This window comes from Acomys minous, assembly GCF_964271855.1.
Source record: "Acomys minous genome assembly, chromosome: 16".
Classification (NCBI taxonomy): Eukaryota; Metazoa; Chordata; class Mammalia; order Rodentia; family Muridae; genus Acomys; species Acomys minous.
In genome coordinates this window covers 90,480,487-90,607,146 of record NC_140498.1, presented here as the reverse complement: position 1 = coordinate 90,607,146, position 126,660 = coordinate 90,480,487, and the positions used below count along the sequence as shown (strand labels likewise).

Here is a 126,660-nt window from a genome sequence, read left to right as displayed (position 1 = left end):
AGGCTAGTCATGAAGGCCTTTCTAAGGAAATGCCATTTAAGCTACTAGCTAATAAAGAGAGAAAAAAAAACAGCTTGGAAAATCCTCAGAGATTTTCAGAAGAACCACAAGTCTAAAGTCTAAGTACAGTGGGACGATATCTGTGAAGGAAAGTTCTGGAAGCACACCCCCCCCCTGAACCTTCTGCAAAGCTGATTAACTTCAGTGACTGTGGGGAGGTTGGAATGTTGCAGGTCCAGAGCCTAATTACAGTTCCTCTTGGGCTATTATTAACCCCCTTATTAACCACTCCATTCCCACTTTGCCATCTAAGCTAGCATCCTTGTACTGTCAGGTGAAACCTTTGGATGTGTTAGCTTAGTGGACCCCTATCTTCCACCAACCCAAAGCTCGGACGGTCACCAGATAGTGCCAGAGGCCTACAGCAAGGGATCCACACCTTGCTGGAATCGCTTAGCCAATATTTCCACCGATTATTTTAAATATCTCTTGACTTTTAAAAAATTTTTTTCTTTGTTCTTTTCATTGAAAGCTCTGTCACCTTCAAGCATGGGGTTGGGGTGACCTGGATCCGTGTTCCCAGATATGTGTTGTGCCGTGTTCCCAGATATGTGTTGTGAAGAGAAGGCTTTAAGGGTGGTCTTTGTTTCCACAACCGGGTGCTTACGTGGGCCAAGATGGCTAATGCTGGACACGGCGTGAGGGGCACTCTGAATCAGCACAAAATGGCTGACACTGGATGTCCTGGAAACACAAAAGTAAACAGTGATGTCATCTGTTATACAACCACTTCTGGCAGAGTGCCACTTTTGTGTGGACTCTGTTTAAATACGGCCTTGAGGTCAGAGGCCCACGCCTTCACTAGTTGGCCTGTCTATCTATAGGCCTGGGGTGTGTGTGTGTGTGTGTGTGTATGTGTGTGTGGCTGTGTGTGTGGCTGTGTGTCTGTGTGTCTGTGTTTAGGCCTGTGCATCTGTCTGTAGGCCTGTGAGTCAGTCTGTAAGCCTGTGTACCTACCTCTGTGTATCTGTGTGTCTGTCTGTAGGCATGTGTGTCTGTCTGTAGGCCAGTATGCCTATCTCTGCAACCTGCATGCCAGTCTGTATGTGGCCTGCGGACAGCGGTGTGTGCTTGGGCGCATGCCGACAGCTGGCTGCTTGCTTGCCTGACCACCTGTCTGCTGGTGAATTCAATGTCTCATGTGCCCTCTGCTCATCAAAATCTCTTTAACCTCCAGCCTCCCACAACCCTCTTCCTTTCCTGGCATCAGAGGATGATCCCCACACCACAGTTACTCCTATTTGGCTCCAGAATAAACAGTCTTTTCCTCTTTGGGGTGAGAATTGTTTTTATGTTGACATGCATATGATGGCATCCCCCTCGCCACAATTGTGAGAGACAGTGGTCCTCACTTCATAATAAAAGCCCTGGAGACTAGGGGCAGTGAGAGCACAACTGTTGACCGCTTTACAAGGCTGGGTAATTCTGGCTCTGGAGAGATGGGGCTGCTCTCCCAAAGGACCTGAGTTCGATTCCCAGCATCCACAGCCCAGGGGCTCCAATGTCCTCCTCTGGCATGGCAGAGATGGAGCACAGTAGTCTGTGGGCATCTCTTCTGGTCTCTTTATTTAACTTTCAGGATTCAGTCTTGGGGATCCTCATCATAGCTTCCTCCCCAAAGTGCCCCCTCAAAATAGCATATCCAGTTAACTTTCCACACTCGTAATGCCTAATGTGAGGATTAAATGTCAAAACAGAAACCCTTGAAGGGACACGCAAACCATATCTATATTGTAGTAATACACTGTCATTACCATTGTGGAAAAAAACTTTTTTTTTTTGAGATAGGGTTTCTCTGTGTAGCCCTGGCTGGCCTGGAACTCACTCTGTAGACCAGGCTGGCCTCGAACTCAGAGATCCACCTTTGTCTGCTTCCCAAATGCTTGGCCTTGAACTCAAAGATTCATTCGCCTCTGCCTCCCGAGTGCTGGGGTTAAAGGTGTGCGCCACCAATGTCTGGTGCAAAACTCAATCAATCAATCAATTCCAGAGAACCTATCTTGATTTTTTAAATTTTATTTTAAAATGTTTTCATGCAATGTTTGGGTCATACTCTTTTTTCCCTTCCCCAACTTCTCCCAGATCCTCTGTCCCTACCCCATCTGACTTCCTATTCTGTTTTGTTTTGTTTCTTTTAAAGCCAAAATTAACACACAAAAAAAAGTTTTTTTTTTAAGGTACAACATGGGGAGCTTGAGAAATGGCTTGGCAGTTAAGAGCTCTGGCTACTCTTTCAGAGGACCCAAGTTCGATTCCCAGCACCTACATGGCATCTCACGACTGTCTGTAACTTCAGTTACAGGAGATGTTGCACCCTCTCACAGACAAGTATGCAGAACACCAATGCACAGAAAAATGAATAAACATTTTTAATGGGGGTGATGTAGTCCAGTTTGTGTTGGTCCACTGTTCCTGAGCATGTGGCCTGCCCTGCGGTGTGGTTGATGCTCCAGAGTGACTCCATTGACATAAACTGATTGTCCTCTTCTCTCGAAGCTGTCAGTTGCAAACAGTTTCTTGATTGTGGAACTTTGTGCCCACTTCCCCTTCCAGGTGCTGGGACATTATGCTGTTGATGGTGTGTGTGTGTGTGTGTGTGTGTTGTTTGTGTGTGTGTGTGTGTGTGTGTGTGTGTGTGTGTGTGTGTTAAAAGGGATAATATACACCCAAATGCTAGCAGAAGAACTTCCCAGAGAGGACAGAATTAGGACTTTGTGATTTTTTTAAAGATAAGGACTCACTCTGTATCCCAGGTGACACTGAACCCATGGAGATCCTCCTGTCTCAGACTTCCAAGATCTGCATTCTTTATTATCTATACATTGTGATTTTCCACAATTAACACGTCCTGATGTTTCCAGAAGGCAGAGACAGCCAAGGTGGGAAGTGGGGGGTGGGGGGGGTTGGCTTTTGAGAATCTATCCCATTTGACAAAGTGGCTGCATAAAACAGCAGCCTTGAACAAAGGCAAAGTGAACGGGAAGTGGAGATGGCCGATCCAAGGAGCATTCTGGAGTTGGTCCTACTGTGAGCGAGTTGCGCTCCATCCCACTAGGTACTTTAAGGATGCTGAAGAACATAGCTCAGAAGTGTCCTCCATGAGCTAAGAGCTGGCTGCAGTTATCCAGCGATGCTCCTCCCTCATCAGAGAAGGTCAAACCAAGAGTTTAAACAACCTCCCACTCCAGTTTGGGGTAGCAGTAAGCAGGTTGCCATGGACACCCATACCAATGCAGTAAAGATGTCCTAGGGCAAAAAGTAAGGGATGCTCTGTGCAGCTGACAATAAAGGGTTACCCATGCTCAAAGCTGGTTGCAAAGAGTAATGTTTTCCTGTGAGAAAGTCTTACTATTCACAGTTGAAGAGGCTCAGTCCTGGGCAACTGATTATCTCTTGGGGGGTCATGACCTTTTGTGGTTTGTCTCTTGTTTCTTCCTGGTATGCAGGCACACCCCACCCTTTCCTGATGAACATGAAAACCCACTTGTCCTTGGAGGCCCTGGATAGCTCCAGGGTGTGCCACTTGGAAAAGGCAAAAAGCCACACCCTTTCCGAAGACATCCCAAGTGAGCCCTGCGTGTCCCACTTAGCAACTGTCACAGAGGCTACTACGCTTTGGCTTGTGTGGGTCTCTGGTCACTTTGTGGTCTTTGCCAGGTTCTGAAGCCACTTACTTGGAGGCACAGAACTGTGGCTGTTGGTATGCAGTCAGTGATGTAATATGAATAAAAAGAAGGCAGGTGTGAGGGCGTGCCTGTCACCTGTCATGTTCAGGGGTCTGAGACAGGGGAATTACAAGTTTGAACCCAGCCTGCTGTATATGGAATGCAAAGAAGAGTAGAGGGAGAAAAACAGAAGAAAAAGAGAGGGAGTGGGATCCGGGCGTGGTGGCGCACGCCTTTAATCCTAGCCCTCGGGAGGCAGAGGCAGGCGGATCTCTGAGTTCGAGGCCAGCCTAGTCTAGAAAAGCGAATCCGAGACAGCCAGGGCTGTTACACAGAGAAACCCTGTCTTGAAACAGCCCCCCCCCAAAAAAAACAAGAGGGAATGGGGAAGAGATGAGGGGAGAGAAAGAAGGGATAAAAGTGGAAGGAAGGAAGGAAGGAAGGAAGGAAGGAAGGAAGGAAGGGTTCTTATGCCGAAGTCTTGGCAGACAGACATCGCCGACCATGGGCTCTGTGGATGCCTGCTAGGTGGGCCACCTTCTTCCTTACTGAGCATGCTCCTTAGTAGCCTAGTCTTCCATTTACAAGCACCAGACCCAAAGGTGTTCTGCCTTTAAGAAGAGCTGAACTTGAAAGATAGCTAAGAAAGTCAGGCAGAGAGAGCCTCTTAACGTCAGTACCCAGGTCTGGCCCCCAGCTGTCATCACAGAAAGCCAGGAGCCATCTCTACAAACTCCACTCAAGTTGTCTGTGGGGGATGTTTCCAGATAGAACTGACATGGGAGACAGTGGCTGGGGTAGAGGGGACCTGCCATAAATGGGTGCACACCCTCCCAGTGGGCTGGACAACGGAGGAAGGCAGCGGGTGCACATATAAGCAAGTCCTCTGATGTTATGAGCCTGTGTGGTTCCTGCCATTCCCTGCTCAGACTCCAGTTTCTTCAGCCTTCCATACTGGACTCTCCAGGGACCTCCCTGACCTTCAGCACTGGGTTGAAGCTGCTGGGGTGTCCAGCATCTCAGACTGAGCTGTCAGCCACTGTTAAACTTCCCAGCCCTATCTCACAAGCCAACCAATTACTCTTCTTCAAAACAGACACTTGCATCCTGTGAGTTTGGCTCCTCTGGAGAACCCTGAGAGACACAGAGGGAACTCTGGGAAGAGAGTGGTAGCATCTCTCCTGTCAGCATGCTCTTCTGTGCCCACTGTTGACACTGGTGTGTCCTCCTGGAGACACAAGCTCCATTTCTGCTGCCGCCCCAGTGTGATGACTTCCATAAGGCCACCATCCTGCCCTGAGGGTCCTCTGTCTTCCTAGCCTCAGACCAGTGACACATTGGACGGAAGAGGCACAAGAGCCTTTCTCTCCAGGGGCAGGTATCGCTCAGATGTGAGGGCTCAGCCCTCCTCCTCCTCCTGTGCTCCCACAAAGCACTGGCCTTGCAGATGTGTGCAGCCATAAAGTTGCTGGTGTTTTATGTTTTGTTTTGTTTTTTCCGAGACAGGGTTTCTCTGCGTAGCCTTGGCTGTCCTGGACTCACTTTGTAGACCAGGCTGGCCTCGAACTCACAGTGATCTGCCTGCCTCTGCCTCCCGAGTGCTGGGATTAAAGGCGTGCGCCACCACCACCCAGCTAAAGTTGCCAGAGTTGTTATTTTTAAGTTTTATTTCTACTGACATATGTGTATGTGTGTCTGTGTGGGAGCATGCACGTGTGCATGCAGGTGCCCAAGGGGTCCAGAAGAGGCTGTCAGATCCCTTGGAGCTATGCTTATTAATGCCCTCTTGATGAGAGCACAGGGAACTGAAGTCTGGTCTTCTGGAAAAGCAGAGCCATCTCTCCAGTCTCAACGCCCAGCTCTTTAAATGGGTGCTAGAGGCTCGAACTTGGGCAGCAAATGCCCTTGCTATGAGCCACCTCCCAGCCCCAAGACACTCTTCTCACCGTGACGCTGACTCGGACCCCTATGAAACAAGATCCCCAACGTGACTTTCTTCCTTTTTTTAAAATTCCAAGTTACCCCAACTTTTCTTTTCTTCTTCTTTTTTAAATTTGGTCATTTTAACATTTTTTATTATTATTATGTATACAGTGCTCTGCTTGCATGTACACCTGCAAGCCAGAAGAGGGCGCCATATCACACTACAGATGGTTATGAGCCACCATGTGGTTGCTGGGAATTGAACTCAGGGCCTTTGGAAGAGCAGGCAACGCTCTTAACCACTGAGCCATCTCTCCAGCCCCCCACCCCAACTTTTCATTGTTCCAGACAAACCCTCCTTGCCAACAGAGTTCTCTGGAACTTTGTCCAGTATATTGTTTTTTCCTGTCTCAGCGCGAGCAATGACACCAGCCAGGTGCTTCAGGTAGGAACCCGAGTCCTTCCTCTCCATCTGTCACCGCGCACATCTGAGAGCCCGGATGCCATCCAGTGCTGCTGTGTACCTTCTTCAATCGGCTCACAACTCTCCCTCCCTTCACGGCCATCTTAGTCCAATGGGGTCATCAGGATTAAAACAGACTCACAGAGGGTGCCAGAGAGGCAGCACCAGTATGACATGACCCCTTGGTGAAATCTCACCCTTCCTTTGAGCCAGGAGTTGACACTTTATTTTTTGAAGGAGCCAGAGAGCAAACAGCTTCACATGCTATACATTATAACAAAATGATTCAAATCTGCCGCCACCACCATGATATCAAGACACTGAGCTACTACACAGAAATGAATAGGGACGGCCTCACAGCAATAAAACTTTTATCAAAGCAGGCAAAGGCCAGATGGGCACACAGGCTGTAAACGGCCATGCCCCTCCTCCGGAGGCGTCAAGTGAATAATAAAATGCGGTCTGATTGAAGGTGGATGGTGCTCCTGCTTCTAGTAACAAATACACGCTAAGCAACCTGTCTCCTGGAAGGTTCTTGAATGAAGGTGTATTGATGTTTGGGGCCAGACAGTTCGTTCTCTGTCAGGGTAGGGTGTTCAGCAATGCTTTGGCCACTGTCCCTCCAGATGCCAAGGAGCCCTTCAGTTCTGGGGATGACAACTTGCCCCGGGGGACACCTGTCTCCACTAGTCTAGACTGAGTATCCAGAATGGGATTTCAGGGTCTGAGAGGACTGTGTTCAGTCTCTGGACTCTTTGCATGGCTGCCTGGCAGTCACCTTCATCTCCATCTTTATCAGCTCAAGTCTGTCCCGCCTCAGGAAGATGATTATCGTCTGCATGAAGGGGGTGATAGGGCGTAATTTTCACAGCAGGGGCACAAGCTCTGAGTCTCCTGACTCCTAATCAAGGAATTAGGCTTTATGCAAGCATGCTGTACCCTTCTTCAACTGTATTCGTGAGACTATAATTATGGGATGGTTCATTTTGTTTCTCCCCTGCTGTGGCCGCTCACCTGCTCTTTACTTTCAACCACAAGGCCCTTAGGGGAAGGCACCAGCGGCATCATTAGGAAGCCCCCTGAGAAGGGTTACCCTATCTTCTCAGGACACCCGTGAAGGACAAGAGCCACTCTGCTCCCGGTCTGTCGGATGAAGGGGCATTCCTGGGAACACATGTGCCACACAGGGCCTGGGCTCCATGAGAACTGACTGACTTGCCTTGTGTTCTCAGTGGGGTTGGCTCACAGTCCCTACTCTGTTTCTGAAGTGGATATTTACTAATCCCAAGACGGTCACAAAGACCACAAGTTATTTTCGGCGTCAATCACGTCATCAGCTCCCCCATAAATCCTCCGCGTTAGTATTCACAGCCATCCCGATGGGAGGGTTTTTGTTCCCAGTCTGTAGATGGGAAACCGAAGACCCAGGGAGAGGAGAGACCTGCCAGGGCTCCCAGCTGGCACTTAGTGCAGCCATAGCTCAGGTCCGTCTGTCTCTCACATTTAAACCTATCACCCTGCTATCCCAGCTTCTAGCGGAGACCACACGGTACTGTGAGCTGGCTCCTGGCATCTGATCTGAACTTGGCATTGACAGACATCTGGAAACACAACTGTTTGAAGGAGAGAACAGCTGTCCCTTCATCTACCACTGTACACAGCCACACACATGCAAACACTTGAGGAAAAGGCTCCATGCCCCTCAGACACCAGAGTGAGTTTTAATCAAACAAAAGAACTATATACTGGTTGCACACTTGTGATCCCAGCACTCCGGGGGGCAGAGGCAGGTGGATTGCTGTGAGTTTAAGGCCAGCCTGGTCTACAAAGCGAATCCAGGACAGCCAGGGCTACACAGAGAAACCCTGTCTCGGAAAAGAGAGAGAGAGAGAGAGAGAGAGAGAGAGAGAGAGAGAGAGAGAGAGAAAGAAAAGAAAGAAAAAACTATGTAACTTTTTCAAGCCCCAAATAGTACTGATTTCTGTTGGAGATAGATAATGATCTGGGCCAAACACACATGCATGCATACACACATACATGTATTCATACATACATCACACATACATTTTATATGTCATTTTTATAACATTTCCATGTGCATCATTGGATTTTTTTTAGACTTTTAAAATTAAGTGTATACGTATGCATGTGTGTATATATATGTAGGTGTAGTGTGTGTATATGTATATGTGTGTATCATGTGTATATATATGTATATATATGTATATATGTAGTGTGTATATGTGTATGTGTGTGTAGTGTGTATGTGTGAGTTTATGTGTATATGCATATATGCATATGTATAGTGTGTAGTATGTATATGTGTATGTGTATTTGTATATATGTATATATATGTGTATATATATATGCATGTGTATGTGTGTGGTGTGTATAGGTTTGTATATGTGTGTGTATATATATATGTGTAAAATGTGTATGTGTTAATGCATATGTGTGTGTAGTGTTGTGTATGTGTATAGCATGTGTATGTGTGTAGTATGTGTATGTGTGTATATGTGTGTGTAGTGTGTGTATGTATATATGTATGTGTGTATTTGTGCCTATGTATGTGAGCATGTATGTAAGTATATGCCACATGTGTGCAGGTGTCCACAAAGGCCAGAAGACATTGGATCCCCTGGACCTGGAGTTACAGGTGATGGTAAGCTGCCAGAAGTGGGTGCTGGGAACTGAACCTTGGTCTTCTGTAGGAGCAGCAAATATGCGTAAAGTCTGAGCTGTTTCCCCAACCCCTGCACTGTCTGTTAAAAGACGATGAGAGCAATGCAATTTCTCATTCACTCATTCACTCATTCACTCATTCACTCATTTCTTCATTCGCTCAGATTACTCAGTCAGACATTCAGCCAGTCTTCCAGTCAGTCAGCCATTGATTTAGTCAGTCAGTCAGCTAGTCAGATGGCCATTCATTCACCTGCTCAGGGACTCATTCATTCAGCTCCTCTGTCTTTGTCCCAACAGCTCTTTACCAGCTACATACCCAGCTTGACGGCTGGGAAATCTCCTCAGACTGCAGAGTCGGCCTCACCTCTTCCTCCGTGTGAGGCAGCTCACTCTCCCTTGCAACCCATAGGAAAGTTTTCTCTGAACAAACTTTCATTTGAAATTTTATGAACTGTTTTTTTTTAAAGTGACTTCTGTTATTATTGTTTTTCAAGACAGGATCTCTCTGTGTAGCCTTGGCTGTCCTGGAACTAGCTCTGTAGGCCAGGCTGGCCTCGGACGTCCAGAGATCCACCTGCCTCTGCCTCCTGAGTGCTGAGATTAAAGGCCTGTGGGCTGGAGAGATGGCTCAGAGGTTAAGAGCACTGTCTGCTCTTCCAGAGGTCCTGAGTTCAATTCCCAGCAACCACATGGTGGCTCACAACCATCTATAATGGGATCTGGTGCCCTCTTCTGGTGTGTATATGTAACAAATAAATTTAACAAAAAATAAAAAATAAAGGCCTATGCTACTTTTTTTTTTTCCCAAGACAGGGTCTCTCTGTTTAGCCTTAGCTGTCCTGGACTCACTTTGTAGACCAGGCTGGCCTCGAACTCACAGTGATCCGCCTACCTCTGCCTCCCAAGTGCTGGGATTAAAGGCGTGCGCCACCACACCTTTACTTTTTAAAGTTTCCTTCCCTCCCTCCCTCCCTCCCTCCCTCCCTCCCTCCCTCCCTTTTTGCTATGTTGTTTTGTGTGTGTATGTATGTAGTACAGCAAGAATTAATTTTTAACAAAGTATTAGGAAAGCATTGCGCTCTTGGCCAAAAGGAAAGAGTTAGCTTCTCTGGGCAACAGTAGACCCCAGGGGCTGATGAGAGCAATGCATGTATGCGACTGCACATGCCCAGCACCCTCCTTCAAGGGATTCTGTGTTACAGCCACGTGATCAACTCTGGAGCCTTTTTATTTATTTATTTTTTCATTTTTTCATTTTGAACTGGCGATTGTGTTCACTGTCTTTGCATTTGAGGCAAGCGCTCCATCACTATTTTCCCTTGGATCAAGTTTCGCTTTGAAACAGGGTCTCACTAAGTTGCCCAGGTTAGCCTTGAATTCACTCTGTAGCGCAGAAAGGTCCTGGTGAGGCTCTCGCCTCAGCCTCCTGAGTCACTGGGACTATAGGCTTTGGCCATCCTTTATTAAAGGCTCGGAGTATGCGAGGCTCCAGGCTAGCGGAGGTGGGGGTGGCTTGTAAGAGTCCTAAGCTTGTGAGGTAGATACAGATACCATCACCGTCTCTACTTCATACTTAAAGAAACGGGTACTTAAAAGGGCCCATCTTAGGGCTTGGTGGATAAAGGCGACTGCCACCAATCCTGACAACTGAGGTTTAACCTGAGACACACCTGGTGGGAGGAGAGAACTCACGCCTGCAAATTGTCCTCTGACCTCCACGGGCACTGCATGTCTCTCTCGCGAGTGTGTGGGCATGTGTGTGCAACATACATACACATACACACACACACACACACACACACAGAGAGAGAGAGAGAGACAGAGAGACAGAGAGACAGAGAGAGAGAGACAGAGAGAGAGAGAGACAGAGAGAGAGAGAGAGAGACAGAGAGAGAGAGAGACAGAGAGAGACAGAGAGAGACAGAGAGAGAGAGAGACAGAGAGAGAGAGACAGAGAGACAGAGACAGAGAGACAGAGAGACAGAGAGAGAGAGACAGAGAGAGAGAGAGAGAGACAGAGAGAGAGAGAGACAGAGAGACAGAGAGAGAGACAGAGAGAGAGACAGAGAGAGAGAGAGAGAGACAGAGAGAGAGAGAGAGAGAGAGAGAGAGAGAGAGAATGAATAAACCTTTTTTAAAAGGCCACATCTCAAGGCCACTTTAAACCCCAACGTAGTAGTGTGTAGGGTTGGGGAGACAGAGGTCTTCCCTTGACCCTGTTTCCTCATAACCCCCCTTTCCTCTCCTCTCATCCCCCAAGGCCAAAGCTGTACTCTCTCTACTTCGAAAACATCCAAGCTGCTGGGAGCCAACCCAGTGGCACCTTGTGAGCCCAGCGTTTCGAGGGGCAAGCTTCCAAACAGGGTAATAATCGTCCCATTAAAATTAATGTCCATGAAGTGGGCCGTTAAAAGCGTGGAGATTAAAAGGGAGGGGGGGATTGTTCAATTTAAATCCAAAAGGCTTTTTAAATAGACACTGTATCTTCAATCTTGGACCACTACACGCGGGCAGTGGTTCAGCTGCCCTCCGTAAGGATGGCTGGGATTAGGGAGGGGGAGTCCCAGGAGATGGGAAAGGCTTTCTGGCCAGAAGCAGAGGGGACCAAGGTTTATTTGGGCCCATTGCATGCCAGGCGCTTGGCACAAGGTTCTTTCATTTAGTCTGGGCCCCGGTCCTGGGAGGGAGGTACTCTCAGTCTCAGGATACAGGGGCCAATGTAAAACCACAACTAGAGCTTTGTGCCTGCTATTGGGTGTCCTAGATCAGGGCCAGGCTTTGCTTTGCACTAACCCCCTGTCTTGGGCAAGAGGCCTCATGGACCGGGGGGCCTTGGCCTCCTCTTCTTGAAAACAGAGCAGCAGAAGAGTCTCTGCAGTAGCACGTGCCAGGACCTTAGCAGGCAGCTGGCATGGAAAGTACTCAGCAGCGGGCGCCGCTGCAGCCGGGGAAGAGAGAGTCACTGAGACTGGGTGAAGGCGAAGGCCACCAAGAGCACAACACAGCCCCGGCTGTGCTAAGCTCTGACTGTCACTTCACCAAACCACCCAGGGAGATGCCACCTGTCATCCCAGCACTCAGGAGGATGAGGCAGGGGAGTTTGCAGTTAAAGGCCAGCCTGGGCTACATAGCCAGCCTGGGCTACATAGCAGGACTTTCTGAAACAAAACGAAAGCAACAGAAACGGTAACAGCAACAACCAAACCCAAAAAGGTGACTCCACAGCGTTCTGTCTTTTGGGGTTTGTTTTTGTTTTCTTTCTTAACACTTTATTTATTATTTACGTGTTTAATGTGCGTGCATACACATAGCATAGTGTGCATATGGAGTCAGAGGATGACTTGTGGGCATCAATCAGTTCTATCCTTGGATCACACAGATTCGCAGGACTGAAATTAGGTCACCAGGCTGGGCTGCAAGTACCCTGACTCTTTGGGGATTTTAAATACAAGGTTCTCCCTCTGTAGACCTGACTGGCCTGGAACCACTACGTGGACCAGGTTGGCTTTGAACTTGTGATCCAGCCCCTAACCCCCCCACCCCCACCCCCACCCCTCTGCTTCTGTAATGCTGAGACTTGAGGATCACTACTGGGGCGACTCCAGCAAGTTCATGGCCATGAAGAATCTTTCCCAAGGGACCAGAAGTCTTGCCAGGTCTTGACAATACAGAAGCAGGAGATGGAAACTCTCTCTTAGGCCATCTTCCTGCTCCTCCAAGTCTGAACCCAAAGCTGCCCAAATCCTAGTGGGTCTCCTGGGGCGGGTCTCCCGGGCACCCTCAGGAGTCCCAGGAGCCTCCTTGCTGGTTGGCACCCTCTCCAGTGGACTTCCCAGGCTGGGGCGGAACGGGATTGGTCTTTCTTTGGGTTAGGTCACCTCACTGGGCACCAAGCCAAAGGCTTACAGGGTCCGCTATAAACCATAACCCTGTTAGGAAAGATATTCCTCACAAAGCAAGCAGACAACAGGAACTTCTCTCTAGAAAGGTCCTTGGTGTGTGTGTGTGTGTGTGTGTGTGTGTGTGTGTGTGTGTGTGTGTGTGTGTGTGTGTGTATCTGTCTGTCTGTCTGTCTGTCTGTCTGTCTGTCTCTCTCTCTCTCTCTCTCTCTCTCTCTCTCTCTCTCTCTCTGTGTGTGTGTGGGGGGGGTTGTTTTGAGTGCAAAGGCGACTCAACCAACCCTAAGTTGGAGTCTGACCCCTGGAGTCCCGGGTCCCCGCCTCGATTCCAGGATTCAGGCTCTCACCTGGGGTGCGCTTAAGTCAAGTTACCAGAAGGGGGTCATGAGGGTGTGCGCCAACCCGAAAACTGACAGGTGCCAAGTCAGCCCCCAAACCCAGCAAGTCGGCTCGAATCCCTTTGCCTCCCACCCCTCAAGCCACACAACAGCCTGGGGATCTTTTCTCATAACGACCGATTTTGCTCAGGCTCCATCCCCAGTGTGCACTGTTCTGGCTTCTGAGGCTAGGTCCAAGCGGGAGCCTCCCTCAGCCTAGGAAGCGAGGCGGCAGACGCCCGGGGCCAGCCTCCCCAAGCCACGAGTCCCCGCCTGTCCCCGCCCTGCCGGCGTCGCGAGGGTTAAAAGTTACCTCTCTGCTTCTTCTCCTGCACACACTCTCCCCCCCCCCCCCGGGCCGGATGATGTAACCCCCTCCCCGCGCCCTCCCCGCCCCCTCCACCATGTGACACTTTAATTAATAATAGCGCCGTCAGCACAACAAACGCGCGGCGCAGGGCGAAACTTGGGGTCCGGGGAGGCTCTTCCGCACGACATGTGCCCGTGTCCCCGGCATCGCGGCCGCGGGCCTCCGGCCGTGTGCGGTTGTGGCGACGCTCGTCCCGGGCTGCGCTGGGCGGCGGCGCAGGTGACCGCGCTGAGGCTGCAGGCGCTGGGCGACGAGCTGCACCGACGCGCCATGCGGCGCCGCGCGCGGCCCCGGGACCCGCTACCCGCGCTGCTGCCCGCGCTCCGCGCCCGCTGGCCCTGGCTGTGCGCGGCCGCGCAGGTGGCGGCGCTGGCGGCCTGGCTGCTCGGCAGGCGGAGCGCGTAGGCGGCGCGCGCGGGGCCTTCTTGGTGGGGGGGACCGGAGCCGAGACCCAGCCCGGACCGAGCAACAGGTACGCGGGAAGGGCGGGAGAACGAGCGTTGACAGCGGGAGCCAGGGCGCCTAGATGGGGAGCAGCAGACCTCCTCTTCCCCATTTGCCCTCTGTCTCTCTCTGCCCAGACCCTGAGTATTTGCTCCGCCGCCTCCCCCTTCTCTTCTCTCCTCTCTCCCTCTCTCTCTTCTCTCTTTTCTTCTCTTCTCTTCTCTCTCTCTCCTTCCCTCCTGCTCCTCTGTTTCTATTCTCTCTTCACTCTTTACTTCCCACTCTCTCCCGTTCCTCCTCTCTTCTTTCTCCTAAGTTCTCCATCTCATCCCTCTCTCTGTCGCTGTCTTGTCACTCTGTCACTCTGGCTTGTCTCTCTTCCTTGTCTACACCTCCCTTTTCTTTCCACTCTATCTTTTCCCTTCTCTGCTGTCTTCACTTTCTCCTCTCTCCTTCACTCTCTCCCTCCTGCCTTCCCTCTCTCCCTTCTCTTCCCTCACTTTTCTCTCCCCCCCCCCTCCGCAGCACGGGGGCTTTAGCCACCACAAACGCCACCAGCCTCATTAAACACACGAAGCAGAATCACACCGGAGGAAGCTAAAAGCCTCCCCCTAATTATGCACCGCGGTTTCTAGAGTCCCCAGCCCTCTCCAATCCACTTGCCATTCCAGACTTTCCCAGGTCTCCATATCTCCGCTTTCAACTCCTTTCTCCCCAAGTGTCACACCTGCAGTTTGTGAGTCCCTATTCTCTGTGACACCGCCGCCCCCACCCCCGCCCCCATGGAAGTTTCTTACTAGCTAGGTCGTGGTCCTCTTCCCGAAGGCGGGCGCACTTCAGCGTCCCGTCTCCCCGGTAACTTTGTTGCATCTTTTACCACGAGGTGTCGCGGTTTAGAGCTTGGCCTCCAGTCACCTCCCTAGCTACTCTGTGCTGTGTAGGAGCCTGCTGTGTGCTCCAGACTGTCACAGGGTGCTGAAAGGCTAACATTTGGTGTCGGTTGGTTGTAGGTGTGGGTCCTTGGTAAGGCGACCTGTGAGCACTAGCGGTGTGCCAGGCTCCGTGCTCGGCGTTTTGGGGGAGCAGAAGTGTCTGGGGCGACTTCCTAGGTTCTTAAAGTAGAGAGGCTTCAGAGAATGGGAGTAGGGTGGGGGGAGACGGACTAGGTTGACCTCCGAGATTCGAGAGGTGAATATCACAGGTGAGGTAGCCAGAGATCCTGAGATGTCGCCCTGATCCCAGCCCAGCCCCGCGGTGCGCAAACACCTTGGGAGGCTGTCGAGGCGCCACAGGAAGAGGCGGCAGCCGGAGCGCGGGGGTGGCAGCGCCCGGGAAGCTGCGGGGGTGAGCGGGTGTGAGCCGGGAGCGCGGGCGACAGATGCCGCGTGGGCCCGCGCAGCCCGGGCGCTGGCGAAGAGTATTGTCGCTTAGGGGCGCCCTGCGCCCGGCTCCCTAGCTCTGGAGGTCCCACGCGCGCCTCCCCTCTGTCCCTCCTTTCAAAAGTACCGCTGCTGAGGAATTCCGGGATTGACCAATATTTTGGAGGGTGCCACAGATTAGACGCCCAAAGTGTGGAATTTTGGAGGAGGCAGAATGAAGGCGGGCGAGAGAGGAAAAGGGAAAACAGGCGATGAACTGGGGAAAGAAAAGCAGGTTGTCTAGTTGGGGGTGGGGTGGAGAAGGAGATATGGCAGGTGTGAAAGTCAATAGGAAGGAAAGGAACTCTAATAGAAGCGGGGGGCGGGGGGCGGCGCGCGTGCTGGGACGTTGATTCTGGGGTCTTGGGCACCAGGAGCCATTGCAGAAGTGCTCTGTTAATATCAGTCCACCCAGGAGGCCAAGACTGTTTTACCCAGGGACCAGGGCCAGAGCCTGTACAGGTGTGCATGCATGTTGGGGGTTGAAGTGATCAGGGGCCCCGGAAAAAGAGGCTGCGATCTAGGCTGAACTGGTGCTCCACTCTGTGCCCTGAAGAGGGTGAGAAGTTGGGAAACTGGAACCCGGATGGCAGGGTGGTGGCGGCGGGGATTTTCTTGGTGGGGTATGGATGTGGGGGTGTAAGGGAGACAGCAGGTAAGTTTTGCCTTAGAATTGACTTTCTGCCCTAGCTCTGTTTCTGTCCCAGAGGTAGCGCTGCGTCCAGACTCAGGGACACCTTGACCCCTTCCCCCCTCCCCAATCCCTGCGGGTGCCTTCCAGGATTCTCCTGCTTACTACATCCCCCCCAACTGCCACACCCAGCACTTCTCTGCCCCCTCCTGATCCCTGGAGGTACCGTGCTTTCCTCCAGCTGGTCCCTTGCACCCCTTGAAGCTCCTGTCAGGGGTCCTCTCACGCTGGCTTGGGCTCTCTACCTCATTTCCATGACAAGATGACCAAGCCCACCATTTCCCAGTCTGCCCAAGTAGGCTAAAGCAAGGTGGGCCAGCTGAGAGGGTGATGGGTTGAGCTCTGTGTACTGGGTGTGGGGTGCTCTCCACTCTCCCCAGCATGGGTGTGGGGTGCTCTCCACTCTCCCCAGCATGGGGGTAGGGTGGGAAGGTCTTATCTACTTCGTATATCTCTGGGAGGTTGCTGGGGGTGGGGACACCACTTCCATTCTTTTAGGGCTTGGCGTTAACCAGGGTCAGTGGGTGCAAGAAACTTGTTTTGAGCCCCAGCTGTGAGCAAGTAACATTCCTCAAAACTACCAATAAAAAGAACAAAAGAGGAGCCGGGTAGTAGTGGCACACGCCTTTAATCCCCCACACTCAGGGAGGCAGAGGCAAGCGGATCACTGTGAGTTCGAGGCCAGCCTGGTCTACACAGCGAGTCCAGGACAGCCAAGGCTACATAGAGAAACCCTGCCTCAAAAAACACAAACAAAAACAAAACAGAACAGAACAGAACAGAACAAAAGAGGTATTGGAGAGGTGGTTCCGCACTCCCAGAGGTACTGAATTCAATTCCCAGCAACCACATAGTGCCTCAAAACTATCTATCTGTAATGGAATCAGATTCCTTCTGGCGGGCACGAAAACAGAGCATTCTCATGTATAAAAATAAAAATAAAAGAACAAAAGAAATAAAGCCTAGACTTATGGAATGAACAGTGCTTGCTGCTTCTGGGGTGCCTGTAAGGGTTGGGGTTGCTGTGAGGATCGGTGAGGGACAGCGGAGCACAACACTGATAGTAAAACTAATACTACACAGTTGCTCAGGGAGCTATCCTGACTATTACTGAGCATTTAACCACTGACCCTCTTTCCAGCGTGGGCCATGGTCATTGCTGGTGAAGTGGGAAAGATTACTTTTATTATATTTGTTTACTGTGTGTGGGCACGTGAGTGCCGTGGCACAAGTGCAGAGGTCAGGGGACAACGTGCATGGGTTGATTCTCTCCTTTTGAGTATGTCCTGAGAGATCAAACCGAGCCACCTTGCCCACCCCCAGCCAGTTTTCCTTGCCCTCTTGGGAAGTCAGCTCATGCCTCGGTAGGGGTAGGGTGGTATATATAACAGACAAGGCAGTGGAGGCTGGGATGTGGCGCAGTGGGTAAACTGCTTGCTGTGCAGGCATGGAGACCTGAGTTTGAACCCTCTACATCCGCGTCCAAGCCCTGTGGCGGGGCATGGGGCTGTAACCCCAGCTCTAGAGGGAGGGATGGAAGGCACAGATGGGGGATCCTGGGACTCTGTGGCTAGACAGCTGAGCTAAAATGATGTGGGGGAGGGGAGACTGGAGATGGGGGGGGAGGTGGAAAACAATACAGACACCTGACCTCTGCATGTGCACACACGGGTACATTTATTTGAGTTTGCATACATTAGAGGTAGGTTTGGGGACCCAACGGGCTGGGAATGCGGCTCAGTGCTAAAGGGTTTGCTCAGCCCACAGGGGCTCCTGAGTTCCATCCCTAGCCACAGTCAGCCTGGCTGTAAAGGACCGCCATCCTCTTTTAGGGCGGATGGGGGTGGGGGTGGGGGTACTAAGACAGCAGCTCTTTAAAAGCGCTGGGCCTGGCTTTTGATTCACTCAATTTACTTCACTCAATTCGTTCTCATCATGTCAAAAATGGGAAACCGAGGCAGGCAGCATCTACCTGAGTCTTAGCAAAGCGCCAAGTGGAGCCGAAGCTTTGAGGGGCTGGCAACCCCCTTGCAGTGAAAGGGGGGTTTGCCTGGTGAGGTAATGGTGTGGGAAAGAGAGGGTGCGCGGCACATTCCGCACCTCGGAGGCTGGTGAGGCCAGGCGGGGAGGATGGGTGTGGGGTAACCCAGTCACTACTCAAAGACACAGGAGAAACAAAAGAGACTGAGTGGTGAGTGGGGAGGGAGTGGGGGGAGGGGCGAAGCTGCCTGCTTCAAGAGGGGGAGGGGAGGGAGAAAGAATGGGGCCCTGGAATCTGTCTTTGAGAGGGGAACCCATGGGAGGGCAGCAGACTCCTGCCTTTGGACTAGGAGTGGAGGAGAAAGGAGGACCCTGTGGGTCCCAGAAGTGGTCAGTGACAAGGACGATTATGGGGTTACTTCACGAACTAATGTCGGGCTGGCCGGCTAGATAGGGTACTTTGGGGATTACATGGTTAAATCCGAAGGTGCGCCCTGCAGGCGGCCCTCCCAGGTTAGTGTTCTGCACACTGCTTGGCTGGGGAGGGAGACAGTCGATGCAGGAGGACAGCTGTTAAGGAGGAACTCTCCAGAAGGAGCCCGGGATGTGCAGGAGGCCGCATGGTCCCTGTGTAGCATGAGAGGCCACAAGCGCTCAAGTGCCAGACTTAAGGTTGGAAGTAGAGACAGCATCACTGGAGAATTAAGTATGCCCCAGACGCCGCCAGGTGGATTCAGCCACCCCATCTCTAGGTTTTGAAAAGCCAACCAACCTTGGAGGCAGGAGGGGATCCAGCTTCTGTTGCCTTCTGCTCATCACTGATGTTTGTGTGACCCAGCCCCTGGTGACTTGCTGGTCCCTGCTGCACAGCTATACACTGGGGGAAACAAACCCATCACGAACTAAGCAAACTGGCTGTTTTTTTTACCACCCATACACAGTCACTTTCTCTTATCTTCTACCTCTGTTCACATCTTCATCAGTAGCGTTTTGGGGTGTGGCCAGGCAACTGTTCAACTGTGCAGGTATGGAGGACACAGGTCAACATCATGTGTCCTATTCAATCATCCCCCCACTTCATTATTTTAAAAAATACTTATTAGGTATATAGTGTTTTTGCCTGCATGTACTCTCCTGCATGCCAGAAGAGGGCACCAGATTGCATTATAGATGCTTGTGAGCCATCATGTGGTTGCTGGGAATTGAACTCAGGACCTTTGGAAGAAGAGCCAGTGCTCTTAACCTCTGAGCCATCTCTCCAGCCCCCCATTTCAGGCTCTCTGATACCCTGGTACCCCACTTTTTAGATAGGCGCTGAGGATCCGAACTCAATCACACAGCTCTACTGAAGCCTGGGGCTCCCTCACAACATGGCAGTTTTAGGATGGGATCCCGGTGAGGTGAACAGGGAGCCAGGTGGGAGCTACTTGGGCTTTCTGACCCAGCTCTGAGAGTCGCTTGAGTTAGGAATAGTCCCAACCAAGCCCAGGTTTTACCAAAAGTCCAAATAAACTGCCTCCTCTGCAGCTGTCTCTAAGGAGAGATGGCTGAGTTCTACGTGACACAGATAAGGTGTATTTTATCAGTCAGATGGCATAGTGTAGACAGTGTGACCATGTCCTGTGAAAGGGCAGCTCCTGCAGGCAGTGTGCTTTAAATTTTTTATTTATTTTATGTGTGTCAGTGTTTGCCTGCATGTATGTCTGCATCAGTACCTGCAGAGACCAGAAGAGGGCATCAGAGCCCTCTGGAACTGGAGTTGGCAGATGGTTAGGAGCCGCTGTGTGGGAGCTGGGAACCGAACCCAGGTCCCCTGCAAGAACAGTCAGTGTTCTCAACATGTGAGACAGCTCCAGCATCTGCCTTTTGCTTTTAACAACACATTGGGCTGGCTCAGTGGTGTGCACGTGCTTAGCCTGTGCAGGTCCGTGGGCTCAATCTTCTGCACGAAACAAAACAATTATTTTTACACACACCCCTTTTCCCCAGAGCCTCCTAGAGGCCCAGGTGACCTCGAACACCTTATCTGAAGGATGACCTTAGCTTCTGATTCTCTTGCCTTCGCTTCATACAGCATATGACACCACAACTGTTTTATGGGTGCTGGGGGTGGAGCCCAGGTCTTTGTGCATGTTAGGCAAGCACTCTGCCAGCTGAGCTACACCCCAGCCCCCTAAAATGCACTTGTCCCTCCATATCTGCAGGGGTCTGTTTCAGGATCCCTGGGCTATCAATAGGCAAGGATGCTTAAGACACTTGTGTGGAACAGTGTGGTGCTCACACACCAGCTACAAAGCTTGCTTTGAGTCATCAAGAGGCTGTTTAGAGCTTTCTGGTGCAAGGCACTCTGGGTGGACAGTTGCTCATGGTGTTGTTTACGAAAACATGACAAAAATGTCTGTCCATGTTTAATTCTGATGTCTTTTTTTTCCTGGGTATTTCCACTGTCCTGGTGGATGAAGCTGCCAGTGGGGAAGATGCGCAATAAAAGCATAGATTTCTTCACATTTAGAATATCTGTCTTTTCTTTAAAATATTTTTTTTTCCAAAGAGCAAAGCAAACAAAACAAAATGCTGGGCATGGTGGTACACACCTTTAATCCCAGCACTCAGGAAGCAGAAGAAAGTGGATCTCTGTGAGTTCGAGGCCAGCCTGGTCTACAGAGTGAGTTCCAGGACAGCCAGGGCTACACAAAGAAACCCTGTTTCAAGAAATCAAAACTAAAAATTAATTATATATTTTATTTGCATGTGAGTGTGTGTCTGCGTATGTCTGTATGTGTGTCTGTGTCTGTATATGTATATATATGAGTGTGTGTACATGCCTGTGTGTATACATCTGTGTGTGTATGTGTGTGTCTGTGAATATGTGTCTATATGTGTGTGTATATGTGTGTGCATTTGTTTGTGTATATGTGTGTCCACAGCCCAGGTATAGAGGTCAGAGCCCAACCTGCTGGGGTCAGTTTTTTTCCTTTAACGACGCAGCTCCTGAGGATTAAACTCAGGACCTCAAGCTTGGTGGCAAGAGCTTTCCTCCACTGAGCCATCTCACTGTCCCACCCTTGGGACACTTTTGGGACACTCCAGGTTTGGTTAGTGCTGCATCCTGTGGCTCTTAGGTCACTTGCATCCCCTGTCCACACTGTTGGCTGTCTAGGTGTTTGCGTTGTGGTGAGAAACACCCTGTGGCCCTGGTCTGCACAGACTAGACTCTGTCTAGAATCTAGCCTCACCCTGACATTCACTCTTGTGTCGTCCCCCCCAACTGCCCCAACTCTTATTCCCATCACTGACCTGGGTACAATATGTACCTGCCAGCTGCTCCCGTCCTTACTGGAACCTTTCTTTCTGTTTGTGTTTTCCTTTCCTTTTTTTTTTTTTTGAGTTAGGGCCTTACTGTGTAGCCCTGGCTAGTCTGGAACTCTCCATATAGACCATGCTGGCCTCACGCGCCTCCTAGTGCATGCTTATCTCTGGGCAGTTCTTCATGGTCTATGCCTCCAGCCAGTGGGAGAGTACACATAATTCCAGATCAAGGTGATGTCCCTAAAGGCTTGGAGAGTTTTCCAGGCTACCTGGGCCCCAGGCCAGACTTCATACCTATCGCACCATCTTGATTGTAGCACTGGGGACTTGGTGAACCACATAGGATGCTAGCGATGGGGAAATGGCTTCTGATAACAGGGACATGTTGATCCCAATGAAATGGCTTCCGGGAGACCTGCCATTTTGAAGGCCAGCCCAGATTTAAAATACAGCCTACAGGGGCTGGGGCTACAGCTCGGTGAATGTGAGGTTTGTCACACAGCATGTGGACCTGGGTTTGAAACCTGAGCTCGATTATAAAGGCAAGGCTTTGCTCAAATGCCTGGAATCCCGGAGCTGGGGAGGTGGAGACAGACAGTTCGCTGAGGGTCACTGGTCACCCAGCAGCCCTGTGAGGTTCTGTGAAACCCTGTCTCCAGAACCAAGGTGGAGAGAAACTGAAGACACCCGACAGTGACCCCTCACAAGCACACAAACCGCACATGAACACACAACAACCAAAAGAACCACTTGACAGACTGTGGGACTTACTTATCCATTCTGACGTCACCATTAATAATATTCACCCAGCCAGGTGGGCAGTAGTGGCGTACACCTTTAATCCCAGCACCTGGGAGGCAGAGGCAGGCAGATCTCTGGGTTCGAGGCCAGCCGGGTCTATAGAGCGAGTTCCAGGACAGCCAAGGCTATACAGCCTGTTTCAAAAAACAAAAAAGAATAAATACTCAGCCATATTCCATGCCTGTGGGACAGCAGCTGGGTAACATGAATCATGGAGTTGGGCTGACTTCACATGAAACCCCCCCCCCCACCCACACCCGCTGCCAGTTAACAGCTGTGTGACCTTAAGCACATCTGTTTATCTTCAAGGCCCCTTGATGCTCCTCTGTGAGCTGGAATCCCAATGACACGTGCACACGTGGGCCTGGCCTCACACCACCCCCCACTGTGAGAACCCGCCCCCTGCGTGTCTGGTGTCAAGGAGACAGGCTGACCTATCTGCTCTGCATGGTCTGCCATGGATGAGCCTTGGAGGGGGACAGTTTGGGGGGGGCAGTTTGTGTGTTGCTTTTCTTTGCAGTGGAGGTCAGCTTGTGGAGCCCACATTCACGGTGTCAGGGGAGGGACTCTGAGAACTTGGCCGAAGCTCAGTTTAAAGCCGCTGCCGGTGCTGTCCTCTCCCCCATCTGTGACTCAGCAGCCTTGCCGAAGTCACCAGGTCTAGGCTGAGACCCTGGGGTCATGCTCCCAGACTGGCTATGCTGGCCTTGAAGTCCTCACACTGGAGCAAGTGACTGTGTGCATTGGTGTCTGGCTGTATCCCAGCCCTGACCCTGAGTGCGGAACAGAGAATGGATGCAGGAGAGTCAGCAAGTCCCCAGAAATGACACAGTAAACCTGGCTGATGTCATACCCATGTGTTCATGTCTACTTGGGAGAAGAGCCGTTGTTCTCAAAAGATCTGTGACCCGCCCAAACACCAACTTTCTCAAAACCTCCAGACCTGATGTTAGGACATGGAATACCATCCAACCTATCCCTCGCTGTTGGGGAAACCAAAACCCAGAAGAAGCCCCTAGTGGTAAAATGTGGTAGGTTTAAAAGCCACCTAGCTGTTCCTAAGAGCATGGGTTAGCTAGGGGTGGCCTCCGCGTAGACTGCAGCCTCAGCCCTGTTTGATTTAGGATTTTCCTGCAACACTAACAAAGCAGATGCTACGGAAGCCTGTATTTCTGATTTTTCTTGAAAATAAGGAAAGTCCTAGCAACACTGAGTCCCTATGCTCACGTGGCACCAAGACCCCCCTGTATGTGGGTTACTGACCCATCAATACCTCAGCTCATCCTGGCTCACTATGGGGGGCTCTGCATACCTGTGGGGGCCTCCCCAGCAGTCCTCCCTCCACCTGCAAGTTCCTCCCTGGCAGTCCTCCCTCCACCTGGAAGTTCCCCCTCCCCAGCAGTCCTCCCTCCAGGCCCACGCACACCTGTGCAGATCCTACTTTAAGTGCCTGAGCTCATCCTTTGTGATCTTCCGCTGTGAGCTGGAAGGCAGACATCACCCTTTTAATGGCTGCAAGCCATCCCTTTGTTTGCACGAGTCACCGCTTACTTATCTGGTCACCTCCTCCATGGACATCCACCCTTTCCCACTTTGTAACCCTGGAAACCAGCTCATAGTGATTTTTTTTTTGGATACCTTCCAAGACAAAGGCATAGTTCTCAGAGTTGACACTGTCGCGTCAAAGCATGTCCATATTATAAAACATAGCACATATGGGCACGATCGTCCTTATAATGGGCAATCTGCTTTACGGAGGGTCTGTCCAGGTTGGGATTGGTGACACACAGCTGTAGTCTATGCTTAGGAGTGGGAGGCAGGAGGATTGCTTGAGACAGAAGTCTAAGGTTAGCCTGAGCAGCAGAGGAAGACCGTGTCTCAAAAGGTGAAAGGAAAGCTCAGTTTATTGCGCTTGGTTCTAGGTTGAGCTAGTCCTCCTGAAAGTCAGTAGCTGGGCTTGGCAATGGCGGAAGCTACAGTGCTTTAGTCTCCTATCACACTGAAGGAGTCAGTAATCTCACAGGTTGTGTTGGCTCCTAGTGACAGCAGGCAGGGCCCAGGCCAAGGGCAGCGGGCACCGTTCCCAGAGGCTTATCAGTTCCCTTAGCTCCCCTCAGCCTCCAGCATGAAAAAGTCAGGTGGAGACTGAAGCGAGAACCCACTAGAGCAAGTTTCCATCTTCAAGGGTGCTGCCCCACAGAGCTGGGAGCCGACACGCCCAAGCTCACTGGTGGGCAGCAGGCAGTGGATGCAGCAGATTATAGAGAAACAAAAGGCTGGGAGATGGTGCGCATGCCTTTAGTCCCAGCACTCGGGAGGCAGAGGCAGGCAGATCTCTGTGAGTTCGAGGCCAACCTGGTCTACAAAGTAAGTCTGGGACAGCCACGGCTGCACAGAGAAACCCTGTTTCAGAAAACAAAGAAAAACAAGAAAGAAAAAAATGGAAGGAAGGAAGGAAGGAAAGAAGGAAACAGTTTGAGAACATCCCAGGCTGAAGTAGCCTGAATCTTGCTCTGGGCAAGGGAAAGGCAAAACTTATATCCTCTTGTCTTTTTGCCAAATTATACACATATGTGTTAGATCATGTTTGTCACCTAGTTACCTGTATCTCCATTAAGTCTAGCTGGACAATTTCAGCTATCTGAAATATAAACTCCAAAGTGTGTGTGTGTGTGTGTGTGTGTGTGTGTGTGTGTAAGTTCACCTGTGTGCCTATCAGTGGCTCAAGGTTAATACTCGGTGGCTTCCTCCATCTCTTTCCACCTTGTGTATTGAAACTTGGTCGCAGTTGAAGCCACGGCTCACTGGCTGGCCAGCTTCCTTTGGGGATACCCTGTCTCTGCTTCCTCAGCACAAGAATTACAGATGGATTTCCACACTCACCTAGCTTTTTAATTTAAAAAGTAAAGAGAGGTTTATTTATTTAATGTATACGAGTGCTCTGTTTTCATGTACACCAGAAGAGAGAATCGGATTCCGTTACAGATGCCTGTGAGCCACCGTGCAGTTGCTGGGAATTGAACTCAGGACCTCTAGAAGAGCAACCAGTGCTCTTAACCACTGAGCCATCTTTCCAGCCCCTTATTTATTATCATTTTTACTTATTATTTAGTACAGACTACAGCTGTGTGTCACCAAGCCTAACCTAGGCAGACCCTTTACAAAGCCGACTGCCTGATATAAGGAAGATTGTACCAATATGTGCTACATTTTATAATATAGGCTTTGACCTGACAATGTCACCTCTGAGAACTATGCTTTTGACTTGGAAGGGTTTTTGCTTGAACGTATGTCTATGCACCATGTGTGTGCAGTACCTATAGAAGACAGAAGAGGGTGTGAGGTGCCCCTGGAAGTGGACCTCAAGATGGTTTTGAGCTGCCATGTGGGAGCTGAGAATTGAGCACAGGTTCTCTGGCAGAGCAACGGTACTCTTAACCACAGTGGCATCTGTCTCCCACACTGTCCAAAACCACTTTGATACCAAGTGTTTCAGATAAAAAGGTATTCTGGGGGAGGCAGAGGCAGGCGGATCTTTGTGAGTTCAAGGCCAGCCTGGTCTACAAAGTGAGTCCAGAACAGTCAAGGCTACACAGAGAAACCCTGTCTCAAAAAAAAAAAGGGGGGGGGGGAGTTATTCTGTATGTGTCCGCACACACGCTGTGGCGTGTTCCTTTTCCTTTCCTTTCCTTCTCCTTTTTCCTTTTGTCTTGTTTTTGTTTTTGAGACAAGATTTGGCTGCCCTGGAAGCCACAGGGATCACCTGTCTCTGCCTCCTTAGTGCCACCCCACCCCACCTAGGTTTATATCTTTTTATCCACACACAGTTTGCTTTGGCAATCCAACTTTCTGTTGGGGAGCACTTGAGTCCTTTCAACTGGCTGCTATGGTTACAAGTCAATCTGGAAGTGGGACCTTGGGCATGTTTATGGGACTTCTTCTGAGGGTGAGATCTGCAACCCTCAAAAAAAAAAAAAAAAAGGCACGCCCAGGCCTGTCCCACACATGAGCTCATGTCGCTGTGAATGCCACTCAGTAAACAGTGCTTAGATGGCCTCCGAGTCAGGCTCTTTGGCAGCTGCAGGGCTGTGGCTTCGTTGTAGCCTCAAAGCTGAGCGTTTGAAGGCGTGTTTTACTCTGGTGTGCTTCTTGCAGACAGTAGGACCTTTCAGTGTTGGGACTTGACGGAAAGTCTTCCAGTCCTCAGAGGTGTACCCCTGAAGAGGTCACTGGGGCCCCAGACTCCTCCTCTCTCTTGCTTCCTGGTCACTGTAAGGGAAACAGCTCTGCTGTGTCGCACATCCCAGCCCCAAAGCAATGAAACCAAGTCAGTGGGCCAGAGTAAACCTTCTCTCTTGATAAAGTCATTATCTCGGGCATTTTGTTACAGTAATGGCAAGCTGACTGACAAGCCCAGGCAACTCTGAATTTCCTTACACGCTCAATGATTTACCTAGAAAGAAAGCTGCGTTCCCTTTGGTATCATGGGGGATGACAGTTTTGAAACTAGCCTTTCTTCTAACGAGAAGCCATGGTCATCGTCTTCCTTTCACCAGCTGCAATCGACTAACATCTGGCACAACCCCAGTTCCTACTGCTTCCTGGTGCACCCCCACCCTCACCCCTTTCGAGTCCTCTGATCGCCCCAGGTCACTTTATGATCCCTCCTATATACGGAAAGACCATGCTTGTGTCTTGAGGTTCAGTTCACATCCTGGGTCTTCTCGGAGGCTGCCTTGGTGAGCAGAGCCTGCCCCAGTCTGCTTCTCTGTTGCTGTGCTAAAACACTGAACAAAAAGCAACTTGAGGAGGGGAGGGTTTATTTTATCCTGTAGTACGGCGTGAAAGGAAGCTGGAGGCAGGAAGCTGGAGGCAGGAGCCCGGAGGCAGGAACTAAAGCAAAGGCTGTGCACGATCGCTGCTTACTGGCTTGTTTGCCTTGTCTTGCTCAGCCTGTTTTCTTTTTGTTGTTGTTGTTTTGTTTTGGTTTGGTTTTTGAGACAGGGTTTCTCTGTGTAGCCTTGGCTGTCCTGGACTCTCTTTGTAGACCGGGCTGGCCTTGAACTCACAGCGATCGGCCTGCCTCTGCTGGGATTAAAGGCTTGCAGCACCACACCTGGCGCTCAGCCTGTTTTCTTATACAACCTAGGACCACCTGCCCAGGGATGGCACCTCCCACAATGGGCTGGGCCCTCCCCCATCAATCAAGAAAACACATCACAGACTTGCTACCGGCCAATCAGACAGAGACAATTTCCTTCCCTCCTTCAGGTGACCCTAGTTTGTGTTACATTGACAAGGGCTAACCAGTGCTGAGCGCCATCCTGGTTTCTAGGCTGTAAACACCAAATGGGGACAAGTGATCAAAGAAATGTGCCTATGGGGGACATTATTCATTCAAATCACCCCAAGCAATGGCCTCTGACCTGTCATGCCTTCCCCAATGAGACTGGAAGACAAATCAATTATAATAATTAATATTGATGATGTTGTTGATGATGATAATGCACTGTAACAAAATAGCCCAGATAATCAACTTATCAAGAGAGAAGGACTACTCTGGCTCACTGATTCCACTTCATTGCTTTGGGGCTGGGATGTGGGATAGGGCACAGCTGCTTTCCTTATGGTGACCAGGGAGCAAAAGAGAGGAAGAGTCTTGGGTCCCAGTATAAATCAGAAGGGTCCTGCTCTTCTGTAGCCCAGAGACCAATGCTTAGCACACGTTCAGCATGGTATAGTATACAGAATGTGCTCAGTAAATATTCCTTCCGCTCCCTTCATTGCTCTATTCTCCTGCGTCCATCTCCTGAGTGCTGGGATCACATGTCTGCTGCAGAGCTCCCACTCTCTCTCTTGGTTACAGATGTGGGCTCTGCTGTTTTTTTTTTTTTTTACCCCCATAGCCTTGTGGTCAGGTATCAACTACATGATATTTTGAGGAGTCATCAAAGCTAGTTTTCATAAACTCAGTCAGGTATGTGTATCAGCTAAGTGGACTGCCGGCTCCAGTTCTGGATTCTTTGAAGATAGAAAGTGGCCCCTGAAGGAGAGATAAGCCTGTTTTTTTAGGATACCAAGTGTGGGACTGGAATGGTCTTGTGAGAGAACAGGTGAGGTTAATCCACTAGAAGACCAGCCACCTCATGCAGGAACTTGATTGTTGCCAGCTGAAAAGATCCCGTAAACAGACTCTGGGAGGAGGAGATATATAAATGAGCCCAGAACTGGAGGCGGGGCCTTTGGAGACTTTGCATAGTTTTGGCTGTTCATCCCTCCACTTCAAGATGCTCCTATAGAGAACCACTTGAGGGAAGGCTTCGGGGCTTCGTCTCCTGCTGAGGTTCTGGGTTCTGGTTATTCCAGGTTCCAGCAGAAGAAATCTTGCTGATTACGCAGAAGAATCGTTCCTCGGGACTGATATCCTTACGGTTTTGTTGATGTATTCCTTAATCCTCATTTCCTATTGTTTTGGTTAGTCGGGTTATAAGTGACATATGCTCGGTTAATAAGGTGTAATAAAATATATTAAGAAAATTGAGCCAACAGACCCCAGTGTGCCACGCTCTCCTTGTGGAGAAGGAAGATAATGGATGGGTGGATGGCTGCAGAATCTTCTACCAATGCCTAAGCAAGTCTATGGTTTGCAGTCACCAGTTTGGATCCTTGTGACTCACTCTTGTGGACCGTAGGGACCGTGTATTGGACTCACATCATGAAGTCAGATAAGCATGTCTGTGTCCAGGCAAGAGACAGAAGCAGAGGCTAGCCCGAACCTGAGTCATCAGAGAAGAGGTTGGCAAGGGTCCAACACAGAGACATGAGAAAAGCTTAGCATGTAGTGGTGCCCCAAGGTTGGCAATGGGGAGGCTGTCACCACTCTGCAGAACGGCAAAATGGGCTCGGGCTGCCTGGTCTGTGAGCAGTGGGAAGTCCCTTGAAGAGAAAGTGTCCAGGGTCTAATGTCTCTGTGTCCCTTTCTGGACACACTCAGCAGAAAGCCAGACACCACAGACACCCACTAATACAGTCAACATTCTGGATTTATTTTTTTTCTTCTAACCAGGAAATAAAGATCTGTGGGCTTTCTCTCAAGCCATGGTGTGTGTTCTTCATGTCTGTGTCTCCCCTGAGAACCTGTGTCACCTTTGCTTCTGAAGTTGGTCAGGTGGGGGTTAGTGCAGTGTTTATACTCAGATCCCAGCCCTGGGGAGCTGGAGACAAGAAAATTTGTGAGTTGCAGGCCAGCCTGGGCTGCAGAGGTAGATCCTGTCTCAACAAACAGCAAACGGAAAAGAAAATGTCCCTGAGCCATCACGCCCCAGGACTTTGCCATCCTTATAGCCCTGAGCAAGCATCACTCTGCTTTCCATGTCCAAACACTTGCCTTCTGTGGTTGATCTTTAGCGTAAATGCACAATTCGTGTTTCTCATTTCCTCCCTGGTTTCTTCTACTTAGCATAAGATGTCCAAGTTTGATCCAACTTGTGTTAAGAATCAATAGAAATTCATTCCTTTTTGTAGCCAAGTAAGATTCCACAGCCTGAGCGCGCCACACTGAGCTCGATCCATTCCACCTACTGATTTTGAATCGTGTTGCTATGAATGTCTGTGTACAGATTTTCCCTATTTTTTTTTTATTGACAGTTTCATATATTTATGTAATGAAAATGAAAGTCAGCCGGGGCGTGGTGGCGCACGCCTTTAATCCCAGCACTTGGGAGGCAGAGGCAAGTGGATCACTGTGAGTTCAAGGCCAGCCTGGTCTACAAAGCAAGTTCAGGACAGCCAAGGCTACACAGAGAAACCCTGTCTCAAAAAAAAAAAAAAGATCATTTTCACCCTCAATTCTCCTCTCTCTCTCACTGGCGGGGCCTCCTCCAGTTTCCATGTCTTCTTTCTGTTCTGGCCCACTTAGTTTAGAGTTACCAGTCTGAGTGTGGGTAAAAAATTAGTCAGTGGAGCCAGGACACATCATCTGTGGCTGCACCAGTGGGAGGAGTGGGAAGCCATGAGTCCCTTCCCCGTCCCTGAGGAAATGTTGACCGGTCCAATCTTGCCAGGAGTTCCACAGTCCCCATCATGTCCAGAAGACATATTTTTGTTCCACATTTTTCCCATCCTCAGCTCGTTTTTTTTCTGTCCCACACCCCCACCCTCACCCCACCCCCACTATGGTGATATCCCCTGGGACTTTGAGGGGTTGTGATATCCATCCTCATTGGGGCTGAGCACGCCACAGTGGCTTATCCTTAGCACTTTAGCCTCTGATGCAACAGTGGCACAAATGATGCGGCAGCAATCAACTGCTCTGCACTTGGAATCGAGGGCCTGCCCACAGGAAGGAACGCTTGCCTGGTTCTGTAAACCTGATCAAGGACTCTTCTCTAGGGAAACCACAGCCCAAGAAAGCACCTACTACTACTGTCTTGCTAAATAGTCATGTTATCAAATTGCCTTCTAAATGCTTGTGTTTATACCACTGAGTCAGCACTGTCTCCATCATCCATCAGAGAATCTTCTCACTGTTGCCAGTGTTGTTTACTATGTGCTAGCTTTTGGTGTTTCGGGTGCATGCTCACTCCCCTTTCTAGCTCTGTGTTCTCCCATACCCAGACCTGAGAGCCTCATGGTAGCCTGGCTAGTTCTTTGGAATCCAATTCTCAGTAGGAATCTCTCTGTGCCTACGTGCTGCCTCTCCTGGGGCTGCCATATCCCATGTTTCCCCAGACCGCACCTGCTCTTCAGGAGAGTAATGTTAAGAACTTCTTTCCCATCCGGGCGTGGCGTCGCATGCCTTTAATCCCAGCACTCAGAAAGCAGAGGCTAGCCTAGTCTACAAAGCGAGTCCAGGACAGCCAAGGCTACACAGGGAAACCCTGTCTCAAAAAACAAGCAAACAAGCAAACAAACAAACAAACAAACAGAAAGAACTTCTTCCCCTCTGCCTCTACTGACCCTGGAACTTCCCATGGTCAAGGAGCATAGGAGTGGCTCATAGCACATGGCAGTGGGGTACAAGTGGATGAATGGATGAGCGGCAAAACTAGACGGTCCACAACTCTTGTCTGGACTATGGGCAGATGGAAGCATGAGAAGAATAGATGGAGGACGTGTCCCTAAATAGGAAAGGGTAATTCATCTTTAGATTGTCATCAATCCGGGCTGGGGAGATGGCTTAGTGGTTAAGAGTGCTGGCTGCTCTTACAGAGGACCCGGGTTCAATTCCCCTCACCCACAGGGCAGCAGCTCACAACTATCTGTAACTCCAGTGGTAGAGGAACTGACTTCTTCTTCTGGCTTTCACAGCACTGTGTACAGACACATGTGCAGACAAAACATTACATACACATAAAAGAAAACAAAGCAGAAAGACCTTCATCAATCCATGCATCTACCTACTTGCCATACGCCCATCATTTATATATTATTTATCTATTAGTCATCTACCTGCCATATACCTATTGCTACTAATAAACTTATTTAACTCTCGAGCTTTCTGCCTCCATCTCCCAAGCACTTGGTCCACAGGCATGCACGAGTATGTTTACAGCAGTGCTGCCGGTGGAACCAGAGGTTTCTTGCAGAGAGAAACCCTAGGTGTCTTGGAACTCACTGTGTAGACGGGGCTGGCCCTGAACTCACAGCCATCCACCTGCCTCTGCCTCTGGAGTGCTGGGATCAAAGGTGCACGCCACCAAACCTGGCTTAAAATCTGTTTTTAATTATAGACAAAGCACATGTAAATGTACAGGTCTGAAAGCAGGTGTGTGTGTGTGTGTGTGTGTGTGTGTGTGTGTGTGTGTGTGTGTGTATGTTGTGAACTCAGGGAAGAAAGACTGTTACTGCCACACGGGCAGAGCCTCTGGGACTGTGAGGAGCTTTGGGGAGCTCTTCCCTCCCCAGTCAGAGCTTTGTGTCTCAAGTCCCCTCCTCCCCTTCCCTTCTGCACTGACATCACCCTGGAAGCTGATTGCACTGACAGAAAACAAATCTTTATTCCCACAGGTTGGCGAAACCCTGTGTCCTTGGAAGAAGCTGGTTCCGTTTTCCTGAGGGCGGAGCCTGGAGCTTGGAGCTTGGAAGGGAAGCAGGAGTGTAAAGACCCACCCAGAGCTGACGGTGGAAACACGGACTGAGGAAGCCCTCGGGAAGTCCAGCTGCAGAGCTAGCCACCCCAATGCTATTTACATATAGCTATATATATATATATATATATATATATATATATATACACACACACACACACACACAAAAGAGAGAAAAATACAAATTCCCTATCTGTGCATGCCTGCAGGGGACACGGTCCCTTTCCTTTCCCCACCTCACGATGTGAACTCAGACTTTGTAATGTCTAGGGCAGCGGGGGAAGAGAGAAAGATGCTTGCTGCTGTGTGCGCAGGAAACTTACATGGACCGGTGGGATCAGCCTCAGCGAGGACCAACTGCCCAGCACAGATGCTGGCGTGGAGTAGAGGGAACTTGGCCGAAGGAGAGATGGACAAAGACAGAGGGGACGTGGGGGCAACCTGGGGTCCCTCCATTTCTTGACGTGTCCTAGCCTCTCTCTGCCCGTCTAGACAGTTCTCTAAGATCTCATGGTCACAGCCAGAGAAATGGGATTATCATTTTCTTTTCCTAGTTATCTAGTGCGTCTGGTGCTTCAAATCTTCTTGGTGCTAAATGTGTCCTTGGTACGGCCAGGGTCTGGCAGATAGACCCGGAAGGCCAGGGGATGAAAGGGTTCTATTTTGCTCTTTTGAAATACTCACTCTCTCTTTTTTTAAAAAAGGGCCAAGTGACAAAAGTGACACTGGAGAGTCTCTCTATGGGGGGGGGGCAGGGATGTACTTGCAGGAGCTTAGGAGCAACCTGCCCCCCCCGGGGGTGGGGCTAGAAGATGGGAGGGGCAGGCCAGGAGCTGCTCAGGAGATGGCAGTCCCTCCTCCCTCTGCAACAGTACCCTGGGAGGTGGCTGTGGCCTCCCCCTACTTCCTGAGAGAATTCAGGGCTTACGTTTTACAGATTAAAGAGCCAAGAGATGGTTCTGATGGAGCGTGATTTATAAGCAGGGGATTTTTGGGGGAAGGGGCGGACCATTTAAATGAAATGTCTGATTCTCCTCCTCCCCCAAACACACACACACAGAATAAGCTATTGTTTTTAGAAGTTTCTAGAAGGGCTAACATAACTATATAAATATATATATATACACACACACATAATGAAGCTGTGTGCTAGACCGACACTTGGCTGCAAAGGCTCACTGCTTCAAGAGTGGTGGGTAATTTTTGCTTTCATTTAAAAAAAAAAAAAGACTCCAAAAGAAACAGGTATTATTCCTCTGCATGGATACTACATTGTCCCATAGTGGTCTTTGTGGGAGCCTGCTGTGGGCTCAGTGAGACCGTTACTCTTATTATTATTTTTTTTAACCTTTCCCCCCCTTTTTAATTTTGGAGACAAGGTTTCCCTGGAGTCCAGGCTGACATCCTGCCCTGGCACCCCGCATTTGGGAGTCATTTTCTCCCGGCTGGATTTGCAGGTGACTTGCCTGGTGCCTGGGGATCAAGAGGTCTTCTGGGAAGCATTGCTTGGTAGGGTGCAGAGGGCTACAAGGGAACTGGCCCCTCGGCCCACTTTGCTGCACCTGGCCTGGTCCCAGAGTGCACTCTCTCAGTTTGCCATCAACCAGCCATTTTCTCCTTAGAGTCCTCTAAATAACCCACTAAAGAAAAATGCCACTAAGGACTTAATGCTGAAGCCTCCCTCTTTTAACTGCCAGAACTGAATTCAGCAGAGAAGGGGGAAAAATAAAAAAATAAAAAATAAAATAAAGTGCTTGTTTGGCAGGGTAACAGCAGGCAGCAGGCCGTGCCCTCGTCAAGCCAGAACGACACAGAGCGTTCCAGAATGATCTGGAAGGCTCTCTCTGCTTGAATTTAGTCTCTTTCCTAGCAAGGAAAAAGAGTTGCTGCAGAGCGTCGCATTTCCAGGGAAGACGGGTACCATGGTGGGACTCGGAGGTGTTAGCTTCTTCAAAGAGATATTGTCAAGAACGCAGTGGGGACACGCTGACCCAGAGAGACCCAGCATGAGGGTGAGAGGTCAGAGAAAACCTCCCTTTTTTGTGTTTTGTTTTTGAGCCTGACTTTGCCTATTAGCTTATGATACCTCCCTGGAGGATTTGAACTCCAAACACAGGGGTTGGCATCTCCGGTGGTTTTCATTTCAATGAAGCTGTGTTGCTGAGAGAGCCGGGTGCGTGACTTCCTGAAGGAACGTGTCAGCCAAGCCCTCTGTAAATACTCTCCCGTAGTAGTGGAAACCACATTATTTATCGAATCTGGGCCTTGGCTTGCACGTCGTTCATTTGAGTGTGCTTCTCCATCGCCCCAAATTTGATGGGCTTGTTTTTAAATGCCTGTTTTTATATGAGGTTTGACTTCTGGATGGATATTTGTATTAGGATACTAAAGCATGCTAGCTGTGTCTCTACTGTTTCCACTGTCTCTGCTGTGCTGTGACTTGGACTGCGTGAGACAGGGAGAGGGGCTTTTCTGTTGGTGGTGTTATTGCAAAAAGAAAAAAAAAACCCCCACAACTTTCACAGTGTGTGAAGCACTGGCATTCTCTCCCCCTTTATCCCTGCTTCCCTCTGGCAGCCAAGGAGCATTGATTTTGATTCGCTTCTATGCAGTCTGCGAAGAAGGAAAGACAGGGAAAGAGGCTTTGAAATAAATTTTAAAAGGGCCTCATACTGGGTTTCAGCAGACAGCAGAGTGAGTGTGTGTGTGTGTGTGTGTGTGTGTGTGTGTGTGTGTGTGTGTGTCCGTGCAAAGCCTGGGAGGCCTCTGAGATCATTGACTGTGTGATGAGAAGAGGCAACTATCTGCCACCTGGGTCCAAAAGCTGCCGGGCTGCTCTCTGAGGGTGAGTGTCCTGGAGTCGCTGGGTCTGAAGCCTTCCAGGGTAGGTCCACTCCCTTCTGGAAGCTTCTCTCCTTCACCTCATCCTCCACAAGCAAGAGCTCTGTTCACATTTGTGGCTCCATTTCCCTTTGTCTAGATGGAGTGTGAGTGAGAGTTCTTTTGGACAGCCCAGTGAAGACATGGGCCAAGAGGGCATGCCCCCATCCCCCACCCCTCCCCCCATTCACAGTTATACAGGAGACTTCTGTCTCCCTTCTGTTGGTGGCCTTGTTGTTTCTTACCTTGATGGGAGAAGGTGACTAAACCATACTGTCACAGGATATGAAGGCCGTGAATGTCCCTATGACGCTTTAAGGATCTGAGCTCATGTCTATGTGCCTCTGACCGTGCTGTCATGTTTCTAAAATTGACAGAATGTCGTTCTTTCTCACTGAGAACTGATGGTGTGTGTGTGTGTGTGTGTGTGTGTGTGTGTGTGTGTGTGTGTGTGTGTGAGAGAGAGAGAGAGAGAGAGAGAGAGAGAGAGAGAGAGAGAGAGAGAGAGCGCGCGAGAGCGAGAGCGCATGTCCTGTCACACTCTACACGACTATCTTTGGGAGACACTGGGTCACTATTGTTTTTTGTTTTTGTTTTTGTTTTTGAGACATGGAACCAGGTGGCCTTGAACTCACTGTACAGTAGAGGATAGCCTTGAACGCCCGATCCTCCTGCCTCCACCTCCCGATTACAGGCACGGCTGTACACCTGGCTTATGCCCTGGAGTTTTTGAACATCCATAGTGATCCATAAACTGCAGTGACTAGAACACAGGTTCTCTTCTGTGTTTATACTATTTTCTTCTCTGGGCCTAAAGTCTGCTTGGGGAAATTGGGGGCAGGGAATCAGAAGCTGCTGAGGACTTGGGGAGAGGGGCAGCACGCTATTCCCACAGAAGCTGGTCAGAAGCCCCACCAAGGCGGAAAGCAGACATCACGGTGTCTTTAGAAAGCTTTAGTCAAACCTTTATCTTAACATTTTAATGTATTCACTTGACACCTATTTACTGAGCATCTACAGTGTGCCAGCTGAAGGCCTCCACATTAGAACAAACTGACTTAGTTACAGTACAGCAACAGTCCTTTTGGAGACCAGATGCCGTGAAATGTCCCTTTCCAGTCTGGCTCATAATTTCTAACAGATCTGCCAGGTCACCGTTGTGACCCCAAGCCTCGCTGGCAGATTGCTATATAGTATTTTCCGCATGCTACGTTCTGGGCTGAATGCAATTAAACAGCCTGCTCCACGTCTCCTTCTCGGCGGGAGGATTGGTCCCTTTGTACAATAATCAAAGACCCCCCCCTCACAGAGAGCACGTGGATGGGTGCTGTACGAGATGCTTCCCAAGGCCTCCCCTGAGTGTTCCCCACCTTTGGGCATACCACTGACCCCATTTTACAGGTGAGGAAGCCGAGGGCACCCAGATGGCAAACTGGCTCAACCGAGGTTTGTATTCAAGTCTGGGTGCGCTGCCCCCATCCCCACCCCCAGCCAATTGAGGTGCCTGCTTTGCCATACTAGGTCAAAGGGCTCTGCTGTGGCTCATTTTAAAGCAGGCGTTTGTGGCTGAAGGCGCGGTATTCTAGCTTGAGGGGAGACGTTGCTAGCTCAAGGGCAGGGACGCTCTTGTGACCCAGCGGAGCATCTACTTTAGCTCAAGGGAAAGAATCCTTACTGGGGCCACTTGAGAGCAGGCTGAATGGTTTCGGGGGGGCCGTCCCCAGTGTCAGTAAACTCCGGGGGAAGGGGGTGTCTACTGTGCAAACGGCCTGCCCTCGGCTCACTTCCTGGGCCATAGGAAGCTTCTTACCTTTCTATTTATCTTCTTTCCCCAAGCCTGGACCCCTAAGGCCTTTGCACTAGGCAGAGGTAGCTGTGAGGGCATTCGGAGCCTTGGGGAGAGGCAGTACTACGGGGATGTTCTTCTGCCTGGGTCCTGCCCTTGTTGCCTTGTGCTCTTTTGTAAGGGGAGTTTCCTACCTGGATGCTTTGTACATATTTGTTACACTTTTATTAAAAAATTGATTGTGCACCTCTGACGAAGGCTTTTGTGTGTTCATTTTCTCTGGGAAGGTGGGTCCTCGGAGACCATGAGATAACCATGGCAACCGTGCAGACCACGAGGCCACATGCTTACCCCTCAGATTCTGTGTATGTATTCATGCGTGTGCTTGCATATGAAGGTCAGCGGTCATCCTCGGGAGCCAGCCACCTTTTTTTCTTTTTTAGTTTTTCTAGACAGGATCTCTGTGTAGCCTGGCTAGACTTGCCTGAGTGCTGGGATTAAAAGTATGTACCAGTCCACTCAACTCCACCTTGCCTTTTGAAAGTGGGTTTCTTCATGGTACCTGGAGCTCTCTGAGGCAGTTAGCAAGCCCCTTAGGGGTAGAATGTCAACTGATGCTCCTACTTTGCACTTAAGAGTTTCACCCCTGTCTGGCTCCCTGGCAAGGTCTATATTTATTTCTTAGTATTATTTTGGTTTCTGAGCTAGCGCTCACTATCCGGCTGGGGACTGCCTTGACCTCTCAGTTCTCCTCTCAGTCTGATTATAGTTGTGAACCCTGACACCTCACATGAACCAACAACTCTCTCCTCTGCCTACTAGTGCTGGCGACAGAACCCGCAGCCTTGAGCACACTCCCACGGAGACGTGTGCCTGTCCTCACTGGCAGAATCTAAGCCAGGCAGACCCTTCCTGATCACCACCAATTCCACATCCCGATCCTGCCGCCGGGTGTGCTTTGCTGGTACCCAGACACCAGTGAGATGTGGGGCCTCCAGGGTGCACAGGCTTAAGTGCCCTGAAGATCAACCATCAATTCAGAGTCAAGGACCCCCTGGTGTGTTTTTGTGAGTACCAAAGCCAGAGTTGGGTAGCCTTAGACACAATCTAAGCTCAGAGTCTCTCTTGGTATGTCACTGGAGACAACCTCCCCAGAAGTCACCACATAGCACAGCTCCCTGCCACCTCTACTCTTCTGGTGTACACACTAGTGTGCCACTTGCCACTTCCCAAAACAGGTCTGTCTGGCTTCAGGAGGCACATTGACCTGCCCACATACACAAGTTGCATCCACAGGGGAGGTTTATTGGCAGAAGGTCCTCAGAGACACCAACGACAGCCACATGTCCCAAAGCAAAAGCACCACAGACCTCAGACTGTGCCCACTTCCTCCTTAGCAGCGGAGTGTTCTCAAGGCTCCGTACCTGTGAGTCATTCCTTCTGGAAGGTGCTGGGTTGCTAGGCTCAGGTGCAAAGCAGACCACACACTTCTTTGTTGTTGTTGTTGTAAATTATGTACATGCACACATGCACGCCACCTACGTGTAGGTGCCTGTTGAGGCCAGAAGAGTGTCCAGTTTCCTGGGGCTGGACTAACAGCTGCTGTGAGCCACCTGACTAGAGTGCTAGGAATTGTACCTGGGTCCTCTTAGGAACGCAAGGCAAGTGCTCTGAACAGCTTTACTCTCTCTCCAGACTCCTCCCCACTGTTCTCACGTTCTTATAAACAGATGACATCTGAGGACTCAGTGGGATTTGAGTCTGTGACCCACAACGCACTGAGAGCCTGCTGCAGAGGCCTGCTGCTCCACTCACCTGCCCGCTCAGTACGGAGGGCTCTCATCCACCTCACCCAGTGCAGGTGAAGCGTGGGACAGTGTTCTCCAGGGGACACTTTTCCAGAGCCTAGTGTTTGGGAAACTCTGCCTTAGCTAGGACAGAAGCCAAGCCCTCTAACCTGGAAGAAAACCCCTGATAAGATGTTCCCTTGAAGGGTGGGAAATGAACAAATAAGATCATAGGCTACATCATCTTACTGTCCCCAGGGGATGCCCCCTCCTGTGACACTCTTCATATAGCCAAGGAATAGTTTATACTTATATAATGTTAGAAAGGTAATGGGGGTGGGTGGTGCATTCACCAGTAACCCCCACTGTTTACCTTTTTCTCTTTTTAAAATAGAGCCTCATGTAGCCCATGCTGTCCTGGAACTTGCTATGTAGCCAAGGAATAGCCTTGAACTTCTGATCCTCCTGCCTCTACCACACAGAGCTGGCACTGCACTCATACACTGCTGCACGTAGTTTATGTGGTGCTGGCCATGGAACTCAAGGGCTTCCTGCACGTTAGGCAAGCGCTCTACCCATTGAGCTGTGTCTGAAGCCCTGTTGTTAGTTTTCTCGGTCTCAGCAAGTAACACGGTAGGTTTTACAGCCCCACCGAGAGATACAGGGTACAAGGACATCACAAAGTCATGCAGTTTCTCTCCCAATGGCTGCCTCTGCTCCATCCCACACCACACTTCCAATCCCTCCACAATGCTGACAGCATCTTCAGGCAAAGTCATCTCTCTGTGCTCTGTCCCAGTGCTCTCTGTAGGTATGCCCTCAAGCCAGAGAGAGCAGAGGGACCCACCCTCCATTTCCTCTTAGAGCATCCAGACAGTGGTATTGCTTAACATCATGGCCATTGCCATAGTAACAGCGCTTGAAGGATGCCATGGTCCTCCGGAAAGGGTGTGTTGCTGGTAGCAGGAAAGCGCCAAGGAGACGGAGCAAAGGAAGAAGCCAAGGTGGGGGTGCCCAGGAGCATGAGTCCTGCATCTACTGGGGGGAGGGAGATGGCATCTTCCCCCACCCCCCACACCATGTATGCTACGCTGCCCACCAGCTGTACACAGTTTCCTCAAATGTGGCTGGGCCAGCCTGCTGTGCAGATGTTGACCATAAGAGAACAGAGTTGGGAAAGGGTAAAGGCAGGCAGGATTCCAGAGACTTCTGTGTGGTCACCTGTGCTATCTCATCCCAGGTTTCCAAGCAGAGTGTTTCCCAGGGGGAGAAGCAGCTGTGTCCTAGAGACTCAAGAACGTGAAGTACACCTGCATGCTGCTCCCAGCATTCTCTGCGGTCCCTCTCAGGCGTTTGGTGAAAGACAGAAAGCAGTCTTTTCAGAGACTCTGGGAGGACTGTTGTTTCTCTCAGCTAATTACCTCACTAGCGAGAGGGAGGAGAAAATGGATCGCTCCTGAGCCATGTGCCATCTATGACATAGATTGAAGGCGCTCCCAGGGGAGGCAGCCATGTCCACTGGAGCTTTGCACAGGCCTGAGCTGTCAGTGAGGGACAGCACAGAAGAGAATGAGGAGAGAAGGAGTGACAGAGGCCAGGTGGCACGCACTTCTGGACCTGAGCTGACCCTGCTGAGACTGACCGTCCCAGGCAGAGCCCAGGAACAAAGGAATGCAGAAGGTCAAGTCTTCCCTTGGCTCCTGCCATTTGACCTCAGGGGCCACCATTCACTGCCTGCGTGCTCGGCGTCACGTGCTCCTGATGTGCTGTATACCCAGGTCAGGGATGCTCAGGCAGCGTGCTGTATGCCCAGGTCAGGGATGCTCAGGCAGCGAGGGATGTGAGAATGGCCTCTGTGCTTTTGACAAGCTGGCTATAGTGGCCTCTGCATTCGCAGCAGAAGCACCAAGCAGTGCTGGGGACTCACTGGCCCTCACTAGCTGGGTGACCATGGCACGCTTCTAACCTTAGTTTCCTCACCTGCACAAGGGTGTGCTGGGGACACAGCAGGAGGCTGAGTGAGGAGGGCGCTTGGTGCTTCCTGCCATTTTTAAGGTCATGTAGGTAGGTAAGACTTGGTGTTCACATGTTGGACATTCTCCCAGGGGCTCTCATTTGCAGACCTGAGACAGGCTGTGCTCTCTCAACACATACCAGTTTGTAGCGGCTGGGAGCCGGTTAAATAAGGGGAGGTTGGGTACGGGTAATCCCTCCACTTAGAGGCCACCTACCTGTGGGGAAGCCAAGCCTGAGTGAGGAGGGCTCCCCTTTCTGGTAGGGCAAAGTGATGAGGGATGTGTTGGTGGGGAGAGCCTGGGGCATCAGGTAGAGGTGGTGAAGGCAGGAAAAAGTGCTGGAGGCTGTTTCCCAGGAAGCCTCAGGGCTGGGCTCAGCAGTGTCAGGCCCTCTGGTGTCTGCCAGACACTTGTGCTCAGCTTAGTACACCTGCAAGTGTGCGGACGTGGCCCCATCCTTCCAGCATCGCAGGGTATCCACGGCAACAGAGCGGCAGAGTGGGCAGGTGCGCTCCCGGTCCAGCCATAGGCAGAGGCACTCCTCGCAGAACACGTGCTGTGGGGACAGCAGCAGGAATAAGTGTGATCCGGGAGCTCGGGGACAGCAGCAAACTATCCATGTCATCCATGTGCTCCAGGAGGGGAGACAACATAGAAATATAAATAGACAGGCAGACAGACAGACAGACAGACAGAAATGTAAGTAGTTGGTACTCTGGCTGGGAGGCAGAGGTGGGGCCTGGGGAAGCAGTTCTGAGACAGAGCGCCTTTTGTGGGAAGGTGCAGTGGGCTGGGGGAGGCGGGCACACCTGGTAGAAGAAAGAGTGTGCAAAGGCTCTGAGGCTAGGATGTGTTGCCCAATCGGAGGGGCGAGGGGGTGCTGAGACAGACAGACAGACAACAGACAGACAGACAGACAATGGCAGCACAGACTACATAGGACCCTGTGAGCCATTTGAGGATTTGGACATTTTTCTTTTTTTGGCGGCCGTCATCCTTCCTCAGACACGGTCTCACTCTGTGTGGCACTCTCTGTGAAGCCAAAGCTGGCCTTGAACTCGTGGTTGATCTTTCTGCCTCAGCATCTAGAGGCTGGCACGGCAGGCACGAGGCCTGGCTTTTATTCTGACGTTTGTCACTGGCTTCTGGATGGGCTGTCAGTTAGAGTGACAACTGTCCAGCCCCAAGTAGCTCTGTCACTATGTCTAAGAAATGAATGTCTCAGGACGGAGACTCAAAGACACTAGAGTGAGGAAGGCCCGTGTCTGCCTCCTCAGCATAGAACTACAGAGTTTAGGGTGAAGGGAAGGGTTCAAGGAACCGTGTCTGATTAGAGCCTCCGCCTGCCCGGGGGGGGGGGGGGGCAGGGTTCTCTTCTCCCACTGACTTGGGAGAGGAGCCCTAGACTGTGTTCACATGCTGGGTATCGCCTGGGTCTCATCTACAACCCCCACATTGTGCCCAGAGCAGGCAGAACAAGACCACAGACATGAGCCCTGGGTGGAGGAGGAGGCTGTGAGGGAAGCAGGGTGTCTCTTGTCCCAGGACTCCTGTGTGAGCTGAGCGTGGAGCAGCTTGGAGCAAGTGGACAAACACGGGCGGGTCTAGTCGGTGACAGACAGAAGCAGTCCCACGGTCCCTCCACTGCTAATGAACTCTACTCGTGTGATCACATCCCAGCAAAGAGATAGGTCAGAGACTCAGAGTGGGGAGGACACAGGCCAAAGGACACACAGCAGCTAGGCAGTGGGACTCAGAAGTGTGGCAGGCAGCTGTGTGTGGCCTGTGGTGACCTTTTCCTTCTTGAGTCCACCTCTTTGTGGACCCCTGACCCTGGGGCACTGCTTGTAACAAGGACAATACAGTAAGGGATGTCATCTCCAGATTACATTACAGAAGCTATGACTTCCACCTCGTTTATGCTCTCTGTGGTCAAGGGCTTGCTGCAACACCACCAGCTTGGCAAGGAAGCCAGGGTGGTTTCTGGCCACAAGAGCCATCAAGGACCTTAAGTCCTCCAGGCCACAAGGAACTGAATCCAGCTCACAACCATATCCTAAAGCTTGAATAGAGACTGCTCCCTCAGGTAAGCAAGGGGACCCTCGATGTTACCTTGTGAGTTACCTCAAAGCAGAGGGCATGGCTAATCAGTGCTTGGATTCGGGGCCCCTGGGAACTATGAAATCACAGATGTAATGTTGCTACCAGGTTTTGGAACAATTTGTTATGCAGCATTGGTAGCTGATACACAGCACCTGACTCTGTAGCAAAATCAGCATCTGTTATGTGTTATTGTATCTAGTGTGCACACTGGGAGGGTCTGGGACATAAGGTCAGAAACAACTGATCCTGTAAAACCACTGCTGAAAATGTGGCTATTGTACAACAACAACAACAACAACAACAACACACACACACACACATACACACACACACACACACACACACACAGTCAGTCAATCAACCGATCAATCAATCTTAGATCCTCTTCAGTCACAAATCAGGCTGGCCATGTCCAGACTTGAATTAAACCACAGTGAGTCTGGGGAAGCACAAATGGGGAAAGCTTTCTTAAGTGGCATGCTCATTCATTCATGCAATGACAGGATGGCCCTTTCACCTGCCCTGTCACCTCTGCCCCCACACAGCAGCAGAGCAAGGTGGAGATGTGAGCCCAGTCTGGCGGTGCCTGTGGGTCTTCATCCACTGTATGTGGCTGTCACTCCTAGGTCTAGGGCAATGGTGTCTTGTCCGCCCCCTCCCGCCCCCTCCCATCAGGTCCTCATCCACCTTTAGAAAGATACGGTTCGAGGAGAATGGGGGAGACGGACAGATTGAGGCCCAGAGAGACTGCCAGGAGAACGACGTTCACCTCGCCATCATGTTCAGATAATCCCCGTCGCGGAGAAGGAAATACAGATGGCTCCAAAGCTCGAGCGGAGATGCCCAGCCATGCTCATAATTAGGGGGATGCAAATGAAGGCAGAGCCGAGACAGCACCGTCACCTGTCAGTCTGGCAAAGCTGAGGCGTTGGTAATGCTACTGCAAGCAAGGGTAGGAGCAAGGGGCGGGGTCGCAGTTCATGGAGAAGAGGTAGGCAGTCCCTCCAAAAAGGGCAATTTAGCAAGACCTGTCAAAACGGAGGACCTCTGACCTGGTAATTCTACCACTAGGAATTCCCGCTACCAGGAGCCCGCCCACGTTCCAGACAGGGTGTTTGCCGGGAACAGCTACCATGTGCTGAGCCCGTGGACTTCTAAGGCTCTATGCGAGTGAACTCATTTAACCATCACCATGGGCTCAGGCAGGCACGAGCAATCTATTTCAGTCACCTTTGTGACAGCCGTCTTTGCAGTAACAAGAGATGGTAAGAGTCTGTTCCTCTCAGGAAACAGCCAGACAAATGGTAGTCTGTCCAGAGTGTCAGGAATAAGGAATGACCTCTGAGCACCAGCCATGGGCTACAAAGGCACAGAGCAACACGCAGCTCACGGAGACTATGTTTCAAGTTCACTTTGTTCTAAAAGATGTTTTTGGGTGTGTATATGTTTGGGTGCATGTATACAGATACATGTGCACACTAAACACATGCACATGCTATGTTTGACATGATTGTGAATTCTTTTCTTGTTTGTTTGTTTGTTTTTTGAGACAGGGCTCTCTGTGTAGCCTTGGCTGTTCTGGACTCACTTTGTAGACCAGACCGGCCTTGAACTCATGATCCACCTGCCTCTGCCTCCCGAGTGCTGGGATTAAAGGCGTGCACCGCCGCCGCTGCCACCAGGCATGATTGTGAATTCTGTAACATATCTTTAGCAGGTGATAACAGAAGGAGGCAACTGCATTGCTTGTGAGGTTGGTAGGGGACAGAGACCAGACAAGGGCAATAGTCTTTGCATGCAAGTATATATGTATGTATGTACATATGTATGTACGTATGTACATATGTGTGTACATACGTACGTATGTATGTGTGTATATTTTGTGTGTGTGCAGGCACCATGATGGAGGAGAATGTGTGGGAGATGGTCTTCTCCTTCCACCATGTGGGTTCCAGGGACTGAACTCGGGCTACCAGGCTACGCAGCAAGCGTCTTCACCTGCTGAGACACCTTGCTAACTTCGCTGGTTCCCGCCTTTGTATATATTTAGAAAAAACCAAAACACCCTTTTGTTCTGGAATAAGCTTAAAGTTATGAAAAGTTCAGTGATATAAACATGGCCTTCGCCCAGGCCCAGCTTGCCCTCACATGACCAAAAAAGGCCTTTGTAAAGCAGAGAATGGGGTTCACAAGTTACTAATGACGGATTCTAGGTTGATTTAAATTTCATCAAAACACAGCCGTTTTATCCTCTTCTCTCTGTCCTGAGATCCAAAGCTAGCTGCAAATTGGATTTCGTTGTCATGTCTCTTTTCTGAGTTTTGACTTGGGCAATTTGAACAGGGGGGTTGCCATGGAGCCCAGGCTGGCCTTGAACTTGTGGAGGGAGAGATCCCCCTCTCTCTCTGCCTCTCAAGTGCTGGGATTCAGGATGTACACCCCACACCCGGCCATACTGTCAATTTAAATACAAATAACACAGAGAAGGCAGTACCTCAGTTTATAGAGTATTTGTGTAGCACACACAAGGCCCTGGGTGTGGCAGCTCATACCTACCACCCCAGTACATGGCAGAAGGACCAAGTTCAGCCATCCTTTGCTACAAAATGAGTCTGATACTAGTCTGGGCTACATATGACCCAGTCCCCAAAGAAACAACAACAACAACAACAAAACAAAACAAAACAAAAAAAAGAAAGAAAGAGCATTAAAAACAAACTCCAAAGTCTCTCTCAAGCAGCAATAACAATTTTTTTTTCTTGCTAATGCGAAAAGAGGGCCCCACCTCCTACCCCATCTTGCAAGGGTGTTAGGGAGGCCATCTGCCTGTCTTCTCATTCCTTCTGGAACCCGGGCTTATGCAGAAAGCCTCCACAGACTGGAGCACACAGCTCTCTGCCCTGGTCCCTGGGGACTCTACATGAATCTCTCTTACACAGCTCTTATCACTGCCTGCTTGTTTCATAGTTATTTATGAATATGTGTCTGAATCCCTAAGGAGCCCAGCAAGCATCCCAAGGAGGGCCCGGCTCTGTGCATCCTCCGTCTCTCCTCTGACCCACCTCACACTTACTGAGCGGACACCTGGCCCCTAATGTCAGGAAGGGGGCATAGGGCCTGTTAGAAAGCCAAGACACTTGCCACTGTGGCCTGGGGATCCCAGGTAAATAAGGAAAACAAAGGGCAATGATAACTATGCTGAAAATGATAAAGACAATGCTGGCAACTGCTGAGGTCGGCCACACAGGGCTAGCTCTGCACAGATGACCTCACTTAGACGGAGACAGAGCTGATGCAATAGGCACTCCTGTAACTGTAGCCAGACACACACTTAGCATTCAGCACCACTGTATACTTGTCACAGGGAGATGGAGCAACACCCCATCCTGTTGTGCCAGGGATCAAGAATACTTCCAGAAGCCAGAAGTGGGAGGATCCCGTGTTCAAGGATTCCTGAGCTACACAGTGAGACCCTGTCTCAAAACAACAGCAAAACCCATCAACTACGGCTGGGGGGCTGGAGGTGTGCCATGGGAGAAGGCACACTCGGCTCGAGCAGGCCCTGAGTTAAGATCCACTTTCAAAGACGGACAAGTTCTACAGTGACCAACAACACTGAGGCTCAGAGAGAAAAGCAGCCCTGACCTTGGCGACCCGGCTAGAAAGAGGCAGGGTTGAGATCTGAACTCTGATCTAGCCGCCTCCAGTCTTGACCAGGTTGCTCCCCAAGACCAAGCAAGAGCTTTGAGATGTGTCGCAGGACAGGCTTGTCCTGGAGTGGAGTCCCTGCTCACCTGGCACAGGAGAATCATAGGGTCTCGGAACTCAGCCTGACAGATGGCGCAGATGGCGCCCGCCTCCGTGCACTGCTGCCCCGTGGCTCGGACCCCGTAATTCTGTTTGAGAAAAAAGGACGGGAGGGAGACAAACAGCTGTGAGCTCCTGAGGAAGGCAGTATCTGTGGGGTGAGGAAAAGCTGCTGCAGGCTGCAGAGTCTGGTTCCCGGGGCCTGAGGCTCACTCACCTGGGAGGTGCAAAGGAGCTTCAGTGCTTTCCTGAGTCCACCCACACGACCACAGATGTCGAAGGACTGAAAGGAGAGTAGAGCAAAGGCTGAGGACAAACTCCCAGTAGCCCCACCTTTCATTGATCATTTTCAGGAAACTTCTTTCCATTTCTATTAGATTTGCCTGATTTCTGTCCTAACACCTGGTATCAATAATCTCCCCTGTTACCCTAATTAGATAAATAAATAACATATATACTGTTTTTCCCCTTGCCAAGCCCAGGGCAGGCATTACTAATCAATCATGGCACTGTTCCAATACTGTAGCCAGCCACTGCTAGCTGATCACAGTGAGCAAGATAAGGCCCCATGGCTTGTCCTGCTGGAAGGAAGCTCATGACCTTTAAAGCCAGAAACAGAGAAGGGAGAGAGGAGAGAGGCAACAGAGAGAGTCAGAGTTTTCTTTTAGGGGCCAATAAGATGGTTCAGTGGGTAGAGGCTCTTGCTATCAAGCCTGACCTCCTGAGTTCAAATCCCTAGAAGCCATGTTGGGGAAAGAGAGAGGCCTGACTCCCACAGGTGGTACTCTGACTTTCACATGTACACTGTTGCCTGCCCCACCTCCAACACTAAATAAAAATTTTAAAGGTGTTGATAAATGCTATGATGCTACGATGCATGTGAATCTCAAAAATGTAACAGTAAAATCAAATGAGCCGCACCCAAATGGTCCTTGCACATCCCAGCGATGTGAACCCCCGGCACCGAGACATGATGTGGATTAGTGTCTTCCGGAGGCTGGGAAGCAGGGGGATGGAGAACGGCTGCCACGCGGGAAAGCTGAGCACTGGGCTTCTCTGTGGGCTGAGAACTTGCTTTGGAACCACACGGAGGCGGTGGTTGCGCCACACTGTTGACAGCCGATGCCACTTACTGCACATGGCACATGGTTAGCAGCAGCCAGGCCTGGTGATGTAGGCCTGTAATCCTTCCAGCTTCTCCAGAGGCTGAGGCAGGAGGATTGGGAGTTGAAGGATAACTTGGGAACTTGATGAAACCCTATGTCAGTGTTATAAAAGTGTAAGGGTAGAGTGTCTGCCTACCATGAGCCAAGCTCTGGGTTCAGGTCCCAGTACCAGAGAGAGAAAGAGAGAAGAGACAGACTGACTGATGGTTAATCCGATGTTACACAAAATACATTTTGTTTTAAAACCAGAAGATACTGGTGCTGGTCCTAAGCTCCCCAGCAGCCCCCAAGCCCATCCCAGCATGCCCCGGGACCAGCTCACCTTGCACAGACTGTAAAGAATAATCAGGACCCCTCCGAGGAAGTAGCTGTTGGAGGACTCATCCCCCATGATGTATTTGTACCACAGCTGGATGGGAACGAGCGACCTGAACAGCTGGCTCAGCTCCTCGATGAGCAGATAAAACTTGCCCTACAGCCGCACAAAAAGCGTCAATTAGCCTTAGCAGCAAAGACCCAAAGGACAGAGCTGGGGCCCAGGCGCGGTCGTAATGACAGTCCAGGTCACTGGCAGGCCATTAATCAGCTTTGGAAAGCACTCAAGCTGGCTCTAATGGGGCACCGGTGGATGTGGCCAGGGAGACACGGCTCCTGTCTGAAGTCCTTGGCCACCGCCCACTGTCCACTGCCCACAAGATCAAAACACCAGGATCTGGTGTCAGGGGTGGAGAAAGAAAACACTTTGGATAGGGCATGGGCGTGGTCACTGCCTAGCTTCGAGCAGTGTGGATGGGTACCCGCAGCCTCCGGCAAACTACCCAGAGGACAGGAGCGAGGGGGGCCAGGCTAGGAGGCAGGAGCAGCCACCCCACTTCTGCAGTCTCCCTCTTACGGCTTCCAGAGGGGCCTCACTCTTTCTGGGGTTGACTCTCAGAATGAGACTCCCATTTTTCACCCCATGGGGTTGTTCTGAGGATTAAATACCATGGGCGGAAAGAGGACTTAGTTCAGTGCCAGCCCACAGAGTCAGGGCTCCACCTGCCCTTTGGCCTTGAACAAGTCCCCTGAGGGAAGCCTGTGATAGGAAAGGGAGAGAAATAAACCACTTCTCCATGGAATCCAATGCATGGAATGCTAATGTGACAGGGGACCCTTGACACCCCTCCAAGGAGGTTCCCTGAGAGAAATGGAAATGGGCGCCCTCGTAGGAAATGTTCTCGGCAGCCGTTGTCACAAGACCCACTGACCGGAAACTGCCCTAACGCACCACCCATAGCTGATCGCATAGCACAAACTCAGGCACTCCTTGTAAAATAGGAGACGGCTCGGCTAGTGTAACTAAGCGATGACTGATACGCCTATCAACATGGATGGAGTTCATAGGCAGTGTGAGGCTTCAAAGATGTTCATAAAGACCCCATATTGGGCTGGGGAAAGGCTTAGTGGATAGTATTGGCCAAACAAACACGAGGACCAGAGTTCAGATCCCTACCACCCACTCAGAAGCCATGTAGGTGTGGTATGATCCCAGCGTTTAGGAAGCAGGGACAAGGGCTCCCAGGAAAGCTGGCCAGCTAGAGTGGCTGGATCAGTCAGCTTCAGGGTCAATGAAAGTCCTGCCTCAGTATATAAAGTAGAGAGTTATTGAGGAAGACACTGGACATCAATTTGGGGCCTCCAGATGCATACACACACACACACACACACACACACACACACACACACACACACGGACACACGCAGACTCTACATGGCAATTCTTGTTTACATGAAATCTCTGAATAGGTAACATTAAGCTAGAGTGATAAAATCAGAACCCTGTCCAGGCTTGGAATGGAATGCTAAGTGACAACAGGGAATTATGGGAAATGGCAGAAGGTCGGTCCTTCATTGGTTGTAATGGCACTTGTGTGGGTGTGGTCACCTGCTCCAGCTCACAGAAACTGTGCTGCAAAACTGTGTACTTTCTTATATGTCAATCACACTTGAATCAGACTGAGGAGCACACACATACATGAGCCAACAGGCCCTTCCTCGGGTGTCCACAGCCTTAAAAACGTCAGTGAGTGCTGTACTTGGGACTCACCTAATAGAAATCAGGGCTTTGTGCAAAGATATGCCAAGAAAGAACGTTGCTGGGATGATCTTTGTGACAGCAAAAAAAGTCACAAAGGAAGTACACAAGTGGTAGGGCCCGTCAGCTAGAGAGCTACGATGGGACGTCACACAGCGGTGAAAGATTATCCTGTGAAACACCCACTCTGTGGTTAGCCACACACGCGATTACAACCAAGGTCAGAACCCCGGTAATAAGTCACCTTAACGCCACAAACCCTAGGATACAACACACAGGGCAGGACAGTGTCAGGTCTGTGGTCCTCGACGGGACCATGAGAAAATAAGAGACAAATTCAAATGGTTGACACTGCAGAATAACCACGCAGCTCCGTCCAAAACAAAGATCAAGGACTCAGTGACAGAAGGAGGCCAAGGAGAAATGATAAGTCAGTGTGATATGCAAGACTGAATTCTTTAAAATTACCATCTATTATTTACTTAGTGTATGATGCTTGTGTGAGCCACAGCTTGTGTGTGGAGGTCCGAGGACGGCTGGCAGGAGCCAGTTCTCTCCTTCCACCACGCAGGCTCCAGGGGTCAAACTCAAGTCATCAGGCTTGGCAGCAAGCCCCTTTATGAGTGAAGCCATCGCACGAGCCACACGGAGACTTTCTACCCACCTCTTCATCTGTTATGATGCCAGGCACAAGGCATCCAGGAGGCCCCTTGAAGCAGATACTCAGAAGGACCAAGAATGGTCATCCAGCCATCCACTCCCACTGCGAATGCTTGGCTGAGTCCCTGGCAGTGGGGGTCAGGGGTGGGGGGTCCCTGTTTCCTGAAGGGCCTTCCTTTCCCTTCAATACTCCTTCTGTACAACCCCTTGTCCCAGAAGTATCACCTGGATGCAAATCTGTTCCTTTGGGAACTTGCGGAAGGCAAGAGATGGCTGGCACATAGCCATGGTACACACCCATGGATGGCAAGAGAGGCTCCACCCTGCTCCACCCAACATCAGGTCCTAGGCTCTGCAGGATCCCACTGCTTTCCTGCCTTCCCAAGCTCAGCTGTTCCATGCTTCCTTCACATCTGATATGCAGGATATCTGATATGCAACTTCCAAAGGGGTCATAAGCCACATGTTGAGCCCTGACAGAAACAACGAGAGGTTGGAAGTATTTTGGCAGCAGAGGGCTCTGTACATGGGCAATGGCCTTTTGTTTCTAGGTCTACTGTGAGGAAGAATGCCATGGCAACCGGAGTGTGTGGAAAAACAGCTTCTTTATGGCAGACAGGAAATAGAAAAAAGGGACCAAAGCAACATGTGTCTTCCAGAGACAGGACCCAGGGACCTGCTTCTGCTAGCAAGGCCACACCCCTACCTTTCACCACCTTCCAATAATACCACCCAATTATGCATCCATGAAGAAATGGATCCATCCATCTGTCCATCTGTCCACCCATCCATCCATCCATCCGTCCACCCACCCATCTGTCCGTCTGTCCATCCATCCATCCATGCATCCATCCATCCTGTAGAATCCATCAGGATTTGTCCCTGGAGACATCCTTATAGACATACCTGGTGTGCCACAGCCTCACACTTCATGTGTGTATGTGCAGTGTGTGTACGTGTGTATGTCTGTGGGTACATATGCACATGTGTGTGCAGGTGCACATGTGTGTATTCATGCACGCGTGGAGGCCAGAGACTGGATTTGGGTGGGTGCCTTCCTTACCCACGCTCCACCCTGTTTTGTGAGGCGGCGTCTCTCACTAATCTGGGGCTCACCTGCTATGCTGGCTCAGCACCTCCTTGCCTCCATCAACCGATGCTGAATCACAGCTGCACCAACTGCCTTGACATGCTTATTTACTTGAATGTGGATACTACAGACTGGATGCAAATGCTCACATGTGCATGGCAGACAGTTTAGCAACTGAGCCACTTCCCCTGCCCACGTTTCCTGATCCAGTAAGGATAACAATCAACTCTAGCATGTTCCGTGTCTATCTCCAGTCTCTCCCAACTTACAACAGTAACCTGCTTTCCCCCTTGTACCTGAAGTCAGTTTACCTCAGAGAACTTTCCTCCCTTCTCCCCCATGGACCTCAATCCCCATTTCCCTTTTTACCAAAAAAAGTATCTGTTGTGGTATCTGTAGAGTTGCGTGTGTGTTCATATGTATGCATGTGGAAGACAGAGGCTGACATCATGTGTCTTCTGCAGTCTCTCCCCACTTCATAACAGAGGCAGGGTCTCTTGCTGACCAGAGCTTATGTAGTCAGCCAGTGTGCCCATGGCATCACCTGTCTCTCCCTCCCTAGTGCTGAGGCTAAAGGGCTCCAGGCCTACTTGCCTTCCTGTGGCTGTTGGGGATCTGACGTCAGGTCCTCATGCTTGTGGGCCAAGTGCTCTATAAACTGAGCCTTCTCTCCATGCCCCTTAATCATTTATTTTTTTTCCTTTCCTTCCTTCCCATCCACAGACCCATCCATCCATCCATCCATCCACACATCCATCCATCTATCCATCCACCCATCCATCCATCCATCCATCCATCCACCCACCCATCCACCCACCCATCCATCCACCCATCCATCCATCCACCCACCCATCCATCCACCCATCCACCCATCCATCCATCCATCCATCCACCTACCCATCCACCCACCCATCCATCCACCCACCCATCCATCCACCCACCCATCCATCCATCCATCCATCCACCCACCCATCCATCCATCCATCCACCCACCCATCCACCCACCCATCCATCCATCCATCCATCCATCCACCCACCCATCCACCCACCCACCCATCCATCCACCCACCCATCCACCCACCCATCCATCCATCCATCCACCCACCCATCCATCCATCCATCCATCCACCCACCCATCCACCCATCCATCCATCCATCCACCCATCCATCCATCCATCCATCCACCCACCCATCCATCCACCCATCCACCCACCCATCCATCCATCCACCCACCCATCCATCCATCCATCCATCCACCCACCCATCCACCCACCCATCCACCCACTCATCCCATCCATCCACCCATCCATCCATCCACCCACCCATCCACCCATCCATCCATCCACCCACCCATCCACCCACCCATCCACCCACCCATCCATCCACCCACCCACCCATCCATCCATCCATCCATCCATCCATCCATCCATCCATCCATGCACCCACCCATCCACCCACCCATCCATCCACCCATCCACCCATCCACCCACCCATCCACCCATCCACCCATTCATCCACCCATCCATCCATCCATCCAGGCATGGTTCCTTTATTTATATCCACCTTCTCCTCTCTCTCATCTCCTCTCTCCCTTCAAAGCAGTTTTTCAAACCTCAGCCCCTGTCTCTCCTGCTGGATTTTGAGGCCCCCAGAGGAGATCTTTGGGCTTGGGGCATCTACCCTCCACCTTTACGTAGAGCATATCCTTGCACACAGTAGGGCAGAGATCTCTGATTACTCCTGGCCCCTTTTCACACTTTGCTAACAGCAGATCGGAGTTGGAAAATGGGAAAGAACCTCACATTTTATCAGCAAGCCTTTGTGTCACAGAAAATAAAATCAAGGGCGTGAGAGCCTAGCGGAACCATCTTAAAAGTAGCAATTAGCTGTGGGGTGGGGTGGCCGCTGGGAACTGTGCATCCACGGAGAGCTCCCATCCTCTAATTAAGCACTTCCTAATTCCAGGGTTCTTGCATGCTTCTTCTGACGACCACCACACAGAAGGCGGGGCCCACAGTGAGAGAGGCGACAGAGTGCGGGCACCTCTTCTCCCTGTCACCAGGGAAGAGGCACACGGAGACTGTTGTAAGACTGTGGTATGAGGGGTGGGGAGGTGATGGGGAGGATTCTGGGCTGGAACTGTGACTGGGGTGTGGGGGCTGGGTACCAGTCGGGCCGCAGTCTCTCCTTTCCTCACTGTCAGGATGGGTTGGGACACAGACAGGAAAACAAGGAAACAACAAAAGCTTGGAGACTACCTGGGGCTGATGAGGAGGGCCAGACACTGAGGAAGGAGATGAGCAGAGGGCACTTCCAGCTGCTCTGAAGAGTGGGAGGGGGGAGGAGAGGAACCATCCAGGACACCATTAGAGACCCAGAGAGGAAGGATTGGTTATTCACGTGTCCCTGAATATCAGGACAGGACAGCTCAGAGCTCAAGGTAAGACACTTGCCATGGTCAGGTCTGCTACCCACTAAATGGGGTGACTCTGGACAATAACACAACTTCTCTGAGCCTCACTTCCCTCATCTGTGTACAAAGATACACACACACACACATACATACACACATACATACATTCCCACACACACCTACCTGCACTCACACACATTCACTAACACCTACACCCACATACACTCATATGCTCTCACACACACTCATACACACACACACACACACACACACACACACACACACACACACAGACCACCATCATCACCACCACGTAAACTCACATGCTCACAACTGCACGCAGTGGTGTTCTAGCAGACCAGGTCCCTGGGAGTAAACAATCCCTGACTTGTGAATTTCAGTGGTGTAAATACTCCCATAAGGCCTGCTGCAAACTTCCTAGGAGTTCAACCTTCCACTCTCAAGAGCCCAGGTGACCTGGATCGCCCATACCACAGACACCATATAGATCCAAGAGACTAAAAGGTCTAAAATACAGGTTCACAGCCAGGAAAGGTGCAGGACACGGACAATGCTTGCTTCATACTGATCTCATGCTGATCCTGGCCTGGGAGTATTACATATCAGTGCCACATCGGAAAAGAGATGGTGAGGTTCAATGGAAATGTTTGTGGTACAGTGTGGCTTGGCATATGAAACCCTAGGATCCACCCCTAACATCACAGAGTGGGAGGAAGGAAAGAACGCAGCTTAGAACTGAGGCAGAGAGATGTCTGGACTGCCCAAGCCCAGACCTGAAGCGATGGGGCAGTTTTCCTTCCCTGCTCTTGCTGTCTGGTGGAAGGAGCAAGAGGCCGTGTGTGGAGTCTGGGCCAGCCACATCTTCAGTTGAGGCAGCAGACTCTAGAGACAAGGCCTGAATGGGCTGCCCAGGCCTGGAGGACAGCATATGGCAGAGAGATGAGCCGTCCCCAGTATACACCAAATGAACAGAGAGATGAGCCGTCCCCGGTATACACCAAATGAACAGAGAGATGAGCCGTCCCCGGTATACACCAAATGAACAGAGAGATGAGCCGTCCCCGGTATACACCAAATGAACAGAGAGATGAGCCGTCCCCGGTATACACCAAATGAACAGAGATGAGCCGTCCCCGGTATACACTAAATGAACAGAGATGAGCTGTCCCCGGTATACACTAAATGAACAGAGATGAGCTGTCCCCAGTATACACCAAATGAACAGAGAGATGAGCCGTCTCCGGTATACACCAAATGAACTTGGAATCACAGAACAGGGAGAGTTAAATGATGTGGTGTTAAGCCAAGGACAAAAGGAAGAAGAGGAGAAAGGGCAGGAAGAGGAAGACCAGGAGGAGAGACTCAGGCAAGGATCTCCTCAAATTCATGCACCAAAGCCCTAATCCCCACCCTCAGTACCCAGAGGGGAGGGCGGCTCCTGAATCCTCCAAACAAAGCATGGTCAAAACTGTGATGCTCAAGTCTCTCATACAAAAGAGTAGACTATCTGCCTAGAAGCCCCGCCCTGTAGCCAACAGTAGCTTCTGATGTGGATACAATGTAAACACTATGTAAATAGACTCTGTTGCTTAGGAAACCATGACAAAAAGTCTGCCCACTTCAGTATAGCTGCAAGCCCCCTGAGTAATGTGGAGCCGCAGTGGGTCTAAATGGCCAGTGTGGAACCTGGAGACACAGCCAGCTGCACTGGGACATGTGGCCCTTGGGAGGTGATGTGGACGTGAGGGTGGCACCTTGTGACAGGATTGGTGCCATTATAAGAGACGCCATGGGCTGGAAAGGTAGCTTAGCAGTTAAGAGCCCTTGAAGAGCCAACTCGGGTTTTGTTTCTAGCCCCCATGTCAGAAGGCTCACAAACACCTGGAGACCTGACATGGCTCTCCAAGTACCCAGATACACTCACGCACACACATAAAAATAATACACCCTTGTAAATAAGCTGCCAGGTTCAGCCCTATAACTCCAACCTCATCCACACGAGGGTTGAGAGGATGAGACTGGAAGATCGCTCTGAGTTCGAGGCCATCCTGTCCTACACAGAGAAGAGATGGGTGCTCAAAAGGCAGGATGAGGGGCCTCCCTGGGAAGGAGCCCAATCATTCAAGGGTTTGATCTTGGATTCTGCAGCCTTCAGTGCTGGGGGAAACTGAAACCACCAGTTTCAGGGTGGTTGTCATAGCAACCTAAACAGATGACTGCGGCTAGCCAGTAGTGGACCCCGTGGTTCAAGGTTGGGCCTATGTTTGTTCCTATTGGCAGGGTTCAAATCCTAGCCCTACCCTTTCCCAGCTGGGCACACCTCCTCTCTGTAACCAAACTCTTTGTATGCCCTTGGTGTCCCTGGCCCTCATAAGCAATATTCAGTAGTGGTCCTGCTGCAAAGAGCTCCCTAACAGTCCTGGTCTATGCAGCAAATTCCTCAGAAGGTGGCCAGAACACAAGGTCAGTCTTGGGCCCAAAACTGTACCAGACCCTGCTCTGACCAGTGTCTTCTGCGACGCAGAGAGGTGTCCGAAGCGCTTACCATGCTGTCCACCTGCAGCACAGAGCAGCATGTGCCCGCATCTCTGTGAGCAGTGCAGCATGTGCCTGAATCCCTGTGAGCAGGCATAGTGGAACCTGGGTCCTTTGCACAGGCTCCTCCCATCCCCCTGAAGCCCTTACACCCTGCCAAGCTGGCTCCCTCACTGTCCTTGAGTCTTGCTGGACAGCCTGGGTGACGCTATGGTTACAACAGCTGGCCGGACTCCCATGGCCATAGTCTTTCCCTGACGATGAGGATGCTGCTGATGGAGTCTCTGCATGTAAGGAGCTTTAAAGACTGTGAGAGCTTGTTCGGAGGTTCTGGCACAGGTTCTCAACCTGTGGGTCTCGAACCCTTTGGGGGTTGGACGACCTGTTCATGGGGTTCAAATATCAGCTATCCCGCACATTGGATATTTACATCATGATTCATAACGGTAGCAAAATTACAGTTATGGAGTAGCAGTGAAAATAGTTTTACGGCTAAAATCACCACAGCATGAGGAACTGCATTAGAAGGTCACAGCATTGGGAAGGACAAGAGCCACCGATCTCAGTAGCCGAGGCAGCTATTCTTAACGGTGATGGAAGACCAGCCCTCCTCACTTCAGGAAAGGGTGTCTTCTTCCACTGACTGAGCCCACAGCTTTTCGAGGGACACACAGGAGTGGTGAGGCAGAGAGGGACCATCCACCTGGCCAGCCAGCCCATTCATATTGCCCCCGGTGATTAGTGGAGCGACAGATGTTACAGGCGGATTGTCCTTGTGCCCAAACAAGACTCTGCAATGTAACCCCTGAGGAAGATGATTTGGTGGCCGCCGCTGAGATGGACACAGAAGGACACAGTGAAGAAAGACGCAAGCAAGGAGTGGGGTAGAGGTGGGACCCGACTGTGCCTCCTGGCCTCTGAGAAGTTCTAATGCTCTCTTGCTGAGGTTTTCCTGGCGAATGTCAACAATGGAAGCCCCTGACGACACTGGCAACGTGGGGCCAATGGGAGCCCCCTCTTAGGATGGATGGAGGCCTTAGTTCAGCAGTGTGGGGTTCATCTAGATACATGGGAGGATCGATGAGGGGCAGCTGTGGCCCCATGGGTAGTCTGCCAATCATCAAGTGCTCTGTGTGTGCCTTCTCGATTGGGCGACAGAGGGAGAAAGAAATGGCTTTCCCATATTGGCAATGGCCAACGTGAGCTCGGTGTGAAATGTGTGCAATTTTGAGTCCAAGAGCCCAGTGAGCATCTTTCATGGTTCTGGTATCTTAAGTTTCGCTCTCTAGACCTCAGTGTTCTGCTCTGTACACCAGGGGTACTAACCCACCTCTGACCTTCTGGGCCTCTAATCACTGTTAATTCATGTACTGCTATCCCCTGGGATCGAGATGGTCAGAAAGTTAACAGAGTAGCTTGGAGAAATAAGGGGTATCTTGATATCTCAAAACCCTGGAGGTAAGCTGGCCACAGCTTCAGGTACAGGCGGATCCAGGAGCTCAAACCTGGAGTCGAGAATCCGACACTATGGTTCTACCTCACTCACATCTCCATTTGCCAGCTGTGGCCATCTCTGCTCCTCTCCAGTGACGTAGTGCTTAGAAGGTTATGTGCTGGCCGACACTGCACACAGCGCCTGAGAGGCGGGTGCTGCTGACACTCTTAGGGTACAGAATAGGTTATGGGGGCACAGATTAGTAAGGCAACCTGCTTCAAGTCACACAGCTAGGAAAACGCTGGACCTAACAGATCTCGATGGAAGCCAGTAGTGACAGTTTTGACAGCTTGGATTCCTACAGAAAGGGCAGATTTTTGTGTTTTTCTTGAGCCCGGGCACCAAAGTAGGCAAGCGAGTGTTGGCAGGGTCCTGTTGGAATCAAGCTGTCTTCTTCCGGGAACAGAGGGCCGAGGCTGAACTTGGTCACCTGCCTCTCTGAATGGCTAGGCCCTCTGAATGGAAGGACCCCCACGACAGTTCTGTCAGAACTGCTAAGAGAGCCAAGTGGGTTCCCCTGGTGAGCCTAGGGTCCGGCGAAGACAGGGAAACAGCTCCGTTGTCTGAGGCCACAGCCTGGCTGCACCCCAAAGCCTGCTTTAGTGTGAGGGGGAATGAACCGAAAATGCTACAGCCTTGAGGGCAGTGGGAGCCCCTCAGCCCCAGTCCGTTTGCCTTGTCTTCCAAGTTGACAGAGAGAGCTGAAAAATAAAGGCTTGCTTTTCCAGGAAAATGACCTGCCAGTCTGTTGGGATGTTTGAGGCCTCAGCTGCCAGCCCCCTCAGGACAACACAGCTCTGGAAACCATCTGAAGGGCAGAGCTGTGACCGGAGGGGCCCAGCTAGACTTTCTCAAGAGAGGAGGTTCCTAGCTGACCCCTGGGCTCTCGCAGAAGAACCTGGAAAGGCTGCAGAGAGGAACACAGAAAAACGACACAAAGAGGACCAAAGCAGGAACAACAGCCTGGGCCAGAGTCCGCAGAGAAGTGACCCAAGCCTGCTGGAAAAGACCACTGGGAACAGCTGAACATGTTGGCCTGGAGCTTAGGGTCCTCAAACTGGCGATCCTCCTGCCGCAGTCTCCCAGTGCTGGGATCACAGGTACCCCACCAGGACTGCTTTATAATCCCCTTTAGCACATCCCAGGCAGGAACCGCACAACCAGAACCCCTCTGAGAGGGAGGTGGTTATGACCAATTCCAAGTCTGAGATGAGATGACACTGGACTAAGGCACTGTGAGGATGATCAGAGCAGAGAGGGAAGGGACAGAAGAGAAGACTGGCTGCCTGTCGGGGGGTAGGGGAGGAGAGGCTGTCCCCGTGGCTAATCAGAGGTCGCCATGCTGTTCTTAAAAGCACCATTAGCAGGTGAGGAAACAGGCTCAGATGGGACAGGGCGAGAAGCAAGGACTTGAACGCTGTGGGGTGCTTCAAGACATCGTGAAAATGACAGGAAACAATAGCCTAGGACATATAATGAGATGTGGGGAGAAGGTAAGAATAGACAGAGGGAAGAGGAAGAGTAAAAGAGGAAAAAGGGAAGGCTAGCAGGGAAACGGAGAAGGGGAGAGCAACCCAGAACCTAGGGAAGATGAGGTGGGGCCAGCACACTCCGCGTTGCCTGGCAACGGGCGCTGCAATGATGTCAGCGGCGGCCCAGCTTCTCCCGGGTGGATGAGATCACCGTGGCCTCCCGAGCTCCCTAGAACAAGCTCTCCGCCAGTGCCAGCGTCTAGAGCATCCAAGGCTCCTGGGGCGGCGCTGGCCGATGACGTCACTCCAACACCGTGAAGCCTCCAGGCGCAAAAAGTACTGAGCTCTTGGCGTGACTGACTGACTTGCAGGGGCTCTGGCCCCTCAGCAGCCCCACCCTGCACTTACACCCCGGGTACCCCAGGGGGCCAACCCCACTGCAGAGAAACCTGTTATTGTAGTCACAGCTCAGAGCCCTTCCCACTGACCCAAGCCAGGTCTCCAGGATGTGGTTTTTTTGTATGCATGTATGCATGCATACGTGTGTGTCTACATTATGTATATACACCATGTGTGTGGTTGGTGCCAGAAGAGGGTATCAGGTGCCCTGGAACTGGAGTTAGAAACGGTTGTAAGCCACCTTGGGATGCTGGGCGTCAAATCGAGGTACTCTGCAAGAGCAGCCAGTGCTCTTAACTGCTGGGCCATCTCTCCAGTCCCCAGTGATTTGTTTTCAAGCCTGGGTCGTGCTGATTGTGGTCTGATGCCTTATGTTTAGTGATGATCACCTGACAAAGGGGCAGGACCTGTCTCAACAGGAACCCTTTTATACAGTCCCTGCAGCCACACCAGTGCCTGTCATACTGTGCGTGATGCATAGTTTGGAGGTGATTGCAAAAAACTGTTGGCTTGGACAGAGATGACACCCAAACTCAAGTCTAGCTGGGGGGTAAAATTGAGTATATTCCATGTTTGCTCAGTCCATGACCAATAGTTTGGCAGGAACGGAGACAGAAAACGTACATTAGACAGACGTGGGAATGGTTTCCTTCAGACAATGGAACAGAGATTCTCCCAGTGGGTTTCATAGCATTTTCCAAGGCATGGTTTTAAAGATTTTCTTTAAAATCTATACACATTTCTGTAACTTTTCTTTTCTTTTCCTTCCTTCCTTCCTTCTTTCCTTCCTCCCTCCCTCTCCCCCTCCCCTCTCAACAGTTTTATTGTGTAGTCCTAGCTGACCTGGACCTCACTATGTAGACATTGGCCTTGAACTGAGATCCACCAGTCTCTGCTTCTTGAGTGATGGATCAAAGGCGCGTGCCACCACACATGGCTTAGAGCCAGCTCTGTCCTACACCCCTTGGAGCCTTTGTGAACAGGCGAGCAAGTGGAGGCTCACAGCAGTCTTACCTCTGACTCCGTTTCTTTCACCCAGGGAAGGAGGGTTGCTAGGGGAAACGGGAGCAGGGCCATGCCCTGGATGCAAGCCACTACCACTGAGCTGAGGACACGTGGATCCTCTCAGAGGGCCACATCTGGAAATGTGCCGCCCTGGATCCACAGGTGTAGGTGGCATGATAGGATACAGCTGATCCTGGGAACCCAGCACTCAGCCTCCCCATCTTGTGCCTAGATTCACTAGCAGCTTTCCTGGCCTGTGGATATGGTGGCCATACCTGCTCTTGGTGAGAGCTTGGCAGACATCACCATTAGGAGTAAGACTTTCTACCATAATCTGGAAAATCACCTCAGTGCTATGGCTGTTTGTTCCCCCGGAAGGCTCTTTTGGCTTCAAGCTGCCCAGCTCCTGCCCACTCTTTTCTCATATGGGGGCACACACCTGTAATCCCAGCACTGCGAAGCTGAGGCAGAAGGCCTGCCAAGGGTCCAAGGCCAGCCTTGGCTACCGAGTGAGACTAGGGCAGCCTTGTGGGTGGCTGTTTAGGGGTGCCTGCTTTCCACTGGGAGCTTTGAGCTTGGAACCCCTGGTTCTGAGGGCTCCTCCAACTTAGCACCTAGCTGGCTAGAGGGTAGACTCCAATCTTAGAAGAAAGATCACGCCTGGGGATGAATCATGATGTGACCTGCGACCAGCCTGATCCCCTGACCAGCGGAACAGAGGCCTGTCTGACTCTAGAAGTGTGCACAAGACGGCAGGTGCAGCTCTACCTCCGCAGCATGGGGAGGCCTTCAGGACGACCTCTTGTGGCATCTGACATCTTGGTTTGGCCTCACCATGACCATGATTAGGCCAGAGGTCTCTGCCTCCTTGCCCAAGGGCTGCAGAGTCTGAGTTCTCTTCAGTAAGAACAGCTATCAGCTAAGGCCCACCTGAGACGGGGGAGGGAATCTTAAAGAGTTAGGGTCACAGAAGGCTCCAAAGAGGCACTAGGCCACAGGAGGGTACCCCAGGTAGCTGGCCCGGATGTTGAAGGAGGGTCTTCCCTGCCCCTGCTTTTCTTGAGGAGCATGGGAGCTACTGTGGACCCCTTATGATGTAGCCTCAGGCTCCACACTCAAGGCATTCACTTGGGTTGTGCCCAGCTCCATGTGCCCTGCCCATTCTTTTGGACAGGACACTGGGGGACGTGGGCATGGGGGGGGGGGGAGATCCTGCTTGCCAGTGATAAGCAAGATGGAGCACTGAGAATAGCCACAGTACCCGGGTCTGAGTCTCTAGTCATTTCTCCATTGGGACCACCCTAGGACAGGTGACACAGGTGGGGCACAGCCAGGCCTCCCCCTTGACAGTCACCGTCAGAGCTGCAAAGGGTGTCATCTTTCAACCTGGAAACCTAGTTCTAAAGGAGACAGGGAAGTGGGGCTGGGGGCCAGGAGGAGCCCGGATTCCAGCAGCAGCTGTGTTCCTCATTTCCCCCTAGGATCCTGGCGGCCCCTCCCCCGTGCTGAGTGTTTGCCATTAAAAACAAACAGTATCATTTGGTTCAATATAAAATGAATTAAAGGAAATTAAACTGCGGGGGCCATGTGGTCTGTCTTGTCTGCTGTTGTCTGAGGCTGTTTTTCATCTTTCCCCAGTGGGGAACAACAGCTTGAGGGGTGTGGAGCAGGGCAGGACTGAGTAAGCCAGTAAATAAATAAATAAATAAATAATGTGACCCCCCTCCCCCACACACTAGTGTAGGCTGAGGTGTGAGAACTCCCAGGTGTCCACTGGGCCCTGTCCCTGCTGTCTCCCTTGGTGGCTGACTGTAGCCTTTGAGAGTCTCCCAAGGCACAGAGTAAAGAGGCAGGAGGGGACAAAACAAAACAAACAAAACCAAATAAAAGTGATAGGTAAGGCCCTTGAGACAGGAGAGGGGGCACTGGGTAGCTGGGGGCTGAGTCTGAGAGGCTGGGATAAGGGTGTGGGGCCTGGGTTGACAGGAGCAGCTGTTATGACTGTCCCCCACTGTGCAGCGTGGCAGTGGCTGCCATTGCCCTGTGATAGGTTGGCAGAAGTGTGGACCTGGATGTGTGTGTGTGTGTGTGTGTGTGTGTGTGTGTATGTGTGTCTCACAGCACGTCGAAAAACTGAGTTCTGAAACTAAAGAAACAATTCAAGTGTCTGCCCACCACTCACTAACCCTCATCAAGCCAGTTACCTTCGCTGTGCCTCAGTTTCCATGTCTGCCCAAGAGTAAGATCTAAGAGTATCTCCCTCACAAGGTGTTATGGGCTTGTGCAGTGGGTGGTTTGAGTGAAAATGGCCTCCATGGGCTCATATGTTTGAACACTTGGTCCTCAGTTAGCAGAACTGCTTGGTAAGGATTAGGAGGTGTGCCTTTGTTGGAGAAAGTGTGCCCCTGGGGGTGACTCTGAGGTTTCAAAAGTCTACACCAAGCCCACTGTGTGTGTGTTTCTCTCTCTCTCTCTCTCTCTCTCTCTCTCTCTCTCTCTCTCTCTCTCTCTCTCTCTCTCTCTCTCCCTGCTGATCAAGATGTAAAGCTCTCGGCCACTGCTCTAGCACCATGCCTGTCTGCTTCCGGCCATGATGATCATGGACTGACCTTGGAAAACTGTAAGCCAGCCACCAGCCACCAACTAAATGCTTTCCTTTATAAGAGGTGCCTTAGCCGTGGTGTCTCCTCATGGCAAAACAACATGGCATGAACTTCCACAGATGAAGCCTCTAGGATGGGAGCAGACACACCAGCTATATCCCATGTCTGTACTGGATTACCATGTGATATTTATTATGTTATTAATATCATGGCCCCCCAAGGGCATGCCCCCACCATCTGAGAGGCCCTGCGCCTCACACTGTTGTTCTGTCACAGGATGCTGTGTGACCCTAGATAAATTAATAAACCTGGCTGGGGTGGCTCACATGCAATGAAGTGTAAGGACCGTGGAGCAGAGACTAGTGTCTCCTAATGTCCCCTGTGCCCTTCTTTCAGCAGAAGACTCTCCGCATGGCCTTAGGTTCAACAGCACCTGCCTACTATAGGACCCTGCCTGGCAGGGCAGCCCACTGGCCCATTTGCATGACTGAGCAGAAGCCAGTGGGCTTTAAGCAGAAGGACAGGGCTCATTTGGAGAAAGGAATATACAGGGACACAAATGCAAAACCCCTAAGGCTGGACCATCGGCCGGTGAGATGGCTCAGTGAGGAAAGGTGCTTGTTGCAACCGAGCCCGGTGACCTGTGTTTCATTTCTGGGAATCACATGGTGGAGGGGGGGGGTAGCGAGCGCTGATGCCCTCACGTTGTCTTCTGACTTCCACACACAGGCCATGGCAAGCACATGTCTGCACACACAGAATGAATGTAACAATAATAATCAGAAAAAAGACAAGAGTGCAAAGAATTCAGAAGTCTGCTGTAAGGCTCTGACACTGTGGTGGTGGCGCTCTCTCTCTCTCTCTCTCTCTCTCTCTCTCTCTCTCTCTCTCTCTGGGAATGTGGGATCAATGATAGGAAATCATATGATCCCATGATGCAGTGCTTCCCAGCCATAGATCTAGTGACAAAAAATGAGATGCTTAAAAAAAAAATCAAATTCAATACTGATAATTGGAATGGGGACTTCTTTTGTCTCTCTCTCTCTCTCTCTCTCTCTCTCTCTCTCTCTCTCTCTCTCTCTCTCTCTCTCTTGAGACAGGGTCTCATTAAGTAGCCTAGGCTGGTCTTAAACTCATGGCCATCCTCCTGCCTCAGCACCCCCACCCCCGGTGGAATGAATATGTACATCACTACCTTGTGATACTTTTTTTCCTGAAAGGTTCTTTGTTTGTAGGGCCGGCCGGGAGATGGCTTGGTTGGGAGATACTCATCCCACCAACTCCATCCTGGATGGCCGTGCTAGAGAGACCCTGTGTGTGCTTGCCAGGGTGTCGGGCATTGTATTTGTCTTGTTGACAGAAGGTGAAGAGACAGTGTAACCGTCACTATATTGGGGATATCACGCAACACCAGAAAGGAATGTGTTCTGATCACCCAGAGCACTTGCTATGGCCCTGACTGAGGTGCACACCCCTGCAGCTTCTGACTCCATAGACGCAGCCTGAAGATGTGTATGCCTACTGGTTGCCAGCAGAGTTAAGATCACGTGTGTGCGGGAGTGTGTGTATGTGTGCACTGTGGGTGTGTGGATATGTGTGCATGCAGAGGCCTGAGGTCCATGTTGGGTATCTTCCCTGTTATGTATGTGTGTATGTACATAAATAGATATACTGTTTGTGGTGCTTTGACCTTTGAACTGTGATTCTATTATTTATTAACAAAATAATTATATGGTAGTAGAAGGCAGACATCCAGATAGATTAAAAAAATACATATTCTTGAAGGACAAAGGGCTCTAGGAAGGCTGGTCTTTGGGACATGCTTCTGTCAGGGTTACTGTGACAAGGTATCAGAGTGGCTGGCTTCAAGACCAGAAATTACCCTCTTTTTAGAAAGTAGTATAGAGGTAGTAAGTATGCAGCCCTGGCACTTACTATGTAGTCTGGGTTGGCGGGGAACTGACTTAATATAGACCAGGGCATCCTCAAACTCACAGCTCCTCTGCCTCTGTCTCCTGAGCACCCAGATCAGAGGCATGCACCACAATGCCCCACTCAACAGCAGAAATTGGTTCATGATAGTGCTGGAAGCTGGAAGGCCAAGGCCATGGTGCCTGGAGGGTTGGATCCTTTGGAGGGCTGCCTCTGAGCCTGTCTATGTAAGACACTAATGGCCGCACAGAGTCCTGGCCTTCCTTGTGATCTCCTGCAATATCTGAACTCAAAATACCCGCCTTGCAGCTGTGGACTTAAACGCTTGGTTCCCATCGGATGGTGCTGGCTTGGGCAAGGGCTGGAATGTGGGATGGGGCTTGAGGGTGTCGACCGGCCTATCCACCCCTCTCTTGCTTCCTTACTGCCTACATTGTGTACTCAGTCGCCTCAAGCTCCCACCACAGGAAGCAGCAGCTCCTGCCACCACGCCCTCTCCACCATGGACTCTACACCCTGGCCCACAAGCCACAATAGGTTGTTTCTGTCAGATGTTCTGTCAGAACAATAAGAAAAGTAACAGACACACCTCCTTTTAGCTTCATTACCTCTTGAAATACTATCCCTGGGGGTAGCAAGATGGCTCAGAGTGTAAAGGCACTTGCTGTCAAGTCTGAAGCTCTGAGTTCAAACCCCAGGACCACACAAGATGGAGAAACCAGACACCTGCAAGTTACTCTTTAACCACTATATGTGCTGTGGCATATGCACACACACGGACTAAATAAATAAATATATCTTAAAAACTAAAAATGCAAATACAGCCTCATGCTGAGGCAGTATGGGTTAGGACCTCAATATATAAGCTCTCAGGGACACATTTCAGGCTGTTGCTTTAGGGGCTGGCCTGAGGACATAAGAAAACACAGCGTTAGCAGCATGGCTACGTAGGGCTGGGCAGTTGCTAGCACTGGCTTTCCAGCCTAACGATGGGTCCCTGGGAGCAGTCGATTGGCAGAGCCCTTCTTCGCCTGCTCTGGCTCATCCTGCTCTGCTGTCTTGAGGCAGCAGGATAGAGGCCTGGCTCCCCGTCTTCGATGTATAATGGGATAAGCATGATGGGCTGAGAGGAGCATGTGAGCATTGGGTGAGCATTGGGTGAGCATTGGCCAAGGTCCCCAGTGCTAAACAACGGAGCTATGGGTGAGTGGCCAAGGTCCCCAGTGCTAAACAACGGAGCTATGGGTGAGTGGCCAAGGTCCCCAGTACTGAACATGGGAGCCAGGACTGATGTGTGGCTTTGATAATTCAAGGCCTGGGTGGTATCTGCCATGTGGTGTGGCTTCCCTTGACAAGTGGCCTGAAGGGTTCTTAAGACAACTACCTGTTCTTATGACCCCTGCCAGTTACTCGTATGCACTGATGACTTTGTCAGTGCTGTGACCAAGCGCCTGAGAAGAAGTACCTTAAGGGAAAAAAGGGTTATTTTGTCTCACAGTTTGAAGATGCTGTCCATTCCAGCATGGAAGGCATGGCTGTGGGCGCTTCAAGTGGCTGACCAGTTAGGGAGGAGAGAGGAATGCTGGGACTCAGTGCACTGCCCCTCCACCGTGTGTGTGTGTGTGTGTGTGTGTGTGTGTGTGTGTATGTGTGTGTGCACAACATGTGTGTGCGCGCGCGCGCGCGTGCGTGTGCATGTGCGTCCTCATTCAAGCAGGTCTTCCCACCTCAATTAGCCCAGTCTAGAAACGCCCTCACAGACTGGCTCTCAGTTTTGTCTCTTAGGCGAGCTGAGATCCTGTCAAGATGAAAATCAATATTAACCATCACAGGCCCAGCCCTTGTCAACTAGACACCGCCCCCAACACACCACTCTTAAGCTACCATCTTCCACCCCTTGTCCCCATAGGCTCATGGCTATCTCCAAAGGAAAAGTGCATTCACCATATTAGTGGGATGCTCTAAATGGTAACACCCTCCAGAGCTTTTGGCAATGGTGATGGGGTAGGCTCAGACTATCACACACCCTGGACCAGCTCTCTGCCACTGAGCTCCGGCCTTGGCCCTGGAGACATTGTATCTGTGTTGGCTACACAGCTAGGTGCTGCATGTGGCTCCTGAGCAAATGTGGCTGGTGCAGGAGAGGAGAGCGCAGCAGCAGAATTCAGTTACTTCGCCCATAAGTACATGCATATGTACAGAGCACAGCTGGGGGCCAGCGCAGCTCGAGCATCCAGGGCCAAGAGGCTCTCACTTCAATACAAAGAAGGGCAGCGTGGACCAGGCAATTGCTTCCTTCTATTCCTGAGAACAGCAGGGGTTAGGAAGGATGGTGTCATGTGAATCTAGGTGAACATCAGCCTCCTCATTAAGAACAGGTGGGCATGGATGTGAGGGCTGATCCCTGTGCTCCCAGAACTCAGAAAGCTGAGGCAGGAGGATGGAGGGCTCCAGACTAGCCTAGACTACATAGTGGGACCCTGTCTCAAAAGGCCAGAAACAAGGGCTGCTCGGATGGCTCAGTGGGTAAAAGTGCTTCCTGCTGGGGAGAAAAGTGACCCCTGCAAGCTGTCTTCTGACCTCCAAGTGCCCCGTGCCCCCCCCCACGCCATAAATAAATACAATACAAAATTAGAACAAAGCAAATCAAACAAAACTTAAACAAACAAAAAGAAACAGCAGAACGGCATAACAGGTGTGCTGGCAGAGGAGTGAGCGGACCACAGCTGGGAAGGTGTCTTGGTTTTACTCAGTCTACATGGCCCTTCAAGCCAAAAGGCCCCAGAGCCGCCAGTGAACTGCAGCAAGACAGGACTTCGAGGAAGGGAAGGTGGACCAGGATTTAACCCTGACAAGTAATTAGGGTGAGGTTTTATTTTCAACTCATAGCAACTACATTGCTTAGGACAGACACTCCTCAGACGTGAGGTCCAGGGGTACCGGAGCTCACACTCCAGTGGAGGCGATGCAGGGTGGGGTGGGGTGGCAGACAATAGATGTGGACAAACTATCGGAGGAAGATGAGTCCATGGTGCCAGCATGGGGCAGTCTGGGAGGCCAAGAGAGGAACCATGGGAAGGCCACAGTCATGGCAACAGCAGGGTGACACTGCCACAAGCAGAGGGGACAGGAACTATGAAGGGCCTGAGAAACAGAATGCAAAGTCCCCAAGGAAGCTGGGCCAGGTAGAGGGAGAGAGTTGGGGTAGAAGGCAGATCTGGTAGGCCCAAGATATACCATACGGGGTTAATTAATTAATTTGATGCAGGCAAGTGCTTTACCAAGTCACACCCCCAACCTATCATGTGGGCTTATCATGAAAAACGGCAGCTCAGCTCAGGGCCAGATGTGGTGGCTTACACCCAGAACCCCAGCACTCAAGAGACTGAGGCAGGAGGATTAGAAATTGCCCAGGAATCACAGTGAAACTCTTTCTAAGAAACGAACAAAAGCAAATGGCAGCTCAGGACGCCAGGCCATGGTGACCATTTGGAGTGAAGGTTGAGGATCAGTGGTCCTTTAACCTAAGGACCCTGACTCACTGAGGGCTACTCTGTGAGGGTTCCTGACAGACTCCCTCATGCTGGAAGCATGAGGGATTGGGGAATTGGTCACAGCAAAGGGATGATTAAGAAGAAGAGAATGAAAACACCCCCCAAGTCCCCAGGCAAGGTGGCTCACTCAGCCACCCGTCAGGCCATCAAGCGGGGCCAAATACCAGAGGCCTCCAATATCATAATTGCAATATTCAGCCAGCCCACTCTCTCAGCGGATGGCGTGGAGGCCTGCACAGGAGCATCTGTGCTGAGGGCCATTAGGGGTCCCTGACAGATGTGTCTCCCCACCACTCGCCCCACCCCAGCTGCAGAGGAACACCCGTGGCTTTCTTCCTCCTAGACAAGGATTGATGAGGATTCTCAAGAGCTCTCAGACAGGCAAGGAGAGGCTGCGGACCTTTTCCCAGCCTGCAATTTATCTTGGGAGGGCCATTCACATCACTTGTTACAGCCTGGATTATGCTCTGACCTGGCACATTAATCTCTCCGAATAAAATAATAATCATCAAGGAAGGAGCTGGACAGTTGCCAAGGAGGCATTAATAACTGTCACCCACACCTCAGAGGTGTGGGAAAGGGGTGTCAGGGCCCACATTCACCCCCTGGTCCAATGTGGTGTCCTGTGCAGGAGAGGAAAGACAAGATACTCCGGCCTGGCCTGGGGTGGAGGGGCAGGGATTCTGTATCCACGGACCTGACTCTTGACGAGCTCACTAGACAAATCTAAGAAACTAAAGAGACCGTGTCTGCATTCCTACGCACAAAGGTTCCTATGGCACTACTCACACCAGCCCAAAGGTGTGCAAAGCACCCTGAAGTCCCTCAAAGGACAACTGGCTAAATGAATTGAGGTCTGTCCAAGTTGAGGGGTGGGCACTAGTCACAGAAAGAAATGGAGCAAGAGCCATGCTGCAGCGAGGTGAGTGCATGCCAGTGACGGTGTGTGTGTGTGTGTGTGTGTGTGTGTGTGTGTGTGTGTGTGTGTGTGTTACCTGCATATGAGTGTGGGCACTCTGCCAGAGAGAGCAGAGAAGGACCCTGGAGTTATCTTCTATTGCTTTCCCCTTTACTGCCTTGTGACAGGGTCTCTCACTGACCGGGAAACTCGCTATTTTGGGATCTGCCTGTCTGTTCCCTGCAATGCCGAGGTCACAGGCACCTGCAGCCATGCCTGGCTGTCCTGTGGTACTGACGTTTGAAGTCAGAACCCCTTGTATGCAGACAAGTGTTCTCTCTAAGCCACTGAGCATCCTCCAATCCCTGGAGGTTTTTGTTAGTTTTGTTTTTTCTTTTGAGTCAGGTCTTACTGTGTTACCGGGCTGGCCCAGAGCTTCTGGTCCTCCTGCCTCTGTCTCTTGAGCACTAGGATTACAGGTGTGTGCAATTGTGCTGGCCCATGTACAGTGCAGATGAACTTGGTGAAAAGCTATGATGTGATTCTCTGTGTAGAAACTGTACAGAGGGGGCAAATCCACAGACAAAGGCAGATTAGTGGTTTCTTGGAGCTGGAGGGAAGAGCCCAGAGTGGCTGTTTAATGAACATAGGCTTCCCTCAGGGGTGGTGGGAATGTTCTAGAACTTCACAGGGGTTCTGGTTGCACTGTCCCTGTACAAAATGTCACAGAATCAATGACACCCTTTTAAATGATTACTGGTTAACTTTATGTGACTTTTACCTCAAATAAAGTATTTTAAAAGTCTAAGATAGCTGCCCTTGCCTTATGAGGCCTCTACGAGCAGGAACTGATGAGAGAAGAACCCTGCTCATGAAGCACTGGGACATGCCCCTCCCCCCTGGCTGGCCTGCGGTCACTAGGAGCTCGGCAGTCTTTGCCAAGCTTCTTAGCTCTCTGTGAAGAGCGGTCAAAGCATCGCCCCTCTGATGAGACTGAAGAAGACAGTGTCACGTTAGGGCATTGTCTGCTTTTTGCTGGAGAGATGCCCTGAGCCTTATCACACAGCTCAGCCCTGGCACTCTCTCTGTAGAGTACCTGAGCCAACCACCTGCTGGCTCCACTGCCTGGCTCAGGGTGACGCCCTGCGATGCTCGGCCACCATGAGTGCTCCCCGAGGTCCTATGGTCTTTACAGCACAGAAGAGATTGTTACTTTGTGCACTTCTGTTTTCAGGACTGCTTTGCTTAGACATCTGCACAATGTAAGAAAGCTGAGCTGAGGGGGGAACCCTAGCTCTTGCTGTCGAAAGTGGAGGAAGTGAGAAGACGGCTGACTAGATCCTCCATTCATCCATCCATCTGGACACTCATCCACCCTCCCACCTATGCGTCCTTCCTTCCTTCTGTCCATCTTCTCATCCACCTGTCCATCCATCCAGCTCATTCCCCCTTCCTTCCATGCATCCACTCACCCATCCATCTTTCTGTCCATCCTCCTATCCATCTTCTCATCTTCCCCTTCATCCACTTATCCATTCACTAATCCATCCACTCATCTATCCATTCACCCATCTTCCCCGGACCTCATTCATATACTCACCTACCATGTACAATCACCCACCTAGTACCCTCCCATGCATCTACTTCATGCATCCATGTATGTTTACGTATGTATCCATCTCCCCATACACACACACACACACACACACACACACACACACACACACACACTCCATGTGTTTCTGAATGCACAGAGAGGCTGCGGTCCAACACCAAATAAGCTAGCTGCACTCATTCCCTTCTAGGGTTTAGCTGTAAGGAGGCGAGAAAAGTGGTGAGATGAAGCATCACATCAGTTGTCTGACAAGGCAGGAACAGAACAAGGGGATCAGAGAGGAGAGACTGAGAAAGGCCACTCGGGTTCATGGCAGCAAAGTCCAGAGTCTAGCAGTGAAACTGTAGAATGCTCAACTTCAGAGTCTCGTACGATTACAAAGTGGGCAGAAGTAGATGGTTTCCAGGAAGAAGCAGGAAAACGTGTTCAGGATCATTTCTGGGTTGTGAACATAAGCTATGAGCTCGTGGGCTCCAACATCCAACATCCATGCTCCAACATCCAAAACAGCTAGAAGATGCCCAGTCAACAGGCTTGAAGGAGGTCCCCTGCCCACGCCTGGAAAGCAGCCCATTGTTTGTCTCAGCCACAGCCATCCTGGGAGAGCTTTGATCAGGTGACCATAGTCCAGAATTCCCTTGCTGGCGCTAAATGGGGGTGGGGGAGAGGGGTACCTAGCATGAAACTCACTCATTGGCTATCCCCTAAGCTACAGGAGGAAAACTTGGTGACCAGATCCCTCTCCCAGAGACAAGAACAGGAGAATTCCAAGAAGACAAGGCACATGACAGTGGACACCACAAATGATGGACCATGAGCCTCTGGAAGGCAATTCCTGCCTCTGGTGTCACTCTGTACTGTCAGCCTGCTGTGTGAAGCAGGTATGCACAGTGCCTCTGTCCACCCTCAGCAGAAGAGCCACTGTGCTCAGACTACAGGGTGAGGCCTGACTGCTCTTTAGCTTCTTTCTGACTGTACGCCTGGACAAGTCACTGAACCACCCTCTGCCATCACCTCCACGTATGTGAGAAGGGAGTGATACTCATGGAAAGACCGAGTCCATGACCAGGAAATGCCAGGTGCCCTACAGGTGGTCAATAGCTTAATAGCTGCTCCTGTTAGTAGCCAGAGTAGGTGGGAGAAATGACCTCTGCTGGCCATCTGTTCTCAGAAGTCATTTAGCACCAATCACAAGCTCTGGTAGGGACTTCGCCTCCCAGGCTGACCCTGCAGACTGTGCAGAGCCAGGAGACTCCAGCAGGTGCTCAAGTCAGTAAAGGGAGGGGCACAATATCTGCTAACTTCAGCTCCAGCTCCTCCCCAGCCTGCAGTGCTGTGCTCCATGCTCAAGCTCCTACCCAGCCTGCACTGCTGTGCTCCATACTCAGGCTCCTCCCCAGCCTGCACTACTGTGTTTCATGCTCCAGCTCCTCCCCAGCTTGCACTGCTGTACTCCATACTCAGGCTCCTCCCCAGCCTTCACTGCTGTGCTCCATGCTCAAGCTCCTCCCAAGTCTGCACTGCTGTGCTCTATGCCTGGGCTCCTCCCAAGCTTGCACTGCTGTGCTCCATACTCAGACTCCTCCCCAGCCTGTACTGCTGTGCTCCATACTCAGACTCCTCCCCAGCCTGTACTGCTGTGCTCCATACTCAGGCTCCTCCCCAGCCTGTACTGCTGTGCTCCATACTCAGGCTCCTCCCCAACCTGCACTGCTGTGTTCCATGCTTGAGCTCCTCCCCAGCCTACACTGCTGTGCTCCATACTCGGGCTCCTCCCCAGCCTGCACTGCTGTTCTCCATGTTTGGCTATGGATGAGGACAAGATGAGGTTCACATAGGTGAAATACCCTGTGCCTATAGGTGGCTGGTTGAGGCCTGTGTTCCTGTAGGAAGTAGCCTACGTTGTCCAAGCAGCTGATGGCTGCACGCTACTCCTGGTCAAGGCACTTGGCCTCCAGGAGTTGGGCTGTACGGCTCTTGAATTCTCATTCACTGGACCAAAAGAGCGTGGAGAAGATAGGGAAGCCTGGGCCTCCCAGTCCTGGAATACAAAGCTACCATACAGTGCACCTGTACATACTGTACATACAGGCACCTGGCCAGGACTCTGCAACATCAAACATCAGAAAAAGTCCCTGGATTAGAGCGCCATCAAGATTAAGTCATATTGGTGCAGGTGGAGCAACCCAACCAAAAAGTAGGGTGTCCAAATGCCTGAAAACCTGCAACTGTTTGCTCAGACAAGTGGAAAACTCCACCCTACCTCCCATGACACACTGCAATGGAAAGCAAGTGTGCCAGCATCGTCTGATGCCACCTTCTCGCCATGTGGGTGACACACAGGTGAAGTCTGTGTGCATGCACAGATTGTATTCCCAGCGAACCTCATTATGAATATGCAGACAGTCTAAGAACTGGAAAGCCTGTGATCCAAGCATATTGGATGGAAGACCATGAACTTGTGCCACGAAGCACTCCGTGTGCAGTTTCCTATGCACCGGGCTGAGCCACAGCACTTTCTCCTTCCCAAAAGCAACTGTTCCTACAGGTCAGCATGATTTCCAACAGCAGGCAGGTGAGGCGCTCAGAGGGGTTTGCCATCTGCCCCACAGCACATGGGTAGAGAAGAATCCAGCTGGGACCAGACACAAACGTGCCTGATGCCGAAGTCCTTGTGCCTAACCACTGGCCACGCTACTTTTTGGAGTCAGGTTCATGGTGCCTATAGAAACATAGCATGAACCACGGTCATGGTTATTATAGGCTGGGCACATCTGGGGAGGTAGCTCAGGGCTCCTTTAATGCTTCCAGAGGAACACAGAGATGTGCTAGGGAACCGAGATATGGCCTCGTCCAAGAAAACCTCAACATCTCAGGGTTTGGGCTCACCCAAGTCAGCACATGGTGGGGAGAAGAAGGAACCTACTCAAAGATTAACCCCTAGTGGATTGGGTCAGCTGTCACTCAAGACTGAGGACTAATTCAACAATTCAACCTGTTGCCTTGGAGTGAATGATAGTGGCTCAGTCCTCTGGGTTCTAAAGACCATGCCTTAAGAAATCTTCATCCCAAACCGTTTCCCTGCTGCCATTGCAAAGCATCATTGCTCCCACCTCACCTCCTTTGCCCATGGCAGGCACTACTAATTGATCACAGAGCCCTTCCCCTCTGAGCTCCAGTCACCTTTACAAAAAGAGTTCCTGAAATGTGCAGTCACAAACTGTTAGTCTCACTGTAGACTCAATTTTCTTAGCAAATATATTTTATAATGAGCTTATTAACTGAAAGCACCTCACTTATAACCCAACTAACTTAAATAATAGGGAAAGAAGATTAAAGAATATAATAATGAAATCCTAAGGCTATCAGTTCTGAGGAGCGATTCTTCTGGTGTAATCAGCAGGATTTCTTCTGCTGGAACCTGGAGCAACCAGAACCCAGAACCTTAGCTTGAGCCAGAAGCCCCGAAGCCTTCCCTCAAGCTGTTCTCTCTAGGAGCGTCTCAAAGTGGAGCAATGAACAGACAAAACTATCCCAAATCTCCAAAGGCCACGTCTCTTGTTTTGGCTCACGTTTATACCTCCGCTCAGAATTTGTTAAAGGATGTTTTTCAGCTGGTTAACAACCAATCTCCCCCACACGGTGGTTCGACTTATAAGGGGATAAACATCACCTGCTCTCTCACGGGTCTTTTTCTCATCCCCCACTTGTGATCTAAACAAAAAACATGTTTCTCTCTCCTTCATCTCACCCGTATCTGAGAGATGCAGGACCCAGGTATGTGCACAGGCTTAGTTTCCCTCTATGAAACTCTAGGAAAGAAAGCTTTGAAGAAAATGTACAGAGGGAAGCAGATGCAGGGACATCATGGTGGGCGGTGGGCCTTGTATCAGCTCTGCCCCAGCAGGGACATCATGGTGGGCGGTTGGCCTTGCATCAGCTCTTCCCCCTTCTTTCTTCCTTTGGGAGGTGGCAGAAGTCCCATGTATGCGCAGTGATAGGGGCCATGGGTGGCAGCAGCCATCGCTTACCTTGGACTTGACAGCCAGGATGATCTTGGGCAGGGCCACGATGAGGCACTTGAGGGCGATGGTGATATACTTCAGCAGAAAGTCGGCGATCCCCACGATCCACAGCAGGTCAAAGAAATCCAGCGTCTCCAGGTTGGGCTTCAGGAATATGAGGCTGGGGACGTTCAGAAAACCAAGTCACTCATTTAGACCGGATCTTGGCAGCTTTCCCTCATGGGGAACCTTGCAAATGTCACCAATGTTGGCATCACACCTCTGTGGCCTGCTTCTCCATCTACTACTGGCCTGCTGTGTGACCGTAGACGGGACTCTCAATCTCTATGAGCCTTAGTTCCCTTGAGGGTTAAATGGTGACATCGGGCTGGAGCATTGTAAAGGTGCCCACCAATCGAGTTTATATGTATTCATGTGTGTGCAGGTGTACATGTGTGTACAGATGAGCCTGCACATGTAGGTAGAGGTAAGAGGTCAACTTCAGGCATTCCTCAGAAGCCATCCACCCTTTTTTGTTTCCTTTTTACTGATGCAGGATCATTCACTGACCTGGAACTCGGCAATCAGGCTGGGCTAGCTGGCTAGCAAGCCCAGGGATGCCCCTGCCTCCATCTCCTCAGTGCTAGGGTTCTGGGCATCAAACCCAAGTTCTTGATTTTTGTCTATGGAGTGCCTCCCCATCCTGCCACCCTCCCCTTCAGCTTCATGTATCCAAAACAGTCTTCATAGAAAGGAGGAAGAGAGGCTTGTGGAGGGCGAAGCCCTGTGCCCTGTGCCCTGTGCCAAGGTCCTTACTTTGTAGATCTTAATAACTCTCCCTCCTAAGGAGCTCTGCAGTGAGCATGGCTGAGTTCTGCTTCAGAGATGACGCTCAAGGTCACAAGACAGCCATACAAGGGCATCAGGACCAGACAGACTTGAATTCACACCTAGGCTGGCTGAGTTACCTTAGCATCACCAACAAATCGGGGCTTACTCCCTCCCTCCCTCCTAGCTTAACTGGCAGGCTTGGATGAGATCACAGATGTACAACAGACCCTGTCACTCAGTGGTGACAGCAGCAACAGAAACTCTGAGGCCTGCACTGTCATCTATTCCCATTTTACAGATAAGGAAACAGAGACACAGGAAAGTAAAGAAACAAGGTCAAGTCACACACAACCGGCAAGAGACAGAGGTGGGTGTGCAGCTGGGTATTCTGGCCGAAGGGTTGCTGTCAATCAATCCATTCTGCACACTGGACCAACTCAGTGTGCCACCCTGCGGCACCTGTGCGTGACCAGACACGATGTAGGCCCATTGCACATGTCTGTGCCAGCCAGGTTACACTTCCATTTGCCTGCCTATGACCCTGTAAGGTGCAAACCCACTTTCCCTGCGCAGGACTGGGCAGGTCACAAACCCATTTCACCTGTCCATATAACGCTGCAAACACGATGCACTACCTAGGACCGCATTTCAGGCCCAGTTGCTGTGCTTCTCGCACTTTGGGCAGACAGCAGGCAGTTTCTAAACTGGTCCTGGTCCACGGCCCACACTTTGGCTCTGCTCCCCAGCATCCCATTCATAACTTTAACAGCAGTAAAAACATCCTGTCTCCCTCTGTCATCCCAAGCCTGCTTTATTTACTTCATTCATCTCAACTCATTGCATCTTCCCAAAGGGTCTATGTAGGATGAAGCAGGCACGAGGATTATTCCGTTCCAAACTGAGGACACCATGGCACAGAGAGGTGAAGTCACCGGCTCACGCTGCCTCAGCTAGAGTATGGCGCTAGGATTGGAGCCTGGCTGGAGTGCTGGCTTCTTTCTTCCCTTCTTGCTGGGCTGGAGGCTCTGGACCACGGCCAGCACAGCTCCTACCTGCTTCCCCCATCACAGGGGAACTCACAGCACACATGGAGAGCTAGTTTCTAAATGCCCTGGAAACCTAACAGGGCACAGAGGTGTGTGGGGGAGGGGCCTGTACTCCAACAGCTTCAGTGGCCATTCCTGGCTTCCAGGGACAAGTCTGAGACACTGACCTCATGCCTGGGCTGGGCTCTCACCCTTTCCTCGAGACCTCAACCTCACTGGCTGACCTCCACCTCAGGCACAACATGCTGCTGAGGCATGGCCTTCCTATGTGGCTCAGGCTGGTCTTGAACTCACCATCCCACTCTTTGGCTTCAGCCTCCCTCCCACACCCCTGTCTGCCCTCGGCTAAGGTTTCCCAGGATGACAGGCATGTGTCTCCATCTCCGTGGCTTTTCTTCATGGTGCGGCAATGCAAAAGTGCTTCCTCACGGCCAAAAGCCAAGTATAAGACTGGTTGTTGGAACCACCCACATACGACTGGAGACTGGTGGCGCCAGGAAGGACAGGGTCTCAACCCCGTGGCCTTTCTGTTGCTCTGTGCTGCCAGTTTGACTCAAGCATGGACTGAAGAGGCACTCAGTCTGAGTCCGGGAACATGGCAGTGCCTAGAAGACAGCATGCATGGGGAAACCGCCCCTAATTCTGGGAACCTTCACCTCCTCCACACTTAGCATCTGGACCACAGGACCAGGGCAGAGGATGACACCATACTGATGCTTTGATGGGCTCCCAAGACTGCACTGAAGTCCCCATGCCACCCCAGGCCATAGGCCCATTTTCACAGCGGGGTGGGCATGGGGTTATGGTCCATAACCCGAGAGCCCTCCTTGAGTGTCCATCCTGTCCAGAGCCAGACCCTCCCCTCCCCTACAGAGACCCTTCTGAGCAGCACCACACAGTGAGAGCATTCTGGTGAGGTTCTCTTAACCCTTCGGTTAATTCCCAAACACTTTTTCTAAGATGAAGCCACAGTCATCCCACCCACAGTCCCGTGCAGTTAAAGATCCCCCGACTCGGGAAGAGATGCTGGGGCACGTGCATTCTTTTCCAGTTGTGGAAAAAAACGAGCAATGGAAAATCTCCCCACGTGTAATTGAACATAAGCGCGTTCACACTGTGGCCAGTTCTCACTACCATCCATGTCCCCTCTCACAAAACCCCAGGGCCCATTAAACAGTAAACCATATTCATGGCACTTTCCCCTCCCCCAGTCCTGCCAACCACCATTCCACTTTCTCTCCCCTCCCTTCTTTGAGACAAGGTTTCACTATGTGGTCCATACTAGCTTCCAACTTGAAATCCTCCTGCCTCAGTATTTTGGATACATAGTCACCCTTGGCACCCATAAAGGATTTGTCCCAGGGTGTCCCAGAGATGTCTGAATACAAGGACTGTGACCTATGATTTGCAAATAACCTCACACATCCTCACCAGCCAGGTTTAAGAGGACTCTTAATATCAAATGTTATGTAAATGCCATGTAAATGTTATGTAAATGTCATGTAAATAGTAATACTGCTGTATGGTTCCAGATTAGCAGCCAGGACAGAGCCTGCATGGATCGGGCCAGACTTAACTGTTTCCTGAGTACTTTTTATCTGCGGTTATAGCTCCACGAGTGTGGGAACCCACAGCTACGGAAGGCTGATGGTTCAATAACATTATTACTTAAATTAATTCCACATAGTCCTATTATTCTTTTTCATGTGACAGCTGGAAAATGCAAAGTTGCATATCCACTGGTGTCCTGGGTGTATGGGTGAGTGAGTGCTTGTATGTGTGCATGTGCATGTGAGTGTGTGCGCACAAAAATGTGTGTGTTACAACAGGTGGAATTTGACCTTCATCAGGGCCTGAGGCTGGCATCCTTGTTCACTATGGCATTCAGCTGTGCACTCCAAGCCCCAGCCAACCCCCTACACCGCCCCCCACCCTCACCCCCGACCCCCGCTCACCTGCTGTAGAGCTGCTGCGAGCTGAAGGTGTAAAGGACATACAGAGTGTTCCCTGCCAGGAAGACCAGAATCCACAAGATGACCAGAACTGATCTCTTCTCCTGCAGATAAAGTCAAAGTGAGGATGCTGTGAAGCCAAAGGGGCTTGTACTGGAACATTCTAGAATGTTCCTCAGTGAGTGGAAACTTCACTGTCTCAAAGTTTCGAAGGAAGCAGAGCTGATGGTGAGGTGAAAGGCTGTGTACTTACCTTTGCTTGCATTTGACACACACCCATTGGCTCCATCCCAGCAGGAAACAGCCGAATTCTGAACAAGCTACCTAAATGGGTGTAGCTGGTCTTTGCTGCTTTGTGGGTTCTTGTTTTCCCACACTTTATTTCCCCCCCACCTCCCCACTCCATTTCACCCCCTATCACTAGATAGGAGAGAAGGAAGGATAGAGGGGAGAGAGATGCCTGAATCTAATTTCTTTCTTCTTGTTTGTTTCTTCTTTGAGCACAACTACTAAGAGAACACAAACAACCCCCCCTGAATGACCAACAGCCACCCCCACCCCCATCGGGACTCTAGCATTTATATCCTCTGAAAATTTCCCAGAATTGCAAATGTCACACAATCACAGAAACTATCTGCAGCTGTCAAAACCATGCCTCTGCTAGAGCACCAGGCTAATCATAGCCAGCTGCTGCGAAGCAGCCCCATAGCTCCACAGCTGGGATTAAAATGAAAATACATTCTTCTAATACTTCTGGTTTTGTTTGTTTGTTTGTTTGTTTGTTTGTTTTTTAAAAAACCAACATTCCAGGACTCTCACTACATACGGGTCCCCCCAGGGTGCTGCTGAGTATTTATGTGTACATACACTTAGAATGCACTTAGAGTGTCCATTTATAATTGCTGTTAAGAACCGGTCACAAACTGGGCATGATGGCACACACCTACAATCCTAGCACTCAAAGGAGGATCAGAAGTCTAAGGTCATCCTCTGTGACATAGTCTGAGGCCACCCTGGGCTATGTGAGACTCTGTCTCAGAACTAGCAAAACAGGGCCAGTGAGATGGCTTTGCAGGTACAGGAGCCTGCTGTCAGGCCTGGGGACTGGAGTTCGATCCCTAGGCCTAACACAGTGGAAGGAGAGAACCAACTCCACAAAGCTGTCTTCTTTCTGATCTCCACAGATGCGCTGTGACATGTGCCCCCACCCCCAAAAACAAACAAATGTGGTAAAAGTTAAAACAAACCAAACAGACAACAAAGCAGTTCTGTAATTTGTTCAAAGGCATCACTGTCCTCACTCTGAGATGAAGCTGGAGCTAAGAATTAGGTGTGAAAGCCCGGCAGTGGTGGCCACACCTCTAATCCCAGCACTGGGGAGGCAAAGGCAGGCGGATCTCTGTGAGTTTGAAGCCAGCCCTGTCTACAGGGCCCTCTCACGCGTGCTCTCTCTCTCTCTTCTCTCTTCTCTCTCTCTCTCTCTCTCTCTCTCTCTCTCTCTCTCTCTCTCTCTCTCTCTCTCTCTCTCTCTCTCTCTCACACACACACACACACACACACACACACAGAGGGATCTGGGAGGTCCCTGTGCCACTGACCCTTCAATGTTGCAGGGGCATTTTTCCTCCTGGCCCCAAGCTTCCAGAATAAAGACTCATTAAATATATATATATTTTTAATTTGTTATTATTTTTTTACAAATACCTAGGCCATACAGCTAGGCTCTTCTCTGACTGGCTCATAACTTAAAGTAACCCATTATACTAATCTACATTTTGCCACATGGCTGGTTACCTGTGCTCAGGTATGATGTGTTCTATCCTCACATCTTGCCAGCTGAATCTCCCATGCCTGGCTCTCTCCCAGAATCCTCTCTGCCTATTGGATATGTCACCTCCTATTTCCTACCTAAGCTATAGGCCATCAGATTTATTATTGGCAGGTGTATGTCCATCCAATACGTGAGCTATTCTTTCTACACTCCAAAGGTAGTCTCCTCCTGGCCCAGGGTGGCCACTCTGCTGGAACAGCAGGTCAGGGCCCTCCCACTCACCCAAATGCTCCACACATACCATCTCAGACCTGATCCGGAATCCTGAGCTCTGCTGCAACGTACATTTCCAGAGAAGGAGCCAGACAGATCCATCCCAACCCTCCCATTATTCCAGGAGTCACGGTTAAGGACTAAGGAAGCGCCTCCAGGCGCCGGGAGATGGCTCAGTCAAATGCTTGCTGTACTCGTGAGTTTGATTGCCCAGCACCCATGGAAGAAGCCAGGTGTGGTGTCACGTGTAGCCAAGTTGAGGAAGCAGAGACAGAGCCATCTGTGGCGCTCACTGGCTGCCTGCCTCAGCGGGAGATGCTGTCTCCAGAGACAAGATGGATGGCAACGGAGAAAGGCAGTACACAAAGCTCTGGCCTCCACACACACGTGCATATGGATGCACACGTACACGCATACATAGGAGCCACCTCCACCCGACCAACAACTCTTTTTTATTTAATGTATTTTAATTTTTATTTCATGCACATTGGTGGTGTGAAGGGATTGGATCCCCTGAAACAGGGGAGAGTTGTGAGCTGTTATGTGTGTGCTGGGAATTGAACCCAGATCTTCTGGAAGAGTAGTCAGTGCTTTTAACCACTGAGCCATCTCTCCAGCTCCCCCCCCCCAACAACTCTTATCACTGAGATTTACCCACTGAGCAGTCCCCTTCCCCTAATAAATGACAGTCACCAGTTCTCCGTCTCTCTCAGAGTGGGATTAGGAAGCTCCCCACAAAGGTAGGAGGTGAAGGACAAGGAGATGTGTAAGAAGCCAGATTCCTAGGCTTAAGGCTGGTCCTGGAGGCCACAGAACAAAACCCACACCTGTACCACGTGGAATGGCTCAGGCTGAGGAAGGAGGGTTGCAGGTTCAAGTCAGCCTGAGCTATGCACAGAGACTGTGCCTCCTCCACACCCCGCTTCAAAACAAGATACGCCTGTGTAGACGAAGCGCCATCTGTGTATTCCTATAGCTTGGCCTCCAGGAGGCTCGTCCACTAATCCAGGCATCCTCCTGGCCCCTAACACCTAAGCCATGGTGATGACAGGGCGGTGGTGCCAGCCCAGCCCTCAAGGTGCCCCACTATGGGGGTAAGTCTTCTATAGTTATCAGAAGAAAGGGTTTCATGAAGAAGATGAGAAAGAGGGTCAAGAAAAACATCTGGGTCACCTCCGGCCTGGATCTCACATGAAAGGGGACCTGGGATGCCACCGAGCTTTGGGTAGAAGATGAGGACTACGCAACAGGGCCACCTGCTCTGCAGAAACCAGTTTTGCAAAACAGCTCAGGTTAGCCTTTCCTGTCAGGCCAGGCTACCACGTTCAGCCCCTTCTGTGCCTCATCTCATTGGATCACCTGGATGGGTCTGAACTGGTCGAGTGCCTTCTTCGGACGGGTGGTGTTCTGATGAAGGCCCTGCAAGCTGAGGATAATCAGTGGCCATACCCTGAACACAGCCAGTCGGCTGAGCAGCCTTGCTGAGTAGCCCAGCACGCAGCATGTTGGCTGTCACCGCTCTGGGCTGAGGGAGGCGGGGCTGGAACGCCTGGCCCTCAGATCTTACTTTCCTGTTCATCCTCCTGAGTCCTGGGACTAAAGGTGCAGCCACTGAACCCAGCTCCAGTCAGCGCCAGATGAGTGTGTGGTTTGTCACTGTCATAAAGGTGAGATAGCATAACCCAAGGTCTCCTAAATCAGGGAGCAATGGCATCCCGTTTCTAGAGGAAAGCCTGTGGCTAACAGCTCCAAGGCACCTACTGTGAGCCTGAAAGCGAGTGGATTTTTAAAAATATTGTGTCTATGTGTGAGAAAGGTATGTGAATTCATAACTGCACGTGTGCATATGCCACACTGTGTATGTGGAGGTCAGAGGACAGCGCAGGCTGTAGGTCCTCACCTTCCAATCTGTTTGCTAGTCTCACTTTGGCCTGGACAGACCCATGTCAGGTCTCAAGTCAACCACTCTCGCAGCCACAGGGGACTCACCTTCAAGGACACCTGCTCCCGGAGGGTGGAGTTTGCGTAGGCAAAGGTGCTGGCCATTCCGATGCACACAGCAATGCCTGTGGGAAGAACAGAGCAGGGTGACAGGGGTGGGGGTGGGTGGGGGGTTGGGGGTTAAGGGAGCTGGAGGGGGGGCATGCTGTATTCCACGCACTCAGACCTCTCCAGCCCGGCACAGGACCCCGAGCTATGCTGGAAAATAACTTTCACCATGTTACTGGAGTTGCAAGCTATGAACTGAAGGGAGAAAGACCAACTTCCGGGGATTAGGCCCCCAGGCACATCAGCAAGGATGCAGGGCCACTCGCATCCGGACAGAGTTCACATGGGTCAGTGAGAGGGCTGTGTGGTGTGGCCAGATCAGAGTTCAAATTCCAGCTCTGTGATTGCTGCTGTGTGAGGGCAGGCAAGCTGCTGTCCGTCTCTGAGCCCTAGTACCCTCAGTGTGATGGACAGACAGCTAACAGCACCTAGCTAACAGGCTGTAACCCCCAGCTGCAACTCTGGGGAGCATTGCCCTGTCCACTCTAAAATGAACCTGGAGTTATTTGTAATAGGGACACAGGAGACCACGAGGAATCAGAATAATGCTGAGGGAGAAGAGGAAAATCATCTCTGCTGTCAGGGAGAGGACTGGGCAGGAGGGAGAATGCGGCCAAACTGGATCCCACCACTGCCCTCTGACAAGCTGCAGCCTGGGCTTGCTCCTCCAGTGGAGTGACTTCCAATCCTGCTGTTACTTCAAACAGGACTGAGATGCGGCTGGCATCGGACTGTTGTACACTAGGACTCTTAGAGATTGGCTGCGTAGAAATGTTTCTTTTTATTAGAAATGAGTAAGAATGGTAAACCTAGCCTCTTTTTTTGGTTTAAACAACGAGACTGGTGAGCTGGCTCAGCTGGTAAAGGGGCTTGCAGCCAAGCCTGAAAACTTGAGTTCGATTCCCAGGACCCACACTATAGAAGGACAGAAAGAACTCCCAAAGTTCTGGCCTCCACATAGGTGCCATTGTACATGTTTGTGTACACATACACATACATTAAATAAACAAATGTAAATTAAAAACAACCACATAGCACACCGAAGCTGGGCATAGCAGTGCACACCTGTCACACCTGTGATCTCAGCACAGAGGACCCTGAGGCAGGAGGACACCAAGTTTGATGTCTGCTAAGCTGCAAAGGAAGACTGTCTCAAACAAACTGATAAAAAATGAAAGAAACAATGACTACACGTAAGAATAACTTAGCTCCCAGGGCCAGGCACGGTGGCACATGCCTGTGATTCTAGAACTGGGGAGGCAGGAGGATTGCTGCAAGTTCAAGGTGAGCCTCGGCTACAAACTGACAGTTATTCCGACAGCCAAAGCTACAGAGGAGACCTTGTCTTAAAAAATAAATAAAACCAAAAAAACCCTTAGACATAAGTTTGGCAGAACTCGTGGTGAGACTTGAGGACATGCTGGCACCCACACTTAGGAACAGAAGGAAGGGGAGTGACATGGGGGGCTCCAGCAAGGAAGGGGGTGAAAGAGTTGGCTGGAACTCCCCAGAGAGGGAAAAATACAAATCAAAGAGATGGCCTCATCTTGAGATTTTCTTTTTTTGTTGTTTGTTTTTTAATTATTATTGTGTGTGAGTGCCTGAGCATGAGGCCCCATATGCTACAGTGTGTGTGTGTGTGTGTGTGCGCACGCGCACATGTCTCTCTCTCTCTCTCTCTCTCTCTCTCTCTGTGTGTGTGTGTGTGTGTGTGTGTGTGTGTAGGTCAGAACCACGGGTGCTGGGATCGAACTTAGCAAATCAGGCTTGCAAGGCAAGCGCCTTTATCCACTGAGCCACCACCCTGCTGGCTCTTGAGATTGTCTTATAATGGAAGAAGTAACTGAGGCACAGTCTGTAAGTACTGCTGGCCAGAGCGGCATCATCCACACTACAGAGACCAACATGAAATGGTGGGTGTCCTAGGTACTTGGCTAAGTTCTACATGGCAGATACCCTGTCATACTGAGTACCTGCTTTGTACCAGGCTCTGGTGGGCGTGTGTGCATGTGCGTGCGTGCGTGTGTGTGTGTGTGTGTGTGTGTGTGTGTGTGTGTGTGTGTGCGTGTGATGGTACTTGAGTGGGTTCTTTCCTACTACATGGGTACTGAACTCAGGTCATCAGGTTTGGTCCCAAGTGACTTTCTCTGCTGAGCCATCTTGCCAGCTCTGGTTATGTGAATGTGTGGAGGCAGAAGACATAAATACAGCCACACATGTGCAGAGTACTTTCTCTATGTTATATACAGGACCTCAAATAGATCCTCACCATGATTCAGTAAAGGACCGTCACCCCTCGGCAACTGTGGGGAGTGTCCTGAGAACATCCAGATCTGTGGCTGCTTCAGTCTGAACAGGGAATGAATGTCACAGTATTTGCAGAGAACCCACACGCACCCTTTCTAGGTTGACTCACCTCTGAATGCACAGTGTGACAGAAACGCCTTATACTGTGCCATGGATGGGACGATGGTCAGGCAAGCTCAATACTGACACCCACTTCCACCCGACTGTTGTGTGATCACGTGTACATGTGTGTACACATACCCGGAAGCCACACATGGGCATCAGGTGTCTTTTTCCATCACATCCACCTTATTTTGTGAGACAGAGTCTCTCACTGACCGTGGCCAGGGAGCTACAGAGACCCTCTGTCTCTGCCTTTCCGTGCTGGGATGGCAGGTGTGCGCCCAGCCGTTCACACAGTGATTTACACTGGTACTAGAGATTAAAGGCAAGTCCCCGTGCTTATGGGCAGGCACCTTACCCCCGTGAGCCACCCCAGCCCTCCCTTGAATGTCCCACGTGTAGCTGGGTGAATCTATAGATGCAGAATTGTGGACTGAGGAACAGCTGTCTATATTTAACCCCTATTTGAAGACAGAGGAACTGAGGTAGAGAACTATTAACAGCCAGTGTCACACAGCTATGGAAGGCAGGGGCTGTGCCTGACGCTCTGCACTCTCCTTCCTGCCGAAAGAAGTCTCTATCTCAGTCGCACTGGATGGAGGAGAAAACCGAGGGTCAGAGATACCAGGTCACCTGTTCAAGATCATTTGATTAGGCTGGTATCTGAACCCAGGTCTGACTCAGAACACCGTGTACTCAAGCACAGTGCACTCTGCGAACGCCCAACCCTTCCCTGGCGCTGCGCAGCCCCCCTGGGACTCACCCAGCTTGTGCTGGAAGCACAGTTTGGCCAGCAGGATGAGGATAAAGGGCAGTCCTTTCTGAAGCCAACAGATCACAGCCTTCAGTTCGGACAGGGCGGGTGCCGGAGTGCCCGGCTGCTCGTCTACCCCTTCCTCTGAGTGCCCGCGGTGGTCGCCACCCACGTGCTGCAGTAGGGAGCCCCCACGGTGGGCACCATGGTGGAAGTGGTGGTGGGCCTGGCGGTGGTGGTAGGTGCTTCCTTCGGTGCTGCGGCTTCCGGCCTCATCCCTGGTGGCTGGCATCGGTATGAACACGTCCCCACCACCTGCTGTGGAGCCCAGCACCAGGCCTGCTGGGAAGGGGTTGGCAGGCAGGCCACCTGCCAGGCCTGAGAAGAGTGCAGGAGGGGAGGCCGTCTCTGCCTTCAGGCTCTCAAATACACCACCCTCATCGACGCTGGCCTCAGGGCTGAGCGCCTGGCTGCGGCTTCTGTAGGACAAGATGGCAGACAAAGCTCATATCAGATCAATCCCTGTGCTGGGAGCATGCAGATTTAACTCCATGGTATCTAGAGGGAAGGGGGGGGGGAGTGGGGGGAGTGGCTAGGGGGTGGGGTGGGTGGTCTGTACAACTAGAACTGGATGAGGCCATCAAGTATAGACCCCAAGATTGAATCCTGGGAGCTTTGTGGGAGGAGGGAGTGAACCAGGAAAGACCCTCAACCAGATGCATCATGAACATCTGGTACTATAAGTGAAACAAACCTTATTTCTTTATAACTGCACCCAGCCTGTAGTGGTCTGTTTTTGCAACAGAAAAAAACCAGATTAACAGATATGAGACAGAAAACTAGCACCCTTGTGGGATGGTGGGCACAAAATACCAACGTTGCTGACCTAACTACATCTCCCCTCAAAATGCTGGGTGTAGTCCTAAGCCCGCAAACCTCAGAATATGACCCTGTTTAGGGGCAGGGTCTTTAAACAGTGGGTCCTAACCCAGCATGGCAGATGTCCCTGTGGGAGAGCAGGTCAAGAAGAGAGACTCCAGACAGCAGACAATGCACCTTACAGCATCCAGCACCACGAGACGGCAAGTGTCTGTGGGTGAAGCCACCAGTGGCACGAGCTCCAGCAGGCTTGTCACCCTAGCACTTGGGAGGCTGAGATAGGTGGGACCTAACTTCAAGGCCAGGCTGGGAAACTTAGTGAGACCCTGTCATAAGAGAGTGGGAAGGAGGCTGGGGATTGTTGCTCAGTAGGAAGGCTTGGGGTCTTGTCTGTTACTTTGATCGACACATGAAATCCTACCAGCCTGTTATGTGTACAAAATATCCCATTTCACAGATAAACCAATAGAGGCACACACAGACACAGGCAGTTGGTCTCAGGTGAATGGTTGGTGACAGATATGAAGCAAGGATTTGGCCCCAGGTGGACTAACTCTACAGTCTACACTATTTATTTTGGAGGCTCATCTATCCTAAATTGGCGTCAAACTTGCTATGTAGCTGAAACTAGCCTTGAACTCCCAATTCTCCTGCCTCCAACTCCCAAGTTGTGAAATCACAGGTATGTGCCTCAAGGTTTATACAGCACTGGGGATTGAACCCAGGGCTTTCTAAGTGCAAGGCGAACACTATACCCACTGAACCACATCCCAGCATTGGGCTCGCTTTCATATGCACTCCACTCTCCATAAAAGCTGCTCTTGGACTTGACCTTGTGCCATCCAGTCTTTACTGTCTTCCTCCCCAACACACACACACACACACACACACACGAGCTCCCAGTCTATATTTCTAGGAGACTCTTGAGTTCTAGAAACAGGTTCCAAGGACATTCTCATCTTTCAGATAGAAACTGGGGTTCCAGATTGCACCCTAAACTCCAATCTCACAGTAGACTTCTCACCTCTCCTCTCAGACTACCATGGGCACAAGGCTGTCCCTAGCTCTGTCTCACCCCATCTCTGTCACCTGCATTTCTCCATCAGATGGCAGCTATCACATCTCTCCTGGATGGAAAGACGGTGGCCACCTTGCACTAATCCCAGCTCCTGCCTGCAGGGGACTGATCTCAGTGGTCAGTGTATGGCCCACCTTTCTCTAGAGCCCCAAGACCCCCAATCCTAGTGTGTGCTGTCATCACTGTGGGGAGCCCAGGAAAGCTGCAGGTGGTCTAGACCCATCAAAGACCAAGGGCACCAAAATCTTGGGTGGGTGGGTGGGCCCTGTACCTCGACTTCTCAACCCTCCCTGGAGATTTTAGCATGCAATGAGAGGGACAAACGACTGCTTGCTCCCTTCCGTACCTCTCCAGAAAGCACAATGCCTCTCGCACAGAGCATGCTCAATCAATGCTGTTTGAAGGAATGAGGGATTAGTCTGGTTCCAAAATGACCAGCAATTAACTGAGTACATCTTAGGGGCCAGCTGGATGGATGAGTGGGTAGGAGAGCTTGCTGCAAAGTCTGGGTTCAAATCCCGGGACCTACACGGTGAAAGGAGAGAACTGACTCCTGCAAGTTGTCCAGTACACACAGATAAATGGAATTGTTTAAAGCATTTACTCAAGCCTGGTATTTACAAAGCTCATTTGATCGTGGAATTGTTTTTCCTGTGGAAAGATCTATTAACTTTGTACAGGACACTGAGACACAGGGCAAGGGGCCGGTTAGTCTGGGAAACGTCAGGGTTGTTTCCTTCACAAACCGGACTTCATGGTACACTGTCCTCAGCCTGGCACAGCTCTAAGATGGCTGCCTCATCACTTTCCCCACTAGGCCCCACCCCTGGAGGCTCCAAAGCCCAGGAATTGTGTGGCCTCCTCCCTTGGGCTCTGGATAAAAATACTGATAATATTAGTGGCAACAGCAACAGACACCATGGCTATGTGTCTCGGAGGAATTAAGCTTTTCTCTGCATTTCAAGATCTTGGCTCAGAAAGCACACATCCTGACTGGTGCCCAGGCCTGTGTGGATGACCCTGCCATCCTCGGGGACTCTGGAAAGCCTTCCCCGGAGCCCAGGCCTGTGTGGATGACCCTGCCATCCTCGGGGACTCTGGAAAGCCTTCCCCGGAGCCCAGGCCTGTGTGGATGACCCTGCCATCCTCGGGGACTCTGGAAAGCCTCCCCCGGAGCCCAGGCCTGTGTGGATGACCCTGCCATCCTCGGGGACTCTGGAAAGCCTCCCCCGGAGCCCAGGCCTGTGTGGATGACCCTGCCATCCTCGGGGACTCTGGAAAGCCTCTCCCGGAGCCCAGGCCTGTGTGGATGACCCTGCCATCCTCGGGGACTCTGGAAAGCCTCCCCCGGAGCCCAGGCCTGTGTGGATGACCCTGCCATCCTCGGGGACTCTGGAAAGCCTCCCTCAGAGTCCAGGCCTGTGTGGATAACCCTGCCATCCTCGGGGACTCTGGAAAGCCTCCCTCAGAGCCCAGGCCTGTGTGGATGACCCTACCATCCTCGGAGACTCTGGAAAGCTTCCCCTGATGCCTGAGCTCACTTGAGTTCCTGAGGCTCCAGGGAACTTAGCATAACCAGGGAAAGCTCAACCCACTAAGGACCTTTTTTCCCCCCCAGTTGGCCTCCCTCCTCTCAGGCCCTCTCCTGTATCCAGCCGAGACTGTAGCCTAAATGGGGAAGAGTATTCTTTGGGGAGTCAGAGGCTACACCTCAAACACAGCCACTTCAGGGCAATAGCTCACACATCCCAGGGGAACGGATCCACTTAAATCTGAGAAGGCAAAATATGGCGCCTGAAAGGCAAACGAGATGGATGCACAGGTATCGGTGTCTGCAGACAACACTGACAAGCTGAGTTTGATACTCAGGACTCACACAGTGGAAAGAAAGAACTGACTCCCACAAGCTGACCTACCCAAATAAATAATGTAACTAGTAATTAAAGTGCATGGGCAGCTCGGGCTTCCTGTGGGTGTCCTAGTAAGGGGAGTGGGGCTGTCTCTGACATGGACTCTGTTGCTTGCTTTTTGATCATTTCTCCCTGGCAGGGCTGCCTTGCCTGGCCACAGGGGAAGAGGATGTGCTAAATCCTGGTGTGACTTGTACTGGGGTGGGCTGGGGGGCTCTCCTTTTCTGAGGAATGGGGGAGGTGGGATGGGGGAAGAGGGAGGGAGGGTGGGACCAAGAGAAGGGGGGAGGGGGCTAAGATCAGGATGTAAAGTGAATAAATAAATTAATTAAAAATATTAGAATGCGAAATTTGGTTGGAACAAATGGACCAAAGGTCAAATCTCAGCACTGCCACTTCCTAGCTGTGTGACTTTGCTAGCGGTCTTGCGCTCTCTGAATTTCATTCCCTCTAAGGGAGGCATGGAGTATGCCCTCTGTGGATGGCGGACAGTATTTTTTTTTTCTGCTATAGTTTCTGGCCACAAGGATGTCCAGGTTCACTTCAGAAAAGAGCCATCCCCAGCTCAGAAGATGCTTCGTGCTCACAAAGACATGGCCCTTCTCCTGTCAGCATCTCTGACATCACCTGTATCACCTTTCTGCAGCTGGAGAGACAGACCTGGAGGTGTTGCTTCCCGCCAAAGGCACCGCAGCGGGCACATCTGCCTGCTATAGGTGACTATGACAAAAAGCCTGAGACTGGATACTGGTGTACAACACCATCCTCTGGGAATGATGTGGCTGCTACCTTCCTGAAATCAGAACAGCTGTACACATTCCTCACAAGGTTGAGACTCACAGAGGGAGAAAGGGAGAGGCCATCAGACCCCCCCACCCCCTTCCCTGACTCCTGTGCCCCCACAGCTGCATGTGGAGGAGCTAGAGTGTGCCAGTGTTGGAAGGTTCCCTGAAGAGTGGACTTCAGCGGGAGTCTCACCCCTGCTGGGCTGGCTTCTTGGTGGCACAGCTGTCTATGAATTCCTTATGCTTCTGAAAATGACCCCAGTAAGCTCACTGGCTCACACAGGAAGCAGACAGCCACCCAGGAACCAGGAAGCAGCTCTCAGCAGGCACACAGCTGCCAGCTCCCTGACCTTGGACTTCCCAGACCCCGTTCTGGTAAATGACAGATGCTCAAGAGGTGGGCTGGATTCTGTGGGGCGTGCTGAGTCAGTCAGCGGACAATACCAGGTATCTCTATAAAAGACAACCTGGAAGGAGAGGCCGCTGCTCTGAGTCACATGGACCCATGTGGAGGCATCTCACAGGGTTTGAGAACCGTCGTAGCAGCTGCCCTGGGTCAGTAGCCACTGTGGGGCTGTGGTTTAGGTGGAAGGTGAATGTCCCCCAAGTTTAGTAAAGGCAGGGATGGTGAGGTGTGCTATTAGGAGGTGCTGTGGGCCTTTAAGAGGTGGAGCTTAGTGGGAGGTCCTTAGGTCCTTGAGGGTGTGCATTACCTGTGAAGGAGCAATGTCTCTCCACTGTATCTCTTGAGGCAGGGTCTCTCACTGAGCCCAGAGAAGCCTCCCTGTCTCTGCCCCCCAGGTATTGGTATGACAGGTGATCGCGAAGCCTGCCCAGTGTTTATGGGGTTCTAGGAATCTAAAGTTTGGTCCTCAGGCTTGCCTGGCAAGCACTTTATCCCCTGAGGCTTCCACCTGGTCCCCTCTGCTATGTTTGAGAAGTAGATCCATCCCACCGCACATGCAGCCACCGCCGCCATGCATGCCACTAGGCGATGAGGTCAAACTACGGCCACTGAGCCAGCCTTGCTCTCTTGGCCTCTAAGAATGTGAGCTACGTGAACCTCTTCCCTTTATAAAGCCGGCTGCCACGGGTGTGGCCTTATAGGAATGCAAAGCTGGCAAATACACTACGGGGCAATTCTCTGTTGGGTCTGTTTTCTACCTCCAACAACCAACATTGAGAGGTGGTTCGCCTAGGGTCGCCATGTGGGAGGAAATTGGGGCAGGGGACTCTTACCTCTCAGGTGGAATATTGTCCGTGTTGCTGCTGTGGCGTCTCTGCATTTTCCTTAGGACCTGAAAGCCAACATGTGTGTGAGCCACGGACCCTGACACACCCCTTTGCCTGTTGCCATGGTAACTGTACATAAGTACCACTTCTTCATTACACGGCTAAGGCTCCTTGACAATTTCCAAACTACATTTCTATCATTTTTGCCACACAATCCTCGGTTGGGTATTATATCCCAGAGGGGAGAGAGTGATCACCCCCATCTCACAGTGGGGATACTGGGGGGGAGGCGCGCCAGGGAGGGCCACAGCTGGAGGTGGTTCCTATGCAAAAAGAGAAGGCAACAAACAGGGCCGCAGACAGGTGCAAGAAGGGGTGTCGTGAGCAGCAGATCCTGTGCTTAACTTGCTGTGTGACCTCAGACAAGTCAGTAACCTCTTGGTGGCCTTCCACTCCTCATCTGTCCCCCAGGAAGGAGGGAATGCAACGCCCACACCCAAAGGTTCTTTCCACCTCACACATTCCCTAAGCAAAGGTGTAAGTTCCCGTGGGGACGCGTCACCTGGTGCACTGCGAGGACCCACATGGACTTCAGAACTCCATGTTGACGAAATGTGCCGCGGACATTCAGGGCTCCTGATGGGATGTGGTCCCTGGTCTGAGAGAGATCAGGCCTTCTCCTCGTCTTCCTCCTCAGAGCGGAGCACAGGGCAGGAGGCTCATCAGAGACATTTAGACCTTGGGTGGCACAAAGCACATGGGTGACTTGTATCACATAACAAGTTGGAGGATGCGACTGGAAACTACAGTGGGGGGGGGGGTACCATTTGCCCAATAGTTCTGGTGGCCCCGTAGCCATCTTCCTCTGAGGTCCTTATGGCAGGTTATGGCCTGAAGAGATTTGTCCTATTGGCAAACTATGAATCCTGGGGATTGGAGAGACAGCTCTGTTGACGAAGTGCTTGCCATGCGTGCGTGAGAAGCTGCGTTTCCTGCCCAGAACCCCTTGTAAGTAGCCAGGCATGGTGTTGCCCCTTGTGATACCAGCCAGCATCGGGGAGGCAAAGACTGGATGGTTGCTGGCACTCCATGGCCCAGACCTTCTAGCTGACAAGCCCTAGGTCCCAGTGGGAGAGCCTATGTGGGGCAAACTGGAGCTCGAGGCCATGAGTAGATGTACCAGCCCGGTGACCCCAGCTGTCTTCCCACCTGACTGTGGTGCTTCTGGCCATCGCTGTGCTCTTTACCGCCTGGTTCTTTGTTTCTGAGGTCACTTCCACCACAGATATCTACAAAGAGCTCCTCATCTCCTAGGTGGCCTCACTCTTCATGGGCTCTGCAGTCCTGTTCCTCCTGCTCTGGGTCAGCATCTATGGATGAGTCCCTAAGGGTACCTACCAGGAAGCTCACCAAGTCCCAGCTTTTGTAATTTAATTTTTTTTTTTACCATTGCTACACTTGTGTGCCTGCTGTTTCCAATAAAAGCAGACATATGACCAAAAAAAAAAAAAAAAAAAAAAAAAAAAGGAGACAGTTCCTGAGGAACAATACCTGAGGCTGACCTCTGACCTCCACACACATCTGTAATCCCACACACGAGCATCCATATAGCTCTATATGTATACACACACACACACACACACAATGGCAGAAAGAAAATCATGAATCCTGACTGAGGAACACCCAAAACAAAACAAAAACTAAATAAAAAAAAAAACTAAATTAAACAAAACAAAAAAAATTTTTGAAGAACTTCCACTGGCTTCTCAGTAAAACCAGAATAAAAAATAGAGTTAATGGGAGCCTGCCTCCAGGGTGTGCCTGAAGCGTGACCACTTGTTTATAACCTCAATTCTGTGAGTTACGACACTCCACAGTTAGAGGCCCTGCCTTTAGGCCTTTGTACTGGCTGTTCCTTCCCTGGAGCGGTTTTCCAGCTGAGGGTTACTCAGCTACTTCCTTTGATGTAAACGGTACCTCCTTCAAGAGGCCTTCCTGTTTCCTGTTGGGTCTGGGCTGCTTTCTTCACAGCACTAACCAGGCATCTACATGCAGGTTAGTCGGCTATTCCCCGTGAGAGCTCCTGCATCTGGTTGGTTCCTCCATCTCAGCGTTGCTGAGGCGGAAGGTGATGGAGTATTTGTGCAAAGATGAAATCACCTCGCGTTTCCCCAGCTACAGATCTGTGCACCCTGTCCCACCTCCCACACCAATATAAAGACCAAGAAAGAAGGCATGGGCCCTGCAAAGACATCTCAGTACGCATACTGCTCCCGCAGAGAACCTCAGTTCAGGTCCCGACACCCACATGGACAGCTCACAACTCCCCACACCGCCAGCTCTAGCTCCCTCTATTGGCCTCCGAGGGCACCTGCACTCACATGCACAAACCCACACGTCACACATAACTTTAAAATAAAAATTTTAAAACAAATAAAGGACATGCTCCCATAAACAGGCTCAGCTTCCTGGATTAATTTCCCTACAAAGACCCATCTCTTATCTCTTAGTCAAGGCCAGAGCTTCTGAATTCTGCACAGTTTTCTCAGGACCATCCAGCTAGGAAGCCACCGTACCGCTAAGGGGTCTATTTTTTCTGGAAGGTTAAATGAGCTGGGAATGACTCCTTAGCATCATCTTCATACACAGGCAAGCACTCCATCAGAGAGCTACACCCTCAACCCCGCCATTTTCATAAAGAAAGGTCATCATGTAGCATGCCCCAAGAATTTGCAATCTGGCTTAATATTCCCCCTGGCCCCACTACTCATCTTCGGGGAAAATAAAACACAGTATCCCCAACGTCCCATCTACAAGCTTGACACAACGTCCTAAATGAAATGCCCGAGACTCTGCTGCAAGCAGGCGGTACAACTATCCTGGTATCAAATCTTGGAACGTATCTTGCACTCAGGATGCAATGGAATGAATGAATGAAGCATCTCGGTTCCCCACAGCCTGGCCCTCCCTATGAGGACACCGACCCTACAGGACGGACCAAAGCGACATCCCCAGGCCGGTCCCGAGCTGCACCGCGCCCGCAGGGGAAGCGCTTCTTTGGCCTGGCTCGCAGGGCCATAGGGTAGCGTCCTGCGAGCCTCGCCTTAGTTTACCTGCCAGATACTTCAGCAATCACGGCCTCTTGTTAATACAGCCCAGCCAATCCCTGGCCCCGGCCCGGGCGGCACGTGACTTCCGCCGGCTAGGCTGAGGGAGCAGTGTCGGCGCTAGGACCCCGGCACAGCAAGGCCTGCCTCTGCGATGGCCCGCCCCTGTCTCCTGATTGAGCCAATAGAAATCCGTATCTCTGGAGGGACCAATGGCGAGGAGGCATGGAGAGGGCCCGGTGGTGGCGTCACTGGGCGGGGCGGGGGGGGGGCGTGAGGTGGATCACGTGGCCGGCGCGCCTGCCGCGGGGACGCTAAGCAGTGTTGAGAGCGAACTAGGGGGTCATGCCGCGGGGTCGTCTCTGCGCCTGCGCCCTGCCGGGATGCTGAACCTTGCGGCGCTGCTGTGGCGCCGGCTCCTGCGCAAGCGCTGGGTGCTCGCCCTGGTTTTCGGGCTCTCGCTGGTTTACTTCCTCAGCAGCACCTTCAAGCAGGTAAGCGACTGCGCTCGGGACCTCTGTCCCTCTGACCCTTCTTCCCCCTCCAGCCTTCCTCCCTCCCCGTCCTCCGTCCTCCTCTGCCCTCCAGCCCTCTTCCCTCCCACCCTCCTTCCTTGATCTGAAGTCCTCACACTTCCTCCGACCCTCGATCATCCCCTATCCTCCTCTGTTCCGCTGATGCTCCTCCTCCTGGAGTCCTCCTGATATGCCACCTTTCAGTTCCTCCCTCTGAGCCTCCGATCCTCTTCCTTTCAGTCCTTGGGTCATCCAGGACTCCTCCCCCTGTAGTCCTCCTCCCCATCTGACTGTCTGGTCCCCTGTCCTCCTGACTTTTTCCCTCCTAGCCTCCTGTGCATCGAAGGCCTGCCTCATGGAAGGTCAGAGAGGGCGAGCATCCATCCACTCCATGTCGCTGTACCTTCCGCCTATGTTAGACCCCGCTGGTAGGGCCGGGCCCAGCGGGGACTCAGACCTATGCACCCTTCCCTGGCACCTTCCCGTCTCCGCACAGTCCCAAGCCTCTCGATGGACAAGTGTGCAGGATGTCTAGGTCAGGAAGTGGCCGAGAAGGGCTCTGTGCTAACTCCACCTGGGTGACCCAACAGGCTCTGGAGGTGCCCGGTTTTGTGCACAACCTGCTTGGGTGGATTTTTACCCTTCTTTTCTTTTTTGTACTGAGTGAGAATTCTTGGATAGCTGGCCGGCTTTTTTTTTTTTTTTTTTTTTTAAAGACAGGGTTTTCTTGTGTAGCCTTTACTGTCCTGGACTCATTTTGTAGACCAGGCTGGCCTCGAACTCACAGCGATCCGCCTGCCTCTGCCTCCCAAATGCTGGGATTACAGGCCTGCCCCACCGTGCCTGGCATGTCTGGCTTTAGTAGGAAATAGTACCCAAAATGTGCCTAGAAACCAACTTTGACAGAGTTACATTCTGCAGGTCAACTGCCCCCTCTTCCTTTCAGGGCTACCATCTAGCCTTTGATCCTTTTTTACTTTATTTTTGCATTTCATCCTCAGTTTTTATGTATCACAGTTATGTATCACATGTTATAGTCTGTCTTTGTATCCTGTTGTAGTCTCTCTTTTCTGCCTTGTAAAAACAGATAGAGAATGTTCCTTCTCATTGCAATTTTGTTTCCTTTTATTTATTTATTTATTTATTTATTTATTTTTATTTTTTTTTATTTTTTTATTTTTTTCTTTCTTTTTTTGGTTTTTCAAGACAGGGTCTCTCTGTGTAGCCTTGGCTGTCCTGGACTCGCTTTGTAGACCAGACTGGCCTCAAACTCACAGCCGATCCGCCCGCCTCTGCCTCCCAAGTGCTGGGATTAAAGGCGTGCTGGGCTTGTTTCCACTTCTTAATGGCTAGAGGCCCAGAGCTTAAGGGCTACTTAAACCCTCATTGAGGAAACGTCTGCTCAGCTCTCTCCCCAGCTCCTCTGGAAGGACTGAGTGGGGCCACTGACCTGACGGAGTTCTCAGAGGTCAAGTTCATGCATTAAATATAGATGGATATTATGTGAATAAAAGTAAATGTCACCTAAGCTTCAGGGAGGCAGGAGAGCTATGAAAGGAGGAAAGAAAGTGCATCCCACCTGCTTAGGCACAAGCCAAGTGTTGCAGGGATGTGTGTGGTCACGTTGGAGCAGTTGGTCTTCAGACCCATCTTCCTACCCCATGCTGGGACTGACCCCAGGCTACCTCTCTACATCTGCTTGGGTGGACCAAGCCCCGTTGTTCCTCTGTGTTTCATTAACATCTCAGTAAGTTACTCAAGTCTGTACCAGTCTAGAGGGCCTCAAATTCTTCCCTTTGTCTACGTCATCTCCCACCCCACCCCCCTCAGAGGGTCTTACTGTCTCGTCCAGATTTGACCCTGTAATCCTCCTGTCTCTGTTTCCCAGACTCTGGTCATGGTCTCCACTGCCCCCGCCCATAACAGAAGTCGTTCTGCTCCTCTGCCGGTTTTGCACCGTCTCACTAAGTGACATTACCGTTCACGCACTTAGGCCATTCTTTTCTCTCTCTCACTCCTGTCCCCAAAATCTTGGCTCTGACTCTGCAGTGCCCGGGACTTATTCATTTGCCTGAATGACCTCTGCTCTCCCCTCGGGGCCAGGGCATGCCCATCTGTTGCCTGCACTGGTGGAGTGGCCCACCAGGTCCTCTTCCTTTGGTCTCATAGTCTATTCTCTGTGCAGCGACAGGGGTGATAGTCTAGACGAGGTTTCCGCCACACGCCTTCCCAGCCGTGTCGCTCTTTGCTCAAGCAAAGAGAGCTTGTTCGCATTCTCTGTATGATTGAATTGCTTTTGGTCACTTTGAGCCTAAGTGACCACAGTTAGTGACTCAGGCCATGCTGGGTGACCCAATGTCATGCAGTCTCCTTGCCCACCATCTGGCCACTCGCCTTCAGGGTAAATACTACACTGGCATTTCTTGTTTGTGTGTTTGCTTCTGTGTCACCTCGCCCTCTTTTTCAACACACTTCTCCTGAGAACAGAGACCCCTGTGTCTTGTTCACACACTCCGGCCTTCATCTCCGCCCCCACCCCTAGTACGGCTAGGCACTCCTGGGGACCAGGTACTGCTTCAAGTGAGTCTTCCTGGTTGAGGCGACAACATCTCTTCTCAGGCAGTTATTCCCTCTTTTAAAAAATCTTGGTTAAGATGCTGCTTACCTGGCCACCTTCCTTAGAGCCACATTTTAACTACTTTGTGTGTATGTGGGCAGGGGGTGAGGGTGGATTGTAGGTATCTTTTCTTTTTCTTCTTCAAAACAGAGGTTCTCTGTGTAGCCCTGTGTGTCCTAGAATTTGCTCTATAGACCAGGCTGGCCTCAAACTCAGACATCATCCACCTGCCTCTGCCTCCTGAGGGCTGGGATTAAAGGTGTGTGCCACCACACCCATCTTTTTTCTTTTCTTTTTTTCTTTTTTGACTTGAGATTTAAGACTATATGGGGTACATTATGAAACCCCTAGATCTGGTTTTGTTGTTGTTTTGTTTTGTTTTGTTTTCTCTGAGGCCGGATGCACTGATAATCATTGCTAACCTGTGTTGTCCCATTGTCATGATGGTGTCTCTGGCCCACAGATGACTGAACTCTCTGGAGATGTGCAGAACCCATGTGAGAATCAAGTCCCATGAGGGAGAGATGACCTTGTATGCTTGTATGTTTAGTGTGGGCTACTGAAACACCACCTTGGGCTCTGCTGCCCTAAACAGCACACATGCATCCTGGGAGGTCCCAGACCAGGGTGCCAACAGATTCTGCATGTGGTGGCCGCTCCTGACTGGCTTTATTCTCACAGAGTGGAGAATGCACAAAGGTCCCTGCAACCCCTCTCCAGTGTACCAGTCCATTCCTGGGAACTACACCCCATGGCCTCACAGAATTCTGGTTACCTAGGAGACATTCCATTTCTCAATCTGTGATGTCACCATTTGCTAATGTCATCTTGGGGAGTGAAGGGTTTAGTATTGAATCTGGGTTTGGGGTGGACAGTCAGGTCCAAGTGGGTAGCTACACACAACTTGGTTGGCCCTGGGACTGTCATGTGCTGCCCATCTGGGTTTTATCTGAAATACAGGTCTTAGAAGTGGCTGATAGGATGTACTGTCAGGTTGTGAAATGGTACCCTAAAAGAATGGAGGCATGCTTCTGCGTACCCCAGCCAGCCTGTGCTGTCAGCCTCTGCCCTTGCCCTAGGGTACGGAGTACAGCTTCTGCCTGTGTCTCAATTCTGATTCTTAGAGCACTCTCCCATTGGCTCTTGGAGCACTCTCCTATTGGCTCTTGGAGCACTCTCCTGTTGGCTCTTAGAGCACTCTCCTGTTGGCTCTTGGAGCACTCTCCTGTTGGCTCTTGGAGTATTCTCCTGTTGGCTCTTGGAGCACTCTTGTTGGCTATCAGAGCACTCTTGTTGGCTCTTGGAGCACTCTCTTGTTGGCTCTTGGAACACTTTCCCGTCAGCTCTTGGAGCACTCTCACATTGGCTCTTGGAGCACTCTCCTGTTGGCTCTTGGAACACTCTCCTGTGAGGCCCTTGGAGCACTCTCTATGGGGCCCTTGGAGCACTCTCTGTGAGGTTCTTGGAGCACTCTCTGTGAGGCTCTTGGAGCATTCTCTGCGAGGCTCTTGGAGCACTCTCTTGCAGGCTGTCAGGATTACTTTGCCTGAAACTGATCAGTATCTTCCATTTTTTGGTTTAAGACTATTTCCTTCCTGTGTTGCTTGGCCTCAACACCGCAGGCTGGGTGTTGCCCATCTGCCTCATCCTCAGGTCCTATGGCCGTATTTCTTCTCTGCTGAGTGACCTTTTTTATAAGACCTAGGCATGGTTAGGAATAAGACTTCTTTGAGGAGGCCTGGGTAGTGAATGTGATACAAACTTTACCCAGACTTTCAAACTGAGGTTCTTCATTTGTGACAAGGTGACATCCTGTGTGCAGTGTTTTTAAAAATGGGATCATCCCAGGAGCAGTAGTGCAGGCAGATCTCTGTGAGTCTACATAGTGACATAAACTACATCATGAGTTCCAAAAAGGTGTGTCTAGGAGTGGAAGATGGGGGTAAAAATGCATAAGATTTCAAGTATATACCTTTCTTTTGGCTTCTCTAGAGAAAACAGGTCTCCATGCCGGGCTGGTAGCATCCAGAAGGTGTCTGGTGACTTCCACCCTTCACTTTGTGCCTCCTGCACTTTCCTTCAGGAGTCTCACTCATTCTGGCCTCGCTGGCCTCAGAGGGCCAGGGTGAGCATAGCCCACGTGGAAATGAGTTTAACTCCCTCCCCCTCACTGGTGCTCACTGTGGGACACTCATGGCACAAACAAACAATTGATCTTATGCTAAGCTCCTGGAGCTTAGTTTTTCAGAGGAACCTAGCCGACCAGTTTCTGGAGTGTGGTCTGCACATCCCCAAAGAGTGCCCTTCAGAGAGTCTATGAGATCTGAATTTGTCTTAAGATAATGCTTAAACCACCTTGGCTGTGTTCAGCTGTGGTGGCGCTAGCCTCAGCAGCAACCAACCGAGGTGGAAAGTACTCCAGGAACCTACACTGGAACACAGGGGGCGGCTCTCGGCACACTGGGGCCGTGGCATGTGCCCTGGAGCGCATTCTTTCCTGTTGCCCAGGCAAGTACGGAAGCTGGCTCACTGAGAAGGAAGCAGGGAAAGGGGACTCAATTTAAGCTCCTGTTGGCTCTGTGCTGAGGTGGGAGCTAGGCAGCCCATGCTGCCTCCTGCGTGCTGAGCTCCGGCCAGTTGAGTTACAAGCTAAACTAGCCACCCCACCCTCTTTTCACCTAGAGGAGTGAGTGGTAAATGGTTTCATCATCAGACTTTTGCTTGAACAGAGATAGCCTGCTCCCTCACAGAGACAGCTGATGCTCTCCACTGACAGAGATAAAATGCAAGCTTCCAAGTGGAAATCAGACCCTTGGAGTCCGTGTTTCCTCCCCTGAGCTCCTTAACTTCCACCAGCTGTGATGTGAATGGGGTTCTGGGGAATAATGTGACAGAAGTGTGTCACCATTTGGCAGATCTGTTCACAGCAGGACATTGCTCTGACAGTGCTTGTGGGATGGTTAGGCTGTGCTCAGAGTCCATGTGTGCCCATTGAGACGTGGCTTACCTGAGTGTGCAGCCAGTGGCTTTTGTAAGGTCACAGTGAGGTAACTGTTACCACAATCACAATTTAGGGCACTTTCATAGACTTTCCCTCCCTCTCAGCCCTAAACAATCTCCAATCTACTTGCTGTTTAAAAACAAACAAACAAAAGTATTGCATTTGTATTCGCTGTGTTGTGTGTGTTTGTGTAGTGTTGTGGGGAAGGCAGGAAAGAGGACAGCTTTTGGGAATTAGTTCTTCCTTCCCATCATGTGGGTCCCCAAGAGTTGAACTCAGGTTGTCAGGCTTGGTGGCAAGCACCTCCATTCCTTAAGCCATCTCAGTGGCCCGCCAAGAGTCAAATGCCGGCGGCCACCCAGCTTGCATGGCAAGTGCTTTAACCCCTGAGCCATCTCTTCTGTCCCCCTCCTGAGCAGCCCATATTATATGGACTCTTATAACACGGGATATTTTATAACTGCTGTGCCACTTTTAGATCCACCTGCATTATCTTTATGACCCCAGTGTTCCCCTGTAAGCAGCTGTCACAGCAGTGCATTCGTCCCTGGAGGGCACTGGGTTCCATCTTTTGGCAAAGAGCACCTACTTAGGAGTTTTTGTGTGGATGTGTTTTCATAACTCATGGGCGCCACCTAGGGAATGAACTGCTGGGCCAGAAGTTGAGCACTCTGCTTTTTGAGGCTCCCTGTGGCTCCCTGTGGCTGCTTCCCCAATGGTCACAGTGGGATAAACTTGTCAAGTTTTGGTATAGAAATTAGTGCCGGGTATGGTGCAGTGTCACCCATGGTTATATGTAGAGCTGTCACGGCCTCCTCATGAGAGTGTGACTTCCACCCAATCCAGTCCATAGTGACCAGCAGCTGAGCGAGCATAAAGCTGTCCTGAGATGGTACTGAGCAACTCTCTGACCCATCACTCTGTGTGTGTATGTGTGTGTTGTGATCTCACTATGTAGCCCTGGCTGGTCTGGAATTCACTAGGTAGACCAAACTGGTCTCAAATTCACAAGATCCACCTACCTCTGCCTCCCAAGTGCTGAGATCAAAGACATAGACCATCATCCAGCTTATAATTCTTTTTAAAAAGCATCTTTAACCAAAACCAACCAGACAAACAAAAAACCAATTGCTAGTATGTCATAAGTTCATCATTACCTTTTATTAATGACTAAATACTTGAAATGGATATTTTTCAGAAGCGTGTTTTAGTCTTCCATCTGTAGACATGAGCTCTGACTGTGGTCGTCGGTGGCTTGGACTGTTCTCACGCAGGCCTTCCTCCATGTTCTGCCTTTGTGAGAGTCTTGTCCCACTGGTTTCTGGCTTGGCTGACTGCACCCTTGCCTCTGGGTGCCTAGCTTGTCTCACCTGGCCTGGCATCCAGCTCTCATCTGAAGTGGAGGTGATAAGAGGGACACACACACGCACGCACCAACGCACGCACGCACGCACGAATGCACGCACACACGCACGCACGCACGAGTGGCCTAGGACAGGAGGAGTTTATGAAGATGGAGAGGAGGCTGTGGCACACAGAAGTCCCCTGGGTTCCTTGGTTCTGCATCCTTTCAAGTTTGTGTAGCAACCTCTGCCCAGACAGGTGCTGACCTGGTTGCCTTGGATCCTTGACTGCCTCTTTTCTTTGGTTTTCATCCTAATTAATGCTTTAGGGGATAATTTAAATTGTTAGAGATGGGAGTGGAGGAGAGGATGCCATCAGGGGAGAGGGTTGAGGATGGTGAGTGGCGCCAGGTGACCTGGGCACAGCACTGTGCACAGGGGTGGAGGGAGAGCGGGCACTGAAGTCTACTCCCAGGGTTCCTGCCATCTGCTGTGGGAGTGGGAGGGAGGGTAGTCTTGTGGGTTCTGCGGGAAAGTGCTTACCTGTGGAGATTGTGGTAAGTTGTCTGCATTACTTTTTTTTTTTTTTTTTGGTGATTATACACTGTGAGCAAGGCGACTTAGAGTTTGTTTTTTTGTTTGTTTGTTTGTTTGTTTGTTTGTGGCTTACAGTTTCAGAGAGTTAGAGTACCTGACCGTCATGGCTGGAAGCGTGGCAACAGGCAGTCAGGCATAGTGCAGGAGCACTAGCTGAGAGCTCACATCTTGATCCACAAGGCAGAGAGAGCTAACTTGGGCTTTTAAACCCTCAAAGCACCACCCCCAGTGATATACTCCTCCTCCAACAAGGCCACGCCTCCTAATCCTTCTCAGACAGCTCCACCAACTTAGGACTAAGTACATGCATCCAAATACTTGAGCCCGTGGGGACTGTTCTTATCTAAACCACCACGTAGGCATTGTCTGCTGTGTAGTGAGTGCAGAGAGCTGCCCTCGCCCCTGGTCAGACTGGTTACCAGCAAACACTTATGCCTTGGCACGGACACGGCACAGCAGAAGGGCCACTGTGACATACATATGTGGTTTCTTCCTCCTCTTTTATCCCAATATTTTTGCTTCTCTCACTTGAGGTGTACTGTCTCCTCACTTAACATACAAGCTTTTCCCCGCCTTTAAAAACTCTCTGGGGGCTGGAGAGAGATGGTTCTGTGGTGAACAGTGCTTGTTCCTTTTGCAGAGGACTTGGGTTCTGTTCTCAGCCAGCACCTGCTAGCGCTAGTTCCGTGGGACTCAACACCTTCTTCTGGCTACTGTGTGCAACACACACACACACACACACACACACACACACACACGCAATAAAAATAAATCTCATTTTTAAAAGTTCTTTATGATTCTTTGTCACCGTGATTCTCCATTGTCAGGCTGCAGCTGTCTGGGGTGCCCTCTGTCTGTATCTCCTCCTTTGGTGAGACTTCTGTGTAGATTAAGGTCAACTGTGCCGTGTAGTCTAGTGCTGTACCACTTCCACCGGACACTTCTCTCGTTTGACTGTTGTAATTACCACCCCCCCAAAAAAATCCCCTACACAGCATGCTTCCTAATTTGCCTTTTAGAAACATGTGCAGAGGGGCCGTGTGCAGTAGCTGTGCAGGCCCCGCAGCTGCTTACACTTAGGAAGAACATTCTCTTGTGCTGCTGCTCACTCCTGGTGCCATCTTTGCTCTGCAGAGTCTGTGTGGACATGGAACATCTCTAGGGCTCTGTGGCTCCGCGTCACATGCATACCCTTTGTCTTGTCAGCAGTCCCTTGGAGCACAGACTAAAATGCCTGTGGCGCTTTGTAATAATCCCCTTTGAATGGATTTTTAAAAAAAAAATTATTGTTTGAGACAGGGTTTCTCTGTGTAGACAGACCATAACGGCTTTGAACCCATGGTCACTCACCTGCCTCTGCCTCCTGAGTACTGGATTACAGGTGTGTGCCACCACGCTCAGCTTTGAGTGGATCTTGAATGAAGAAAATACACATACTTGGTGAAAAGCTTGAAGGTGAGACAGCCCAGGAGAACAGAGGGAACTCTCGAGGGAAGAGCCACACCCCACTGGGTGGACGCCGATCTCGTGCCCTTTCTGCCACCTGCCTTCAGAGGTAGACCACAGCCACACTTTACCCACACAGTCCTCCTGGCGGAGGTTTGGGCTATTCCTGTCTGGCAAGTTTGGCTGCTGGGAAGCTCCTCTCCTGTTCACCGGAGTGGGGTCCTATGGTAGAGATCCTTCTGGGATGCACTGCACTGGGCATCAGCTCAGAGTCTGCTCCTGAGCCACAGGGTGCGCCCAAGGGAGTCCCTGCCTCCCAGGGTTCCTGCACTCATTGCCCCCCCTCCCTTCTGTAACTGAGCACTACAGCTACTGAGTCGTCACCTGCCCTGCCCTGTGCCTGCTAGCTATATCTTTTCAAAGAAACATAAAAGAGAGACAGGGCACATGAAAGCCCTCTTGAAGAGACTGTTTTACAGTGAGCACACTAAAGAAGCCGGAGTCCGGTCCTGATGGGCTTGTGGTGGGGGAGAGGTCGCCTGTCTAAGTGCTGGTGACACTTGAGATGGCTCTTCAGACCTTGGGGAAGAGTATGGCACTGTCCAGCACTTACTACTGCAAGTGATTGACAGGCCTTTGAGCCCCACACTGAACTGCAGTGTCCTCCCGAGAGCAGAACCGGGGCTGTTGCTGGCCTGTGGAGGCTGTGCCTCCTCAGTGATGGCCCATCAGCGTGATGGATTACTATGCATCCGTGAAGATGTGATTATCTAGATAATGTGGGTCCTTGGAAATGTTTTACTATCCAATTAGTGTCAGGAGCAACTGACGGTGGCGCCAGTGCAAACTAGGTCAGAGGTCAGGGTTGAGCATGCAGAAAACAAATGTACTTGTATGTAAGTGCTGGGGTTTCTGAGTTTCATGTTGATGCGCATTGTTTCCTAAGTAAATCTTTTCTTTGTGCGGTGGGTAAGGACAGCTTAACAGGAAGCCGGCGATCTCCACATCAGTTAGTTCCTCCTACTGTTAACAATCACCATGTTTTCATATAAAATGAAAAAGAAGATTATCCCAAGGATGATTACGGATGATTTTAAAACAACTTTTTACATCGTAAATTGTGTGTGTGCGCTTGCGTGTCTGTGTGGGGTATATACACATGAGTGCAGATGCCCACAGAGGGCAGAGGATCCTGGAGCCAGAGTTGCAGGCGGCTGTGAGCCACCCAGCTCCGGTTCTGGGAGCCAAACTCAGGTCCTCCGGAAGAGCAGCCAGTGCTTTTAGCTGATGAGCCTTCTCTCCAGTGCTGTATATACCTGCCTTATACTCCTGACTGCCCACGGTCATGTAAACATTTGTAGGGCACAGAGGAGTCCTCGTGGAGGAAGCGTCAGAAGGGCGGCTCTGATGGAATCAGTGTTAAGGGAACCCAGGTTTGATGGTACTGTGTGTTCATGCGTGTGTGTGTGTGTGTGTGTGTATGTGTGTGTGTGTGTGTGTGTGTGTGTGTGTGTGTGTGTGTGTGTGTTTCCTGCCACTGAAGCAGAGCTATGGGGAAGCTCAGCATGTGGTTTCTGTAGGATGGCACTCACTAAGGAGTTTCCTAGAGCAAGGTGTTGCTAACTTCCGGGATTGCTTTTCTGCAGTAGTTAACAAAGATCTGATCTGGTTTTCTGAGCTGTCTGTGTTGCCGTCAGACGCACAGGGGTCTCCTTAGTTACAGAGCCACTCTGGTGATGCTTAAATGCAAGCCATCAAGACACAGTAGGCGTGGTGGCACACACCACAATCCTGTAATGGCAGCGCCTGGCAGGCTGCCCCCGCAGGAGGGAGGTGCTCTGTCTGAAAGCCTTCAAAGTCAACAGGGCATGGTGCCTCACACCTATAATCCCAGCATTTAGGAGGCTGAGGCAGGAGGATTGCTGTGAGTTCCAGGCAAGCCTTAACTACAGGATGAAAAGCTCTGGTTTAAAGCATAAAACAAGCTTTTGGGAGAGGGTCACTTACAGCTCTTTTGTTGTGCATTCGCAGTTGGAAGCGTGGCTGGGCCCCTTCCTCCTCGGTTAGTGGTGTGGGTCCTGTCTAAGAGAAGGGATTCAGCCAGGCATGGTGGCACATGCCTTTAATCCCAGCACTCGGGAGGCAGAGGCAGGAGGATCACTGTGAGTTCAAGGCCAGCCTGGTCTACAAAGTGAGTCCAGGACAGTCAAGGCTACACAGAGAAACCCTGTCTTGAAAAACCAGAAAGAGAGAGAGAGAGAGAGAGAGAGAAGGGATTCAGACTCTCCCTTGGGGCCACTCCTCTCCTGGCTTGGCTAGGCAGAGGGTTGTGAATGGCATCTTGAAGCAGTTGTAAGAATGACTGCCCCATGATTTTTTTTTTCACATAAAGGACCTTTATCACTCCCCGCCCCTGCCCCCCCCCCCCATTCAGCTTTTTTACCTGAGTACTACTTGTCACTTATGCAGCTGAGGCCTTGTGGTCTAGAGTGTCAGGCAACAGTCTGAGGTGACCAGAATAACAGTTTCCTCCAGGTTGTGAAGGTATTGGGGGTTTTGTTCTGTTCCATAGTGTGTGTGTTTTAGTGTTTAAAAACTTAGCTGGCCCCTATTAGACCACTTGCCCTTGGTGGGGAGACCTGGTGACACTCAGTGTAAGAATAAGCAGGCTACCAGGAAGAGACTTGATACGTTGTGATCCTATAGTAGGGGACAAGGTCCCCTTCTGTCACAGACCTAGGGGAGGGGAATAGGATGAAAGAGGGAGGGAGAGGGAACGGAAGATACAAGTGAGGGGATAACAAAAGAGATAAAATCTGAATAAATTACCTTAAAAAATGTAAAACACCAACCGTGAGAGTAAATGATTAAAAAAAAATTTTTTTTTAAAGTTTTTTGGTGGTTTTTTGTTTGTTTGTTTGTTTTTGTTTTTTTCCCCAGAATTCCATAGACTCTTGTCCGATTCTGGGGCCCTCCACATCAGCACTTGGGGAGGATAGCTTTAAATTGCCACGTTTTCCTCATGGCTTTGCTCGGGCCACACCTGTGCCCGAGGGTGAGGAGATAGGGGTGTAAGTTCCTTTAGGGCTAATGAGATTGCAGGAAAAATACCTTGAACCTTTCTCTGCCCCGCTGTGGTCTCATTGCAGGAAGAGAGGGCAGTGAGAGATCGGAGCCTCCTCCAGGTTCAAGACCGTGAGCAGCCCATCCCGTGGAAGGTGCAGTTTAACCTAGGCAACAGCAGCAGACCCAGCAACCAGTGCCGGAACTCCGTCCAAGGAAAGCACCTCATCACGGACGAGCTGGGTACGACCCCCTTCCCTGCGCTCAGGGCCCCGGGGCCCAGGTTCGATAGCCATGCCTCCCAATGCTTCTGCCCTTCTTGCTAGTCTCCGGGGGGGGGGGGGGCCCACATCTGTCTTCCATACCTTCCTCTCTAGGCTCTGCGCAGCATCTGGGGAGCTTGGCTGAGGACCACACTCCTAGCAGTTCCCTCTGCCCACAGATCCAGCCTTGGCCTCAGTCCCAGGCCGCTTCCTACCAGGCACAGACATGGGGGTTCCTCATCTTGTTTCTCTAGTTTTTATTTTTAGTGTGTGTTTATCTGTCTGGTGTGTGTGTAGGGGGGCGGTCAGAGGACAACTTAGAGTTGTTTTTCTCCTTTCCCATGTGGATCCCAGGATTGAACTCAGGTTGTGAGGCTTGTTGGGAAGCACCTTTGCTGGCCAAACCATCTTGCTGGCCTATAAAATCCTTTTATTACAAAAGAAACTGAGCACAGGACTGTTGCTTCTCAAGAGTAGTTAGCTGACAGGCTGACTAGAGCCTGGCTTGGAGTCCAGGGCACATGTCTGCAGACACAGAAAGCAGGGAGTTTTAGTATTAGGTGGCAGTTTTTCATATTCTTCTATGAAAGCTACAAATGGTTAACTTAGGTCAGGTTAATAAAGAAAACTTGCAATTGTTGATGATATTCAGCATCGAGGTGCCACTGTGTCGCTAGGGCAACAGCACTGTTAAACAAGATAGCCAATTAGAGTCACAAACCTTTCAAAAGCTGGAAGTTAATTTCCCAGGCAAGACCAACACATTTGCCAGCCCTGGTCTCCCAGGACTTGGTGAAAACAACATCCACAGAGGTGATAAGCACCACGGGGTCTCCCTGCACAGCCCTGGCTGGCCTGGAACTCGCTCTGTAGACCAGGCTGGCCTTGCACTTACAGAATCCCAGGAACTGGGATTTAAGGCGTGCACCACCACCGCCTGGTGTATATGTACCTTGAAACATCATGATGCCCCATTCCTACATCCGCCTCTTGTTTTACTTGTTTGTTTGTTTTTATTTATCAACTAAAAATAGAGGGACTGGAGAAATGGGTGAGTGGCCAAGAGCACTGACTGCTCTTGCAGGAGTCCTGGGTTTGTTCCTAGCACCCAGGGAAGGCTTGTACCTTCAGCCCCTGGGATCCAAGGCCTGTTCCGGCCTCTGCAGGAATCTGCACTCACAGATACACACACATAATTGAAACGGTATCTTGTGCATGATCCACGGTGAGAGGCCTGGGTGAGCTTTTCTCCCCAGAAGTTGGGCCTAGGCATGGAGAGGTGAGCACCAGAGTTCAAAGCTGAGAGCTGGGAGTTGGCAGCGACAAGGGAAAGGCCTGAGAGGCTAACTTAGAGCTGCCCAAAGGAAAGGAGAGGTGGTACCAGCAGGGGCATGGGATGCTGGAGATTGCCCATCTCCTTGGTACAGAGTTGCTGTGCTGTGAGTAGAATCCTGGGGAACGTGCTGGCTCTCTGGGAATTCCATTTAGAATCCTTGTCAACAGCATGAGTGGGGGCAGCTGGGAAGGAAGCGTTTACTAGGACATCAGAATGCTTCTCTCTTCACTCAGGAGCTGCAGAAGCAGAAACAACAGAAGCCGCCAGCTCCCAGGTGGTGGGCATGGTTCTCTCCTGGTCTCCCAAGTATTGAGTGAGGACTCTCTAGTGTCCCTGATCATCGCCAGTGTTCTGCCAGCTTCTACACAGACCTTGTTTTCCAGAGCAGTTCTAAAAACAAGTTATCCTCCATCAGCCTCATTCTCTGAGGACAGAGCTTGGGTACTCAGACGGGCTGATTGCGACCAGCTGCTGCACACCTGAGGGGCCCCTGCACACACACCTGAGGGCCTACATGCATACCTGAGGGTCCACACACACACCAGAGGGCTCCCTGCACATACCTGAGGGGCCACACACACACACACCAGTGGGCCCCTGCACACACCTGAGGGCCCACACGCATGCCTAAGGGTATACACACACACACACACACACACACACACACACACACACACACACACACACGAGAGCCTCTGCACACACCTGAGGGCCTACACAAATACCTGAGGCCCCCTGTACACATCTGAGGGCTGCCACACACACCCATGGGTCTCTGCACACATTTGAGGTCTCACACATACCTGAGGGCCCACACACATACATTTGAGCCTAAATGGCCACTGGCAGCATCTCCGGGGTGGGGCAGTGGCCCTCATGGGCTTACACTTAGATTTTTCTGTCTTGCCAAGAAAGGGTGCAGGGAACTGGCTGACAGTGGATGTGCATCTTTGTGATGGGAGTTTCTCAGCTATGGACCAAATTAGGTATTGCCTTGCTGTTTCCTGCCTTAGACAGGATTTTTAAGAGGCCCAGGTGAAAGATTGCTTGCCTATGTTAGCACCCCAACCACATGGGTGTTGGCATGGTGGTAAGCTCACACTTCCCAGCAGACCGGAAAGTGGCTGAGCATAGTGATAATGTGGATCTATCGGTGACTCGAGAGTCCGACTTCCCATCATCCTCTGCCCAGGTGGAGCCAGCCCTGGTGCTCAGGATGCGCTGGTTCCTGCCCCGATTCTTCACCCCCAGGGGGAGGACAGGCTAGTTTCCTGCTAAGCTTCGTCTCTGGTTTTCAGGCTATGTCTGTGAGAGGAAAGACCTGCTGGCAAATGGCTGCTGTGACGTCAGTGCCCTCAGCACAAAGCAGTTCTGTTGCGATGGGTGTCTGGCCAATGGCTGCTGCGAAGCCTATGAGCACTGCGTTTCCTGCTGTCTGCAGCCCAGCAAGGTACGGGCTCCGGCTCCCCATCCCTTGTCTTCTCGCCTTTTAGGGGGAAAGCTAGGTACCTCTTGCGGTGCGCCGTGGGTGCATCTGCCTCTCCTGAGAGAGGAGTTGGTCTCCGAGTCACGGTTCCTTTTCAGAGAGGATCGTGTTATTGCTAAGCAAGTATCTGGTGAATGAGAGACTGGACTCCCTCCCTCTTGCCCTCCCCATGGGCTGGCTTGGCCAGCAGTTACTACCAGTGCTGAATTCCTTGTTTCCATAGCAACTTCTACTGGAACGCTTCCTCAACCGGGCAGCTGTGGCCTTCCAGAACCTCTTCATGGCAGTCGAAGACCACTTCGAACTATGTTTGGCTAAATGCAGGACCTCGTCCCAGGTCAGAAGTGATGCTGGGGAGGCAGGAGGGAGGCAGAACTGGAGAGCACTAGCCCCATCCCTCTGGGCAGAGCCAGGGTGGAAAGGGGTTCATTGACACCGTGCTCTGCTGTGTTGGGGGGTGAGATATGCAGATCCATACCAGTGAACGTCCTGGGGCACAGTTGTGGTTTGCTTTGGGATCTGAGGGCAGAGGAGGTGGGTATTAGGCCCATCTGAGGCTTGTAGGGTGAGCATACACTGCCTACCCTTGAGGGCTCTGCTCTCCTGGCATGCGCCTGCCAGGCAGGGAGTGGGGGGGGGCTCTGTCCCCCACCTTTATTTATTGTCCCTTTTTACATTTATTCTGAGCTCAGGGAGGTACACGGATACAAGTCAGAACAGGGAATATCAGTTCTGTCCCTACCCCTTGTGTGTCCTGAGGTCTTCCTCCACCTTGGCGGCAAGCACCTTTCCAGGCTAAGCCATCTTGCCTGCCCAAGTTCCCTGCTGCCTCTGTGGCTGGGCACTCGTCACTGCTGCGGACCACATGTGTCCTTCACACAAGCACACTCCCCTAGGGTAACCGACCCATGTCCGTCTCTGGCACTCTGTAGGCTTTGGTTTTGTGTCTCTTGATCCCCCTTTCTATCTCTGCTTTACTGTGAGAACACCCTGGGTCAGCTGGTGCTGATCAGGGAGCGTCCCAGGTGAATAGGTGGGCGGAAAGGGAAATGTGAGGATTCACTTGCTCTTCCTGGCTGCTAATGCTGGGAAGGGGGAACTGACACGGCAGCTTCCTGTAGCTGACAGCTGGAAGTTATTTCCTATCTTGCACAGAGAGACCATTCTCAATGACCTCTTGGTTCCTGTGCCCAGAGACAGGGCTGCACGTCTATTAAGTGGTATTAATATGGTGCATAGCTTTAGTGAGAGGCTAACTAATGAACTGTAAACCAGCCAAAAACTCAACTGATCATATAACAGGAAGGTGCTGAAAGTCCACCATTGGGGGTTGGGCTGAACTTCACTTACTGCGCCTAGCCAGAGGAGCTCTTAGGGAGGGTGCTTGGCATGTGCACAAGCCTTTGTGCATGGCTGCTGTCTGAAGTGGCGTCACCCCACCAGGGACTGGCTCCCTCAGGTGCCGATCCCACTGTATCTCCATCTGTTTCAGATTTGTTTGTGTTCTTTTCGTATTATTATTGTGTATGTGTGTGGGTGTGCCACCACATGTGGGTCCCGGGACTAGAACTGAGGTCCTCAGGCTTGGAAGCAAGCGCTGTGTTAGCCCCAAGCCATCTCACCTGCCCTTGTCTCATGTAACCAGGTTGGTCTCAAGTTCACTATGCTGCTGCGGGTGTGCTGGGATCACACGTGTGACCACTCCACCCAGTTGTCTGAGGTGCTGGGCTTCATGCATATGAAGCACGCAGCCAGCTGTGCCACATCCCTAGGCCCCAGTTCGGATGGACTGAAAAGTAATCTCAGAGTGCCCAATCTGCAGCCAGGTTGCTCAAAAGCTCCCTGGTAGACAAAAGAAGAAATGGCACAGTGATGTCTGTCTGTCTTCGTGGCATTCAGCGCTAAGAATCCTACTTGATTCTAGAAAGCTCCTCTAAATCCCTAGGCACCCTGGAGGTGGAGGAGTGGGTGGGGAGTGCGTGGCTGTCTCCGCAGCTGGCCCTCTCTAACATGCTCCTGTCTCCCCTCGCCGACAGAGCGTGCAGCACGAGAACACGTACCGTGACCCCGTAGCCAAGTACTGCTACGGTGAGAGCCCACCTGAACTCTTCCCTGCGTGAGGCCTGACGGAGACACATACCCAGGACCGGGCTGGACCATGCGAGAGAATGAAGGAGAAAGCCTTGACCATGGTGTGTGACAGCTGATGCCTCTGGCCCCCTCACCCCCAGCTGGAGCAGAGGGACAGAGCTGTTCTGGAGAGCAGGCTGGACGAGGCCCTGGCACCTCGCAGCACCCTGGGACCACTGGTCAAGGGCCAGGCACTTGCTTCTGTTTTGATCCTACGTTGTAGTTATTTATTGACGGTTCAGAGTGGCGGGCAGTGAGCTGCTTTGTGCAGGACACCTTTGCCTGTCCAGCTGAGCGCACTCAAGGAGGTAACTGTTGCTCTTGGTTTTTGAGGCGCCACAAGTGATATCACTCTTGCACCAGATGATAATTTGCCTGCAGGAGCGCAGGTATAGGGACTTATGTTTTTGTTCCCTTTAAACGTCCGACAAGCAGGCCTTTGTAGCCATTCAGGGGTGTGAAGCGCCTCAGGGCAGTGCTGGTCCCCACCGAGCCTTTGTAGAGCTGCCTTGGTGTGTTCATATACCTGAAATGGCGGTGAGAAACCTGAATCCCGCCTGACTATTCCGTGGAGTTTGCTGTCACTATGTGCCAGTTGAAAGTCCTCAGCTTTGGGGCAGGGGAGCCTGTCCCTTGTTTGTCACAAAAGCCAGTGGGGACTGGTGAGTGTGTGCATTTGCAGCATTCACTCATTCATTCTTGACTGCTTTGTGCCAGAGGCAAACACTTGTCTTCCCAGGCCCTCATAAGGAAAACACTAAGCTTGTATTCCAGCCTATAGAGAGTTTACATCCACTCTCCATGGAGCTGTATGTGGTAGCCATGGCCTAGAGACCATCCTGAAGGCAGGGGTGGGCAGTCGCCATCAGCAACTGAAACGGGGTTTTAAGCCTAAAGTCAAGACACCTCAACTCCCCCGTCTTGTTTTCAGGCCACCCATTAACACACACTTCCTACCCAGACTCTTCACCGGTTTTGGTTCCAGTTGACCTGGGCCCGGCGTGAGGCTCCTGACTTCCTTGGGGCCGCCTGCCTCATGGATCCTTGTCTCCCAGCTGTTTTCCTTCTGGATGGAATTTCCTTCAGCTCCCTCCTGCCTCCTCCTCCTGTTCACCCTTCAATTGTATTCTGTCACCTCAACGGAAGAGAGGACAGACGGGGAGTTGTTTTCTTGTTTTGTCTTGCCGTGCTGGGCTCAAACCCAGGACTTGGTGTGTGATTAGTAAACTCTCGGTACTGAGCCCGGGCCCTGGCTGGGGCATCAGCTTTTCAGGTTGGATCCCATGACTCTGTTCTGTCTGCTCTGGACGTCTCAGTGTGTTGACTCAAATTTCATGAAATAATTGACACATATTGGAATGTCCTGGCACTTTCTGTCAGGCTCATTCTTTCTGGTAACTGGGGTATTTATTTATTTTTGTTTTGTTTTTTTTCACTGATTAAGACCTTTTGTTATGTAAGTAGCATTAAAATTTACAAAAAACCCAAAGCCCCAAGAGTATAAATTTGGACTAAATACTGTATTTAATATTTAAGCATAAAGCTCTTAATACCAAGTAGTTCTACATTATAAAGCTGATCATAAGAAATTTTAATATTATTTTAAAATATCATTTTTCCACTATCACCTTAGCATAGTGTAAGTTGAACATCTCTTACTTGAAATCAACCATCTAAAATGTTCCATATGCAGAACCAGTGCCAACCTGCTGCTTCAAGAACAAAGCACACCATGACAAGTTGTCTGGTCAGGGGCTTCCTCACAGTAACCGGAACAAGCCAGGGCATCAGTCAGAGAAGCTTTTTGTTTGTTTTTCTTCAGTTTCTTGAGATTTTCTAAGCAAACAATCATGGCTTCTTTTTAAAACGGAGATTGCTCCGTACTGTACTGATGTATTGATTCCTCACCCAGTCCCTCCCTGAGGCCCCGCCCCTTTCTCCTGTCCTGGGAGGTCACTGCTCAGTAACCGGTTGGCCTAGCCCAGCAGATCATTCTCCAGTGAAAGGCTCCATAAAGAAGTCATCCTGAGTACACGGTCATCATCTTCTGTTTGTTAGGGTGAAATCCGCTGAGCTAGGGTTGGATCTTTTTAGGTCTGCTGGGAGGAGATTTTCTTCACCCTCTTCATTGTCACCTTCTTCTTCATCATCAATGCCACTGTCTTCATCCTGGTCATCTTCCGTCTCTGGAGCTGCTTCTTGGTCCTTCAGAAGGCACGGGGTGGCGTGCCTGAGGTTCCTGCAGTCTGTTTCGTGCCTGCGTCTTTACTCTGCTGCAGTTGCTTCTTTGTTTTCCAAAGCTGTGGATCCGTGTGTCCAAGGTCCAGCTGTGCCTCTGTTCTTTGATGTCTTTTCAGCTTCACTCACAGTTTGTCCAATGGTACCCTCTTCTGCTGTATCTTCCTTCTAGGCCCATAGTCCCATCTGTCTCCTGGCAAAAAGCTTTTTTTTTTTTTTAAGACAAGGTCTCCATAGCCCAGTATGTGTTTGACACCAGCATTGAACCCCTGACTCTTCTCCGCACCTGCCAAGTGCTGGGATTCACACGCGCGCGCACACACACACACACACCACACCGCTTCAGAAATCCCCAGTACTTCCAACAAGTGTGGCCCTCCCTGGCCAGGGAAGGGCCTCGCCTCACCTCGCTTGCAGAGCTGATTCTGAGCTCCCTTGATGGGGTTCCTAGAATCAGAGGCTGTAGTTTTGTGTATAAGACTCAAGTGAATCGCAGAATATATATACCAGGGCCTCGGGGGAAGAGAGGAAGTGAGGACATGGAAAACGTGAATGTCATTAAATGTGAGCAGCTGCTGGCACGTGGGGCTCAAACACTGCCCTCCCTCCTGAATGCACATTGGCTGGGCTTCTTTCTGGGGATGCTGGATACCACGCATGTAAACGTGGAGAGAAGAGACACCATAGGTGCGGGAGGAGAGAGTGGCTCTCAGCCAGGCCCTTTAAGGTAACGGTGGACCCCTTTGCCCACCCTGAAGGCTGACTGCAGGCCTTCCCAGACTAGAGTGGGCACAGGGGGGGTTCTGGGCCAAGCTCTTCCCAGGTAAATCATGAGCTGGCCAGGAGTGAGCCTGTACCCTGGGGCCACTGCTTCTCAGCTGCGTGACCTTTGAGTCTGGGGCCTTTGGTTTGGAAAATGGGGTCACGTGTTTACCTGTCTTGAGTTTGCCCTGAGGTGCCCTCTTGAGTGAGAGACTGCTGCCTCCTAACGGGCCAAGGTCAGCAGCCCCTGGGGAGCTGTAGGCGCGGATGAGGGTGCGAGGTATTTTTTAGTTATGTAATTCCAGACCGTCTAACTGTATGGTGAGGACCTAGCCGCTCCAAGGTATGGTTGAGGGGAAGGCTTTTATTGTAGATAGGAGGGAGAGTGTAGCCAGAAGCACCTGGAACAGTCCAGAGCAGGGAGAGAAAATAGTGACCTGAACATGAGCCATGAGAGAAAAGAGAGGAAGACAAGAGTGAGGGGGCCAAGAGGTGCAAGGCCAAAATGGCAGGGTTATAGAGGAATGGGCCGCTGGTGACCAGGGTGGGGATGGGGGGAAGAGCCACAGAGAGCAGCCATGTTGAGGAAGCCTGGGGGCCAATGTGTGCTTAGTGTGCTACTAGGCACCGTAATTAGCCATTTGTCCTGAGTGGTTTGCGGTGGAGTTTTTGTTTTGTTTTTGACCCGATAATGATAAAATAATGACCTAAAAATCACACAGCCTCGAGATAAGCACCAGCTATTTTCCTCTGCCTCTGTGACTTTCCAGTCAAAGCAAACAAACCTCGACAGAAGGTGTGCTTCTTTCTCCCTTGGAAACACCACCTGTGGGTTTGTTATCTGCAGGCCTGTGTGACATTCTTAATGATCACAGTGTGCCACTGTTAGTGACCTGCTGATCTGGTTCCTTCCATGGGTGTGGTTTGCTATTGCAGAGCATGTGCCCTTCCTTACCCAGGCTTGTCCGTCTCCAGTCCTGCGGCCGCTTCTCCACCAGTGGAGGGGGTGTCCAATCGTTCCTCTGCCGCATGCGAATCATGTCTTAAGCTGCTTCTTAAGAGTTCACCATTCAAATCTGTACTTATGTTTAAAGTCGTAATCCAACGTGTATCACCTTATACTGAACAATCAGCCTGGATTACAAAGAGGATTTTTTTTAATGTAAAATATTCGGGGGGGGGGGGGGCATGAGGTATCAACTGGCAGGAGTTGGCTCTCTTTTCACCATGTGGATCTGTCGTGGAACTCAGGTTGGTCTTGGAGGCAGAGTCATGTTGCTGGTCCTAAGGTGGTGCCTGTGACTTAAATGACGCTGTGCACAGTGCTGTTGGTTTGCGTGTAATAACTCACAGTGAGCTGAACCGCACTCCGGGTCTTGATTGACCATTTATTCTTCTCTTTCTTCCCCTTGGTTACTACAGAACATTCTGAAATGAACGAAGCCGGAAATCTATATCTTTTGCCCTCTTTTTCTCGCTAGCCCTCTCTCTTTTGTCTTTGATTCGAGGTTCTGTCTGTATCCCAGATGAGCCTCAAACTCTCCATCTTCCACTCTTTAACTCCTGGGGGTTTAAACCTCAGCTGAGCTTCGTCTCGGTTCACTTTCTCTCTTTAACACTCCAGCAATTAGCTCACGTTCCACAAACCTGTCTTTCTAATAGAGTCGGGGCAGTGGTCGGTGCAGCCCCTCCCCCGGACCCTGGCCCTCAGGGGGACATTGGGCAAGCGTCTGGAGGTAACATTCTCACAGCTGGAATGGCAAAGGTACCACTGGTCCTTAATGGGGTGGGAATCCGAAGTGCTGTTCCCCGGCCCACAGGACCACCACGTAGGCTGGCAGCGCTGAGGTAACGGAGCCCAGCTCTAGGTCACGGCTGTGCCCAAGGCTGAACAGCGGAGAGCGCCCAGCACTAAGCGCTGACTTCATTATCTCCCCGCCCTGGAGAAATATCACGCCGAAGTGCTGATTAAATTACGCTGCCGCGAGCCCCACAGGACAGACACGCTGGCATAACAGCACAATCCTGCCTCAAGGCACCGCGCACAGCGCGCTTAGTGAGCTCACCAGCCACCCAGCGGCCACACTTGTCTGCAGAGCGAGCTGGGAGTCTGTGACCGATTGGTGGAGTGGGGGCGTAGGTGTAGGAGCGAGGTTGCCCCTGTAGACTCCTCAGGGAGTCATTCCGTTTAAGAAGGCGTCCTGAGAGCAAAAGAAGAATGAAAACAAGCCAAAAGAGAGACTAGCTACTGGGACAGTTTTCTTCCCTGTTTTGTCAGTACGCCTCACTTGCCAGTGCGTCACCTTCCAGGCGAGGTGTTTCTGTCGTCATTTCTCCTGGTGTGACTGCAGCTCTGGGTACCAACGTTGCCGGGTTTTTTTTCTCTCAGTCACGTGTCTGCAGCACCCCCTCTCCAGTCCATTTTCAAAGATGTGAAGTGGTAGGCGGTGATTTGGTTTGCCGCCATGCTGTGAGCAGGGTGGCTACATTTGTGCCACCAACTCTTGACAGCCCCTCCCCCCCACCCCCGCCAGCTGAACCTCAGCAGCAGTCTAAACAGGTACAGCCCAGGTCATTGCCTGGGAGAGTTCAGAGCTAAGAGACAAAGGCACCGCCTTTAATATAAAGAAACAGGTCCAGCAAGGGGGCCTGTGGGGTAGCATGGAGTCTGTAATCCCAACACTGGGGAGGCTGAGGCAGCAGGAGTTTGTGTTTGAGCTCAGCCTGGGCGTCACAAAATGACACCCTTGACTCCAAATAATAAGCAACAACAAAATCACCTTGCCAGTTAAAACAGGAAAAGCAGTTGTTCAGGTATTTCAGTGTGCCTGTGGTTGTATCTCGCCTACATTTCTCTGGACCCATGCCTGGGGCTAGAGGATCAAACAGCAGAACTAGAAATGGGTTGTTGTGTGCGGTACAGAGTGTGAGCCTATGGTCAGAGCGCGCCCAGATGACCTGTAGCTATGTGTGCTGCAGGCTAAATGAGAAAGAAGGCTGTGTCATGGACAATTCCAGTTCTAGATCACAGGCCATGCGTGCATGAGTGTGTGTGTGCGTGTGTGTGCGTGCGCGCGCTTGTGCGTGTGTGTGTGTGAGTGAGTGTACTTGAGCACCACACATGTTTGTCCTGTCCTGTGTGAATGGCTCACTTAAGCTGTATTAGTAACTATCAAAATAAATGTAGACCAGTTATGGTTCAGTTGCTGCCAGTCAGAAGGCTGGGGCAAGAGAAATCCAAGTCCAAGGACAGCTTTGGCTTCATACTGAAACCTGCTTGGAACACACACAAAATTGTTTTTTTTAAAGTTTAAATAAAATATTTTCTTAATTCGATGTTGGTGACTTGGGTGATAAATGTGACAATCTGTGTGTTGTTTCAGGCATATCCCATTCATTGGCCATGTGTGTATATGTGTGCACACGTGTGTGAGCATGCACATGTGTGAGTATGCACATATGTTGAGTGTATGTGTGAGTTGCACATGTGAATATATATATATATACATATACAGTTGTGGACTGCATATGAGTAAAGAGCAATGGTCTGAAGTCTGAAGTCGCTGAACAGCATCCTGACCCACCTCACAGGAGCCCAGGCATCCATGGACTTGGGTAAACTTGTCTTTCTGGCTTTGGTTTCTCATTTGTCATTGTCATCCTCATTGTCAACCAGGGTACTTGCTAACACATCTACCGATCCCACTTCCTGGCTTTGACCACCGGGAGGTCCCACCACCGAGATAAATATGACTAAAGTCTTGCCTCTTCATTGCTGTCTGTGGACTGTATTTCTCATAGAGGAGGTGACACCAACCATCAGGACCCCATTTGTCCTCAAAGCACCCCCTCCCCGTGGCACCCGGAAGACAGATCAAACCTGGCCAAATGTTTCCTTCATCCTCCTCCTCTGATTTTCCAGGGTACCACCTGGTTGTCACGTGCGCTGCCCTGCACCTGTAGAGACGGCTGTTGCACTCCTGTCCTAAGTGTAAGGGCAGCTGCCTTTTGGTTGGGACACCCTGAGCCCTGGAGGTGCAAATTCCCTTCATGCAGCACTAAGATGCTCCATGGCCTTGAGCTGAGATGCCCAGAGTATGTCATATTTCCCAAGCAGGGCATCCCTGGGCGTCTCTCAGCATAAGGGTTGCCTCTCATGTCCCTTACAAGGAGGAAATCCTACAAACAAGCCTTCCAAATTAAACTGAGCCCTTTAAGTTCCTAGTCCCCAAAGGATAGCCACAGTTGGCTATGGGCAGTTCTGGCACAGCTTGTGTCTAAATGTATATTTCATATGTGTGCGTGAATACAAGTGAGATCCCAATACATGCTGTTGCACACTGCTGTGTTCCTGGCAGGGTGGCTTCATCCAGTTACAGCCAGCTCCTCCCACTCATGGTTCTGCTAGAGAAGCGAAGTCCATGAGACTCTGCCCTCTTCACCCATTCTCCTCATCTGACTTTACCCCCATGGGGAGAGAAGTCTTCTTGTTTTACGCAGATAAATGCCAGGCATTTTCCAAGGCCAGAGCTGAGCTTCAGCCAGCAAGCCAGCATCTTTGAGGACTGGCTGCATTGTCCCCAGCAATGCTAGGCGAGAAGTTAAGGACACTCCAGATCTCTTGGGCATTGTTGATTCTGGGGAAAAAAAAAAAAGTCACTAAAAGCAGACATAAAAGAATAAAAAGTGGGGCCAGGCAGTGGTGGTGCACGCCTTTAATCCCAGCACTCTGGAGGCAGAGGCAGGCGGATCACTGTGAGTTCGAGGCCAGCCTGGTCTACAAAGTGAGTCAAGGTGAACCTTGTCTCGAAAAAACAAACAAACAAACAAAATAACAACAACAAAAACTCATCAGTTAAGAGGGCTTGCTGCTCTTTCAGAGGAACTGGGTTTGATTCACAGCACCCACCTGGTGGTTCATAAACATCTCTAACACCATTGGGATCCAACACTCTCTTCTGTTTTCCATGTGCTAGGAACCCACGCGGTGCACCAAATAGGTGTAGGCAAAAAAACATATAAATAAAAATAAACTTTTAAAAAATGAAAATAAAAAAGGCCTAGGGAGCTGGGCATGGTGGTGCACACCTTTAATCCCCAGCATTCGGGAGGCAGAGGCAGGCAAATCCCTGTGAGTTCGAGGCCAGCTTGGTCTACAAAGTGAGTCCAGGACAACCAAGGCTACACAGAGAGACCTTGTCTCGAAAACCCAAAAAATAATAAATAAATAAATAAAAATAAAAAATAAAAAAAAGCCTAGGGAAGGTTCCGTGGACCACGATCTTCCTGAGTAGGAAGCACGGGGAAAGATGATTCATGCTTGGGACACCCGCTCCATGTCAGAGCCTCATCTACATGGTGGTTTTATAAAGGCTTCGGGACTTCAGCCTGTGAAGGTGTCACTAAGTGTCCTTTAGCATTCATTCCCTAGCAGCCTGGGTTTGGAGCTGCCCTGTCTCCCATAGGCACATGCAGTCCGTCGTGTGCTCCCCTCCCCCCCCCACCCCGCCCCCTCCTCCCCGGGAACACAAAGCTTCCTGGTGGGCGTGGCTCGGGACAGCCCTCCAGGTTAAGCTCCCTGGGCTACAGCCATGACATCCAAACCCTCCTGGGCTTTTGCCTGCAGTCTGTGTTTTGCGCTAACCGAAGACAAACAGCCTCAAGGCCCTTCACCAGTTGGCTCGGCTGATTTATTTGACACAAATAAGCTCGCTGACCTGATTTAGCATTGCGGGGGGACCACAGAATGAGTCAGGCACGATCTTAAGGGCCTTGCTTTTGGCCGCAGCCAAGGCGGCCCGAGCGCTTGCTTGATGGTGGCTGGTGGCGTGCATGCTGACGGTTGCTGACTGTGCCACTTGGTGGCGCCAGCTGCATGGGTTTTCCATCCCCAGTGTGTGCCTGGTAAAAGGCTTGCCCAGGATGCCCCTGAGACAATGACTGTGGGTAGGGAGCCATCTGGTGGGACAGCAAATCAGGACTCATTCCTAGGCCTCGCGTTTGCGTTTTCGGGAGGAGGCCAGGATCCTCAGGGAGAAGAAAACATGTCTGCTGCTGGCAATGTCCATTACTACTCCAACCCCCTTTTCAGCCCCGCCCCCCCCGCAGGTCAAAATCTAGGTGGATCTTTCTAGCCATCCTTAGATGACAAAGAACGTAAGGGGACCACTCGCACTACCCCTGCTCTGAGGCACTCACTCCCAGTGCCCTGGTTCTTTGTGGCTGGGGTCATACACACCATCTGCCTGGAGGAGATTGCAGACCAGGTGTCCCCAGATGTCTGGAGGGGGCGGGGTTTGGCGGGGAAGGGGCCACACTGTGAGCATGCGCTGCCTGACGTGGTGCTTAAAAGGCTGCTGTGCACTCACCTGCCACCCATCGTCCTGAGCTAGGCAGATCATCTCATCTCTTTTTCATGGACACAGACGCGCAGGGGGCCTCACACCGTGTCCCTGGCTTCAGCCAAGACGGTGCCATCCACTGTGAAGAGAGCTTCCCGCCCCTGCTGTGTGGGAAACGGTGATCCTCAGTGGCGCCCGAGGGTAACAGGTTAGTGTTTGCCCTGAAATTTGTACTTTGGCCTGGGGTTGGGTCTGTTCTTTAAGCAAAAGCTTCCACTTAAAAAAAAAAACAAAAAAACTTATTATTTTAGGTTATGTATACGTGAGCGGTTGTGTAGGTGCTATTTTAACTCGATTTTAATGAGGTTCCTTATACCACTTTCTCCCTTTTTCACATCAATCTCTTTCTTTTTTTTAAAAAAGATTTATTTATTATTATGTATACAGTGTTGTCTGCTTGTACACCTGCAGGCCAGAAGAGGACATCAGGTTACATTATAGATGGTTGTGAGCCACGATGTGGTTGCTGGGAATTGAACTCAGGACCTTTGGAAGAGCAGGCGGTGCTCTTAACCACTGAGCCATCTCTCCAGCCCCACCAATCTCTTTCATATCATACCCCAACACCAGGTAGGAGAGAAAGAAGGTTAGCAGGGAGAGAAGACATAGGTCTCTTAGCCACTTCCTGCTGGTTAGGATCCTTGGGTTCCTTGGGGCAAGTCCAGTCTTCGGCTCAGAATATCTCCAACATCTCATGCCCCGGCTCTGGCATTTCTTCCCTCTTGGCGTCCTCAGAGTTAAACTATCCGCAGCTGGGGAAGAGCCCCTCTCAGAGCCCACACGAGGCAAACAGTCTGCTGCTGCAGACAGACTGAAGCATCTCCATATTCTACACCTGGGATTCAAACAAAACCATGTTTACCTAACATAACTGAGGTTTTTAAAAGACACTGAAACTTGCGCTACAGCGGTGTGTGTGAGTGCGGATACCCACGGAGGCCAGAGGCACTGGAGGTCTTGGAACAGTTTCAAGCCACCTAACAACAGAGGTGCTGGGAACCAAACTTGGGTCCTCTGGAAGTCTCCTCATCTTCTCATTTGTCATGGCCAGGAAGGGATTTGGGGGAATGTCCTAAGGGGAATGTAGCATTTTACGGCAGCCCTGACAAGTGGACTGCATCTTAGGGTCATGTGGCCCCTGTCATGGGCTGAATTGTGAGTCCCAAAAGCCATACAGTATAGCCTTACACACACACACACACACACACACACACACACACACACACGTGGCTGTTTGGAGGGTGGGCCTTTATTTTTTCTTAAGATTTATTTATTTATTTATTAAGCATTCAGTGCTCTGCCTGCATGTACCCCTGCAGGCCAGAAGAGGTCATCAAGATCATGTTATAGATGGTCGTGAGCTACCATGTGGTTACTGGGATTTGAACTCAGGACCTCTGGAAGAACAGTCAGTGTGCTCTTAACCTCTGAGCCATCTCTCCAGCCCCCAAGGGTGGGCCTTTAAACAGATGATTGACAGGCCAACAGATAGCTCAGTAAGTACAAGTTCTTGCTGCCAAGCTTGACAACCCAAATTTGATCCCTGGGACTCCACAATGGAAGGAGAGAAACCATCCTGGTAAGTTGGCTTCTGACTTGCACATGTTTACAGTGGCACACACTGAGAAGCTCCCAAGATTTTTCTATAATGTTGGGGCATCATCTCCAGCCTTCTGGTTCAGAATATTTGAAAGACTTTTTTTTTTTTTTTTTGGTGAAACAGGAATTATAAAGGACTTATCTACCTTGTCCTTGCAAAGCTCGGCAGTTGACCCTCCTGCATCCAGTGTGTCCAGTTTTGGCCAGTGTTCTGTCTGTAATTGACACAAGGACATTTTCTCACCCAATGGCTAGCTTGACACATGTGAAGCCTTTGATGCTCTTTGAAGCAGAATGGGGGATGCTGCCAGGAGCAGACCTGTCTCACTGACTAAAAAAGCCTTAAGTGATTAGAATCTTTAAACACCATCTTCTGCAGATCTCTGAGGTTTTTGAAGACCTTCTGTCTTATCATTCAGATTTGTTTCTGGCTGTTTTTTTTTTTATCTGTTCGTCTGAGAAACATATTTTTGCAGTTAACTAAACTAGTATCTAACATGACTATGAGTTTGGTTGTCTGACTGCTAATACACATTGTTTATTTATTCTAGACAGTTCATAATGGCAGCTTTCAAAATGACTAGAACTTAACATTGTAGTTTTAAGAATTACATGGGTACAATATTTTAGCGTGGGTTTTGTTTGGTTGGTTGGTTGGTTTGATTTTTCAAGACAGGGTTTCTCTGTGTAACCTTGGCTGTCCTGGACTCACTTGGTAGACTAGGCGATCCGCCTGCCTCTGCCTCCCAAGTGCTGGGATTAAAAGCGTGTGCCACCACCGCTCGGCTTGTAAGACAAATTTTTATCTATGCCATTTAAAAGAATAGTGTGGTAAGTCCTAAGGATGGTATGGCCAAAGATTTATTGGCCATGCACATTTGAAGTCCTGGCTGGAGACACTCTCCTGCCTCAGTCGGTCTCGGAGGTGTTCCCATGTGGAGGGATCAGCAAATTATGTTACCTGTTTGTTCTGCATTTTGAAGTCATGTAAGTGTAGACTGATATAATTTAGCGTTCTCTCTCTCTCTCTCTCTCTCTCTCTCTCTCTCTCTCTCTCTCTCTTTCTCTCTCTCCCTCCCTCCCTCCCTCCCTCCCCTAGGTCTGTTTTATTCTGATCTCTTCAAAGAGGATATACAAAACTGAAATTGTTACTGAAAAAAAGCATTTGATGCTAAGATAAACAAACTCATGTGGAACCCAGAACCTCTGTGTCGCTGTGTTTTCCTCCACTTTCAACATAGAAAACAATCTTCTTTAATCTCTAAGCCTTTTCCTGAGGACTTTAGTTTCTTAGGCCTTCCTTCTCTTCTGGACCTCTCCAGGTCAGATGCTTGAGTCTTCAGCTCCTGCTTCCAGGTAGAGGCTTTTTTTCTGCCTCCCTCAAAGAATTCTGACTCCTCCCCTAACTCTGGAAAGCTATTGGGGTCCACAAGTCTTAGCTCCTCTGGCTTGCAAGAGTCAGGCCAGCGTGTGTATGTTTGTGTGTGTGACATGGAGTCATTGTGGAGGGCCAAAGGATAACTTGTAGTAGCCTGTGGTCTCTCCTGCTGTGTGGGTCCCAGGGACTGAACTCAGCTCCTCAGGCTTGACTGAGAACACCTTTCTACTGAGCCATCTTGCCTGCTCCGAAAAAATTTTTTGATTGCCAAGTGGTTCATGGGTACCACTGGCATCGATGGTGGAGACCACAGGGGCTTACAGCATCTCCCAGTGCCCAGGCCAGCCCACCCTCAAGAACTTGGGTTCAACATCAGAAATGCTGAGTCCAGAAGCCCCAGGACGTGCTCTGGAACTCCATGCCAGTGTGGCAACTGCAGTGCGCCCTCGTGACTCGTTCAGTAGCCCCTTGTTGTTGGACATTTGGGTGTGTGTCTTCTGCTTTTGGCTGCTATGAATCACATTGCTTTGAAATTCATGTGTGTTTTCATGTGGGCTTCAGTTTTCCTGGGGATCCTTAGGAGTGGGATTGCTAGACCCAATTTAGTCACTCCATGTTTTTCTTTTGGGGGACCTGCCAGACTTCCAAAGTCATTCTGTCTAGTCACACTTGTAGCTCAGGCTGGCCTCAAAATTGCTACATAGCCGAGGCTGGATTTGAACTCCTGACCCTCTCGCCTCCAGTTCCCAGATGCTGGGGTCACAGACACACACAGCACTGTATTAGTTACTTTTCCGTTGCTGTGATAAAAAAAATCACCGAGACAAAGCCCACTTATGAAAGAAGGACTTGAACTTGACTCTCGGTCCCAGAGGGATGACGGTCCATCTTGGCAGTGAGGCATGGCAGGCAGGATGGTAG

The 126,660-nt window shown here is 50.9% G+C and overlaps 3 protein-coding genes and 1 pseudogene across 5 annotated transcripts; 3 read left to right on the top strand and 1 right to left on the bottom strand.

Moving 5' to 3' along the window:
• Nucleotides 1–13,536: 13,536 nt before the first annotated feature.
• On the top strand, nucleotides 13,537–34,587 carry HRK (harakiri, BCL2 interacting protein). Its single transcript, XM_084763470.1, has 2 exons — nucleotides 13,537–13,914; nucleotides 32,094–34,587. The coding sequence occupies exon 1, from the start codon at nucleotides 13,569–13,571 to the stop codon at nucleotides 13,845–13,847; it is 279 nt and encodes a 92-aa protein (XP_084619596.1). The 5' UTR covers nucleotides 13,537–13,568; the 3' UTR covers nucleotides 13,848–13,914; nucleotides 32,094–34,587.
• Nucleotides 34,588–37,228: 2,641 nt separating this feature from the next.
• On the bottom strand, nucleotides 37,229–95,706 carry RNFT2 (ring finger protein, transmembrane 2). 2 transcript variants are annotated; one of them, XM_084763465.1, is made up of 11 exons: nucleotides 95,571–95,706; nucleotides 93,020–93,195; nucleotides 92,464–92,522; nucleotides 86,582–87,051; nucleotides 83,350–83,426; nucleotides 79,320–79,420; nucleotides 75,515–75,668; nucleotides 48,040–48,189; nucleotides 46,769–46,834; nucleotides 46,539–46,640; nucleotides 37,229–41,197 (listed from the first exon to the last, which is right to left on the bottom strand). In XM_084763465.1, the coding sequence occupies exons 2-11, from the start codon at nucleotides 93,041–93,043 to the stop codon at nucleotides 41,063–41,065; spliced, it is 1,338 nt and encodes a 445-aa protein (XP_084619591.1). In that variant the 5' UTR covers nucleotides 93,044–93,195; nucleotides 95,571–95,706; the 3' UTR covers nucleotides 37,229–41,062. The 2 variants fall into 2 exon arrangements, with proteins under 2 accessions (XP_084619591.1, XP_084619592.1); XM_084763466.1 differs by having other exon boundaries at nucleotides 93,020–93,149; nucleotides 95,571–95,665.
• Nucleotides 93,624–93,837, top strand: LOC311587199 (dolichyl-diphosphooligosaccharide--protein glycosyltransferase subunit TMEM258-like; annotated as a pseudogene). Its single transcript has one exon. The product of its transcript is annotated as a dolichyl-diphosphooligosaccharide--protein glycosyltransferase subunit TMEM258-like (transcript).
• Nucleotides 95,707–95,827: 121 nt separating the features above from the next.
• SPRING1 (SREBF pathway regulator in golgi 1) lies at nucleotides 95,828–114,850 on the top strand. Its single transcript, XM_084763646.1, has 5 exons — nucleotides 95,828–96,058; nucleotides 108,233–108,389; nucleotides 111,044–111,195; nucleotides 111,455–111,568; nucleotides 113,268–114,850. Exons 1-5 carry the CDS (start codon nucleotides 95,948–95,950, stop codon nucleotides 113,349–113,351), a joined length of 618 nt encoding a protein of 205 aa, XP_084619772.1. The 5' UTR covers nucleotides 95,828–95,947; the 3' UTR covers nucleotides 113,352–114,850.
• The last annotated feature ends 11,810 nt before the right edge of the window (nucleotides 114,851–126,660 follow it).

What these genes read in the sequence shown, in the direction of transcription:
- SPRING1 (XM_084763646.1), top strand. Translation starts at nt 95,948, where the DNA reads ATGCTGAACCTTGCGGCGCTGCTGTGGCGCCGGCTCCTGCGCAAGCGC. An exon ending in GCTGTCTGCAGCCCAGCAAG is followed by an intron (nt 111,196 to 111,454) that starts GTACGGGCTCCG and finishes TTGTTTCCATAG; the next exon opens with CAACTTCTACTGGAACGCTT. An exon ending in AATGCAGGACCTCGTCCCAG is followed by an intron (nt 111,569 to 113,267) that starts GTCAGAAGTGAT and finishes CCTCGCCGACAG; the next exon opens with AGCGTGCAGCACGAGAACAC.
- RNFT2 (XM_084763465.1), bottom strand. Translation starts at nt 93,043, where the DNA reads ATGTGGGTCCTCGCAGTGCACCAG. An exon ending in GACAATATTCCACCTGAGAG is followed by an intron (nt 87,052 to 92,463) that starts GTAAGAGTCCCC and finishes CTTGTCCTACAG; the next exon opens with AAGCCGCAGCCAGGCGCTCA. An exon ending in TTCTTTACAGTCTGTGCAAG is followed by an intron (nt 46,835 to 48,039) that starts GTGAGCTGGTCC and finishes CTCTCCTTTCAG; the next exon opens with TCCTTCGACATCTGTGGTCG.
- HRK (XM_084763470.1), top strand. Translation starts at nt 13,569, where the DNA reads ATGTGCCCGTGTCCCCGGCATCGCGGCCGCGGGCCTCCGGCCGTGTGC.